The sequence below is a fragment of the Salmo salar genome, chromosome ssa08, assembly GCF_905237065.1.
Source record: "Salmo salar chromosome ssa08, Ssal_v3.1, whole genome shotgun sequence".
In the NCBI taxonomy this organism is placed as follows: domain Eukaryota; kingdom Metazoa; phylum Chordata; class Actinopteri; order Salmoniformes; family Salmonidae; genus Salmo; species Salmo salar.
Genome location: NC_059449.1, coordinates 5023479 through 5167657, shown reverse-complemented (window position 1 = coordinate 5167657; position 144179 = coordinate 5023479). Strand labels below are relative to the sequence as shown.

Here is a 144179-nt window from a genome sequence, read left to right as displayed (position 1 = left end):
TCTTGTTTTGTTTCGTGTTTAATAAAAATGAGCATTCACATACCCGTTGCGCCTTGGTCCATCCATTACGACGACCGTGACATTGTGTGACTGTCCTTGTGTATCAGTTTTTTGTTACTTGTCATGTTTGGTGTTTTTGTGGACTCCAGGAAGGACCCCTTCTGCTTCTGCAAAAGCTAATGGGGATCCAAATAAACACAATGGACCAGCTCAAGGTTATGAGTGATGGTGCAAGTGAAAAGAATAGAGTTTATGTCCATTATGAAACCATTTGAGGAGGTGACCTATAGAGCGAAGGTCACATGAAATACACACTTCAGATAGCTAACTGTGTGTGCGTGTGCACGTGTGCGTGTGTGCGTGTGTGCGTGCGTGTGTGCGTGTGTGTGTGTGCGTGTGCATGTCAATTGTGTCCCCCCACAAGGTTAGTAAAACAAGACTGTGTGTGTGTGTGTCTCCCTCTTCCTAGCTTCTATGTCTGTCTATCTGTCCGTCCTGCCAGCTCCAGTGTGTTGCTGACAGGTCTTTGGCAGGAGGAGGAACAGCAGTGCTGTTCTGGAAAGCTGCTCAGATGTTATTAGCTGTAAATATGTCTCCCTGGGCGTAGAACCGCAAGGAAATAGATTATCCCCCTGATTCTGCAGACTGTGCCGTACAAATGGACACAGATCCGATAGCAATACATCTATATCTGAAGAGTGGAGTGGCAGTTTCTATAGAAATATATATACAGTATATCTGGAGAAAGAAGTGACATATTCTATAGAATTGCATCTGCACCTGGAGAGTGGAGAGAGAGACAGATCCTACAGAAATACATCCATATCTTGAGAGTGGAGGGAGACATTCATTACAAGCCCTATTATTCCCAGCCATCACAGCAGTCTTCTCTGCAACCCCAGAGTGAGTGTTGCCTGTTTTGTATAGATGAACCTACTAGTGCATCTCCAGGTGTACAATTGGTTAGCTAGGCAGTTTGTTATGATTTTGTTGTTGTGTAAATCCTGTATCTGATTTCTTCTTGCCACAGTAGCTTTACACTGCAGCCAAGGTACGCTCATTACCAGTCATGATAATGAGAATGCCTTAGTCAAAATGATTTAGCTTCTCAGAGGTATTGTGAGCTCAGTTTGAGCATAAACACACTCACGTAAATAGCCAGTTGCCTCATTAGCTATACGATGATGCTGCAGTTATTTGCTTTATCACAAATACTTATAACACCTTCAAATGAGGGGACTAGATACATAAAGTGCTTTCATTTCTAAATGGTAAAACAGATATGCATCAAAATACCTTCAAATAAAAGGTGACATTCTGTACTGTCGCCTAATACATTCTTTCTCAAATGCAAAATGCAGGACAATAGAGCCAAATGTAAAATACATATGGTGATGACTGCATCTCTTCAACACATTATTGAATCCCCTAATGTATGCTACTATACTACATATTGTGAATCCACAGCTGATATCTCCTCAGGTTCTGGTCCAATCTCCTTCCGCGACTTTCAGTAGCGGTGCATGGGTAAAATCACCAGGGAAGTGAAGCCATAAATAAACGGCTATATTACAACCTATGTGTTGTGATAATTGCGTTGTTTGCTCTATAACCTGTTAGTTCATATGCCTTGACACCTTCATATATAGGCCTAAGGCCGAGATAATGAGAAGACACCGTGGCGGAATAAATTCAACCACACATTTGTTTAATTACAAAACCAGAGAGCAACATATGTCCGGTGAAGTCCACAAAACAAGTTGTATGTAACTGTTTGACCTACAGCATGGTCATGCAAGGTAATGTTTCTGACATTTTTGGACTACTAAACAACTATTGATTTACAACCACGGAGTGGCCGCAAGTCACAAAGGAAACAGGAGCTGCCTCCACTATTCCAGAACCATTTTAACTTCAACATTTAAACATCCTCAAATCACCTATGCTTAGTCTAAAAAGGCGACAACTAAAAGACACCAAAAATGATTTAGTCCAATCAACATAAGCTAAATGTGGCTGTCAATGGTATTGATTTCTGTGTGTGTGTGTGTGTGTGTGTGTGTGTGTGTGTGTGTGTGTGTGTGTGTGTGTGTGTGTGTGTGTGTGTGTGTGTGTGTGTGTGTGTGTGTGTGTGTGTGTGTGTGTGTGTGTGTGTGTGTGAGTGTGTGTGTGAGTGTGTGCAAGTAGAAAAAAACATATTGACTCACCCTACTTGTAGAGAAATGCCAATGCCATCCTCGTCTTTCATGTTGCCTAAACGGTCTATGACTCTGTCATACAGTACAAGCTTTAAGTTTTTGTTGTCCTAGGCTACCTGGCTAAAATTCTTGCTAGCTAGCCTAACTTTCTTTCATGGGCAACGTTGTGCCAGGCCAGCTAGTTACCATTAGCATACTACATCTAGCTGCATGGACAACGACACAATGAGATGCAACAATTCAAGTTTTTTTCTGTCAATGACATTTGGCTTCTGATGTGATTGTTCTTGAGCCAAATCCCAAATGGCTTCGCTTGACTTTTTTTTCTTTGACAGTTGAGCTCACTTAGTAGCTCAATGTTGATTGGCTGTTATTTTATTATTATTTTTATCAAGGGAGGCCAAATGCTCGCTTGCATTCAGTGCTATGGGCGGCAATAATGTCATACTCATTTTGACCAGACAGCATCAGATAGATACGCTACACATACTGAGACAGAGGGCCGCTGTTTCGTTCGCTCAGGTGCTTTCTCCGATGAGATACATTCAGCCTCTTGCGAATGAAGGAAATTTATTTAACACAAATTATTTATTTGGGGGATGCCTGGCTTCCCTTGGCATCCGTGAGTAGACGCCACTGGCGTCTTTTCATTTGCAGCAGACAAACACCAACGGTCCAGAGATGATTTGACCCTGATTCTCCTGGGATATTTACAGCTCCTCCAGGAACGTTCCTCTTCTCTAACGCCAATGACACATCACTAAACAAGTTCTGTCTTGGTCTTCCCTACTATCCAATATTATGTTACGTTATTGAAATTTTCTTTGGAAATATTGTCGCTGTTTGCGGCAGCCTGGGAGGGAGAAAACTAAGCGTTGTTTTGTTAAATTGACTGAAATACAAAGTGGCTTCCACAGCAGGGAGTTGACTGTCACAACACCTTGATGCTGGCAGCACAAGCACAGAGCACCATGCAGAGCAGTCAGCTCACGCACATGTAGTCACCCACACACACACACACATTAGCACAGAGCATCACACACACGCACACATGCACACGTACATTAATACAAACCTCCATGCAGAGCTGAGCAGGCAGCTCACACACAGGCACACACACACACATTAATACAGAGCCCCATACAGAGCAGGCAGCCCTGAAAGTGCAGCACCTCAACAATTATGAAGCTTTGCTACACAGAGACAAAACACGGAGATCGTATTTACTCTCATGGGGCAGGTTCGGAGTGAAGAGATTGTTTAGTTCAGAGTGTTGTTGTCCTCTAATAGCCTTTACCTGAACACAAGCAGTCCTGTGGGAGAGTGTGTTTATTTATGAATACATTTGAGGCACGCTATGCCATGACTAGGGTTTTTTCTGTTCACATAGTTGAAATCATATTGGAAGGGTTGTTTTACGGCGATGTGGGTGCCATCCATTGCTCCGTTCATATTTGGGAACCCATTGATGGCATCATGGCAAAGAAACCCCTCTTGACTTCAACCTGGTGTGCCATGGTGTATGGAAATTGTATGTTTTACTGTACATTATGCTGATGATTGCATCCAAAACATTGGCTCATCGAGGGCTGTGAGATGTCGATCCGGCATGCTCCTGTTGAAAAGTGCCAGTTGCCAAAAAAAATAGGGTGGATAGCACTTGTATCACGTTTTAGGGACAACCCAGATGCAGACAGTGTCGAAGTAACAAAAGTTTATTAAATAGAACAGGGTACAGAATGGCAGGCAGTCTCAGGGTCAGGGCAGGCAGAGGTCAATAATCCAGTGTGGTGGGGCAAGGTAAAGGACAGCAGGCAGGCTCAGGGTCAGGGCAGGCAGAATGGTCAAACCCGGGAAAACTAGAACTATAGAAAAGACAGGAGCAAGGGGGAAAATGCTGGTAGGCTTGACGAACAAAATGAACTGGCAACAGACAAACAGAGAACACAGGTATAAATACACAGGGGATAATGAGGGGAGATGGGAGACACATGGTGGGGGGTGGAGACAAGCACGAAGACAGGTGAAACAGATCAGGGTGTGACAACTTGGATGTGCACCAGAATGGAATGTGTTTGCCTTTTTAAAGTAGGTCTTAAATCCTCGCAAAGATCCTATTCAATTGGTTTTGGGAATCGATATCAGATGAGCCAATCTGTACTTTCTGCAAAAGAGTCATACCTGTCTCTAAAAACGCGCTCTCTGCAAAATGCAGCGTGTGCCAATCTTCCAACAGCTGAGGATCCAGCCAGCAGCCAGGCGAGATAAGACCAGTTTGAACTGCTCCACTCTGGGGAGATGAGAACAGTTAGAGATGAGCCCAGTTAGAACTGCTCCACTCTGGGGAGATGAGAACAGTTAGAACTGCTCCACTCTGGGGAGATGAGAACAGTTAGAATTGCTCCACTCTGGGGAGATGAGAACAGTTAGAATTGCTCCACTCTGGGGAGATGAGAACAGTTAGAGATGCTCCACTCTGGGGAGATGAGACCAGTTACAACTGCTCCACTCTGGGGAGATGAGAACAGTTAGAACTGCTCCACTCTGGGGAGATGAGACCAGTTAGAGCTGCTCCACTCTGGGGAGATGAGAACAGTTAGAGATGAGCCCAGTTAGAACTGCTCCACTCTGGGGAGATGAGACCAGTTACAACTGCTCCACTCTGGGGAGATGAGAACAGTTAGAACTGCTCCACTCTGGGGAGATGAGAACAGTTATGAGAACAGTTAGAGATGCTCCACTCTGGGGAGATGAGAACAGTTAGAACTGCTCCACTCTGGGGAGATGAGAACAGTTAGAACTGCTCCACTCTGGGGAGATGAGAACAGTTAGAACTGCTCCACTCTGGGGAGATGAGAACAGTTAGAACTGCTCCACTCTGGGGAGATGAGAGCTTCCTCCCTGATACACAACAGAGTACATACATATTTATAGTCTGAGCTGAGATTACAAGAGAGCACAGAGGAACGGAGATTCTGTACAGATTATTAGAAACCTCTGATTCAGATTTCAGATAGCAAAACATGTTAATGTGAAGGGGGACCAGGATATGGTTTCTGAGACTACAGGACTAAGGAATAGTTATAGTAAAACATGGAGTTGTCTTTTTCAATATGATGGAATGGCTACAATATATTCAATTTTATTTTATTTATTTGCAGTGCATTTCAAAACACTTTACAGTAAAACAGTCAGATAACAGAGCTAAAAAACAAACAAGGCAATAATATGAATTAATAACATAAAATAAAATTATGTCTAATATAACAGTAATATAATTGATTAGGTTATATTAGTACAGCTTGTTCCCAGTCATACACAGAGCAGTCATGTTTAAAGAGCCTAATCCTCAGCCTTCATTCTCCTCATAGTTCAATGTCTACCGCTCTTGCCACTTTCCCCACAGTGACTCGGCTGTGGTGTTTTGCACACAAACCCCTGAGAGGGCTGAACTGGGGGCAGTTTGCTTTGCGCCGGCACGTTCTCTAGGCCTTCAAAGGGGAGCCGCCCCATTCGCTGATAAAGCTGTGTTTGGTCTCTATGAGGAGGGATACTACAGTAGGCAGGAATGATGACAAGGTGACTTGATTGTTGAAGGGTTGCAGGTTTAAAACCTGGGGCATGTTCATCAGGGCACTATGTAGCAAAATGTTTTTAAACATTTCTCAACTGAAAACAAAAGCAAGCTGTTCTTATTGGACAACTTCAGGTAGTACCTCCCCGTTTCACTACGTTTTCTTCCATTTCATACCTAATGAACATGACCCCGTGGCCTCACAGCACCAGGGCAGCTCAATAGAATAATAACTACTAGAACCAAAATTCTCATTCAATTCAATGTTCTGAGATGGGACTTTGCCTATTCTAGGGATTTATTCTTATGGCTTGCCCACCTCACTGTCTACCCGTGTGTCTCTCAGCAACATAGTAACAATGTCTCCTGACCTTTCTCACTGAGTGAGAAACAGACCATCATAAAGTAAACAGCAGTCTATTTCAACACCATGCCAAGTATCGCATCGATCCTCGCAGTCGGAGAAGGTCACAGACTTGACCTTTTAGGCCAGGAGTGGCCAACCCTCCTCCTGGAGAGCGACTGGATGTGCAGGCTTTTGATCCAGCCCCACAGTATCACATCTGATTCTACTAATTATGAGCTGTATCAGGTGTAATAGGAAGGGCTGGAGCAAAAGCCTGCACACCCACTCCTGGCCATACCGTACAACTGGTGACACGAGTCACCCAGTAGATCTCCAGGTAGAGGGTTGGACACCCCTGCTTCAAGACTCACTCACAAGACTCAAGTAAGCACATGAATGTGTTCAATAGTGTTTGAATAATTGTATGTGATTGTCATGTGATTGTATGATGATATGGTCTCTACCCTGTTTAGTGTTAAGAGCTGAGTAAAGCACGGGTCATTAACGCTAATGAGAGTCATTCTTTTAATGGCTGCTGAATTGCAGATTCAGCAGCCATCATAACCTTTCCATGTGCTCTCACTTTTTTGCTGTAGTCTCCTCCCCCTCTCTTTGCGCTCTCTCATCCATGCTCTCTCTCTTTCTCTCCCACTCATTTCTCCTCCCTTTTTCTTTCCATCTTTTTCCTCTCTCTCTCTCTCTCTCTCTCTCTCTCTCTCTCTCTCTCTCTCTCTCTCTCTCTCTCTCTCTCTCTCTCTCTCTCTCTCTCTCTCTCTCTCTCTCTCTCTCTCTCTCTCTCACCATTAGCATCCTGAAAGGTTACAAACGCGAGAGACACGGGGGACGCAGGGAAAGACAGATTTTTGGAGGCAAAGTCGGGCAGGTGGAAATGATGGAAGGAAGGAAAGAATGCAGGTAGAAAGTGGACAGACATCTGTAGGCTTAATTGCCAATTAATTTGAAGATGTGAGCCAGTCAGTGTTTGTTGACTCTTGTGTTTGAGAGGTGGAGACTTGAGGAGGTACACAACATCTGAGAAGGTTGTGGCAATCAAAAAATAAGGTAGCATACGCTCTGTGGATTAAAATTGCATGATGTTGGTGTCAAAAGTATGTGTGTCACAGTGTGCGTGTCACAGTGTGCGTGTCACAGTGTGCGTGTCACAGTGTGTGTTTGCATGTGCGAGTGTCTGTATGGGTGTGTGTCTGTCCGTCCTCCTCTTCCCTCCGTTATGGTGTCTTCTCACTGAGCACAGACGTCAATTCAACGTCTATTCCACGTTGGTTCAATGTCATTTCATTGAATTGATGTGGTAACAACGTTGATTCAACCATTGTGTGCCCAGTTGGTTGGGTCCCTGCGCGTTTAGTTTTTTTGCTTTGGGGTACCTTCCACTACTCAAGAGAGGGGCCTACTCAGTGTAGAGAAGCATCACATGTGATTGTGTGCAAACACCAGTCAGAGTGTTGGAATTAGCACCTCCCACCGGGTATGAAGAGAATGAGTGTGGGCTGCTCTGATGGAAGAGCTCATTCAATGTTGGACCCAGCGACAAGGCACTTGCCTAAGTTCCCACCAATAATGTACTAGAGTTGCGTGCAGTCAGTGAATTGATATTGTGGACTACAAGATCCTGACATAAACCGATATCATGGACAAATGTACCCACTTCAGATCCTAACATGAATAGACTACCACAGTATGAGTCATAATACCCATAAAACGTAGCGGTCAAACAGGTAAATGTTTCCAATTGTTTTCCCACCATTCATTTTTCCCTTAGGGGATTTTAAAAACACTAAAAATAGGGGCTGGGTTCCGTGTAGGCTTACCCTGGCGTGACGTTTTGATAATTGTGTAAAATCTCTCTAGGACAAGCAATATATTCGGCTCTATTTACTCTCAGATTCAAAAATGATAATTAGCATAAAAGTACACATTTTAGGTGTTTATAAAATCCCCTATAGGAAAAATGGATTGGAACCATTTTCCTGTTTGACCGCTAGGTTTTATGGGTATTATGACACCTCCACTGTGGGGCTCTATTGTTATCATGGACAACATCCTGACATCGAGATTCTGAGCTTGCATGAAAACAAAACTCCTCGCACAATTTAAACCCCCCTTTTACTCTGTAAGTCTCCTCACTTCCATATGAACACATATCATAGGTTGAACATCATATCATATCATAGATTTAACATTAATCTTTAAGATATAACACACTCAGGGGAATTCCATGGCTGCGTCCCAAATGGCACCCTATTTCCTATTACATTTAAACATTTTAGTCATTTAGCAGACGCTCTTATCCAGAGCGACTCACAGGAGCAATTAGGGTTAAGTGCCTTGCTCAAGGGCACATCGGCGGATTTTTCACCTAGTCGGCTCAGGGATTCAAACCAGCAACCTTTCGGTGCACTATTTAGTGAATCCGGTACCATTTGGGACACAGCCCATAGGGCTCTGGTCAAAAGCAGTGCACTATGTAGGAAAAGGGTGCGATTTGGGACGCAGCATTTCCAGAGGCATTGACATGCACCCAGAGCGGAATCTGACATACTTACTGAAACTGATTTGTGTAGCCTACATGTTCCCGTATTGAAACGTGCCAACATGTGCATGCTACTATGTATCCCCGTATTAACCTGATGACACACTGCAAGTACCTGTCAATCCGCACTAAACATTTACTGACCACCAGAGATTCATTTCCCGGCAGCAGTGTGTATTCCACATGATTCTAAGTATAGATAAATGATGACAATCTACAACACCTGAAACTTTGTAGACATTGTTTCACAATAATAAAGTTAGATGAAGGAAGTTACTTGAAGTTCGATAAATACTTTAGTTGAACTTTATTTTTCCCCGAGGGAACTTCATTTGTGGTGTCAGATCTTGTCGTTCATCCATTTTTAAGCTCCAGCAAATACATTTGCAGCATGACAGATTGTGTTAGAACAAGTAGAACAAGGCTAATTTGCTTAAGTTAAGTTTGCAACAGTAGAGAAAGTTTTATCAGAGCCTTAGGTAATCAGTAGAAAGTATGTTCAGCAGCATAGAATATTTGACTGGAGTGGAAAAACAATTTCAAGATAATTTCTGTCACGATCGTCGTAAGAACTGGACCAAGGCGCAGCATACGTAGCGTTCCACATCTTTATTATAAGGTGAAACTTCAGCACAAACAAAACAATAAAGAACAAACGAAACGTGACGTTCTGGAGTGCTCACAGGCAACTACACAAAACAAGATCCCACAAAACACCGTGTGGAAATGGCTGCCTAAATATGATCCCCAATCAGAGACAACGATAAACGGCTGCCTCTGATTGGGAACCATACCAGGCCAACATAGAAATAAAACAACCTAGATTACCCACCCTAGTCACACCCCGACCTAACCAACATAGAGAATAAAAGGCTCTCTATGGTCAGGGCGTGACAATTTCAGAATATTCACAGAGTTTGCCTTTTGTGCCTTGCAGTGTTGACCTCTCCTTGGCTTGCACACATTATTTTCTTTATTTTCTTCCGCAGGAGTGCTGTTACTGTGTGGTATGCTATCACAAATTAATTCCACCTCAAAATTCATTCAAGACTTTAGAATTGCAGTTGCCTCAGAGAGGAAGACCATCTTCTACCAGTATGGTGTCCATATTAGAACAGCCTTCGTCTCAGCAGTCAAAGCTGTCCTAATATGGACACCATGGTGCCCAGAGGCTGAAGAGGACTCAGAAAGTGGTTAATAGCCGGTAATTAAATATATAACTCATCCAACCTGTAGCCAATGTCCTGCTGTCTGGTCACACTAGATGTTAATAAGAATTGTGCTCTTGCATCATAATTCTTCACATTGGGCTTTGATTGGCTCCCTTTGGGTGTCCTCTGGGTGAGGTCTTGACCAACTGAAGCTCAGAACCTGTCTGGAATATTTCGGTCAAATTCACTCGGGAGAAAACGCTCTGCACAACTTTCCTTAAAGGAAATCTGTCTTTTGGTATTTGTTTCATTAGTCCATTTTGATATAGTCCCAAAATGTTTTGCATGTCAGCAATCAAGATATCATACCAGCTGCATTTCTGTATTTTGAAAGATATATATCTTGAAAATTTGATTGCTGACATGCAAAACATTTTGGGACTATATCAACAATGGACTAATGAAACAAATACCAAAATACAGTATTTGGGTGTAATTTCCCTTTAAGGGAAAATAGTGCTTAGAGTTTTCTCCCGAGTCCCAAGGTCTTGCCTTTTGACAGGAGTTGATAAGCCAATTCGTCACATCGGGATGTTGTTGTAACCATGATGACATGGTTACCTTGTTAAAGTCAATGACAACGAAACACTGGAGAACTTAAGGCTTAAGCGGTCTCAGTTCAAACCTTTTATAATAATGAATGGACATAATGGTTTGTCATGGCACAAATACACAGTGTCTATATTATGACAGCCATCTGCTGAGACTGAGACTGTCCTAATATGGACACCGTACATCAGATATTTTCTGATATGTCCCCAAAGTAGGATCTCCTTTAAACAAGAAGAATAGGTAATTATGTTTTTGTGTGTGAATGCATCTGTGTGCGTGCTTCTCAGCGTACTGTACTGTGGTTTCCACAGTGGGCTGGCTGGGAGTGAGGCCCGTCGTTGATGAATGCCACCGTCTCCATGCTGCTCCACTAATTTGTCTCTCTGTCCTCGGCTGTGATTTCCAGCGCTGAGTCATATGTGGGATTTTCGCCTCCGCAGCACGCAATTCAACAGTAATCCACTCCTGCTACTTGTTTGTGCTGAAAAGCCTATAGTCCTGACAACTGCACCCGTCCTTCCACCTGGATGTATAAACTTCATATAAAATGAGTACACATTCTCAATCTTATACAGGATCCATAGGGTTGCACTTTTTCTTTTACTCCATTTCATCTCGAACACACCTGGTTGAACAAAGGGCTTGATGATGCATTGATTTGTTGAATCAGGTGATTAGTTGACTTGTTAAATCAGGTGTTTAAATCTTACCTTTGCCAGGTAACTCAACGAAAACAAATGATCTTTCACAATGACCTGTTAAGCTGTTAGTGGTGAGCTAGAACAAAACAGTGCATTGTTCGGTCTACGAAAGAGTTGGAGAAATACTGCCCAGGAGAACAGATAACCCTTTGTTTTGCCCAGAGGTGTGCTCCTTGTTAAGACTGGTTACCGGGAGACGCTGAAGGCAATGTCATGTTGACCTGGGAGGATGTCCAAGGAAGTGATTCACACACCAGCAACTCAGCTAAAGGGATGGTCTGTGAGTTTTCAATGTTAGCTTAATTACTAACTCACTGAACAATTATTCATTTTGTCCTATTCAGATATCCTACTATGGACACTGTAACCATTCAAACGAAATTTGGTTGACTTCAATAGACAGACGTCATTGAGCCAATGTCAAATCAAATCCATTTGTTGTTGACTTGACTGTTCTTGATCTTTGGAATGGTCATGTAAAGCTTATTCAAGTGCATGCAAAGATATAAGCCAACACAGTATGTCTTTCGGAAGACACAGTACCGTTCAAAAGTTTGGGGTCACTTAGGAATGTCTTCGTTTTTGAAAGAAAAGCAAAAGAATTGTGTCCATTAAAATAACATCAAATTGATCAGAAATACAGTGTAGACATTGTTAATGTTGTAAATGACTAATGTAGTTGTAAATGGCTGATTTTGTTATGGAATATCTACATAGGCCCGTTATCAGCAACCATCACTTGTGTGTTCCAATGGCACGCTGTGTTAGCTAATCCAAGTTTATAATTTTAAAAGGCTAATTGATCATTAGAAAACCCTTTGCAATTATGCTAGCACAGCTGAAAACTGTTGTGCTGATTAAAGAAGCAATAAAACTGGCCTTCTTTAGACTAGTTGAGTATCTGGAGCATCAGCATTTGTTGGTTCGATTACAGGCTCAAAATGGCCAGAAACAAAGACCTTTCTTCTGAAACTTGTCAGTCTATTCTTGTTCTGAGAAATGAAGGCTATTCCATGCAAGAAGTTGCCAAGAAACTGAAGATCTCATACAACGCTGTGTACTACTCCCTTCACAGAACAGTACAAACTGGCTCTAACCAGAATAGAAAGAGGAGTGGGAGGCCCCGGTGCACAACTGAGCAAGAGGACAAGTACATTAGTGTCTAGTTTGAGGAACAGACACCTCACAAGTCCTCAACTGGCAGCTTCATTAAATAGTACCAGCAAAATACCAGTCTCAACGTCAACAGTGAAGAGGCGACTCCGGGATGCTGGCCTTTTAAGCAGAGTTCCTCTGTCCAATGTCTGTGTTATTTTGCCCATCTTAATCTTTTCTTTTTATTGGCCAGTCTGAGATATGGCTTTTCTTTGCAACTGCCTAGAAGGCCAGCATCCCGAAGTCCCCTCTTCACTGTTGACGTTGAGACTGGTGTTTTGTGGATACTATTTAATGAAGCTATTTAAGACGCTTGGACCTTCTTTTTTTATATTTTCAGTGATATTGTTAACAAACACGCCCCCATAAAGAAAATGAGAATTAAAAACAGGTTCAGCCCCTGGTTTGACCATGATCTTACAGAGTTACTTCACCTCAAGAATTGCATTAGGCGAAAGGCTCAGCACACGCATACTCAGGCTGACTGGCTCTTGTTCAGGCAAATGAGAAATAAGTGCACTCAGGCTATCCGGAAGGCCAAAGTTAGTTACTTTAAGGAGCAGTTCTCTCTCTGTGGGTCTAAGCCCAAGAAGTTCTGAAAAACAGTTAAAGACCTGGAGAATAAACCCTCCTCCTCACAGCTGCCCATGTACCTCAAATCAAAGTGTATTTGTTACTTAACCAATAGTGCAAAAAAGGTATTAGGTGAACAGTAAAGAAATAAAACAACAAAAAGACAGGCTATATACAGTAGCAAGGCTATAAAAGTAGCGAGGCTACATACAGACACCGGTTAGTCAGGCTGATTGAGGTAGTATGTACATGTAGATATGGTTAAAGTGACTATGCATATACGATGAACTGAGTAGCAATAGCGTAAAAGAGGGGTTGGCGGGTGGTGGGACACAATGCAGATAGCCCGGTTAGCCAATGTGCGGGAGCACTGGTTGATCGGCCCAATTGAGGTAGTATGTACATGAATGTATAGTTAAAGTGACTATGCATATATGATAAAGAGAGTAGCAGCAGCGTAAAAAGAGGGGGGGGCACATAAATCAAATAGTCCGGGTAGCCAATTGATTACCTGTTCAGGAGTCTTATGGCTTGGGGGTAAAGACCGTTGAGAAGCCTTTTTGTCCTAGACTTGCGACTCCGGTACCGCTTGCCATGCGGTAGTAGAGAGAACAGTCTATGACTGGGGTGGCTGGGGTCTTTGACAATTTTTAAGGCCTTCCTCTAACACTGCCTGGTGTAGAGGTCCTGGATGGCAGGCCGCTTAGCCCCAGTGATGTACTGGGCCGTACGCATTACTCTCTGTAGTGCCTTGCGGTCAGAGGCCGAGCAATTGCCATACCAGGCAGTCCCGTCGATGAGAATGGGGGCGTGCTCGGTCCTCCTTTTCCTGTAGTCCACAATCATCTCCTTAGTCTTGATTACGTTGAGGGATAGGTTGTTATTCTGGCACCACCCGACCAGGTCTCTGACCTCCTCCCTATAGGCTGTCTCGTCGTTGTCGGTGATCAGGCCTACCACTGTTGTGTTGTCTGCAAACTTAATGATGGTGTTGGAGTCGTGCCTGGCCATGCAGTCGTGGGTGAACAGGGAGTACAGGAGGGGACTGAGCACACACCCCTGGGGACCTCCAGTGTTGAGGATCAGCGTGGCAGATGTGTTGCTACCTACCCTCACCACCTGGGGGCGGTCCGTCAGGAAGTCCAGGATCCCTTAAAGTTGATGTGGTTGTTACTGACAAGAAGCACATGGCTGAGCTTTGTAATCACCACTTCATTATGTCAGGATTCCTATTTGACTCAGTCATGCCTCCTTGCCCGTCCAACATTTCCTCATCTCCCACCCCTTCTAATGCGACTATCCCCGATGCTTCTCCCACTTTTTCCCCTGCCCTGCAACAAAGTTTCTTCCTGCAGGAAGTCACTGAATCCAAGGTGCTAAAAGAGCTCCTGAAACTTGACCCCAAAAAAACATCTGGGTCAGATTGGTTTAGACCCTTTCTTCTTTGAGGTTGCTGCACCTATCATTGCCAAGCCTATCTAAGACCTTTTTCGTTCTTTTTTTTTAAAGGGGGAGATCAAGCTGATCCTAACTGTTATAGGCCTATTTCTATTTTGCCCTGTTTATCAAAGTGTTGGAAAAACTTGTCAATAATCAACTGACTGGTTTTCTTGAGGTCTATAGTATTCTCTCTGGTATGCAATCTGGTTTCCACTCAGGTTATGGATGTGTCACTGCAACCTTAAAGGTCCTCAATGTCACCATTGCCCTTGATTCTAAGCAATGTTGTGCTGCTATTTTTATTGTCTTGGCCAAAGCTTTGAAACAGTAGACCATTCTATGCTTGTGGGCCGGCTAAGGAGTATTGGTGTCTCTGAGGGGTCTTTGTCCTGGTTTGCTAACTACCTCTCTCAAAGAGTGCAGTGTATAAAGTCAGAAAATCTGCTGTCTCAGCCACTGCCTGTCACCAAGGGAGTACCCCAAGGCTCAATCCTAGGCCCCATGCTCTTCTCAATTTACATCAACAAAATGCACAGGCAGTAGGAAGCTCTCTCATCCATTTATATGCAGATGTTACAGTCTTATACTCGGCTGGCCCCTCCCTGGATTTTATGTTAAATGCTCTACAAAGCTTTCTTAGTGTCCAACAAGCTTTCTCTACCCTTAACCTTGTTCTGAACACCTCCAAAACAAAGGTCATGTGATTTGGTAAGAAGAATGCCCCTCTCCCCACAGGTGTGATTACTACCTCTGAGGGTTTAGAGCTTGAGGTAGTCACCTCATACAAGTACTTGGGAGTATGGCTAGATGGTACACTGTCCTTCTCTCAGCACATATCAAAGCTGCAGGCTAAAGTTAAATCTAGACTTGGTTTCTTCTATCACAATCTCTCCTCTTTCACCCCAGCTGCCAAACTAACCCTGATTCAGATGACCATCCTACCCATGCTAGATTATGGAGACATAATTTATAGATCGGCAGGTAAGGGTGCTCTCAAGCGGCTAGATGTTCTTTACCATTCGGCCATCAGATTTGCCACCAACTTTTAGGACACATCACTGCACTCTATATTCCTCTGTAAACTGGTCATCTCTGTATACCTGTCAGAAGACCCACTGGTTGATGATTATTTATAAAACAATCTTAGGCCTCACTCCCCTCTGAGATACCTACTGCAGCCCTCATCCTCTACATACAACACCCGTTCTGCCAGTCACATTCTGTTAAAGGTCCCGAAAGCACACACATCCCTGGATCGCTCGTCTTTTCAGTTTGCTGCAGCTAGCAACTTGAACGAGCTGCAACAAACACTCAAACTGGACAGTTTTATCTCAATCTCTTCATTCAAAGACTCAATCATGGACACTCTTACTGACAGTTGTGACTGCTTTGCGTGATGTATTGTTGTCTCTACCTTCTTGTCCATTGTGCTGTTGTCTGTGCCCAATAATGTTTGTACCATGTTTTGTGCTGATACCATGTTGTGTTGCTACCATGTTGTTGTCATGTTGTGTTGCTAAAATGTTGTATTGTTATGTGTTGCTACCTTGCTGTGTTGTTGTCTTAGGTCTCTCTTTATGTAGTGTTGTTTTGTCTCTCGTCTGATATTTTTTTATTTTTTTATCCTAGCCCCAGTCCACGCAGGAGGCCTTTTGTCTTTCTGTAGGCCGTCATTGTAAATAAGAATTTGTTGTTAACTGACTTGCCTAGTTAAATAAAAGTGAAATAAATAAATAAATACAAAATAATAGCTGCCAGTTGATGACTTGTGAGGCATCCGTTTCTCAAACTAGACACTAATGTACTTGTCCTCCTGGTCAGTTGTGCACCGGGGCCTCCCACTCTTTCTATTCTAGTTAGAGGCAGTTTGCGCTATTCTGTGAAGGGAGTAGTGCACAGCGGTGATGTTATTTCAATGGACAAAATTGTTTTCTTTTCTTTCAAAACAATGACATTTCTAAGTGACCCCAAACTTTTGAACGGTAGTGTACCAGTTGAACAATTCAATGGAAGGCTAATCAAATTAACAGCTTTTTAATATTTGAAAGACATCATATACATCAATATTCTCATAAACCCTTGTTAATTAACCTACAGGCGAATTAATTAAATTAACGAAGCGGTGTAAATTACTGTCCTTTTAAAGTTTTCACATGGGAGCTAATTATGAATTATGTTTTAACGTTTCACAGACGTCAGCCCTTGATCTATACCAAATGGTGATTTGGAAGAAAAATCCTTTGTAATGCCAATATAGTGTGTTTCTTTAGTCTAGAGATAGATGTGATGATACAGTGAGTATTATCTAGCCCTACAGGCACTATGAGGACTAAAACACCCATAAATGTGGACTCTCTGCTAAGGCCTTTCAGAGTCTTTTCTCTCTCTCTGAATTTCAAACGGCAGTATGGGATTGGGCGAAGCAAGTTTAATGGTCATTTCAATTCTTGATTTACTTATTGATTCTTGAAGAATATAACTTAGAAATGCCTCATGAGTTTAATCATTGAAAAGGTTATATGATCTATTTCTTTTACAAAAAACAGGAACGTAAACAATCAATGTGTTGGGTGTCATGGACTGTCAGTCCTTGCATCTAGAGCACCCCGTTTTGTTGTTTTCAATTTGCAGTGTAACTTTTAAAGCCTCTTTACTTTATGCTACGAAACAAGAGTCGTCACTTTGAGCCCCTTCCCGTTCCTTGCCAGGAGCGATGTGACATCAAGAGCCAGATCTGAGGATTCAAATCATGCGAGGCCCCGGGGCGTTCTCTTCCCTAAGCTTCCTAAATAGCAGAGACTATACGCTCCTATTAGATAAGCAAATGTGTGCGGAGATACATAATACATGATTACCCAGAGGACTACTGTACATTTGGCTTGTTTTTGTCAAAGAAAGGAAGGGTGAAGAAGGAGAAGAGAATATCATGGTCTAGCTTGAATAAACATAGGGCTGCTAAAGGGCACCTGCTATTCACAATTTGTTGTTTTGTTCACCGTGATTTGTGGACGGATATGCTGTAGGCGGAGTGAGAATCGACTGGAAATGTGTACAGAATGTGTGTAAGGAAAACAAGGAGGATAGCACTCAAGAGCTCAAACAATCCACAATATCTCGCCCAGTCTCGCTCATTTCTGAGGAGTCGGAGATGCAAATTGGACCATTTGATCTGGTTGTCTGTTGTTTACAGTAGATAGTCAAGGTGAGGGAGTTTTATTCGCACGGTTGATAATTGAGTCTCGAGACTCCTGCATCTGCCTCGTAGGTAGAAGCAAGAAAACATTTCTTATATTTTCCAGAACAGAAATTATCCTGGCGCTCGCACTCGGCTCAGATGAGTAACGTCTGTTTATAAAAAATATTTTAAAAAAGGGGAAAGAAGTATCACGTTAATGTGTGTCGGAACAAGATGGTGGCTTTCTGCAAGCTATTACAAGGCTTTACTAATCCAAACATGCAAATCCATGTCAAAGATGCACCTTTTGTGTATAATCCAAACACAGTTCCCATGGGATTAGGATTGAGAGGAGAATTTATAGAACAATCCCACTGGGCACAGACATCTATTCCACGTTGGTTCAACATAATTTCATTGAAATTACATGGAAACAACATTGATTCAACCAGTGTGTGCCCAGTGGAATGTGGCCAATATGACCCAGTCTGCAATGTACGGTGTTCATATTAAGACAGCCTGCGGACACTCAGGCTGTCCTAATATGGACACCGTATGCAATGTTCAATTTCATATAGACCTATATCTATCTCTTCAAAGAGTGGGCTATAGCCACTTATGTAGGATTGAATGAGACACAGTATAGAAAGTATTTTGTACTGTATATAATTCTATATGTTTGTGTCTTGGTGTGTCAGATTATGAGTAAACCAGGTACTAAATCCACAGGCCTATTTATTTCCCAAGGGTAATAAATCAGATAGAATGAGATTAGTTAACATTGTCTGCTTGCCTCAGGACACATCTCCACCTCTACAAAGACATAGTATGTCCTGTGTAGTCAACTTGTTAAGCCACATTAAATTCAGGAGAAAGACCTCAACTCAACTGCTCCCTCCCTCTAATCGATGGCTATTGCACCTTATCTGCCTGTAGCCTGTGTGTTTGCTGCAGTGAGGTAGTGTATGTTGAACTACACTATACATGCAAAAGTATGTGGACACCCCTTCAAATTAGTAGATTCGGCTATTTCAGCCACACCCGTTGCTGACAGGTGTATAAAATTGAGCACACCGACATGCAATCTCCATAGACAAACATTAACAAAAAAGAGCGGAGTCACTTTCACCATCATAGGATGCCACCTTTCCAACAAGTCAGTTTGTCAAATTTCTGCCCTGCTAGAGCTGCCCCAGTCAACTGTAAGTGCTGTTATTGTGAAGTGGAAATGTCTAGGAGCAACAACGGCTCAGCTGTGAAGTGGTTGGCCACAGAAGGTCACAGAATGGGACCGGCGAGGGCTTCAGCGCGTAGCCCTTAAATCTTCTCTCCTCGATTGCAACACTCACTATCGAGTTCCAAACTGACTCTGGAAGCAACATCAGCACCAGAACTGTTTGTCGGGAGCTTCATGAAATGGGTTTCCATGGACGGGCAGCTGCACACAAGCCTAAGATCACCATGTACAATGCCAGGCGTTGGCTGGAGTGGTGTAAAGCTTGCTGCCATTGGACTCTGGATCAGTGGAAACGCGTTCTCTGGAGTGATGAATCGCGTTTCACCATCTGGCAGTCTGACGGACAAATCTGGGTTTGGCGGATGCCAGGAGAACACTACCTGATCCAATGCATATTGCCAACTGTAAAGTTTGGTGGAGGAGTAATAATGGTCTGGGGCAGTTTTTTTTATGGTTTTGGGCTAGGCCCCTTAGTTCCAGTGAAGGGAAATCTTAGTGCTACAATGATGTAGACGATTCTGTGCTTCCAACTTTGTGACAACAGTTTTGGGAAGGCCCTTTCCTGTTTCAGAATGACAATGCCCCTGTGCCCAAAGCGAGGTCCATACAGAAATGGTTTGTTGAGATCGGTCTGGAAGAACTTGACTGGCCTGTACAGAGCCTTGACCTCAAGCCCATCGAACACCTTTGGGATGAATTGGAACGCCGACTACGATGTTCCAACATCTAGTGGAAAGCCTTCCTAGAAGAGTGGAGGCTGTAATAGCAGCAAAGGGGGGACCAACTCCATATTACTGTAATGCCCATGATGATGGAATGAGACGTTAGACGAGCAGGTGTCCACATACTTTTGGTCATGTAGTATATGTTCACTTTGTAAACGCTACAGACATGGAATTTGATGTAACTGAAGTTCAGTTATGAAGACCACACTGCGTCTCCTCCCCTCTGTCTCTAAGCAATGGCTGTATACACACACCTGAGCTACCTCACTGTAACCTGTTTGTTTTCTACAGTGAGGTATTGAATGCTCTGGGTGTAGACCAATGACTGTACAAGGTGGAGACACCTTTCATCGAGTCTGTGGGTAATCTGTGATGTGTATAATAGAGGAAAAAACATATATCAAAATAGGTTGAACACTTGTTCATGATTGACTTCAGGTCATATAGTTATATTGAAGCCCTTCTGTACATCCCAAATTTTCACACCGGTTCAGAGCCGAAAACAGACTAAGAAGAAAGAAAGCCTGCATATTCTGCTCCCAAGGGGGGTGCAGGATTACTGTAAAAACTTCAATGCAGCATTTACAGCATTTGCAGTGTGCACGCTTTCTTTCTTTCCAGGTGTCACCTTTTGGCCGACATGATATCCTAATAATAACAATGATAATATATTTATTTTCTATAGCGCTTTTCATACACAATCTCAAAGTCAAAAAAATCTAAAGGTCATTCAGGAAGCTTGCAGTTGATGGGAGGTGGTCTTTCTTTCTTCCATCTGCAATGTGGACAACGCTCAACTACTTGTCTCCCCCCCCCTCCTCTTCTGACACCCAGGTGGCGACACGCATCTCTGCGTGCCTGGCAGACATCTCAGATTGGATGCTGGCCCATACTTCAAAATCGACCTCGACAAGATGGAACTGCTTTTCCTCCCGTGGAAGGCCTGCCTGCTCCAAGACCTCTCCATTACGGTTGACAACTCCACGGTGTCACCCTCCCAGAGTGCAAAGACCCTTGGCGTGACTGGACAACACCCTGTCACACTCTGCAAACATGAAAGCAGTGACTTGCTTCTGCAGGTTCATGCTCTACAACATCCGTAGAGTATGACCTTTCCCCACACAGGAAGCAGCGCAGGTCCTAATCCAGGCACTTGTCCTCTCCCGTCTGGACTACTGCAACTCACTGTTGGCTGGGCTCCCCGCTTGTGCCATCAAACTCATCCAGATCGCTGCAGCACCCCTGGTTTTCAACCTTCCCAATTTCTTTCATGTCCCCCCGCTCCTCCACACACACTCCACTGGCGTCCAGTTGAAGCTCGCATCCACTACAAGACCATGGTGGTTACCTACGGAACAGCAAGAGGAACTGGCCCTCCCTACCTTCAGGCTATGCTCAAATCCTACACCCCAACCCGAGCACTCCGCTCTGCCACCTCAGATCTCTTGACCCTCCCACCCATACGGGGTGACAGCTCCCACTCTTTATTTGTACTATTTTCTACATCGTAGAATAGTAATGAAGACATCAAAACTATGAAATAACACATGCAGTAACCAATAAATAAGTAACCACACATGTAGTAACCAAAACAAAGTGTTAAAGCAAAATATATTTTACATTTGAGATTCTTCAAAGTAGCCACCCTTTGCCTTGATGCAAGCTATGACTCTGCTGATAGCTATGTTATTGAGGAAGAATGTACTTTCTATGCCTGTGGTATGTGGTTGTCCCACCTAGCTATCTTAAGAGGAAGTGCACTAACTGTAAGTCGATCTGGATAAGAGCATCTGCCAAATGACTAAAACGTAATAAATGGTACTAATCCAGGCACTTTTCATCTCCCATCGAGACTACTGCAACTCTGTTGGCTAGGCTCCCTGCTGGTGCCATCAAACTCCTGCAACTTATCCAGAACGCAGCAGCTCGCCTGGTATTCAACCTTCCCAAATTGATTACTTGGGTCAAATTTGATTCTGTCACTTTCTTGGAAATGAGCGGACCAAGGCGCAGCGTGAGTATAGTTCTACATATTTAAGTGAAACTTACAAAGACCGTGCGGACGTAGTGCCCAAACACACTAACAATCAATCAATATCCCACAAAACACAGGTGGGGAAGTAACTACCTAAATATGATCCCCAATCAGAGGCAACAATAAACAGCTGCCTCTAATTGGAAACCATATTAGCACCAACATAGAAATAGACATACTAGATCACCCCCTAGTCACACCCTGACCAACTACACCATAGAGAGCCAAGGGCTCTCTATGGTCAGGGCGTGACAGATTCACAGAAGTGTATTGTGCCATATCACAAGGTGTTGCTGAACTCAAGAGGGTGGCAGGTAGCCTAGTGGTTCGAGCATTGGGCCAGTAACTGAAAGGTTGCTAGACCGAATCCCCGAGCTGACAAGGTAAAAATCTGTCGTTCTGCTCCTGAACAAAGCAGTTAACCCACTGTTCCTAGGCTGTCATTGTAAATAAGAATTTGTTCTTAACTGACTTGCCTAGTTTAAACAAAAAAATGAGCAGTGTGATTTTCCGTGTTTGAAGGCCTATTTATTTGGCAAGACAGCATCTCACTGTAGTAGGCTGTAGGCCATGTTTTGGATCTCCCGTCGGCTTTTGTTTACTGCGTTTTTTTACTGTTAATGTAACTAGCCTAAATATAGATTGTGTCAAGCCTTTACCGATCTGATATTTTGTTTACTAGGCCTACTACTTCGTACCACTGTTCTGGGTTCAATTCAGTCGCTATTCTAAGTCAAACTGCTATTCAGTATTTTTGTTTGCATGCATGAATAACTAGGCTACTACTTTCAGCATTTAGTTTGCGTTATTTTGGGAAGACAGCCGTGTGTACAGCTGCGTTCACAGGCTGTTTGTAGTAGGTGAATTGCCCTACCAAACAGCCTAGCTGCAGGGTGCTATCCATTGTGCTAATAAGGCGCAGCAGAGATAGGCTACACATTTGAATAGGACTTGACCTGGGCGTCTCTGCATTTAAACTTTGTTTACTGTGTTATAGCGTGATTACAGTGTATAAGCAGAATTCAATTTAATTCCAATGCAAGTACTCCAAACATTTATTCCCCTCAACGATTTCAACTGCCCCCTTAGTCACTTTATCCTGGCGCTGGGAGGGCATCTCCCACTCAAAGCTCTCCTCTGTCCTGACACCCCAATGGTGGAACAAGCTTCCCACCAATGACAGGACAGCAGAGTCCCCATCTTGTGAAAACATCCGAAACCCTACTTCTTTAATGAGTAGCTTATTAAATCCCATGGCACCAGAGTTTGTCAACCCTCAAAAGGTTATCAAAAAACAAAACAGTCAATATTTAGAGCTCTCTGCCTAGGCTTCCTCACAGCACCTTGATATACTCCAAATCGCTAATCACCTCATAAACAAGGCCTAAAAAACTGCCACCCTGGAGGAGAACAACTGCCCTTCGCCATTTACACCCATTCAACATAGCTACTTAAATCTAGGCTGTTACTTCTAAACAAAACAACTTGTGTTCTCACAGGCTAACAATGTTGTTTAGATTATTGCTTGAACAGTCGATAAGATTATATTTGGTTACGATAGCAAAATACCCATTTTGGACGCAACAGTTGTAAGCTAGAATGCTAAAACTCATTGCCTACATTGCTGCAGCCTACGTAGGATAGGATTTTACTGGTTGAAGTCTAAGTATAAATGTTGATTTACGACAATGACACAAACATATTAAGCAGGACATTCATATGAGCCTTACAATCCAAAAGTAGTGTGAAATGCACTCATAAGCAACATGTAAATTGAGACTTTGTTGGCAGTCTATGAGAACTCAACCATGTTTTCCCCCGAGGTAGGGAAATAGTGAAAAGCAATTTGGAGTAAACTGTAGCCTTTCATATACACTGAGAATACCAAACATTAGGAACATCTTCCTAATATTGAGTGGAGATGCTGGAATACATTCAACATTTATCAAGAGAAAATCAGATATCCTATTTTACTGGAATTCTCTTGCTCCATGTTACGAATCCCTTTGGCCCTGCAGTTTAGGTGGGGATGGAAATGAGACCTGTAACATAACTCATGCAAATTATAACAGTGAAAAGGAACAGTGAGAACAAAAAAACACAGACAACTTAAGTCTACCGTCAAACACTCATGGTTTATTTTTAAAACACACAGTAAAGGAGGGCGGGAAAAGGGGCTGAGCTGGACCCAAGGAAAGAAAGAGTATTCAAAAACACCCCTAAGCTAGTCTACCTGCTTCAACAAGAGTTAACTCACTAACCAATAAAATACAGTGGGTGGTCCGCCCAGTTCTAACTAGTGTTCTTTAGACAATATTTACCTACAGGTAGTGTATGCCCATGGGCAACTTGTCTTGGTACCCCCTTTTCCCACCAGCAAACAAACAGTCAAACACCATAACAAAACAATACTCACAGGATAACGGACAAAGTGACATGTAGTTGCAAAAACAAAAGAGAGATCTCCAAAGAGCGATTGATAGAGATTGAGCTCTTGAGAAAACAACTGACGGGGTTTTCAAACCAAGGGAAAGGGGATGTGATTGGTTAATGGAAACAGGAGGTGTGTCTTCAGATTGATGACTGATTGGGGAATGATGATTGCCACCTGTGAGGGGAGAAGGAGAGAAAAGAAATACACACACAAGATACACACTACAGATACCTGTAACACCCTAAATCTTGGTTTTCATCATGTACTGTCCATATAACACCACTATTGAGATTTGTGCAAAGCAAATGGTTCACACAGGCAAACATTAGACTCGCTGAATTCCATTGACACCCTATTATGGCCGATTGGATCTCCTTCACCCCGTTACCTTTCACAGCACATCCTCTCTGTTGGCTTTGTTTGGAGTAGGCTATTTATTTTGCAGAAGGCTCATACTCTCTTCCTCCCCACTTTCTCCTCTCGTTTCCCTATCTCACTCCCTCTCTCAATACCCCCCTAGTCTCTCTCCCACCATTTCCTCTCTTTGCTTTCTCTCTGACTCTCCTTCCCTCTTTCTCGCTTTCCTTCACTCTCCTCGTCTCCCTCTATCTTCCTTTCCACCCCATTCTCGGAATCTCTCTTCTCTCAGATTGCATCTTCTGAATCAAAATTGATCAGAGCTTAACCCGAGTATTAAAACGCTTCAGTTGTCTCAGGTACGCTTTTTGTTTTTAGAACGTTGACATTTAGAGTGAGAGTGCATGTTTGCATCATCTCAAATGCAGCAGAGAGACATAGAAATGAGCCTACCTACTGCCTAGCTGTGTGTCTGATTCAGAATGTGATGAATAATGCATTTGCAATGCAGTAGCTCTCTGTAATTTGTTTGGAATAGTAGATGTGATGCTCAACACTAATATTTCCTTGACTAATTGCAGAATTTTTTTCTGACAAGAGGATTTGATAAGACAATCCTCCATTTTGAGAACAGTGGAGCTTAACAATTGTCAAATCGATCTTTATAGTTGTAGTGTACTGGCACTCTAACCAGGATTTCAGATATTTTCTGGACTGCTAAAGGGGTGCTCAGTCTTAGGAATGTAAAAACTAAAATAATTGAAGCTGTCGCCCAGAACCTTATTTCGATATTTCAATTGTCAAACAAAATCAACCTTGGGAGAATACAAAGGATATTCATCATAATGCCATAACATACCAACTGTTATTTTCAATATTGACTCCATAGCATCACAATACTCAAAGCCCATTGATTGGACGATGTTCAACTGAATGGAGGTCGTTGGTTGGACAGTGCAGTGTTGTCAGGAACAGGTGATGCTTATGAGATGATGCCTGCCTTATTCACGTCTGAAAAGCAGGAGGACATTCTAATACTTGAATGAGCATCAAAAGGTATCCGTGGCCTCGTCACCATCTGCACTGACATAAAGAAATGGATAGGTGAGATATCATTCCTGGACTGCATCCTACATGTTGCTTTCACCCATCCTGTGTTTTGAGATCAGTGCAGAATCAGGTGCAGGAGAGGTGGCAAGGAGAGGGAGCCACTTTAGACTACTGAGATTAAACCTGAAGGAAAACATGTAGGACTATGTGTTTAAATATGTTTTTCTCTCCATTTCACCCCATTTTCCAGTTACCTGTAATTCCACAGTTTGCCCAAAAATGTATGCCAAACATAAACCATTGATTTCAAAGTTTAACAAACCATACAACTACGCACAAGGACTAGTTTTAATAATTTACACTGAACAAAAACCCATTTACTGGAAGAACTGTGCTGGTGCAAAGTTTGGAAACAGAATTTCGGTAAAATCTCCCGTGTCCGCGTTTTCCAAAAACTCTGGTAAATATCTGCTCCAAATTAAGACTCAACAATGTCTGCAGAAAGAATGGAGTGTCAGTTATGACATGACGCCTTGAGTTTTGAAAAAATCTCTTTTGATTATTGAACTACAGTAAGTGAAGTGGATTTACACCCGGTAACAGAATTGCGGTAACAGAATTTTATCATGGCTCCATGATCTGTACTACACATAAAATGCATGACTATGGATATTAATGTTATTCTCTTCATGGTGATGTATCCTAAGTAGGTACATAAATGTAGAAATATGCAATATCCTTCTTTGCATACGTGGGTATTATTCTACACAATGGCTATTATGTTAATGAGCTCCGCCACCAAACAAGACCAAATTTGGTTGGTCCGGACCAGACCAAATCAGAAGAAATCATAGGCGTCTGTGTTTCACATGTTTGGACATCAATGTACAGTACAGTAGAGTACAGCAGAGTACAGTAAAGTAGAGTACAGTTCATTACAGTACAGTACAATACAATTCATTATAGTGTACTCAACTCTATGGTGCTCTACTGTACTATGCTGAACTATACTTTACTTTACTGTACTGTCTGTGCTGTGCTACTAATATACTCTACTTTTCTTACTGCACTCTACTGTGTAGTACTGTACTGTACTGTAGTGTGGTGTACTGTACTGTGCTGTTCCAACTTGTTAAATATTATGCCCTATTGAGGTGTTTCTAATACCTTTTAGGTCTTTTCTGGTTGACGTTTTCTGGTTGACCCTTTTTCCATCTGTTTGACAAGAAATCAAACTTTGCTTATTTCAATTTTTTGGGGTGGAAATTGGTTGAAAAATTGATATATGCCTTAATGTCTTACAAATATAAACTCTTAGCTTTCATTTGACACCCAATTTGACATGCTCCTATGAACTTCATGTTGGTGCTCATGGGTCCTTTTACATGGAAATGACCTTAATGAACACATCCCAGCCATACGCCTCCATGTACTATAAGGGATATGACTACTAGACAGTTAGGTGGATGGGAAAATGTCACTCTTAGTATATTGTCAAACATGGAGCCCATGCTGTTTATCACATTTCCCACCAGCTGTAAAGGATTTTGTCTTAAATGGCACCCTAAGCCCTACATTGTGCTCTACTTTTGACCAGAGCCTTATGCTTTACTCAGGGAATTTGGGACGCAAACAAACATTTCAGGCTAAAATCACTCGGAGTGAGAGGGAGGGGCTGAATTATGCACCAACCTGTGTATTTTCAAACCTCCCCATACATGTATAATTCAGAGAGCTGTGAATCACGTTCCAGCTGCCATGGACTGACATACTGTTAATCATTCAGTGTATCTTCACGTCACGCCAGGTTTGCACACACACACAGTGCCATACATATGCATGTAACACACACACTAGGGTTGAATGGCAGGAACCCGGTTACCGAAGATTTACAGGCCAAACCACTCCCCTTTCCAGGGATAAATAACTGCGAGGAACCGGTAAATTATAATAAATGATTTATATGAACAGCATAGCGTGAAATGGAACTGTTAAATGATATGCAATGTGTAAATCTGGCTTCTCTATAGCCTCTGTGACCTCTGCATGATGAATCAACATCAGGGTGGGGACATCTCAGTATGAAGTACAGTTCACAATGCATGTAGACCTATCATCTCATGGTAACTTTTTTCTTGGTAGGCCCATAGTCTATGCTACAGTAGTATAAAGACTGAATGTGAGTCTTATTTACCAATATCCATCTGGCTTTTGGGGTTCAGCTTGTTTTTTAATTGTACTTCATTTTTTTTATTGCTGCTGCAGAATTTTTAAACTGCCTATCACTCGAAAATTGTTGCTTTAAATCAGTGCACACACAAGCACTCTCTCACGGTCTTTCTCTCTCTCCATCAACTCCATTCAAAATAGATCATCCTGTTCTAAATTGACATATAGCCCTATATATAGATGTCCTAGCTTACCTTTTTCAGGTAATTAGTTAAATGTAGTATTAGCCACATATTTAGCTAATTCATGATGGGTTATGCATAATAAGCATCTAACTTATAGCCTCTGTCTCTTCCAAAATACACAAGCATCTGTACTCCACGGGCCTCTCCTTTAAAAACCCTCCTTGGCTATTGGAGTCCCATGCAGGAAAAGCTAGACTAGGATAGATTAAAAAGAAATCTTGTACCAATAGACTATTCGAAGAGGAACGCAAGGTCTTTTTTTGCTGAATGTTAAATACAGCAGCCAATAGTTATTTATTCAGACCCATAACCATTCAATCTTTGTGAAGAGAAGTGAAAGCCTTCTTTTGCATCTAATTCTTGTTGCATACTATTCAATGATGTTATTCAAATGATTAAGATAAGGACAACGGGAAATATTATGAAAGGTATATATGCGTCGGCCTACTAATTATACAAATAGGCCCTATTATATTTCAAATTCAAATCCAATTTGGAGCCTTTGTAGGCCGCATGTGCTGCACCAGAATCCTAAGTTTTCTTCTGTTTTATCATGGTTTGAACGATCTGTGTAATTCCAATCCATATAATACAGTATAATACAATACAGTACAGTAATACAGTTCACACTCAAAAAGATTAGCCTACTGGAGCTAGTTTCATTTATTTACCCAAGAGAGCATATAGCTAGCTACGTCTATGAGCTTTTACGTCTTTATTTTGTGCGTAATGTGAGGTAGTCTATATTAAATATCTATTGGATAATGGCACAATCATTTGGCCTTTTTTGGGCTTGGGCTCATTAAATGTTGTTAATTTGGGGCTCATCACATTTATTTAATGTAGGGCTCATCAAGCTCAGGTAGCATCAGGTTTGAATTTTCCTGCTGATCAAAGCTCTAATCAAATCCAGACATGTACAGTACCAGACACAAGTTCGGACACACCTACTCATTCAAGGGTTTTTCTTTATTAGTACTATTTTCTACATTGTAAAATAATAGTGAAGACATCAAAACAATTAAATAACACATAATAACCAAAAAAGTGTTAAACAAATTATATTTGAGATTCTTCAAAGTAGCCACCCTTTGCCTTGATGACAGCCTTGCACACTCTTGGCATTCTCTCAACCAGCTTCAACTGGAATGTTTTTACAACAGTCTTGAAAGAGTTCCCACGTATGCTGAGCACTTGTTGGCTGCTTTTCCTTCACTCTGCGGTCCAACTCATCCCAAAGTATCTCAATTGGGTTGAGGTCGGGTGCTTGTGGAGGCCAGGTCATCTGATGCAGCACTCCATCACTCTCCTTCTTGGTCAAATAGCCCTTACACAGCTTGGAGGTGTGTTGGGTCATTGTCCTGTTGAAAAACAAATGATAGTCCCACTAAGCGCAAACCAGATAGGATGGCGTATCGCTGGAGAATGCTGTGGTCGCCATGCTGGTTAAATGTGCCTTGAATTCCAAATAAATCACAGACAGTGTCACCAGCAAAGCACCCCCAAACATCACATCTCCTCCTCCATGCTTCACGGTGAGAACCACACTTGGAGATCATCCGCTCATCTACTCTGCGTCTCACAAAGACACGGCGGTTGGAATCAAAAATCTCAAATTTGGACTCATCAGACCACAGACCAAAGGACAGATTTCCACCGGTCTAATGTACAATGCTCATGTTTCTTGCCCCAAGCAAGTCTCTTGTTATTATTGGTGTCCTTTAGTAGTGGTTTCTTTGCAGCAATTCGACCATGAAGGCCTGATTCACAGTCTCCTCTGAACATTTGACGCTGAGATGTGTCTGCTACCTGAACTCTGAAACATTTATTTTGGTTGCAATTTCTGAGGCTGGTAACTCTAATGAACTTATCCTCTGCAGCAGAGGTAACTCTGGGTCTTCCTTCTACAAATTAACTTTTAACAAGGGACACCTGTTAATTGAAATGCCTTCCACGTGACTACCTCATAAAGCTGGTTGAGAGAATGCCAATATTGTGAAAAGCTGTCATCAAGGCAAAGGGTGGTTACTTTGAAGAATCTCAAATATAAAATATGTTTTGATTTGTTTAACAATTTTTTGCTTACTACATGATTCCATATGTGTTATTTCATAGTTTTGATGTCTTCACTATCATTCTACAACATAGAAAATAGTACAATATTTTTTTTTTAAATCTGAAATGAGTAGGTATGTCCAAACTTTTGACTGGTACTGTATATGCTTGATAATGCTTTTAAATGACACTTCCGGTTTTGGCGGGAAATACAGGGTTTCCCGGGTGAAATGAGAAAATACTGAGAAAATATTCAACCCTAACACACACACACACCCACATGCACACACACACGCAATTAAAGTTTGTGATTGCAGTACCTCCTACAGTGGAGGACTGTTTGATTGGAGGATCATAAATTCCATTGCAAAACCCTTTGCTGCAGTAGGCTCTACTGATCACAACCTTATGCAATATTTATCTCAAAACCTTAAGGATGTCCATAAGATGTCAACAATCATTTATGCAGACCAGTTAGTTGTTTTTTATAATGTCTAAGTAAATTACCACACTGCAATATATAATCACAGCTGGACCCTCAACTGAACAATCAGATTGTGTGGCTGGAACTAACCATTTAATTAGAATCAACAGTAGACAAACTCAAACTGTATCACAAAATGGATGTGTTCACCTCCTACAACCTGTACCTATGTCATTAAAAATGACCTCAATGAATATCATGTGTGCTTTATAAACCAGTTCCTCTCATCCCAGGTGGCTCGTCCTGCACCCTCTACACACTCCACAACACTCCAATCACAAGCCATATTAGATTTCCTTGAAATATAATGATGTTCCTCAGAATTACACATTCAGATATGCACAGGCCAAATACATTTCAGTATGATTTACTTTAGAATCCTTCCTAAATCTCAGTGGCACACTCAGTGGCACAGTGGCAGGCTGGCAGCACGAAGCACTGTGCATGAGCAATTTCACTTGACTTGTGCTGGTAGTGGTTAGGTCTCTGTAGTCCTGGATCCTTGAGACATCCCTACCCCATTGAAGTTGAAATGTAAAATGGTTAAGGTAAGGGTTAAGGTGAGGGTTAGGTAAGGCCAGGTTAAGGTTAGGGTTAGGGTAAGGGTTGGGACATCGCAAGGATCTCGGATAGCACTGACCCTAGTGATTAGTAGTACATACAGTATCTATGAGGTGACACTGCCCCCTAGTGTTGGCATGTGACAGACAGTGGTGAGGGTAGACTATGATAAAATATTGAAACTGAATTTTAGCACACACAGACACACGCGCACATGCACTCTCTCAAACACACACACACACACACACACACACACATTGACTGGACTCTACAGCCTAATCTCATTGGCCCAGCAGCAAGAAGACCCATTTGGCTGCTAAATTAATCTCTTTAACATTCACAACTGATGAAGCACGACCTCTAGGTCTGGAAGGATGAAAGGGTCGAGGGACCTGCAGAAGACGAGTGGAAGAAGAGAGGGGAGGAGGGAGGGAAGGAGAGAGTGACAGAAGGAGAGGGTGAGGGAGTTGTGTAGCGGGAACGGGAATGTGTGCCAACGGTACACAGAGTCCCCACACAGCGAGCACCTGCCAGGGAGAAGGCATGCTGAGGTGTACCTGGGGAGTGTGTGTGTGTGTGTGTGTGTGTGTGTGTGTGTGTGTGTGTGTGTGTGTGTGTGTGTGTGTGTGTGTGTGTGTGTGTGTGTGTGTGTGTGTGTGTGTGTGTGTCTGTCTGTCTGTCTGTCTGTCTGTCTGTCTGTCTGTCTGTCTGTCTGTCTGTCTGTCTGTCTGTCTGTCTGTCTGTCTGTCTGTCTGTCTGTCTGTCTGTCTCGTCTGTCTGTCTGTCTGTCTGTCTGTCTGTCTGTCTGTCTGTCTGTCTGTCTGTCTGTCTGTCTGTCTGTCTGTCTGTCTGTCTGTCTGTCTGTCTGTCTGTCTGTCTGTCTGTCTGTCTGTCTGTCTGTCTGTCTGTCTGTCTGTCTGTCTGTCTGTCTGTCTGTCTGTGTGTGTGTGTGTGTGTGTGTGTGTGTGTCTGTGTGTGTGTGTGTGTGTGTGTTGTCTGTCTGTGTGTCTGTCTGTGTGCATGCGTAGGACATCTACCGCAGGGTAACCTGCGACAAACCTGAGTGTCACTAGTGTGTCCAATGGTGTATTACTGTGCTCTGACAAAGAGAAGGGAAGACATTTTTAGTCTTTTTTTAAATGTTTTTTACTGGACACCAAAATGACTGGTTTCTTCAATCTCCACCGCACCGTTTGTAATTACAGAGCCAGCTACGGGCCTATATTTAACCGTGTTCCATGGCACTATATGGAATCGGAGATGGCGGATGATTGTAAAGGGATTTTCTCAAATCACTGTTTTTCTCCAAACCCCTAATATGAGAAACTAATATTTTTGTTACATCAATGTCACTACTACTGCAATTATCTATGTGCATTTGTTGACATAAGCGTTCATGAAATGAGCCACCCTCATTTGGTCGCCTGGAACGAGATAGTTATGAAATGCTCAAGTAGGCTACTGTCATGAATGCATAATGTATGGATTATGAATGTGTTACGTAGGAACCCTTCAAATAAAGAGCGACCCTGTTTTATATGACCGTGGATGGAGCCATTTTGATAATTACAATTTCCACCATGGACCTTTGTTTGGCAGCCATTCATATGTCAGTTCTCCATCAAGTTCGTTGTTTGAAATAGCTTTGTCAGGTGCGCCACCGTGAAATGGCATGTCTAGCAAAGTCAGACCACCGTTGACTCGTCTCTCACTTGGCCTTATGAGAATTACTACTCGTTTCTTTTCCTATCACCAACATCCGACCTCTTCACGTGGAACCCATAAAGGGGCTACCTCTGTTTTCCTCCCTGTGGCGTCGCTAGCGACACTCGTCCCCCAGAGAGTGCAACGTTTCTCATCCTCTCTAGGCTCTGAGTGAGCGTTGAGAAAAAGACAGGCGGGAAAATGAGCGGTGGAGAGAGAAACAATGCAGAAAAGGGTTGTCTGCTACCTCCAACAAGGTGCTGAAAGGAAATTTCATGGCTGTTTATCCATTTGCTGAACTCCCATCTTCCATAGCCTGCGGCGGAATTGCCATAAGCCCAACAAATGACTAGAGACTGTAGTCAATTTCCCGAAGTAGAGCCCCATGAAGCCAGGTAATACCGCAGTCCAGCACACCATGAGAGAAGTATTCTACTCACTCCAAAACATTAGCCCCTAGACGGCTTCTTACTACTTTTATTGTCTGAACCACTTTTTCTTCCAAAGTTAAATATTTTTTTCAACTTGAGAGTATACAGCGCAGCACATCTTCAGTTTAACCTTAATTAGCTTTTTATTTGTGCCCTCTCTTCTTTCTTGAAACAGAATTGGAAATGCAGGGCCCACAGACATAAGGAGCCCACAGACACAAAGTGATAACTTTGTTTGAGCTGACTGAAGGTTGAATTAAATGTATTTCTGGAGTTTTTTTTCATTGGACTCTCATTTGCAGAAGTGCATTTACAGTAACACAACTTAAGTCAAAAACGTATGAAAAAGCATGGTTTACAGCTTGCTATGCTTATATAGCCCGTTTCCCAGACACAGATTAAGCCTAGTCTTTTCAGTGGTGAATCTCCATTGAACATTATTTTTAGTCTAGGACTAGGCTTAATCTGTGTCTGGGAAACCAGCCCATAGAGTCTGTGGTTGAGGGTCCACCCTTGTGTTGCTGACCTCTCTCTTTTGGGAAGGCTTGGTACTAACAGAGAGAGGGAGGCGAAGCTTTGTTTCCACGTCATTTCAACCTAAACGTTATATGTGATGACGTTGAATCAACGTGGGGAAATGATTGGATTTGAAAATAGCTAACATAAGGGAATTCACATTTTTTTCACCTAACTTATAACCTAAATTCAATGACATGGCAAATTGTTTTATTTTGTTCATGTTGAATTCACGTTAGTTGACAACTCAACTAAATGTAAATCAAAAATAGACATTGAACTGATGTCTGTCCAAAATCTGTCCCAAGTTATATAACTCAAGGCGAGACCCAGATGCAGACACAGGAGGCAGATGGTTGGAGTCTTAGATGCTTAATAATCCAAAAAGGAGTAGGCAAGAGAATGGTCGTGGACAGGCAAAACATCAAAACCAGATCAGAGTCCAAGAGGTACAGAGTGGCAGGCAGGCAGAATGGTCAGGCAGGTTGGTACAGAGTCCAGAAACAGGCAAAGGTCAAAACCGGGAGGACTAGAAAAAGGAGAAATAGCAAAAGCAGGAGAACGGGGGGGAAAAAACACTGGTTGACTTGGATATACAAGACGAACTGGCACATAGAGACAGGAAACACATGGATAAATACACCGGGGAAAACAAGCGACACCTGGAGGGGGTGGAGACAATAACAAGGACAAGTGAAACAGATCAGGGTGTGACAGTACCCCCCCCCCCCCCAGGGGCGCCACCTGGCTGACCGGGGTGTCGACGGTGAAAAAGAGGCCATAACCCTCCCAGTCAACCAGGTACTGGAAACCCCTGCCCCGTGGTCGAACCCTCAGGAGGCGTCTCACCGTATACGCTGTCTGGTCATCGATGACCCGGGGGAGGGATGGGCCTGAAAACAGAAGACAAAGGACTGTGAGACAAGGGCTTAATCCTAGACACATGGAGGTAGGGTGAATACGGAGGGTACGGGGTAACACAAGACGGACAGCGGTGGAACTCAGGACTCTGGAGATGGGAAAAGGACCAATGAAACGGGGAGACAGCTTGCGGGACTCCATTCGAAGGGGCAGATCCCGAGTGGAAAGCCATACCCTCTGCCCAATGTGATAGCGGGGAGCTGGGGTCCGGCGACGGTCCGCTTGTCGAAGATACCCTGGCTCTTCTCCAGGTACGTCGACAGCGGCGTCTGGGCCGAGGGAACGCTGACCTCCTGCTAAATACACTTGGGAAAACAAGCAACACCTGGAGTGGATGGAGACAATAACAAGGACAGGTGAAACAGATCAGGGTGTGACAAGTTAGTTAAGCAGTGGCGATTTTAGCATGTAAATCTTGGTGGGCCAAATTCCTTAAGAGTGCAAGGTGAAGCTACTACCATATTGTGCGAATATTCCAACAGTTTTTTTCAGATCTACAGAAAGTGCCTTTGATTTAGAGGCTAGGGGTTGTTTTTGGACTGGGCCATGTATCCATAGGGTTGGAAGCCCCGACCACTCCTATATGGTTACTTAATAATCAGGTCAGAGGTTACGCCCCTCTCAAATGACAAAAAATACCCCCCCTCCCCCATCTAGTCAGGAGACGACATCACCGTGTCATTTTTAACTCAGTGGGCCCCTTGGGACCATGTTTTAAGAATCCTTTACTCTCTGCCGTCTCTCCAATGTCACCCACATTAAAGAGCACTCCAGGAGTTGGTACATCTGCACCGCCGTCGTAATCCCTGAGGAGCAGCCGTCAGCGGGGCCCGGTGACATTGACAAAGTCAGCGGGGCCCATAGAGGAGCATAACTGCACGCCGTCACTTAACAGAGAGTCAGGGACACCTGCTTGGGCGCTGTCAGTCACTTCACCCCGAACCACCCCAGTCCTCGCAGGAAGGATTTGAGTGACATGGGAGAGAGAGGAAAGAGGTGGTTGCGGGAGAGAGAGTAGACAGCACTTATGTTCGCAAGGCGGGCTGAACAGGAGTTGAGGGACCGTAGTGCTAATGGTTTGGGAGAAAGGAACGGAGGGAGAGGAGGGGGACAAGGAGGGAGAGATGGAGGGAGAGAGGGAGAGAGAGAACGAGAGAGAGGGAAGGGAGGGTTGCATGTCAGTTCCTATCAATTGTGACGTCTCGTACTGCCTGCAGTTATCTGACGTGGGAGCACTCAGTCCTCAAGATGCTTTTTACTGAATAGCTGTTATTTAGGAACACCTCTGGTCAATCTCATCATTTTACAAAAGGGATTGCTTTCCTGGGTATTTAACTACTTACTGTGTGCATAGCCATCATCATAGGGTTCATAGTTTACTGTGGTGTGTGCTTGGTTATATGTGTGTGTGCTCATGCGCGTGCTTGCACTTTGATATTAACTTTCAAAGGGTTTGTCATAGTTTACTGTCATAATCCCTTCACGTTTAGAAGTCAAACTAAAATGCCACTCAACCAAATTCCACTAACATCTCTCTTCTCTCTGAAACACTATTTCCTAAACCAATTTTTTTGTTATCCTTGTTTTGTGTCTTGGTCACATAAAGGACGAAGAATTTTCCTTCACAGCTGAAAGGCAGCTAATGGGGCAGGAAGACTTATTAGATAAAATGCATTTTAAGGACATGAAAAAGAGGCAAAGAACAGAAAGAGAAAATCACAGAGCTCAATTACAAAGAGATAAGAGTCTGAGTCCAAAATGCACCCTATTTACTTTGTAGTGCACTACTTTTGACCAGGACCTATAGTGTTTATTATCGAATTTTGTTATCGCTGCAATATCTGAATAATTTTTTTAAGTCTGGCATCTAGAGAACTTTCACTACAATCTTACCATTCGAGAAATGTTAATGGGCTGTGATCCAATCGAATTGCCTAATTTCCTTCCAAATTATAGTGGAAGGGTGTGAGGGAATTTCACCATATTGCTTGCACCTGACATGTCCTTGCAGATTTGATTTGTCTTACTTAAATCTATACCCAGTATAGCCAGAAGAAGACTGGCCAACCCTTGGAGCCTGGTTTCTCTCTAGGTTTCTTATAGCTCCGTGCCTTCTAGGGAGTTTTCCAAGCCACTGTGCTTCTGCCTCTGCATTGCTTGCCCTTTGGGGTTTTAGGCTGGGTATCTGTAAAGAACTTTGACAACTGCTGATGTGAAAAGGGCTTTATATAAAATACATTTGATTGATTGATCGTAAATTGTAATATCAACTAACGAGGAGCCAATACAACTCCCTAAAATCACCATTTATCATCACTGAAAGCATTTCATTGACTTCAGAGTCTCTCCTCTTTGTCTGTGTGACTTTTAAGCTCTGAGAAACACAGCTGCCACAAAGGGCAGGTCGCACAAGCTTCTGTCTCATTAATTTTACTTCCTGACACTGTCATCCAATGATTTATTACCTCCCGTCACAGGCTTCCTGATTGGGCTATTCTTCCTTAATGGGGTGTCATTAGTAAAAACATTAGTTTGAGCGCACCCCTTTCTCGGAGGTCGATATCTGCTATGGCTCACAGGTTGATTGTTTCAACGAAGACTCTGGGAGGAATTGGTGCAGGAATTTGACACAATGCCATGTACCTGCTAGCCATCGGTGGAGTCAGTGTATAACTCTTCTAGCGCATTGTGTGATGTTGAGCAGCACATATATGCGTGTTCGTTGAGGTGGAATACGTGTGTGTGTGTGTGTGTGTGTGTGTGTGTGTGTGTGTGTGTGTGTGTGTGTGTGTGTGTGTGTGTGTGTGTGTGTGTGTGTGTGTGTGTGTTGTGGTGCGCGTGCATTGGTCTGTGTTCATGCTCTCTTTCAACCCCTCCAGGAGTCTTGGTGAATGAAAAAACAGAACCAACGTCTGGGAAGTAATTTACAGTAATTTGCTGTTCAGGGACAGCAGACACACAGTCTATTAAGAGAAAAGCCAAACTCCAGTACCCCTCTGAGCCAGAAGACAGACAGTTAATCTCCCTCACACTGCCAGCCTTGGCCTGGACTCAGGTAGTTTACAGAGACACACTCTATGTGAGACTGTGCACATGGGCACTTAAGCTGCCCCTTGACTACGGCATGCATGTGTGTGTGTGTGTGTGTGTGTGTGTGTGTGTGTGTGTGTGTGTGTGTGTGTGTGTGTGTGTGTGTGTGTGTGTGTGTGCGTGTGTGAGTTGGGGTGATATTTTGAGTGTGTGCATGTGCAAGTTTAAGAGCATGTGTGTGTGTGTGTCTGTGTGTTTGATTTTCTCTGGCACACTTAGTCTAAAAAGTTAGTAGAGGTGCTGACTGCTGACTAACAGCGAGTAAACTGTAGGCTATACAAATAAAGAGAGTCACACACCCTCTATATAAGCTTCCAGTAATTTATTGGGTAAACCACAAACGTTTTGGCATCACTGTACCTTCTTCAGGGTAATGTCATGAATGTTTGAACCAGGTTATGTAGACAAACAGTGAAATTATATATATAGTGTGCGACTCTCTGTCACACCTAGTAACACATAATTAGTTACACACCAACTTTTAAATAGCATAAAAGAAAGTGCTGAAAAACAAACAAGGCATTATCCCGAATCTGAACACATTCAATGTATTTTCCCGAACACATACAATGTAATATATTCTCCAAACAATAGATGTCGCTCGTTTGTTAAGTGATATTCGTTATTACCTCGACGGGCACCGTACTCCCATGTTGTTTTCGTTTGTGTATGTTAGCTAGTTTATCATAATCTGAAGCTATGGCTGACTATTCAAAAGTGAAAACAACAAAACTTGTTTTGAAAGGACTAAACAAGGGGTGCGTTTATTCCTCAACATCGAATTCAATATTTGTTTGTGTAGAATATGGTGAATCAAGCTGGCTAATAATGCTATCTAGCTAGCTATCATTCATTGACTGACCAGGCATCAACAGTTAGCTACTGGCTAATGTTAGCTAGCTAACTCTTTGCTATTTAATTTTTTCCCCCCCATTTCTAATTTGACCTTGCTAATGTTGATCCACAATTGTCTTGTAGAAAGAAGAAGAAGCACAAGGATAAGAAGAGAAAAAGAGATGATGCACAAGATAAACCTGATATTGTTGGTATGTTGTTTGTTGGTCAATCTATGCAGCTAGCTAGCTAGATATGTAACTAAATTGAAAATGGTTATTACGATATTCCACAAAGTAGCAAACAACTATGTTTTATTTCTGCTTTCTAGGTGGATGGTGGTGTATCAGTGGCTTTGGGGAGATTTCAGGAACGGTTGCAATAGAGATGCAAACTAATTCCTACATCCATGCCCTGGATACTGGTCTGTTCACAGTTGGTGCACCACATCAAGGTAAGAAAAGAGAGAGTGTCTTGAGCTAAATCTACCCAGTATTTCCTTTATAGTGCACCACATCTCATTAGAGCCACAGTAGAGCTCTGGCCAAACGTAGAGCACAATAATATAGGGAGTAGGGTGTCATGTGTTTTGCATTAATGCATGATGATGATGATGCACACAATTTGCTGTATGCCATACTAGGTTGTTATGCTACTTGATTGGACAGGGGGACGTGTTTTGAGAGGCATTTGGCCTTTTGTTACATCACTGAGTCGATAGGGTTAATTTTGAAGTGTTGGTGATGATGTGTGTGGGGGGTGATCATAAAATGTTATGCTTGACTAAGTGGTGTATGGGAGCGTTGTACTGCCTTTACCCAGAGGCTTTTGTGGTACAGTCCGTTAGGCTTTCACCTCTGCACCGCTTGAGTTAGGGGTCGAGTCCCTGTTACAGCTCTCACCCTCCTGCTCCACCTGTTACCAGGGAGCAGTGAGGGAGGTTTAACGTAGTGGAACTTTTGATATGTTGACATACAGATTACTGTTTGAGACTTATGAAACACAAACAGTGGAAGAGATTGCAAACCACGGGTATCAAATAGTAGATGTCTGCACAATTCAAGACCTAAGGGTAAAATCCTTTTGAATTCACTCACTTTTTGACAGCACCCCGTTTGATTTGAACTAAACTTTCCATACCTATTTGTCCATTGTAGAAGGGCTCAGAAAGTTAACACAAATCTTTGGGGTAGGGTTACCCATCACAAGACATGAACACTGAGTAGCCTTTAGTTTGACATTATTCATCACAGAAAAACTGAAGAAATGCAGAATTTACAACATAAAAAAATTGCATAGAAAATAGCATAAGAAAACATTCACTTGGATACATACTACATGGCATAAACATACTGCAGAACACTTGGATACATACACTACATGGGCAAAAGTATGTGGACACCTGCTTGTCGAACATCTCATTCCAAAGTCATGGGCATTAATATGGAGTTGGTGCCCCTCTTTGCTGCTGTTGTTGGGCGATTAGGCCTGGCTCGCAGTCGGCTTTTCAATTAATCCCAAAGGTGTTCGATGGGGTTGAGGTCAGGGCTCTCTGTGCAGGCCAGTCAAGTTCTTCCACACCGATCTCGACAAACCATTTCTGTATGGACCTCGGTTTGTGCATGGGGGCATTGTCATGCTGAAACAGGAAAGTGCCTTCCCCAAACTGTTGCCACAAAGTTGGAAGCACAGAATCATCTAGCATGTCAATGCTGTAGCGTTAAGATTTCCCTTCACTGGTACTAAGGGGCCTAGCCCGAACCATGAATAACAGCCCCAGATCATTATTCTTCCTCCACCAAACTTTACAGTTGGCACTATGCAGTGGGGCAGGTAGCGTTCTCCTGGCATCCGCCAAAACCGAGAGAACGCGTTTCCACTGCTCCAGAGTCCAATGGCACCACTCCAGCCGACGCTTGGCATTGCGCATGGCTGCTCTGCCATGGAAACCCATTTTATTAGGACTGACGGTTTTTACGCCCTACGCACTAGAGATCGACCGATTAATTAGGGTCGAGTTCAAGTTTTCATAACAATCGGTAATCGGCATTTTTTTTGGGACACCGATTACATTGCACTCCACGAGGAGACTGCGTGGCAGGCTGACTACCTGTTATGCGAGTGCAGCAAGGAGTCAAGGTAAGGTGCTAGCTAGCATTATACGTATCTTATAAAAAACAATCAATCTTAACTTAATCACTAGTTAACTACACTTGGTTGATGATATTACCAGTTTAACTAGCTTGTCCTGCGTTGTTAATAATCAATGCGGTGCCTGTTAATTTATCATCGAATCACAGCCTACTTGGCCAAATGGGTGATGATTTAACAAGCGCATTTGCGAAAAACAGCACTGTCGTTACACCAATGTACCTAACCATAAATATCAATGGCTTTTTTTCAAATCAATACACAATTATATTTTTTTAAACCTGCATATTTAGTTAAAAGAAATTCATGTTAGCAGGCAATATTAACTAGGGAAATTGTCACTTCTCTTGCGTTCTGTGCAAGCAGAGTCAGGGTATATGCAGCAGTTTGGTCCGCTTGGCTCGTTGCGAACTGTGTGAAGACCATTTATTCCTAACAAAGACTGTAATTAATTTGCCGGAATTTTACATAATTATGACATAACATTGAAGGTTGTGCAATGTAACAGCAATATTTAGACTTATTGATGCCACCCGTTCGATACGGAACGGTTCTGTATTTCACTGAAAGAATAAACATTTTGTTTTCGAAATGATAGTTTCCGGATTTGACCATATTAATGATCTAAGGCTCGTACTTCTGTGTGTTTATTATATTATAATTAAGTCTATGATTTGATATTTGATAGAGCAGTTTGACTGAGCGGTGGTAGGCAGCAGCAGGCTCGTAAGCATTCATTCAAACAGCACTTTCCTGCATTTGCCAGCAGCTAAAATAGAAGTCAGTTCTATTTGTGACACAGATCGCGCTGCAAGTCATGCCTCTCCCATCTCATTGGTTTATAGAAGCAGGTGCCCACGTGCCATCTCCTCATTGGTTATATCCACGTGGGTGACTGAAAGACGAACGAGGTCAGTGGTGGTAATGCACCTAATTTATGAAAGTTGCCAATCGCAATATGTCCAGAGAAGAAAAAGCCTAGTAGGAGGAGAGATGACTAGAAACGATTCGGTTGACCGTTTTATGTGTGGATTAATTGTCGGAGATAAGGACCTTGTGCATTTCAGGTAAAATAACAACTCAATGTTTATATCCCCGGACAAATTAGCTAGCAACAGCAAGCTAGCTAAATAGGACAAGTTAGCTAGCAAGTGCAAGCTAGCTAGCCGGTTTGGGTTCCGTGTTATTTTACAGTCTGACAGCAGTGGGTAGTGTGTTTTTTTTATGTATAATACGGGCAGTAATACAGGACAGTCTGTTTCTCGGAGCCTGGTGGTGCACTCACATCCCTTTATTAGATGGAGCAGATGTGTGTTTGAATGTGCATATACCTTGCCGGGTGCACTGCAGCCTGCTCTGCAGTAACTGGAGCTGTGGTTGGACTGCTCCACCTATGGAGATGATCCTCAGGGCCCTCCTCTGCACCCTGTCCAGTTGGGCCTGCTGCTTTTTGCTGCATCCAACTAACAGCACTCCACCGTATTCCAGACCAGTCCTCACCAGGGTAGTATAGACTGACCAGATCTTCAGTGGGTAGGCCATTTCTGTCAAGAACAGTCAAAAAGTGCAGGCATATTGAGGCTTTACTCACTGACTGCTCCACATGTGTGTCACCACTGAGGTTAGAGTCTAGATGAAAACCAAGATACTTGATTGTTGTTACCACTGGTGCTTCCTGTCCTCCTAGGATGAGTGGTGCAGGTTGTGGAGGGTCTCTCTCAAAGCATATCCAGATTTCCATACTTTTTCCCGTTCAGGAGCATGTTGTTGGATGTAGCCAACTCATCCAGCTGCTTTGCCTCCAAGCCCATGGAAGTGTCCTCCTGGATGCTGGTTAGTGGTATATGACTTGGGACAGCTCCACATCATCAGCATACCCAGTGTCACTGAAGACAACTTTTCAGGTGGACATGTGAAGGAGAAACGGATGTGGTGAGACAGTGTGGCAGTGTGGCCCTCTTGTGGCGCACTGCCTCTGACCAGGGGCTAAATTCGCCATCATCCTTTGCCTTCTTCCGCTGGTGTAGCTGTGGAACCAGGCTAGTAACCATGGACACAGTTAAATGTCAGCCAGATGTTGCAGGAGCTTTGAGAGGGTAGTTTGGCAAGCTAACGCCTAAACACTTCTTAATCCCCTCATCTCTGTAGCATCCCGAGCAACTCAGCTGCTGAAATCAACTGTGATTCAAGTGGCTTGCACCAATGTTGCCAACCAGGGTATCTCCAACTTGGGTGGTCTGCACAACTCAAAACAGGTTGGCTCACTAAACTAAAGGCAGAAAAACTAATTGGAGCGTAGTTTCAATTGGAACTTGATTTGCCTATAATCATCATACATTTTGATTATCATGAATTATGGTTATAGTAAGGTTTGGTCTCGCAACTGGTAGCTTGAGCACACATTGTTTGAACTTAAACGGCTTAAGTCAAGGCAGTGTGGTGTCTTGTTCAACCATTTTAGATGGCAACGTCATTCAAGTTGTCAGAAGTCACTCTAAAATGACTGTAAATTCTTAAATGATTTCACTTTGTGAAAGCCTTGCAATTCAAACTAACAAGATTTGAAATGAAGGAGAGAGAGAAAAATCTGAAGTGGTCCTGTTGATTGTTCCCTCTTATAAAGTCATTTTTGAAATGCAAGCCAGCCCAGCATGTCGCTTGCATTTACTTAAATTGTCTGCATCAGGGCCTCTCGAGTGGCGCAGCGGTCGAAGGCACTGCGTCGCAGTGCTAGAGGCGACACTACAGATCCAGGTTCGGTCCCAGGCTGTGTCGCAGCCGGCCATGACTGGGAGACCCATAAGGCAGTGCACAATTGGCCCAGTGTTGTCTGGGTTATCCAAGGGTTTGGCGGGCAGGGATGTCCTCTAGCGACTCCTTGTGGCGGCTGGGCATATGCACGCTAACTTTGGTCGCCAGCTGTACGGCGTTTCCTCCTACACATTGGTGCGGCCGGCTTCCGGGTTAAGCGAGCAATGTGTCAAGAAGCAGTGCGGCTTGGCGGAGTCGTGTTTCGGAGGACGCATGGCTCTCGACCTTCTCCTCTCCTGAGTCCGTACGGGAGTTGCAGCGATGGGACAAGACTGTAACTACCAATTGGATATCACGAAATTGGGAAGAAAAAAGGGGTACTTTATTTAAATACACTTTTTTTTGTCTGCAACGGACTCTGTAATCGGGCATTATAGGCAGAGCAAATGGAGCTGGAAATTGTCAGGAATGAATGAATCCCATAATAGAATGGAAGAAGATCCTAGTTTTCTCATGTTTCATTCTATTCTAATACGAAGAGAGCAAACCTTAAGAGCTGTAATGGACATTGCGTTCCATTAGCGTGGCTAGCCCGGCAAAGCGGCAGGCAATTTTTTTGTGTCATTCATTTGTGGAGAATAAGGGGGGGAACTCCCTAATTGTTTCCTCCAACTTCATTTTCTTGCTTTTTCGATGACCGCCACATTTGATGGCTGCCTACGTGAAGTACCAAGCGTTTTGAACTCAAAACCAATTTTGTCCTAAACGGTATAAGATTTAGTGGCGTTTTCATTCTAAATCAATTTGAAATCACACTCTGAGAGAGTGGACATGTAAAATGAAAGGGAGAACTGAACTACTATGTTGTTCCAGAAGCTATTAGGACATTCATTTCTGCACAGCTTGCCGGGTAATGGTTTAGAGAGGAAGCTGGAATTGCTCCTCCACACACACAACAGGCATTAATCCATTTCTTTGTCCTCTCAAGCATGTTATTGGATATCATCAATATGAATCCGGTGCTAGCTTCGATTTATGGTGCCCATCCACTTGCAGACAATGAAATCATTTACACGGAGGAAATGTATTGCACAGCTCTGTGCTGGGTTAGAATGCAACAAGGTAACAGGCAAAGATCCACATGAGTATCATTGAACTAATGTCATTGTGATTCCTTGCCTCTTAAATGGATAGTTTTGCAGCACAACTTTTAAATTGGTCACGTGTTTCCATACCACCAGATGGTATTGTGTCTGGGGTCCACGATAGATAGCATCTGTTGCGAGTATCCGGACCCACACGGTAGGCTAAGGTGAAAACTGTAGTCCACAATCTAAAATGAACGGGAAAGATAGGCACCAACCATTTCATTTCGATAGTATGTTTACCGTTACAAGTTAGAGGGACATTGCCAACGTGCCAGAATCACATCTTTCAATCAAAAGCTCACAGGCGACATGCTTCGTCTCCCCACCGTTAGCCCCACTGACTAGCAGGCCAGAGCCCCATTACACCAGACCCTGAGCCTCAGGCAAAAGGACTCAACTTGGGGGTGGAGCACCTAACCTAACTAGCCAAGCTAGACTAAATGGGAGTTTCCAGGCAAAGATTCTCTGCCCTAAGGCGAGACATGTTTAAGAAATGTTCAATAAAACCCATCCACCCTCCAAAGACAGAAACGCAGACCTGGGATTCAGCGCACGTTTTTTTTTATTAAAGAGGGGAAAATGCGCCAGGAGATAAAAACATGAACCATTCCTATTCCCTTGGTGAGGCTCTAACTCGGGAGGCAGGCACATTTTAAGTGAGATGAACGAGAAATTGAGTTACAGGGAGAGAGAGAGAGAGAGAGAGAGAGAGAGAGAGATGATGTTTCTGCACTTTTATGGGATTTTCAGTAAGCAGGAAACCCATCTAGAATAGTTTCGCCCTCTCAAGCTGAGAAAAGCCCTCGAGGTGCTTAGTCACTGGATGCAGGAGACATTGTGAATACCCTCTGTGTAAACTCAAGGGTCACAGGGCGATATAGGCCTGCTTTAGGGGATGAAATATGATTAGACTATAACCTGTCTGACTATTGTGGTCTGAGAAACATGGAGGTATGTGAGCCTAGGGATTTTATTCGCTATCCCAATGCCCAAATGATTGCACACAGAGGTGTGGTTTCCCAATTTGCATCAATCTGTCCTTGAAATTGACAGACTTTCCCCCCTTTAACTTTCCCTAACGTTGTGAGAATCTGTGATGGTCACATCCTTACGGAGTGTTTCTCTGTATGATTAACTAGCTTCCTTTCATCAGTGGCCACTGATCTGGCAGGACATGATCTGGCAGGGCTCCCAAGTGACTCAGCGGTCTAAGGCACTGCATCTCAGTGCAAGAGGTGTCACTATAGTGCCTGGTTCGAATCCAGGCTGTGTCACATCCGGCTGTGATTGAGAGTCCCATCGGGCGGCGCACAATTGGCCCAGCGTTGTTCAGGTTAGGCCGGAGTAGGCCGTCATTGTAAATAAGAATTTGTTCTTAACTGACTTGCCTAGTTAAATAAATAAAGGTTACATTTAGAGAAAAACATGATAGGTCAAAGCAATAGGGTAGAAATCCATCCACAACCTTTATCCATCACTGATGAAAGAGGAAAGGACACTAGGGCATGAAGCTATATTGGGCAGTAACAGTTGACATGTGAATATTCAGTATATTATACAGTATATTATACAGTATATACATCACATGCGACTAAGCAATTAGCCTATTAAAATGTTTCTGACTCCATAAAGATAATGAATATATACAAGCAAGCATTAGGCAATATTCCAAGCATATAGATCCTAAAGTTAACTTACAGGACAACGCATGTACAAAGAGAGGCCTAGAAGTCTAGGAAATGAGAATTGATCACACAACTTTCCTCCATGGACTGGATACAGGATAAGAGAGAGAACAAAGGCATTTCATTCCATTTATAACATCTGAAGGTGTAACCTTTCAACCCAAAACCAATCACCGTTAACCAGTCAAATGATGCCAAGTTGACAGTAACCTAAACACAAAAGCCCAATCTCCACAGGGGATCATATCATTTTAAAGGCTTGTGTGGGGGATGAGACCAATGTAAATAAGACGGAGGACCATAAAACCTTTTTGGATATAGTAATTCAGAGTTCACTTTATACAAGATACATCCATATAGTTAGAATCAGAGTTATCCTGAGTGAACAGGTTTCAGATATCAAACATGGATATTACAGCATTATTCTATCATTCATTTTATAGTCAGTCCTCTGGATACTGTAAAAGAGATATACATTTTGGCCCCTTAGAGGGGGAAGGGCTGACTAGTCCTTGAGAATTGTCCTTTGTTCCTGGACAATTTGCCATGCAGCTCCACGTGACAGAACACAAATTAGGGCCGAGCCTACAAAGCCAGAGAAGAGTTTTGGAACTCAGGATAAGGATTGCCTGTAATTTTACATCGGTCAGGGTGGGTTTAATCTCTTGGACTACGATGACTAACAAGCAACAGTAGTCCCGGTGCTTTGGTTTCCCGTCGCTGATTATTTGGCCAGATCAGGATTGTGTGACGATGGTGCTTAAATGGGGGCGGGAATTTCAAGAAATGATTACAAGTGGAACATTTTCTGAAGGGGTGGAGCCTTTAGCTGAGAGTTTCCGTTTAAGGGGTTGGAGACTTCTCTAGTCTTTATAGCATCTGTTGTCATACATCTCACCCCAGAACCTACTCGAGCATCTGATGCAATTACACAAGATTTGAGGTCTGGGTTTCCGAGATTAGGGTGGGTGTACGCGATCAATAGCACCCAGCAGCAACGTTGTGTAGCCCGAAGTTGTGTGTTTATAAATGACCATGAAGCGTTAGTAAAACGTGAAGGCTCTACGTCAGTGCGTCTCAAGGGTAGACCCGCTGCTAGAGGAAGTTATGCAAATAGTCTCTTTTCAGAATGACACATCGTAATTGTACGCTAATACATCCGAGATCAAATGCATTGTATTGGCACCACTGCGACAGATTTTATTTTTCAAGATCACGAACCTGGCGAGAGAATGTGAGAAATGCTAATCGTACACAACGTCTCGACACTCTGAATGTTAAGTCGGCAGAGCCAAGCTCCCAAATGTTTGAAGTGATAGTAAAGAGTCATCTTGTTTTTAATCCTCATTAAACCAAAACGAAGGCTCCTCTGGGATGATAAAGAGAGAATGCTCTGATTTTTAGAATATCAATCAGTGATTTTGACTCTAAAAGGGAAATGTTGTCTTTGATATTTTGCAGACGACGAAGGGCCAGACCCCCCGGAGCAATTCACTGCCATCAAGTTGTCAGACTCTAGGTGCGTATGAAAGGAGTAAATATCACCTACGCACATTTTATGTTGACTTCCTCTCCCCCCAAATCTGAATGGAAAGTGTATCCTGGTGAGTTATAATAGACTTCGGAAGAACACTTACAGTTTCTGCAGGTATGCAATTTTGTAAATACAAAATTGGATTTTAATTACAACGTTATAAAAGAGCTTCGCTTCTGTTGTTCAAATGATCATTGAATAGACTTTGCAAAAGTTGTTAGACACTCAAATCAACTTGCCATTATCCAGGAATGAATTTTGTTCTCCTGTGTTTCTCCCTCCCCCCAGGGTAGCCCTGAAGTCTGGCTATGGGAAGTATCTAGGGATCACCTCGGAGGGGGTCGTGGTGGGACGTTCCGACGCCATCGGCTCCCGGGAACAGTGGGAACCTGTTTTCCAGGACGTGAGTGAAGCAACTGCCAATCAAAAAAACGTCAAAGTCAATGCATACAAAGACTGTGATATAATGCCATATCATATAGAATTTGTTGCAAAGTAACCCTAGATATAGATAAGGCTCGTTTTCCTTACAACTTGTTGCTTTGTTGATGCATATCGGAGAGAAAGCTTGACGCTCTCTGCATATAATTGAGCTTTTACCTCGCAAATGGTGTATCAGCATGAGGTGAAACTCATCTGTCAACTAATCTCTTCATTTCATTTCTGTTTTGTCTTCCATTTTTTTCCCAGGGCAAAATGGCTCTCATGGCAGCAAATAGCTGTTTCATCTCCTACAGTGAAAGTGGGGACATTGAGGCCAAGAGCAAGTTGGCGGGGGACGACGAGATGGTTAAGGTGATGTATATATTTCACAAGGTCACTCCATAAACCCCCCCCCCATCTATAATATAGCAATTACATCACCATGGGGGAGTCTGAAGTTAGTGATGGAATGAAAGAACTAAATGTCTCTGAACATTAGGGGGGCCAGGATATTGCTATTCAACATGCAACTGTTTTGTGTTTTCCCCCTCTCTCCTTCTGCCTCTTTAAATGATGATGAACAGATCCGGTCATGCGCGGAGAGGGAGGTCAAGCGGAACGACGACATTGCCGACGAGGACAGGGGCAACGTGAAGAACTGCGAGCTCAACTACGTGTATGTACCGTCTGTCTACCTATGTCACAGTGGCAGCAACATTTGCAGCGGTAATCATACAAGGTGGTGATTCCATGCCCTCTAGTCTAGAGAGGTTGTAACCCCTGTTGTACGGCTGATCTTGTCCAAATTAACTTTATTTATGGTAAAGGTATAGGAAATGCAATGGCCTGCCCTATATCATGACAAACAATGTTTTATGCATTTATGAAAAACTTGAAGACAGCCCAACAAGGATCAACACTGAACTGTTAACCTAAATTACAGTACTGAAATTATACCATATACCAGTTCAGTAATGCATGCATCACAGTTAAAGGAAAACTCCACCGAAAAACTATCTTTTGGTATTTGTTTCATTCGTCTATTGTTAATATAATCCCAAAATATTATCAGATTTAAGATTATGTAACTTTCAGAATCAGAAATACAGCCGTTGTGATTCATTTTGCATAATATGATGCAAACTGCATCATTCTGGCTGCATATAAACTTTATTTTGAGCGAACTTAACATGTGTAAATATTAGTATGAACATAAGATTCAACAACTGAGACAAACTGAACAAGTTCCACAGACATGTGACTAACAGAAATGGAATGTGTTCCTGAACAAGGGGGGGTCAAAAGTAACAATCAGTATCTGGTGTGGCCACCAGCTGCATTAAGTACTGCAGTACATCTCTTCCTCATGGACTGCACCAGATTTGCCAGTTCTTGCTGTGAGATGTTACCTCACTCTTCCACCAAGGAACCTGCAAGTTCCCGGACATTTCTGGGGGGAATGGCCCTAGCCTTCACCCTCCGATCCAACAGGTCCCAGATGTGCTCAATGGGATTGAGATCCGGGCTCTTCGCTGGCTATGGCAGAATGCTGACATTCCTGTCTTGCAGGAAATCACGCACAGAACAAGCAGTATGTCTGGTGGCATTGTCATGCTGGAGGGTCATGTCATGATGAGCCTGCAGGAAGGGTACCACATGAGGGAGGAGGAAGTCTTCCCTGTAATGCACAGCGTTGAGATTTCCTGCAATGACAACAAGACCATGACAGGCCCTCCACCTCCATTCGATCCCGCTGCAGAGTACAGGCCTCGGTGTAACGCTCATTCCTTCGATGATAAACGCGAATCCGACCATCACCCCTGGTGAGACAAAACCACGACTCGTCAGTGAAGAACACTTTTTGCCAGTCCTGTCTGGTCCAGCTACAGTGGGTTTGTGCCCATAGGTGACGTTGTTGCCGGTGATGCCTGAGGACGTGCCTTACGACAGGCCTACAAGCCCTCAGTCCAGTCTCTCGCCTATTGCGGACAGTCTGAGCACTGATGGAGGGATTGTGCGTTCCTGGTGTAACTCGGGCAGTTGTTGTTGCCATCCTGTACCTGTCCCGCAGGTGTGATGTTTGGATGTACCGATCCTGTGCAGGTGTTGTTATACGTGGTCTGCCACTGCGAGGATGATCAGCTGTCTGTCCTGTCTCCCAGTATCGCTTTCTTAGGCATCTCACAGTATGGACATTGCGATTTATTGCCCTGGCCACATCTGTAGTCTTCATGCCTCCTTGCAGCATGCCTAAGGCACGTTCACGCAGATGAGCAGGGACCCTGGGCATCTTTATTTTGGTGTTTTTCAGTCAGTAGAAAGGCCTCTTTTAGTGTCCTAAGTTTTCATAACTGTGACCTTAATTGCATACCGACGTTCCACAGGTGCATGTTCATTAATTGTTTATGGTTCATTGAACAAACATGGGAATCAGTGTTTAACCTCTCTGGGCTAGGTGGCACCAAATCGTCCCACCTACGTAACAGCCAGTTGAATCCTGTGGCGCGATTTTCAAATAAATTAGAAATGCTATTACTTCAATTTCTCAAACATATGACTATTTTACAGCTATTTAAAGACAAGACTCTCGTTAATCTAACCACACTGTCCGATTTCAAAAAGGCTTTACAACGAAAGCAAAACATTAGATTATGTCAGCAGAGTACCCAGCCAGAAATAATCAGACACACATTTTTCAAGCTAGCATATAATGTCACAAAAACCCAGAAGACAGCTAAATGCAGCACTAACCTTTGATGATCTTCATCAGATGACACACCTAGGACATTATGTTATACAACACATGCATGTTTTGTTCAATCAAGTTCATATTTATATCAAAAACCAGCTTTTTACATTAGCATGTGACGTTCAGAACTAGCAAACTTCCGGCGAATTCACTAATAATTTACTAAATTACTCACGATAAACGTTCACAAAAAGCATAACAATTATTTTAAGAATTATAGATACAGAACTCCTCTATGCACTCGATATGTCCGATTTTAAAATAGCTTTTCGGTGAAAGCACATTTTGCAATATTCTAAGTAGATAGCCCGGCATCACAGGGCTAGCTATTTAGACACCCAGCAAGTTTAGCCTTCACCAAAATCAGATTTACTATTAGAAAAGTTTGATTACCTTTCCTGTTCTTCGTCAGAATGCACTCCCAGGACTTCTACTTCAATTACAAATGTTGGTTTGGTCCAAAATAATCCATAGTTATGTTCCAACAGCGGCGTTTTGTTTGTGCGTTCAGGACACTATCCGAATGGTAAATAAGGGTCACGCGCATGGCGCATTTCGTGACAAAAGACTTCTAAATATTTCATTACCGTACTTCGAAGCATGTCAACCGCTGTTTAAAATCAATTTTTATGCCATTTTTCTTGTAAAAAAGCGATAATATTCCGACCGGGAATCTGCAATTAGGTAAACAGCCGAAAGAAAATACAGCATGGGGTCGACTCGGGCACGCGCCTAATTCCTTTGTCCTCTGATCGGCCACTTGGCAAAGGCGATTATGTGTTTCAGCCTGGGGCTGCCTCGACATCATTCAGCTTTTTCCCGGGCTCTGGGAGCCTATTGGAGCCGTAGGAAGTGTCACGTTACAGCTAAGATCCTGACTCTTCAATAAACAGAGGCAAGAACAACAACACCTTGTCAGACAGGCCACTTACTGCATGAAATCTTCTCAGGTTTTTGCCTGCCATATGAGTTCTGTTATACTCACAGACACCATTCAAACAGTTTTAGAAACTTTAGGGTGTTTTCTATCCAAAGCCAATAATTATATGCATATTCTAGTTACTGGGCAGGAGTAGTAACCAGATTAAATCGGGTACGTTTTTTATCCGGCCGTGTAAATACTGCCCCCTAGCCCTAACAGGTTAAACCCTTTACAATGAAGATCTGTGAAGTTATTTGGATTACAAATTATCTTTGAAAGACAGGGTACTGAAAAAGGGACTTTTTGTTTATGTATTTTGAAAGTTATATCTTAAACTTGATTGTTGACATGCAAAACATTTTGCGGTGGAATTTTCCTTTAAACTTCACCTACCAGTTCTCACAGTGGTGGGTTAAGCATTTTATGTAGAAAAGACAGCCAAGGAAGGTGGAGGGGTTGAACACTATGACCTTCCGTAGACAGACAGTGATTTCCCTCCAGTTTTCACCTGACAACCTTCCGCTCCGGCAAGATTTTGACAACTAAATCACAGGCCCGGATGCGCGAGGAGAAGGTGGGGAGAGCATAGGAGTGCCACTTCATCAATCCCACTCCCTTAAAATGCTGATTGATGGGCCAAAGCTGCCTGGATGGAAACGAGAACGGAACGCCGCAGCCGCTTTCACGGCCTGCGGCGGCCCATTAAGTTCTGAGGGCTAAGCGTGAACAAGGCTGTCATTGTGTTCCCTTTTTCCTCTTCCCCTTTCAACTTCGTTTTCCGTTTTTTATCTTCCCCCTCTCTCCATCGTTTTTTATTTTTATTTTAGAGGAAAACACGGGGGAAATGGACTCATCATGTTGACGTGACGATAATGGCTGCTCTTGAGCCCGTCATCGTGATGTAGTGCTTAGCATCCCCGAGCGTGTTTCGTGAACCGAGCACTGTCCGTGAATCATAAACCACTGACAGACTGTAACCACGGCTAGAGGGTCTAAATGTCGTCAGCGCGCCTTATAAAAATCTATGCGTTTGTTTGCGGCCCCGTTGTACTCTGTATGTATCTACTTTCAGCACTGTTTACTTCAATGGAAATGGCACGGTACTTACGAGTGTAAGTCGCTCTATACACATTTGTCATTGATAATAGTAGCCCCAGAAAGTGCAATGTTATTTATATTCTCTGACATTGCTCGTTCTAATATTTTATTTGGAGGATTTGCGTTTTTGTTATGTATTACTGCACTGTTGGAGCTAGGAACACAAGCATTTCACTACACTTGGGATAACATCTGTAAAATATCTGTACGACCAATAAGATTTGATTCAGTGATGCTATTCTTTGTGTTTGATAGTGGTGTGACTGGTCCTTCCGTGTCTTATCATGAGGCTTTGTATGATATTTGTGTGTAATAAGTCTCACTGAACACGGATTTCTGATATTACAGAAAGAAATTCCAGAGTTTCCAGGACAGGCGGCTGAGGGTGAACGAGGAGGACAGCACCACACTGAAGATGGCCCGAAAAGATGGGAAGTTCCACGAGGAGCTGTTAGACAGGTGGGAGAACATCTTCATAAAGAGGCAAATCCTAAACAAATTTTCATTCAGTCTCCCATTGACATCAATTCATGAATAAGTGAAAATTTTATTTCAGTGGCGGTAGGAGCCCCAAACGAAACAAGAACACACAAACTGGTTTTATTGATCAACACATCCGAACTTCCTTTCCAAGAAATCACTCTGGAACTGGTGACATGACTCCTACTGATGGCTATTTTAATAGCAGGAGTCAGTCACATAACTGGTCAAACTGCCAACACACTTTAAACCTATTTGCGCAAACCTGTTTCAATTCAACATGTTGCGACAAGCTGACTTGTCACATGATACCTATTTACATTGTCTGGTGGATAGTGGTGATGTAAGGACTAAAAATAACCACTTGTGACTTTTTATTTGTCCACAGGAGAGCCAAGATGAAAGCAGACCGATACTGCAAGTGAAGATACAAAAGTTTATGGATTGTCCACTCGTCTTTGAATTCCTTATATTGAAATCAAAAAGGCTTTTATTTTTTATTTGTTTGGCTGGCATTGATTAATCTGTTTTGATGTAACTTTTTATCATGAATAAATGTTATTTGGGTAAGAGAAAGTCAATTGTGGGATTGTGTAATTTCAATCCCTAAACCCCTTCCCTAGCTGGCAGCTCAGAAGACTGATTAGCTTGTTTCACTTGGTTTCCCTATGCGTCATCTCTCAGATAATAAACTGCAGTAGTGGTTATGGTGAACTGGATTGTATTTCCTGTAAATCATTGCCAACATGCCTACCACCACTATTTTTGTTTTGACCAGATCAGCAGACCTGTCAGATGTTTGGGACAGTCCATTGATGTTTGTTTATTAGGGAATACGGTAGGGAAGAGGGGGGTAAGTTAAGGCAATCTTTGCTTACCGCATCACTCCATCAAGGGAAATATACACTGCTCAAAAAAATAAAGGGAACACTAAAATAACACATCCTAGATCTGAATGAAATAAATAATCTTATTAAATACTTTTTTCTTTACATAGTTGAATGTGCTGACAACAAAATCACACAAAAATAATCAATGGAAATCCAATTTATCAACCCATGGAGGTCTGGATTTGGAGTCACACTCAAAATTAAAGTGGAAAACCACACTACAGGCTGATGCAACTTTGATGTAATGTCCTTAAAACAAGTCAAAATGAAGTTCAGTAGTGTGTATGGCCTCCACGTGCCTGTATGACCTCCCTACAACGCTTGGGCATGCTCCTGATGTGGCGGATGGTCTCCTGAGGGATCTCCTCCCAGACCTGGACTAAAGCATCTGCCAACTCTTGGACAGTCTGTGGTGCAACGTGGTGTTGGTGGATGGAGCGAGACATGATGTCCCAGATGTGCTCAATTGGATTCAGGTCTGGGGAACGGGTGGGCCAGTCTATAGCATCAATGCCTTCCTCTTTCAGGAATTGCTGACACACTCCAGCCACATGAGGTCTAGCATTGTCTTGCATTAGGAGGAACCCAGGGCCAACCGCACCAGCATATGGTCTCACGATCTCATCTCGGTACCTAATGGCAGTCAGGCTACCTCTGGCGAGCACATGGAGGGCTGTGCGGCCCCCCAAAGAAATGTCACCCCACACCATGACTGACCCACCTCCAAACCGGTCATGCTGGAGGATGTTGCAGGAAGCAGAACGTTCTCCACGGCGTCTCCAGACTGTGTCACATGTGCTCAGTGTGAACCTGCTTTCATCTGTGAAGAGCACAGGGCGCCAGTGGCGAATTTGCCAATCTTGGTGTTCTCTGGCAAATGCCAAACGTCCTGCACGGTGTTGGGCTGTAAGCACAACCCCCACCTGTGGACGTCGGGTCCTCATACCATCCTCATGGAGTCTGTTTCTGACCGTTTGAGCAGACACATGCACATTTGTGGCCTGCTGGAGGTCATTTTGCAGGGCTCTGGCAGTGCTCCTCCTGCTCCTCCTTGCACAAAGGCGGAGGTAGCGGTCCTGCTGCTGGGTTGTTGCCCTCCTACGGCCTCCTCCACGTCTCCTGATGTACTGGCCTGTCTCCTGGTAGCGCCTCCATGCTCTGGACACTACGCTGACAGACACAGCAAACCTTCTTGCCACAGCTCGCATTGATGTGCCATCCTGGATGATCTGCACTACCTGAGCCACTTGTGTGGGTTGTAGACTCCGTCTCATGCTACCACTAGAGTGAAAGCACCGCCAGCATTCAAAAGTGACCAAAACATCAGCCAGGAAGCATAGGAACTGAGAAGTGGTCTGTGGTCCCCACCTGCAGAACCACTCCTTTATTGGGGGTGTCTTGCTAATTGCCTATAATTTCTACCTGTTGTCTATTCCATTTGCACAACAGCATGTGAAATTTATTGTCAATCAGTGTTGCTTCCTAAGTGGACAGTTTGATTTCACAGAGGTGTGATTGACTTGGAGTTACATTGTGTTGTTTAAGTGTTCCCTTTATTTTTTTGAGCAGTGTAGTATTCATTCTAGCAAAGATATCTACATATTTCAGGATGTTGTGTATCCCTGGAAATAATCCAAATTCATGTGACCATTTACGGTTTTGAAAACAGCTTGTCCAAAAAAAGTTATTTTGGCAAAACATACCCCCGGTATGTGGTAAACTGAGCCGCAGGACAAGGTACGTTAACCTCTATGGAATCGGTATCCCCCCGCGTCCAATTGACACTAGCTATTACAGTTAAATAATACCATGCTATTGTTTGAGGAGAGTGCACAATTATGAATTTAAATGTATTAATAAACCAATTAGGCACATTTTGGGCAGTCTTGATACAACATTTTGAACAGATATGCAATGGTTATATTGGATCAGTCTAAAACTTTGCACATACACTGCTGCCATCTAGTTGCCAAAATCTAAATTGTGCCTGGGCTGGAATAATAGATTTTGGCCTCTCTTTCAAAGATGATAATACAAAGAAAAAAAGCATGCATTTTTTTGTACCATCTTTTAGCAGATCAAATGTGTTATTCTCCTACATTAATTTCACATTTCCACAAACTTCAAAGTATTTCCTTTCAAATGGCATCAAGAATATGCATATCTTTGCTTCAGGTCCTGAGCTACAGGCCGTTAGATTTGGGTATGTCATTTTAGGTGAAAATGTAAAAAAGGGTTGGATCCTTTAAGCTGCTTGCAAATGTCTACTGAATGAAATATCACCACTACCTTTTTAAAACCATTTCTATCTGTATTTCCCAAATACAATTCAACACATTGCTTTGTCTTTTAATAATTGAAAGTATCTTTTATCACAGGCTTAACACCTTACAAACACTTTGTACTTTTAACATAGGCCAGGCCCTGTTGCCTCATATCCCAGCAATAATGCCATGCATTTCACCTGGGAAGAAAACAAACTTTAATTTTCTCAACTTGCCATTGGCTCAACTTATCCCAAGGCAAACATTGACTATATTAGCCCACACAGCTACAAGGACGCACTTTAATGCTAATTTTATATCCTCATATTAAATCTTATAGAGACGCCAACTGTTGTATAGAACAATGATTTACTTTGGTTTCGATAAAAGCATCAAGAAACCTCTAACACATTAATTTGACTTGTTACATTTTTTGGGACCTAACTTGCTTACTACTTTTTCCCATGTGGTTTCTTCCTTCACAGACTCCATGAAATTATGACCTCTTTCTACATATTTGGTCAAATTATGAATTTTGTGTTCGGCTCAATTTACCCCACGCTCCCCTACAGCTTCAAGGTGTGAATATGACAAGGCTCCTCAGCTTTTCCTCATCTTCTTCAAACTATTTTGAACATAATTTGCTGACAAGCGAATTAGCTTTAAAAAGTCATTTGTCGCAACCCCTTAAATTTGCTTTCAGTTTTATGAGTAACCTGTGCCCAATTTTAACTACAATAATCCCATACTATTGATATTTAATTGCCAGTCATGTCATGTGTGCACTTGTTTTCATTTCAGTATAACAATCAGGAATGTACCAGTATCAGAGGTGGGAGGACATATCATTCCACATAAGTAGAATCCTATTTATACACTTACATATACAAATGTAATACGTGACATAAACAAAACAACTAATGTATCTGAATCAGAGAAAAATGCCACTATAAAATATGTTGTAACCGCCCGACCATACTGTAATGGTACGCTCCCTCAAATCACGAGGAAAGCATACACTTCCGTATTTTGAAGCTGACCAAAAGTCAGGAGAAGCTTCACACACAAACAATGGGACACAAGATGGATAGGTTGTGTTGTCTTCTTTTGGTGTCCTTATCTGTAGTATCGGCACAGTTTGTGCCACCGGTAAGTGATCCAAATAATGAATATTCTGTAATTGTAAACTGTCTGCCAAATATTAGCCTGAGTGCTAGCTAGAAAGTGCGTTTTCACCTGAACAAAGCTTTGGTTTCTTTCGCCCTCTTAACAGTATACCGAAGAATGCCAGACGGGCATGTACCCTCCCAAAGGTCCAACGTAAGTATTTTCCATTAGTTAGTCACAGTATGCTAGTTATGTTAGCTAGTTGTCCGAGGTGCTGCCAAATGTCCATAACATCTAAACAACTTGCATAAGTTTCGTAATACCCGGCCGGTCCCAGATCATGGCTCATGCATGAGGCGGCACACTTATGCCAGGTTAACAAGAAGTGTTTGTATTGTGTATAACCAGGTGCATTTAGTCATTAGCTACCTGCCTCTTGTCCATTGTAATTGGTCTGGGGCAACTTTGACTACTGTAGTGACTACTGTAGCCTTAAAATGAATCTCACATGACAATATTGTGTAATACCACTTGCAGGGTGACCTCAATGTCATTATGCATCAATCTAACATTTCTCATGTCACGATTTGGATCAGATTCAAAGGGTCTGTCACCTGGTACACAATAGACCTGGATTTGCCCCCCAGCGAAAGATGGAAGCTAATCATCACTGACAAAAAGGCTGAGGTGAGAGTATTACATGTCTTGTTCGTATCAATTTCAATTACGTAAATGTATTTACTGTAAGATCAGTACTGTTTTCTTATTCACTATTTGTCTGGTTTTCTTCAGTTGGTCAACATGATCCAGGCTATCAGGGATTTGGCCAACGCATTTGTTCCTAGTGGGAAACTGATAGATTTGGTCGACAAGGACTTGGTGAGAGCATTTGAGCATTTCACTGGAAAACTATTACATCTCATAAAATAATTAAAATAATTTAATTTGATAATGGATCCGAAACAGTTACATTACCAATGGTCTTGTGTGTTCTGCAGCCTTTGATAGTGGATACCCTACCCTACCCATTCAATGAAGAAATAAAAGGAATCGCGACTGCCTCGGGTGTTCCCCTTGGTAATATACAGTAACCCACAATTGCTTATTTCAACCAACGTCACTATCATTCAGTCTCTAGTTTCTCACCTCCCTCTATTCTGATTCTATTATACTTGTTTCACTACAGGAGAGGTTGTCCTCTACAACATCTTCTATGAGATCTTTACGGTGTGCACTTCTCTAGTGGCAGAGGACTCAAATGGTAAGTAGCTCATGTTATGACATTTGAATCAATACTTTAGTTATGTACATGTCATCACAGTAGGACGTGATGCTTGAAATGTTCATGTACACACAGCATTTTGGTTTCTTCTTGCATTGTCATAGGTAACCTTATCCATGGGCGGAATATGGACTTTGGACTATTCATGGGGTAAGAATGTCACTGCTACGGTTTAGTGACAAAGGAAGGCATATCAAGGGTCCTACCATGCATTGTGTTAATAGGACACTGTAGCTATTACAAACCCAAATCACTAGTCAGTCACTGATTTATATCAGGTGTGCATTTATTTGGGTGAACAATACCTTTTAACCAATTTCACCCCTGCCCGGTTTTCGGTAAACTTTTTTCCAGTTGCTACACCTTTCACTCTTTACTGAAAATAATCCCCTTATTGTTTCTTTCTCTACCAGTTGGGACATGAAGAACAGGTCCTGGTTGATAACAGAGAAACTCAAGCCTCTGGTGGTCAACATTGACTTCCAGAGAGGCAACAAGACTGTCTTCAAGTCCACTAACTTCGCCGGCTACGTGGGCATGTTGACTGGCATCAAGCCGGTGAGCTCCGGGCTGCATTCAGCAGGCACAAATGGAAAAAAGCAACATTTTCAAATGGGAACATTGACAAAAAGGAAAAATAAACCCCTTTTGAATGTGACCCTGAAGTGGCGTCTTTTTCAGTCAATGATGACAAACATCTGTTTTAACATCATGGTAGTTGTGAAAGTGTAATATGACTCAAATGTTAACTTTTCTTTGAAGCATGCTTTCACTCTGACCATGAATGAGCGCTTCAGCCTTGATGGAGGATACATCGGTGAGCTACCCAACTCTCCCAGTCTCTCAATCAGTACATTTATAGACCTGTTATGAATGTGGAGCTGGGAATATTAAGTGTGTCTGTCCTCTCAGGGATCGTGGAGTGGATCCTGGGGAATAGAGATGGGATGTGGATGAGCTTCCTCACTCGCTCGGTCTTAGAGAACGCTACCAGGTATCTTTCTACTTTCATGGAAGTATCAAATGACAATGTCATTTAACTACAGTTGACATGATAATTTGTTAATGTTTTGTTATTGACGGCAATAACACATTCTTGCTTTAATGAGGGCTGTATTATGGAGGAAAACCTGAGCACATTCAAGACCAGCATTACGAAACGGACATTTCTTTGGTCTCACGTGAAAACACACCCTTTCTTTAACCCTGTGTGTGTCCAGCTACGAGGAGGCAAAGAACCTTCTGGCCCAGACCAAGCTGCTGGCCCCAGCCTACTTCATCCTGGGAGGGAACCAGACGGGCCAGGGCTGTGTCATCACCCGCTCCAGAGTCCTCAGCCTCGACATCTGGGAGTGAGTGGCTAAAACATATTACTATACACTTTCAACTACTGAAATTAAATACTAACACACTAGTAGTGTAGCAGGGGTCTCTAACTTGTGTCACGGAGAAATACTAGCTGTGAAGGCTTCTGTTCCAGCCCAGCACTGATTTGAAAAGGTGCTGGGGTGGAACAATATCACCTTGCGTCACACTAGTCATATTGTTTAACATTCAGGGATGTGATCCAGACTACAAAAACAGGGAAATCTGAAATGTCTAGCCAATAGGTACATTTCTATTACATAAGGATACATGTAAACTAGATTTTTTTTTTTTACCCATTTCGTGATGTCCAATTGGTAGTTAGTCTTGTCCCATCAATGCAACTCCCGTACGGACTTGGGAGAGGCGACGGTCAAGAGCCATGCGTCCTCCGAAACGCGACCCTGCCAAGCCGCACTGCTTCTTGACACACTGCTCACTTAACCCGGAAGCCAGCCGCACCAACGTGTCGGAGGAAACACCGTACAGCTGGCGACCAAAGTCAGCGTGCATATGCCTGGTCTGCCACAAAGAGTCGCTAGAGCGCAATGGGACAAGGACATCCCAGCCGGCCAAACCTGGACAACGCTGGGCTAATTGTGCGCCGCCTCATAGGTTTCCTGGTCGCGGCCGGCGTCGAACCCGGATCTGTAGTGACACTAATAATAGCACTGCGCAACGCAGGAGGCCTAGATATTCCTGATTTAATCATACTGCTCATTCCTAAACATTGTACTCCTGTTGTGAAGGATTGAGCTGAAGCTGGGCCGCTGGTACGTTCTGGAAACCAACTACGATCACTGGAAGGAGCCTCTGTTCTTGGACAACCGCAGAACTCCAGCCATGAAGTGTATGAACCAGACCATGCAGGCAGTGAGTACTACAACCATAGATAAGCCATATAGATGTAGTTGGGCAGATACCAACCATTCCATGGCTGAACAAAAAGTCAACTATAATTTGGCTCTGCTCCTTACGTTATATTTCTGGATATTGGTTTCAATTTCAGACAAGGTATCTTTGTGCTAAACAAAGTGCTAAGATTATTTTCCCCTATCCTTTCTTCTCAGAACATCTCACTGAAGACCGTGTACGACGTGCTGTCGACAAAACCAGTCTTGAACAAGGTGAGCCGTTATTTACTATTATCATTATCAACCATTTTCACAAGGAACCATTCAAGGTATTTCTATCGATTCAATAAATCTGTCTAATGCGTAAGTCCTGTTAGCATTTTTCAAAAGACCACCCGAGTGACATTGACTTGTCATTGCAGTTGACCACATACACCACGTTGATGGACGTGAACAAGGGCAAACTGGAATCCTACATCCGTGACTGCCCCAACCCCTGTATGCCCTGGTGAAGCCTCCAGATGGGTTTCTAAATAATCTATTGCACAGAACGGTGGTGGGGAGATGGGCTTAACTGATTCAGAAACAACTGGAGAATGCACTGTAACTAAAGGCTCCAATCGAAATAACCCTTAACACTCGTACATGGGTTGAAAATGGCAGATTTGGGCACTGTTAAGCACCACAATTGGAACAGTGGGCTGCACAGTAACATGCTATACATGTCAGAGATCACGTTCTCTGAACTGGAGCATTGTGCAACAAGTTGCCTTCCCAGTAATTGGGCAACTTTGAGTGAGAAATGCTGTAAATTAAGAGAACTCAATGTATTTTGAAAGATGACAGGGGATTATAATAAATACCACTTTGATGTCATACAAGCAACCCAAACACCTGGGAGTCCAAATGTGCACTTTCCAAATCATAAAACTCATGTCTATACAGTGCCAAATGTTTATGATCACTGTTTGATGTACAGTTACAAGATGTAATGTCATCATACCCTTGATTTTCCAGATTTTTTTTTTTGCCCATTTGATTTTTTTTTGCTGCTGCACTTTCTCCTTTCTATGTGCAGCAAAATTACAATGTCTGAATTGCCTTGTGAAAGCGTAACATGTCTTGTTGCACCTACCTCACACTTCCCAATAATAGTCTTGTTACTGGATGTATCTGGAGTTAAAAAAAATAAAAATGAATTATCAAAATGTACACAAAGCTCAAATGCAAATCATGTGTAAAATTTGGATTCAGTTGAACTTGTGTACTCCCCTTTGGTCTTAATAATTTCCACACGGTTACCTTTCAATTACTTCCATGTTCATGCATATGCCTTTGTGAGAAACATTTCAATAGGCCAATTCCCACAAGTGTAAAGGGTTAAATGGCACCTCAATATTTAGAAAACATTTGCCATTCACGCTTTGTTCCAAATTAACATGTATTAGCCTGTAATTTATATCAACGATAGAGCCTTTCTACCGCGGTAGGGAATGATTGGTGAGGAAACGCCTCCATTTACGAAATCTATTTACAGGTCACATTGTTACACAATTGAGAAAGTGCCCAGAACACATGTCAGCACCAGGTATAAACTGGGCTCATGAAAGCATTGATCAATCAGTTCATAGTTTACATTTTTTGCATTCAAGTAATCTGATTTTAGGTCATATGTCTACAGCCTTCCAGTAAACTACACTTGTTAAACCCAAAGACAAGCCACCGCTTTGAAAAGTTCCATCATTTTATTCTTTAAAACTACATACAGTAGTAATCTTTAATTACATGGGAAACTGCCCCAAGAAAACAAAAATAAATGTCAACATGCCTACAAAAAAGGTCAAACTAAGATTTGGAAGGGAAAAGGTAACATTAAGAGTGCAGTAAAAGGTGACGACAGCCCCATGACATAAGGGAAAAGATGTCAATGTAGTCTTTGCAGCCTGAATCTAGTTTGAAGTCGTACTTGTAGTTCATTAGTGTTGTAGTTAAAGAGTTCAAAAGGTCAGATGCTTGAAAAGCATGGGAGCTAGCGAGAGAGAATAAGACAAGGCCAAGAAGATGAACAAATAAAATTATTCAAAATGACAAACCGATTCCAAACTGATCCCATATCCGCAAAAAAACAGAACTAAGGCGATTTTCAACAAGTTTGCTAGACTAGAGGATTCAAACAAAGCTTGTAAAACTTTATACGTAACACAGCAGCAGACGAGAGAGAGACCCCACCCTAAAACCCCAAATCAAAGAACACATTCAGTAATCAGGGGCTGTATGTATCAAGTGTCTCAGAGCATGGGTACTGATCTAGGATCAGGTCCAACTTGCCCATACAATCAGTATGTATGATGATCAAAAATACCAAACTGATCTTAGATCTTCAGCACTCCTACTCTGACGTGCTTAATAGATACAGCCTCAGGAGTAGAAATAAACAAAACAGTGTTGATTACATTACAGTTGTAGTTGTTTTTAGCCGTTGTAATTGGTCAAACGGTTTCGAGCGAAGCTTAGTCACTGGCACGTCATGACATTGTCTCGCCAACCCTTGCTACCATCCAATCATTAAGTACCAATAGGATTCTGAACATCTTTAGGATTATTCTGTAGTGGTCATTCGACAACGTTTGTACAAGACGGTCTTTTTATGCACTTTGTGCACCTATCGTTTCTGTAAGAAAGATGAGAAGAAAAAAAGTAGACGAATCATTGTCTTCCTAGAGATATCGCAAACACAGATGGATACAATAGTATAAATAGTACATAGCCAACATTTATATATGTCTACACGGCAGACTAATATCGGTGCTGCAACATACATTTATTTCCCTGGACATTCTGTGAAGTTGCGCTCTACCAGTTTCATGAAACAATTTTGAAATGAAAACTGTGCCAGACAGTGAATCATTTCACTAGATACTGTATGTACCTACCTGGTTCTTTGAGTGTGTGTCCATTGCCCACTAGTCCACTAGTGTCAGTGTTCCCATTGAGGATCTCAGCAGACAGATTATTATTCTGCTGTTCCTCAACTACCCTCTTCTGGAGTGCCTCCTGTTCATCACACACACACACACACACACACACACACACACACACACACACACACACACACACACACACACACACACAGAGAGAACATTATTAGATTTCACAAGACCAATGATCAGACAGTTTGTAAGAAGAGGAAAAAAAGGAAGTGGACATATTGATAACAGGGGAAATGGAGTCATTCTGGCTAGTCCCACCTCACATATGACACTCAGCTGCATGGGTAAGTCCTCCACTTTCACAAAGTCTTCCTCGTCGGACTTTTGGCTCATGTTTCCCGATCCCACCTCCTGCATGAATTAAATGAAAGCATATACATTATAAAGGGTTTGGAGAAGTAATAAAGATATTGGAATACACACACATAAAAAATATATATATATATTTATTTATATAATTAGACTTTTTAAATTAACTATTAAAGATTTTTTTAGTTTAAAAAGGATCATAGGTCTATGTAGTGTGTTACATCTATATTGAGCATGACAGGTGACTCGGTGTCAGGGCTGCTGCTGCTGTTTGAGCCCTGTGAGTGGGAGCCCTCCTGGTTGTTGGTGGTGGTTGAGGCTGCACCTCCCTGGCTTTCCCCCTCCTGCCTCCCGTGCTCCACACCCTCACGCTCTTCCTCTGGGGAGTCCACCATCTCGATGGACTCGGACTTACTGCTCTTGACTGGGGGTGGGGGCGATAAGCAAGCAGAAAAGTTTAGGATAGAGAGGAGAAGGTAAGGAAAAAGGAGGGAGGGACAGGCAGGATTGGGGGGGGGTTAATTGAGAATCAGAGGGGCTGAAAACACAGGCATCCATCAGACCAAACATTGCTATAATGAAAACATCTGACAACCATTTATCAAAATGTAGACTATGTACACAGCAAAAAGTAGATGAAAAACAGGTACTATTTTGACTGACTAAAAGCCAAGAGACAGAAAAACAACAGTGAGCGTTCTTACCATCGTTACTCTCAGAGTTTTCTTGGTCAGACTTCGTCTCTCGGTTTCCATTTGATGGGGCTTCATTTGCTGCTACCTAAAATACAGGAGAAGATGGTAACTAGACAGTCTAACGGAAGTGTGTGTACTGAGTGTGTGTGTGTCCTAACCAGTTGCTCTCCGCCATCATTGCTAGCCTGCAGGGAGGTCTGGATGTCCTGGGGCTCAGCTTCAAACTCCATCTGCACCTCGTTCTCATCCTCCCCACTGCCGTAGTTAGTCAGGGCCTGGGTCTCCGCCTTGGACAGACCTGGCAAAGAACACAAACAATGAAGGGTTAGCACTAGGAGAACTAATCAAGGGTGTGGCACTCGTCAATCCTACTAGGAGTTTACTTTGTTGGAAATAGGTTGGCGACAGTTGTAATGATGTGACCATAAAGATTCACAACAAATCCTCCATTGTGAACCTGCAGAACACTCGATCACAAGCTTCCTCTAGTAGCTACGGTCACTAGCAAGGTTTTCCGTGGTTGAACTAACTCACTTTACAGAGTAGCTTTTAGGCTAATTGAGGCTTCTCGCATTGTAGTGTTCACTCACTAATAGAGCGAAGCAGTCCCTCTCTAACCCCCTCTTCCTCCTCCATCTCAGAGGCCTCACTGCTCCTGCTGTCCTTCCCCTCTCCTCCGTGCTGCTCCCTCTCGGTCTCTTTCTGCTCCGTCTCATCTTCATCCTGGCACACAGAGTGAGATGTAAAAAGTTAAGACATTTACACGCCTTAATCCCAACCTTTAGACTACACCAGGGGTGTCAAATATATATATATTTTTTTAATATATATATATATATTTTTAAATATATATATTTTTTAAAATATATATATATATAAATAACTCAGCAAAAAAGAAACGTCCCCTTTTCTGGACCATGTCTTCCAAAGATAATTCGTAAAAATCCAAATAACTTCATTGTAAAGGGTTTAAACACTGTTTCCCATGCTTGTTCAATGGGCCATAAACAATTAATGAACATGCGTCTGTGGAACGGTTGTTAAGAAACTAACAGCTTACAGACAGTAGGAATTAAGGTCACAGTTATGAAAACTTAGGACACTAAAGAGGCCTTTCTACTGACTCTGAAAAACACCAAAAGAAAGTTGCCCAGGGTCCCTGCTCATCTACGTGAATGTGCCTTAGGCATGCTGCAAGGAGGCATGAGGACTGCAGATGTGGCCAGGGCAATAAATTGCAATATCTGTACTGTGAGATGCCTAAGACAACGCTACAGGGAGACAGGACGGACAGCTGATTGTCCTCGCAGTGGCAGAACACGTGCAACAACACCTGCACAGGATCGGTACATCTGAACATCACACCTGTGGAACAGGTACAGGATGGCAACAACTGCCCGAGTTACACCAGGAAAGCACAATCCCTCCATCAGTGCTCAGACTGTCCGCAATAGGCCGAGAGGCTGGATTGAGGGTTTGTAGGCCTGTTGTAAGGCAGGTCCTCAGACATCACCGGCAACAACGTCGCCTATGGGCAAAAACCCACCGTCGCTGGACCAGACAGGACTGGCAAAAAGTGCTCTTCACTGACGAGTCGCTGTTTTGTCTCACCAGGGGTGATAGTCGGATTTGCGTTTATCGTCGAAGGAATGAGCGTTACACTGAGGCCTGTACTCTGGAGCGGGATCGATTGAGGTGGAGGGTTCGTCATGGTCTGGGGCGGTGTGTCACAGCATCATCGGACTGAGCTTGTCATTGCAGGCAATCTCAACACTGTGCATTACAGGGAAGACTTCCTCCTTCCTGCAGGCTCATCCTGGCATGACAATGCCACCAGCCATACTGCTCATTCTGTGTGTGATTTCCTGCAAGACAGGAATGTCAGTGTTCTGCCATGGCCAGCGAAGAGCCCGGATCTCAATCCCATTGAGCACGTCTGGGACCTGTTGGATCGGAGGGTGAGGGCTAGGGCCATTCACCCCAGAAATGTCCGGGAACTTGCAGGTGCCTTGGTGGAAGAGTGGGGTAACATCTCCCAGCAAGAACTGGCAACTCTGGTGCAGTCCATGAGGAGGAGATGCATTGCATTACTTAATGCACCATATACTGACTGTTACTTTTGATTTTGACCCCCCCCCCGTTCAGGGACACAGTATTCCATTTCTGTGGAACTTGTTCAGTTTATGTCTCAGTTGTTGAATCTTATGTTCATACAAAAATGTACACGTTAAGTTTGCTGAAAATAAACGCAGTTGACAGTGAGAAGTCGTTTCTTTTTTGCTGAGTGAGTACATACATACATTTTAAAATGACTAAACCAAATTGAAACTGTAGAAATTATAATGGACCTACATTCATACATTGTCCAGCTTGCTAATAATCACTGAAATGAAAGCTAGACCGTTCGGGAGCGTCGACGGCAAAGAAATAGCAGATTTTCTGAGTTTGACACCCCTGGATTACACTATGTGTAGTCTAAAGAGACTGATTTTCTTGTGGTTTCAAGCCAGATCTGATGTTGAATGTTGATTTCCTCACTTTGTCTTCATCGAGATATGCTGTGGAAAAGGACTTCTCGACCTCCGGAGACTTCTTCTCCTGAAAGTAGTCAAATGTTCAATTGTCTTGAAATGTATTCGCTCATTTCGTATTAAATTGAATGACACACACAAATCCAATATGAAAACACTCACCCACACCCCTATCCCCTCCACCTACCTCATTATTCCTGTGTTCCTGCTTGACTTGGTTATTATTAGGTCTCTTGTGGTTCTTGTGCCTGGCCTGGGAGTTAGCTATAGTAGCAGTACTACTGCTGTTGCTGTCCAGGTCTTGCATGAGTCTGAAGAAGGCCAGCTCGTTAAACAGGATCTCAGAGATCTCCACAAGCAGGTCCTCGCCACAGTCCTTTAGAGTACGTCCTGCAAACTTACTCAGAGAGTCCTGAGGGGGAGGGAGAGAAACCTAGGATTCCATTTTGACAATAACGATAAGCTAAAAACAGCACTAGATAGAATAGGTGTTGAGAAAATTTGTCTAAGAAAGCTGCACATTGATACTTATTTTTTTTTAAATGGCTGAACCAATAGGATCTCACTAGCTCGTGCTTGGCTCTTGCCCCCTCCTTGCTTGTTCTGCCCACTATAGCTCATTTGTTCCCATGGAAACAACAGGCTGTGGTCAAAAATCTTTGCATATACTAATTTTAAAAATGTCTGAACCAATATTTCTGGATATAAATTCTTATGTTAGTCTGCACTTTGTTAACTTGTTCGAGTGGATGTTTTCAGCTCTTATACCAAAATAAACAGTTACCCGACTAATCTGAGGTTTGAGTCGCAGTGGGGAAAACCTCTAAATTTGCTATATCATCATACCTGCAGTATGCCTCCCAGCTGTCGGTGGAAGAAGCGGACAAACTCCTTGCTCTCGTCGTTCTGCTGGGTGAGGGTGAGCACCATGCGCCGCACCGATGTCAGCAGCTGGTAGGAACACACCTCGTCCATGTGCTCCTGACAGACCACAAGAACAAAAACAACCTCTCAGTTCTTTGCCTTTAACATAGTATATTGCTAGCCTGGGTCCCTTTCTGGATTGAAATCATACTAGTTTGCCAAATTGTTTGTCAAAGCAAAAACGAGGGCTTTTCCATTGCCAATAGTGAAAAATTGCTCAAGTCACACAGTCACAATATTCTTATATTATCGCACTCCAAATGTAGCATGAGTCTGCACATTGGTATTTATTAGGGGTCCCCATTAGCTGCTGTTAACTCTTCCTGGGGTCCAAACACATTAAGGCACTTACATTACACATAAAACCAAAGATAAAACAGTACATCATATAACATTATTACACCACTACATATCTACAATACAAAATGTATAATACCACCATACAACAATATTATAATGTACGTGTGTTTAGAGTGGGTGTGCTAGCGTGTGTGTGCGTATGAGTGTCTGTTCCCGAGTGTCTCTTCAGTCCCCGCTGTTCCATAACGTGTATTTTTATCTTTTTATCCGATTCCACTGCTTGCATCAGTTACCTGATGTGGATTATAGTTCCATGTAGTCATGGCTCTATAGTACTGTGTGCCTCCCATTGTCTGTTCTTGACTTGGGGATTGTGAAGAAACCTCTGGTGGCTTGTCTTGTGGGGTATGCATGGGTGTCCAAGCTGTGTGCTAGTAGTTTAAAAAACAGACACCTCTGTGCATTCAGCATGTCCACACTTCTTTCGAAGTCAACCTCTCCTCCAGTTTCAGCCATGAGAGATTTACATGCACATTATGTTATCACTCTGTGTACATTTAAGGGCCAGCTGTGCTGCCCTGTTCTGAGCCAATTGTACATTTGAGGTCCCTCTTTGTGGCACCTAACCACACAACTGAACAGTAGTCCAGATGCAACAAAACTAGGGCCTGTAGGACCTGCCTTGTTGATCGTGTTGTTAAGACAGAGCAACGCTTTATTATGGACTTCTCCCTATCTTTTTTTATTTCTTATTTTACCTTTATTTAACCAGGTAGGCTAGTTGAGAACAAGTTCTCATTTGCAACTGCGACCTGGCCAAGATAAAGCAAAGCAGTTCAACACATACAACAGAGTTACACATGGAATAAACAAACATACAGTCAATAATACAGTAGAAAAAGTCTATACAGTATGTGCAAATGAGGTAGGATAAGGGAGGTAAGGCAATAAATAGGCCATGATGGCAAAGTAATTACAATATAGAAATTAAACAGAATTGTAGATGTGCAGAAGATTAATGTGCAAGTAGAGATATTGGGGTGCAAAGGAGCAAGATTAATAAATAAATACAGTATGGGGATGAGGTAGTTGGATGGGCTATGTACAGGTGCAGTGATCTGTGAGCTGCTCTGACAACTGGTGCTTAAAGCTAGTGAGGGAGATGTGTCTCCAGCTTCAGTGATTTTTGCAGTTCATTCCAGTCATTGGCAGCAGAGAACTGGAAGAAAGGCAACCAAAGGAGGAATTGGCTTTGGGGGTGACCAGTGAGATATGCCTGCTAGAGTGCGTGCTACGGGTGGGTGCTGCTGTGGTGACCAGTGAGCTAAGGCGGGGCTTTACCTAGCAGAGACTTGTAGATGACCTGGAGCCAGTGCGTTTGGCGATGAGTATGAAGCGAGGGCCAGCCAACGAGAGTGGACAGGTCGCAGTGGTGGGTAGTATATGGGGCTTTGGTGACAAAACGGATGGCACTGTGATAGACTGCATCCAATTTATTGAGTAGGGTATTGGAGGCTATTTTGTAAATGACATCGCCGAAGTCGAGGATCGGTAGGATGGTCAGGTTTACGAGGGTATGTTTGGCAGCATGAGTGAAGGATGCTTTGTTGCGAAATAGGAAGCTGATTCTAGATTTAATTTTGGATTGGAGATGCTTAATGTGAGTCTGGAGAGTTTAGAGTCTAAACAGACACCTCGGTATTTGTAGTTGTCCACATATTCTAAGTCAGAACTGTCCAGAGTAGTGATGCTGGACGGGTGGGTAGGTGTGGGTAGCGATCGGTTGAAGAGCATGCATTTAGTTTTACTTGCATTTAAGAGCAGTTAGAGGCCACGGAAGGAGAGTTGTATGGCATTGAAGCTCGACTGGAGGTTAGTTAACAGTGTCCAAAGAAGGGCCAGAAGTATACAAAATTGTGTCGTCTGTGTAGAGGTGGATCAGAGAATCACCAGCAGCAAGAGCGACATCATTGATGTATACAGTCGTGGCCAAAAGTTTTGAGAATTACACAAATATTAATTTTCACAAAGTCTGCTGCCTCAGATTGTATGATGGCAATTTGCATATACTGCAGAATGTTATGAATAGTGATCAGATGAATTGCAATTAATTGAATGAACTGAATCCCCCAAAAACATTTACACTGCATTTCAGCCCTGCCACAAAAGGACCAGCTGGCATGTCAGTGATTCTCTCATTAACACAGGTGTGAGTGTTATCGAGGACAAGGCTGGAGATTACTCTGAAGCTTCCAGTCTGTTTTTCAAACTCAATCAGCATGACAAAAGGAGGTTGGTGCTTGTAATCATTGTTCTTCCTTTGTCAACCTTGGTTACCTGCAATGAAACACGTGCCATCATCATTGCTTTGCACAAAAAGGGCTTCACAGGCAAGGATATTGCTGCCAGTAAGATTGCACCTAAATCAACCATTTATCGGATCATCAAGAACTTCAAGGAGAGCGGTTCAATTGTTGTGAAGAGGCTTCAGGGCGCCCAAGAAAGTCCAGCAAGCGCCAGGACCGTCTCCTAAAGTTGATTCAGCTGCAGGATCGGGGCACCACCAGTACAGAGCTTACTCAGGAATGGGAGCAGGCAGGTGTGAGTGCATCTGCACGCACAGTGAGGCGAAGACTTTTGGAGGATGGCCTGGTGTCAAGAAAGGCAGCAAAGAAGCCACTTCTCTCCAGGAAAAACATCAGGGACAGACTGATATTCTGCAAAAGGTACAGGGATTGGACTGCTGAGGACTGAGATAAAGTCATTCTCTGATGAATCCCCCTTTCCGATTGTCAAGGTGAGACAAGGTGAGCGCTACCATCAGTTCTGTGTCATGCCAACAATTTTGCCTAAGAACACAGTCATGAATAAAGAATGGTACCAACACATCCTCCAAGAGCAACTTCTCCCAACCATCCAGGAAGAGTTTGGTGACGAACAATGCCTTGTCCAGCATGATGGAGCACCTTGCCATAAGGCAAAAGTGATAACTAAGTTGCTCGGGGAACAAAACATCGACATTTTGGGTCCATGGCCAGGAAACTCCCCAGACCTTAATCCCATTGAGAACTTGTGGTCAATCCTCAAGAGGTAGGTGGACAAACAAAACCCCACAAATTCTGACAAACTCCAAGCATTGATTATGCAAGAATGGGCTGCCATCAGTCAGTATGTGGCCCAGAAGTTAATTGACAGCATGCCAGGGTGGATTGCAGAGGTCTTGAAAAAGAAGGGTCAACACTGACTCTTTGCATCAACTTCATGTAATTGTCAATAAAAGCCTTTGACACTTATGAAATGCTTGTAATTATACTTCAGTATTCTATAGTAACATCTGACAAAAATATCTAAAGACACAGAAGCAGCAAACTTCGTGGAAATTAATATTTGTGCCATTCAAAACTTTTGGCCATGACTGTACTGTAACAAATTCACAACAACTACCTTATACACACAAATGTAAAGGGATGAATAGAATATGTACATATATAAACAGAATACAGTATATACATATGACATGAGTAACGTAGGATATGTAAACATTAAAGTGGCATTATTTCAAGTGACTAGTGATACCTTTATTAAGTCCATTTATTTAAGTGGCCAGAGATTTGAGTCTGTATGTTGGCAGCAGCCTCTATGTTAGTGACGGCTGTTTAACAGTCTGATGGCCTTGAGATAGAAGCTGTTTTTCAGTCTCTCGGTCCCAGCTTTGATGCATCTGTACTGACCTCACCTTCTAGATATTAGCGGGGTGAACAGGCAGTGGCTCGGGTGGTTGTTGTCCTTGATGTTTTTGACCTTCCTGTGACATCGGGTGCTGTAGGTGTCCTGGAGGGCAGGTAGTTTGCCCCCGGTGATGTGTTGGGTAGACCACACTACCCTCTGTAGAGCCTTACGGCAATTGCACTGCCCTCAACCGCACCAGTGATACAGCCCGACAGGATACTTGTGCATCTGTAAAGGTTTGTGAGTGTTTTAGATGACATGCCAAATTTCTTCAGCCCCCTGAGGTTGAAGAGGTGCTGTTGCGCCTTCTTCATCACGCTGTCTGTGTGGGTGGACCATTTCAGTTTGTCCGTGATGTGTACGCCGATGAACTTAAAACTTTCCATGTGGATGGGGGGGGCGCGCTCCCTCTGCTGTTTCCTGAAGTCCACTATGATCTCCTTTGTTTTGTTGGCGTTGAGTGAGAGGTTATTTTCCTGACACCACACTCCAAGGGCCCTCACCTCCTTCCTGTAGGCCGTCTCGTTGTTGTTGGTAATCAGGCCTACCACTGTAATGTCGATAATGTCAAAAGCTGCACTGAAGTCTAACAACACAGCTCCCACATTCTTTTTATCATACATTTCTCTCAGCCAATCAGTCATTTGTGTAAGTGCCATGCTTGTTGAATGTCGTTCCCTATAAGCGTGCTGAAAGTCCTGTCAATTTGTTTCCTAAGGGTTGGTAACAGGCTGATTGGTCGGCTATTTGAGCCAGTAAAGGGGGCTTTACTATTCTTGGGTAGCGGAAAGACTTTTGCTTCCCTCCAGGCCTGAGGGCATACACTTTCTAGTAGGCTTAAAATTGAAGATGCAATCTGGTTTCCGAACTGGTCAAGGTCCTAAACGATATCATAGTCGCCATCAATAAAAGACAGTATTGTGCAGCCGTCTTCATCGAACTGATAAGGCTTTCGACTCTGTCAATCACTGCATTCTTATCGGCAGACTCAATAACCTTTGTTTCTCAAATGACTGCCTCGCCTGGTTCACCAACTACTTCTCAGAGTTCAGTGTGTCAAATCAGAGGGCCTGTTGTCTGGACCTCTGGCAGTCTATGGGGGTGCCATAGGGTTCAATTCTCAGGCCGACTCTTTTCTCTGTATATATCAATGATGTCGCTCTTGCTGCTGGTGATTCTCTGATCCACCTCTATGCAGACGACACCATTCAGTATACTTCTGGCCCTTCTTTGGACATTGTGTTAACAAACCTCCAAATGAGCTTCAATGCCATAAAACACTCTTTCCGTGGCCTCCAACTGCTCTTAAATGCTAGTAAAACTAAATGCATGCTCTTCAACCGATCGCTGCCCGCACCCGCTCACTCGACTAGCATCACTACTCTGGACGGTTCTGACTTAGAATATGTGGACAACTAGAAATACCTAGGTGTCTGGTTAGACTGTAAACTCTCCTTCCAGACTCACATTAAGCATTTCCAATCCAAAATCAGCTTCCTATTTCACAACAAAGCCTCCTTCACTCACGCTGCCAAACATACCCTCGTAAAACTGACTATCCTACCATTCCTTAACTTTGGCGATGTCATTTACAAAATAGCCCCCCAACACTCTACTCAGCAAACTGGATGCAGTCTATCACAGTGCCATCCGTTTTGCCACCAAAGCCCCACATACTACCCACCACTGCGACCTGTATGCTCTAGTCGGCTGGCCCTCGCTACATATTCGTCGCCAGACCCACTGGCTCAAGGTCATCCATAAGTCTATGCTAGGTAAAGCTCCGCCTTCGCTCACTGGTCACAATAACAACACCCACCCGTAGCACACGTTCCAGCAGGTATATCTCACTGATCATCTCCAAAGCCAACACCCCATTTGGCCGCCTTTCCTTCCAGTTATCTGCTGCCAGTGACAGGAACGAATAGCAAATAAATAAAAATATATATATATTTTTTAATTAAATAAAAATCTGAAGCTGGAGACTTATATTTCCCTCACCAACTTTAAACATCAGCTATCTGAGCAGCTAACCGATCGCTGCAGCGGTACATAGTCCATCTGTAAATAGCCCACCCAATCTCATCCCCATACTGTTTTTATTTACTTTTCTGCTCTTTTGCACACCAGTATCTCTACTTGCACATCATCATCTGCCCATTTATCACTCCAGTGTTAATCTGCCATTGTAATTCTTCGCTACTATGGCCTATTTATTGCCTACCTCCTCACGCCTTTTGCAAACACTGTATATAGACTTTCTTTTTTTCTACTGTGTCATTGACTTGTTTATTGTGTTATTGGCTTGTTTATTGTTTATTCCATGTGTAACTCCGTGTTGTCTGTCACACTGCTTTGCTTTATCTTGGCCAGGTCGCAGTTGTAAATGAGAATTTACGCTCAACTGCCCTACCGGGTTAAATAAAAAAGGTGAGAAAAAAAAATGAAAACAAAAAGATATATGGCAAATAGGAGTGGCAATATCATCTGCTATTATCCTCAGTCATTTTCCAAGTTGTCAGACCCTGGTGGCTTGTCATTGTTGATAGACAATCATTTTTTCACTTCTTCCACACTCACTTTATGGAATTCAAAATTACAGTGCTTGTCTTTCCTAATTTAAATCAGTTATACTTGAATGTGTAGTGTCAGCGTTTGTTGCTGGCACGTCATTCCTAAATTGGCTATTCTTGCCAATGAAAACGTCATTGTCATTGGCAATATCAGTGGGTTTTGTGAAGAATGAGCCAGCCATCTGATTCAATGAATGGAGCAGAGTTTGCCTTTTTGCCCAACATTTCATTTAAGGTGCTCCAAAGCTTATTACTATCATTCATCTTTGTTTCATATTAGTTTCTTCTTTTTACTCAGTTTAGTCACATGATTTCTCAATTTTCACTAAGTTGGTCAATCGGCTGTGCAGCCAGACTTGCCATTCCTTTTGCCTCATCCCTCTCAACCATACCGTTTTTCAATTCCTCAATCCAAGGGGATTTAATAGTTTTTAGTTAATTTCTTAAAAATGGGTGCATGCTTCTTCGTAACTGGAATAAGCAATTTCATAAATGTGTCAAGCGCAGCGTCTGGTTGCTCCTCATTACAAACCACAAATATTCTTTACATCAACATAGGAATCACTACAATACGTCTTGTTTGACCTCATACACTATTAGGCCCAGTCTTTGGAACTTTGGTTTTCCTAGATATGGCTATTATATTGTGATCACTACATCCTATGGATTTGGATACTGCTTTAAAGTAAATTCCTGCAGCATTAGTGAAGATGTGATCAATACATGTTGATGATTTCATTCCGGTGCTGTTTGTAACTACCCTGGTAGGTTGACTGATAACCTAAACCAGGTTGCAGGCACGGGTTAGTTTGAAACTTTTTCTTGAGTAGGCAGCTTGATGAAAGTCAATATTTAAAAATCACCCACAAAGTATACCTCTCTGTTGAGATCACATATATTATCATACATATCACACATATTATCCAGATACTGACTGTCAGCACTTGGTGGTCTATAGCAGCTTCCCACAAGAATGGGCTTTAAGTGAGGCAGATGAACCTGTAGCCATATTACGTCAACAGTATTTAACATGAGATCCTCAAAGCTTTACAGGTATGTGGTTCTGAATATAAAACAGCAACACCTCCACCATTGGCATTTCTGTAGATGTTATAGCCATGTATTGCTACCACTGTATCAAAGTGTGTTTCAGAGATAGAATATTGTTTCTTAGGCTACATATGTTAATGTGGGCTATTTTTAGCACTTTTCTGGGATGCTTGATGTTTTCATTGCTTTAATGGGAAGCTTAGCATAAGTAGACATGCTCATGTTATTTATGTTTGAGCTGATAGTGCAGGGTGAGCTGCACACAGTGGACTTCCTACTAGGGCACACCGTCTCAGTGCTAACAGTATAACTGCTTCATAGGTACATGATTTCTGCCTACAATAGCTGTAGGATCAACAGAGGCATTCAAGGCAATTAGAGGGACACATTAAGTTACTTGCATTGTGTCTGCCAACGCCCCTTGGATAATGTACATTCGCTGAAGCATTATGACAACTCTGCTACACAATGGTAGGGATTATCTGAGCTAGGCTTGGGCACATCCAGACCAGTAGCTTTCCAGGATGAGGATTGACCACCCCTAGTATAAATGAAGGACAGGAGACAAAAGGGAGACCACTATAGAGTATTGAGGTGGGTCCTGGGTTCCTACCTTGAGGAAGGGGATGACTTCAGTCATTATGGCCTTAATCTGTCTGTCCAGCTGCTGGGTGTCGATCTGGGGACAGTGGACATCACCTGACCAGACTCCCGCACCTTTACACACACACACACACACACACACACACACACACACACACACACACACAATCTCCCATCTGAGGTCTGTGTTTTGTAAGCTGGCACCAAGAGAAATCAAAACAGCTCAGCACACCATTGCCACATCCCATTTGTCTTTACTAAGTGTGTGAGGGCGTGACTGCACACATCAAGGACTCTACATGAGACCGCAGACAGCCAAAGTGCTTTGCATTTGGAAACACGTGTGTGGGAATGTTCACACCCGCCGACCGCAACACCGGAGAGTGGGTCGAAGCACATGGCCTTGGGGAACAAGCGTTACGAATTTCTACCAGAGATAGAGAGCTGTAGAACAGAGAGTAGTCGAGAGCGAGAGATGTGTACCTTCCAGCAGCTGAGCAGCGCTAGCAGAAGAGTTAGCAGAGGCCTCAGAGGCAGTAGCAGTGGTGGTGTTGGGGCTAAACTCAGCCTTGAGCTTCATGCGCTCATACTCCCTCATCCTGGCTAGAGCCTTGTCTAAGTGGATCACTGTGTTACCTGGCAGTACAGCATAGCAAGTGGCAGGAGAGGGAGAGAGAGCGAGAGAACACAAGAGAAGGATATTAGAAGAGCAATGCGGGTTAATAAACTCAACTGGCCACAAGCTGAAGTTATTTAACCTAATATGCTGTATTTTAGAGCATGCATTTCTTTTTACCTAAGTCGTCGTTAGCGAACGGCTCCAGGTTGGAGGTGGTGGACAGGGTGCTCTCGTTGTCTACCGATTCTGCGTCGTTCCGCCTCTTAATCGGGACGTGATGCTTGATGATCCGGATGTTCTTCTCCGACACATCCTGAGAGAGGTAAAAAGGGAATTCAGTCACACACCACTCACCCATGGGGGCTAACAAACACAATTTAGAGAGAAAAAAATACAAAATAAATCCTAAACGAGAACCCATTCATCCTTCATTGTCCGAATGAGGAAGAAGGGGGAGAACAACAAAAAAACGTTGATTCATTGCAGAGACCGCTCTGCTAAACTCCCTTGACCGATTTTGCATCTATTCTATCTCGTGAAATTAGTGAGGGATGCAATAGACTAAAAACAATGGGCAGCGCATCTGCCCTTGTATCCTTTTCTCCAAACATGGGGGAATCGGGCATCTCATCCATCACTGGGGAACAAAAGAGTGATTTACAAAGACAAAAGGGATTGTTATAATTTAGCGAAACATCCGGGGATCTGGGCTAGAACAAAGACCTGCACAGCCACACATCTAATCTGTCCGGCAGGCAGCAACCGCAACGCTTCACTCAGACTGACGGATAGGCCTCAAGGCACAGCCTTACTGACAACTTGGGCACTCGATTTCAAAGACAAGGGGGGTGGGGGGGCGGAGAACAAAGGAGGTAGGCAGAGAGAGAAAAAGAGATGGACGGAGTGTTTAAGATGGATGAGAGTGAAATAAAAATAGATGGACAGTGTTTAAGATGGATGGCTGGAAAGAGCGAGAGATGTTGAGAGAAAGTGAGAGGTGTCAGGAATGAGACATTGGCAAGAGCTAGAGAAAAGAGCGAGAGATAGGGAAAGCTTGAGAAGAGAAAAGAGGGAGTGTGGGTTATGACAGGCAAGTGATTTAATGAGGAGGCAGGGGAAGCTTGAGAAGAGAAAAGAGGGAGTGGGAGATATGACAGGCAAGTGATTTAATGAGGCAGCAGGTGTGTGTGTGTGTGTGTGTAAATCCGTCTGTCTCACCCCGTCGCTGGTGGCCAGGCTCTCGCTGGGGGTGAGCTCTGACTGGGAGCCGGCTGCCCAGGCAACAGGGCCCAGGGTGGAGGCCTGGTCCTCGGCCGCACTCTTCTCCGTCAGGTGCCTGGTCACTATGTCCTGGAGGTCAACAGCAAAAAGACATGGTTAAACATGAGAATCCAACAGCAAGGAAGAACGTTAAAGCATGAGCTGTACATTTAGAAGAAACACTGCATTCTATGCTCCTACGTGATTTATCAACATTTCGACACCTCAGGTCTTTATCAGTAGCTCCTTGTGGCTCCATGGGTAAACCATTCCTATGAGGTTTACCCATGGATTGTATGAAATACTATTTACAGTCTTAGAGTAGGAGTGCTGGTCTATGATCAGCACTAAATCGTCATTCGGAAGTGTTTACCTGTAGGGTGTAGAGTGCCCTCTGGCGCAGGTAGTCAGTGTTGAGCAGCTGCAGCTCGTGGAAGAGCTCGATGAGGAAGTGGGGCCGCGACTCGTTCTGGGAGATGAGCGTGGCCACCTCCGAGTAGATGGTCTCCCTCAGGGCCTCGAACAGGGAGAAGTCACTGCTGGCATCTGGAGGTGTTAAAACGCAAGACAGACACTCGAGAAGATGTTGCAAGTATAAGTGGCAGTCTATTGGGGATATATTATATATATATCCATCCATCCAGTATTGCACAGGTGGCGGTGTAGTCTTTGGCTCCAGCTCTGCTGAAACATACCTTCATCAGCACCATGATTGGCTGAATCAGATGTGTTAGAGTAGAGTTGGAGGAAAAGCCTGCACACCTAGTAGTTCTCTAAGAGTAATGTATCGAAGGCAATGATACTGTACAATCCAACACATTCCTAAATGTAAAAGAAAAAGCAATTGCATTTAAAAAACTTTTTTTTTAAAGCCAATTAGAATGCCAAGCATATTACTCTGATTCAGAGGGGTTGGGGTAAATGCGGAAGACACATTTCAGTTGAATACATTCAGTTGGACAACGGACTAGGTATCCCCCTTTCAATTGTTAGCTAAGTCCATTAGATCAACCGAGAGACTCCAAGGTTACACTAAGGTTGGGATCTAGTTTGAGTCCGTTAAAAGTTTAACTGTATTACATGCATGAGGTGCTTGGATGACCGATATTACACAAAAGTTCAAATCAATGACAATCAGTGATAGCTGGTGCTTACAGTGGGGGAAAAAAGTATTTGATCCCCTGCTGATTTTGTACGTTTGCCCACTTAAAAAGAAATGATCAGTCTTTAATTTTAATAGTAGGTTTATTTGAACAGTGAGAGACAGAATAACAACAAAAAAATCCAGAAAAACACATGTCATAAATGTTATAAAATGATTTGCATTTTAATGAGGGAAATAAGTATTTGACCCCTCTGCAAAACATGACTTAGTACTTAGTGGCAAAACACTTGTTGGCAATCACAGAGGTCAGACGTTTCTTGTAGTTGGCCACCAGGTTTGCACACATCTCAGGAGGGATTTTGTCCCACTCCTCTTTGCAGATCTTCTCCAAGTCATTAAGGTTTCGAGGCTGACGTTTGGCAACTCGAACCTTCAGCTCCCTCCACAGATTTTCTATGGGATTAAGGTCTGGAGACTGGCTAGGCCACTCCAGGACCTTAATGTGCTTCTTCTTGAGCCACTCCTTTGTTGCCTTGGCCATGTGTTTTGGGTCATTGTCATACTGGAATACCCATCCATGACCCATTTTCAATGCCCTGGCTGAGGGAAGGAGGTTCTCACCCAAGATTTGACGGTACATGGCCCCGTCCATCGTCCCTTTGATGCGGTGAAGTTGTCCTGTCCCTTTAGCAGAAAAACACCCCCAAAGCATAATGTTTCCACCTCCATGTTTGACGGTGGAGATGGTGTTCTTGGGGTCATAGGCAGCATTCCTCCTCCTCCAAACACAGTGAGTTGAGTTGATGTCAAATAGCTCCATTTTGGTCTCATCTGACCACAACACTTTCACCAGTTGTCCTCTGAATCATTCAGATGTTCATTGGCAAACTTCAGACGGGCATGTATATGTATTCTTGAGCAGGGGGACCTTGCGGGCGCTGCAGGATTTCAGTCCTTCACGGCGTAGTGTGGTACCAATTGTTTTCTTGGTGACTATGGTCCCAGCTGCCTTGAGATCATTGACAAGATCCTCCCGTGTAGATCTGGGCTGATTCCTCACCGTTCTCATGATCATTGCAACTCCACGAGGTGAGATCTTGCATGGAACCCCAGGCCGAGGGATATTGACAGTTCTTTTGTGTTTCTTCCATTTGCGAATAATCGCACCAAATGTTGTCACCTTCTCACCAAGCTGCTTGCCAATGGTCTTGTAGCCCATTCCAGCCTTGTGCAGGTCTACAATCTTGTCCCTGACATCCTTGGAGAGCTCTTTGGTCTTGGCCATGGTGGAGAGTTTGGAATCTGGTTGATTGATTGCTTCTGTGGACAGGTGTCTTTTATACAGGTAACAAGCTGCGGTTAGGAGCACTCCCTTTAAGAGTGTGCTCCTAATCTCAGCTCATTACCTGTATAAAAGACAACTGGGAGCCAGAAATCTTTCTGATTGAGAGGGGGTCAAATACTTATTTCCCTCATTAAAATGCAAATCAATTCATAACATTTTTGACATGCGTTTTTCTGGATATTTTTGTTGTTATTCTGTCTCTCAGTGTTCAAATAAACCTACCATTAAAATTATAGACTGATCCTTTCTTTGTCAGTGGGCAAACGTACAAAATCAGCTGGGGATCAAATACTTTTTTCCCCCACTGTAGCTGTGTGCTAGGGGTGAGTTTACCTGGCGCTTCAGTGCATGCAATTCTGTTAGAGAGGAAAGGTGTTCTCCAAGCATAGGCTGTGAGGAAAATCAAAAAGTAACGACATAAATAAACCAAAAATAAATAAACAAAAAGTAAAATGTGGTCACGTTACAAAAATGTGAGGACATAAAACCAATTAAACCAAGATTAAACTCAAATAACAATAATAATGAAACTGAAGATGTGAGTGGACAAGGTGTGGTGTGATCTGGTCAAGGTTTTGTACCGGAGGAGAGGTCGTTGGGCTTGTTGCCTGTCTTGGTCTTGGTGTCCAGTTTCTCCTGGGTCAGTTTATCTAGCAGGCTCTGGTTCTGGTCCCTCTGGCGATGGGGCTGCGGCACCCTCTCCTGGACAAAGTTGGCCGTGCTGGACACGCTGTCACTCTCCACTCCTGGAGATACACAAGCAAGGAAAGTGAAACACACAAAACAAAGAGGGGAGAAAGTGTGAGATATGCAAAAAGAAACATTTACACACATATGTTTAAAAAAATACCCTATTTGTGCATTCGTCTTTTGCATAGATAGTGTTGACCAAGTCGCCTTGAGCAATACTATTTCAGTTCTGTCTCTGAAATATTGAGGTCTTCAAATCTCTAGTATTATGTTGTAAATATATCAACAGGCAGGTGCTACACAGTCGTGGTGGTCAGAGTGAGTTACTTCCTGGCCATCCTAACTGAGCTGCCGGAGAGGAACGAAACGTCAAGTTCTAGAGAAAAAGCAGTCAATATAAATCATTACAGGTCCCTACACAGTATCCCATGTCCCCGTACCAGTGTTCTTGTGGTGTCCCTTGGCCAGCCGGGTCCTCCTCTTGGAGTTGGGCGTCTTGTCGCGGGAGGCCAGGCTTGCCTGGGCAGAGGCCTTACGTCCTGCCCTGAAGGCCTTGGTGACGATGGTGGGGTCAGCCGGGTCCGGCATGCTGCTGAAGCTCTCCTGGGAGGCCTGGTCGAAGGCCTGGGGCCGGGTGTTGTTAGCCCCTCTATGGGGTAGAGGGGAGGGGGATTCGGTGATAGGAGCTGGAGGCTGGGAGACGTTGAGCCAGCCAGATTCATGGCCACGACTGCCGGTTCCTTCATTCTGCCTCTGGGGCCTGGTGGGATGGATACAGACAGAGAAAGACAGTTGGACAAATGAAGGAAAAAAATGTGAGTAAGATAGAACTAAGTAGCAATGAAGTATGCCTTTCATTCTTTGCACACAGGCCTGGGAAATGCAAGGGACATCACGATACAATATTATCACGATACTTAGGTGCCAATACGATATGTATTGCGATTCTATATGTATTACGATTTGATACAGATTGTATTGCGATTTGATGTTCCAAACATATTGCTCACTATATGTCTGCTGTAGAGGGACAAGAGAAAACTAGTTTTGATCAGTCAGGAAAATGGAAGTACTGAAAGCATGTTGGCTCACTATTTAAAAAAGATGGAGAACATGCTATAGGATCAATAAATACTGGAGTTTTGGCACAGGTACAACCGACTAGCGCTAGCTAACGCTGCCTATACTTGGGAGTCAAACATCAGTAATAATATCATCCAAAAATATCACGATATGCAACTATTTGATTTTTTTTCACCAATCAATCACTAACACACACACACACACACACACACACACACACACACACACACACACACACACCCTTTTGTCTACAGTGTTGAATGGGGAGCATTGTAGGGGCGGGGGGAAGCTCAAGTACTCTGTCTTGACTGAGGTGTTGGGATCCAGCTGCTGCTGTTGGTTGTCTGGGCTGACTTGGCCACCAGCACTCTGAGGGAACTCCCCCATAGCAGAAGGGAACAGGGGGTTGAAGTTAAACCCTGTGGAGGAGAGAAAGAAATGAAGTGAGCAGACAGAGGTATATTGTGTAGGTTAGCGGTTTTTCCATCATGAATCTGGTTCTGGAGGCAAATCTGCAGCGTGGTCACTAGCTGGCACAGCCACAAAGTAATAAAATCAGATTTTAAACCTAACCCTACTTGCTAACCCTAATCTTAAAACTAAGACTAAAAAGCTTTTAATTTTATTAATTATTCCAAGAGACAATTTTGACTGGCTTATTTAAGGGGAAAATCGTTCAGTTCTGCCTCCAGGACAAGACTGATGACAATAAACGTCAACCTGCGTATATTGTGATCTGGAAAACACTTGGTTACAAACATATCAAATCAGGAATTTCTCCTACTATTCCGGTATGCCCTCTATTCCTCAATAACACTCATATGTGCAAGAGCTTCTCAATTTCTAAAAGCTAACCTCTGAATTGAACTGGGTCAAGGTGACGAGTATTTAAAGAAGAATGCCTTCTATGACATTATTACAAAAGCAATTAATACATTTTTGCACACCCAGTCCCTGAAAGAGACTGTATTTGAACACTAACTATACAAAGCATTATGAACACCTGCTCTTTCCATGACAGACTGATCAGGTGAAAGCTTTAAGGAGACAGGTTAAAGGATTTTTAAGCCTTGAGACATGGATTTTGTATGTGTGCCATTCAGAGGGTGAATGGGCAAGAATTTCAGTGCCTTTGAACGGCGAAGGGTAGTAGGTGCCAAGCACACCAGTTTGTGTCAAGAAGTGCAACGCTAATGGGTTTTTCACGCTCAACAGTTTCCCGTGTGTATCAAAAATGGTCCACCACCCAAAAGGACACTCAGCCAACTTGACACAACTGTGGGACGCATTGGAGTTGACATGGGCGCCAGCATCCCTGTGGAACGCTTGACACCTTATAGAGTCCATGCCCTGACAAATTGAGGCTGTTCCTAATGTTTGGTATACACTCTCATTCCTTTGAGAATTTTCACTCATACAAAACAGATATGTCATAACATCAACGAGGAAGGATCGAAAAACAATGGATGGAAGATGTATGTATAAAAGGGTGTTGGAAGGCGTACCGGAGGAGAGGGGTGAGAAGCCGGCCAGGCCGGGAGGCAGGTGGAGGGCCTGGTTGACAGAGGGGGGCATGGAGGAGATGAAGGGGAGAAAGAGACTGGTGGGGGAGAAGGGGGGACAGGCACTGCCGGAGTCCCGGGACGTGGAGCCCTGGTTCTGGGCCTGCTGACCTGACGATGAGGAGGGCGGCTGCTGCTGCTGTTGACGACGAAGCAGGTCACTCAGCACCAGTTTCAGTCTGGGGACAAACACAGGCAAGTCAAGTGTTAAAACCTAACCACATTCTTGTATTCACAAGTCATGTTTAAACCTGATGTCATGTTCACATATACTGCAGATAGTCATTAAACCATGATTGGCTATGCACTTAGAGCTATAAACTAATGTAGACATGACATGCGTGTGCACCTAACAAACGAAAGCTGCAATGAATAAATGTTCAACTGAATTGTAAGGTCTGGAAAACAGACACTGATCATTTCCCTCATGCAGTACATTGAGCCAGTTACATTAACATATTAGTAAAGTATCTGGGGACTTCAGATTAGAATTAGCTACAGTATATAGCTAAAATATGGTGCAATGTTTGTTGTACAATATCTGTGTCAAATGGGACCCGTGTGGCTTAGGTGGTAGAGCATGGTGCTTGCAACGCCAGAATTGTGGGTTCGATTCCCATGGTTGGACCAGTACGAAAAAGTATGCACACACTTACATACTGTAAGTTACTCTTGATAAGAGCATCTGCTAAATGACAAAAATGTAAATAAACCAATAGAATCCATATTTCTAGTTTATTTTTTTGTGTGTTCGGTCTACCTTTCGGCGTTGTTCTGCTGCCAGGCCAGCTGTGTGTAACACTGGCTGAGCTGGTGCATGACCAGGTGGACCTGGGGGGAGGACAGGTTGTTGGGCAGCGCGTTGTACGGTCCTGTCAGCAGGGTCTGGAGCATGTAGGACAACGTCTGGAGGGGAGAACGGGTAGGGACAAGGAAAACGGGTAGAAGAGATGTAGAAAGTGTGTGTGTGTGTGTGGAGAGAGAAAGAAAGTTTGAAAGAGATAGAAAGAAGGAGGGGAACAAAATGGTATTCATGAACCCGTCTGTCAACTGGTTTCCCCATACAGGTTCTGACACCCAGTCAAATAGGATCTCAAGCCAACGGCTGATTTGTATAAAAGGAATAGCAGCGTTTGCATTTCCATCAGGACGACGCACGCTGGATAAATTCAAATTCAACACCATGCCCTATAGGTTAAGTGTCACCGCCACCATGCTATATCAATGACAACGTGGAGAAAATCCATTTAGGCACCTCTAACACAAGACTGGCGTGAGTAATACATTTTCTTTATTAACTTACTTTATCGACCTTAGTGAAATGTAATAGACATTTAACAGAAAGGAAAGCGAGCAGAAATGCCAAACATTATTTGGCGGTGTGCCTATAGCCTTAGGTTGCTGCAACCTTTACTGTAGGTTGGGTGAAACAGATGTCCTGACTCCAAATAGGTCAGATAAGCTTTGCAATAAATAACTTCAGCCGGACCCCCTCTCACATACAGAGGGGAGAGAAGGGAGCTGGTGGGGATAGTAAATCAAGGAGAGAACATCCCTCTCCAATGTTCACACAGTAATGTGCCTTTGTCTACACAGACATTTCCCACCGAAACGCTAACACATTCTAAAGCAAATACTGGAACAATATTTCTAACATACAACGTAGGGAATGGGCAGATGTGACCTAAAAGAACACTAATGTCATTTGGTTGTTATTTTGTGATGTCATAATTTTTTTTTTATAAAGGAGCTCTGGATAAGAGCGTCTGCTAAATGACGTAAATGTAAATACTGTAACTTGAAATGCATCAGTGGTGGAAAGAGTACCCAATCGTCATACTTGAGTAAAAGTAAGGATACCTTCAAAGAAAATTACTCAAGTAAAAGTCACCCAGTAAATACTACTTGAGTAAAAGTATTTGGTTTAAAATATACTTAAGTATAAAAAGTAAATAGAATTGCTAAAATATACTTAAATTCCCAATATTAAGCAAAACAGACGGCACCATTTTCTTGTTTTGTTTACTTACGGAGAGCCAGAGGTACACTCCAACAATTTACAAACAAAGCATGTGTTCATGATGAACCAAGACAATTACACGTAAATACTTTCATGATGACTTCTTACACCAAACGGGTGGCGGTTAGTGTGCAAAGTATATGATTACTGTGAGAGTAGTTTCTAAACATACCAAAGTATTATGTCCCCCTTCCCGTTGTAACAAGCCGCCATATTATGTCAGTCCACTAGGGACCTTTTGCTAATGTATTAAGTGTGTATGTTTATCCTGTGTTACCATTTAGTTAGCTAGTAAATAAATAATTAAACCAATGTGTAGCACTGAATCATAAGTAAGGCTGGGGTTTTTGCTGACGCAAGAGGTTACAACTGTTCAAAATGATGATATGATACAAGGTTATCATTAATACGTTGACCGTTTATGGATGTGATAGGTAAAGACCCTTAGAGTTTAATTCGGGAGATGGTAACTCTTTCAAGAACCGCTCTCGTGGTGCCCCAATTCCTAATGAGTTCATAAAAAATTTGGTAACAATTAAACATAGTCATTTGATTAGATAAATAACAGTCAACAGATTAATGAAAGTAAAGTCACGACACAGACCAGGCGTGAACACACAATATTACGAATATTTGAAATACTTGGTGTACTTTATTTGGCTTAGCTGGTCATGTACAATGGAAACAAACTCCTCATGTCAGGCAAGCTAAATTAACCTCAAGTACCTCCTTCGGTTTGGTGAATTCAGACATGGTTTGATACGTATTCCAAACATTTGAAATACTTGAGGCACTTAATTTAGCTTGGAAGGTACAAAGAAAACAATGGAATAGTCTGAAATGCGGGCAAATCCCTCATGCCAGACAAGCTAAAATCAATACATTCCAAAACGTTGACATGCAAGGTTCCCTTGATATAGCTTAGCTTGTCAGGTACATAGAAATCAAACTCCTCATGCCAGCTTGCCTCGTACCTGACAAGCTAAATCAGGCACGCCTCAACCATGTCAAATGTTTTAGATAAGCATATGTATTGGTGTGAGGTGACTGAAGTGTGTGCCAACTGCTATACCAACCTGCTGGTCCTGCAGTAGGGTCTGACACATGCTGGTGCTGAAGTCCAGCTGCCTCTGTAGTGTGCCCACCTGCTCCTGCCAGTGGTTTGATGCCAACGCAGACCCAGTGCCAGAACCCTCCTGGAAGGACAGCTCAGCCGCCCAACGCAGGTTCTCCTGGCGCCTCGCAGCCCCGATGCCGCCATGGGCTTGGGACTGTTGTTGTTGTTGTTGTTGGCTCGAGAACGGGGAGAGGGTCGGCCACTAGCTACAGATGCAAATTGTTGGGGCGGCTTCAGAACGTTGCTGGGGAAAGAAGGGGGTGAGTGATATATTTGTATTATTGGGTGTCCAACGAGTTGTGGGTGCTGCTGTGAATGCATGACCCAATTTTCCCCCAGAACTTTCATGATGCCAAGATTCAAGTTTTATTAGTCTTATAAAAACGGCCTACGTATGGTCATCATCCAACAAAGTGCTTACTTGCAGGTTCCTTCTCGACAATGCAACAATAAGAAAATACCAACCAAGTAAATGGCAGAACAATACCGTATGTAACCATATATCAATAGAAACCTATGGGGTGGAACAAAAGCCTGCACACCCAGCATCTCTCTAGGACTGGAGTTATTTTAGGGTTAACCCTTACCCCTCATAACTACTACAACTGATTAAGCAAATAAAATGTTATTTGTCACATGCACCGAATACAACAGGTACAGTGAAATTAGTTACAAGCCCTTAACCAACAATGCAGTTAAGAAAAAAAATATTTTCAAAAATAAATAAAAATCAGCAGTAAATAAGACTAGCGGGGCAATATACAGGGGGTACCGGTACAGAGTCAATGTGCGGGGGCACTGGTGTCGAGGTAATATGTACAAGTAGGTAGAGTTAAAGTGACTATGCATAGATAATAAGAGAGTCGCAGCAGCGTAGAAGTGGGGAGCAGCTGTTCAGGACTCTTATGGCTTGGTGGTAGAAGCTGTTTAGAAGCCTCTTGGACCTAGACTTGACGCTCCGATACCGCTTGCCTTGCGGTAGCAGAGAGAACAGTTTATGACTAGGTGGCTGGAGTCTGACCAATTTTTAGGGCCTTCCTATGACACAGCCTGGTATAGAGGTCCTGGATGGCAGAAAGCTTGGCCCCGGTGATATACTGGGCCATTTGCACTACCCTCTGTAGTGCCTTGCAGTTGGAGGCCGAGCAGTTGCCATACCAGGCAGTGATGCAACTCGTCAGGATGCTCTCAATGGTGCAGCTGTAGAACCTTTTTAAGGATCTGAGGACCCATGCCAAATCTCCTGAGGGGGAATAGGTTTTGACATGCCCTCTTCACGACTGTCTTGGTGTGCTTGGAGCATGTTAGTTTGTTGGTGATGGGGACGCAAAGGAACTTGAAGCTCTCAACCTGCAGCCCCGTTGATGGGAATGGGGGCGTACTCGGTCCTCCTTTTCCTGTAGTCCACAATCATCTCCTTTGTCTTGATCACGTTGAGGGAGAGGTTGTCGTCCTTGCACCACACAGTCAGGTCTCGGACCTCCTCCCTATAGGCTGTCTCATCGTTGTCGGTGATCAGGCCAACCACTGTTGTGTCATCAGCAAACTTAATGGTGTTGTAGTCTTGCCTGGCCATGCAGTCACAAGTGAACAGGAGGGGACTGAGCACACACCCGAGGGGCCCCCGTGTTGAGGATCAGCGTGGCGGATGTGTTGTTACCTACCCTTACCACCTGGGGGCGGCCCATCAGGAAGTGCAGCTATGAGGGCACTGTGGTGTTGAAAGCTGAGCTGTAGTCAATGAATAGCATTCTCACATAGGTGTTCCTTCTGTTCAGGTGGGAAAGGGCAGTGTGGATTGCAATAGAGATCTGCTGATCTGTTGGTGCAGTATGCAAATTGGAGTGAGTCTAGGGTTTCTGGGATAATAGTGTTGATATGAGTCATGACTTTGTACGCGTCTGTGTGGAGTAAAGGTGGTCTAGAATTTTTTTTCCCTCTGGTTGCACATTTAACATGCTGATAGAAATTAGGTAAAACTCATTTAAGTTTCCCTGCATTAAAGTCCCCGGCCACTAGGAGCACCGCCTCTGAATGAGCTTTTTCCTGTTTGCTTATGGCGGTGTACAGCTCATTGAGTGCGGTTTTAGTGCCAGCATCGGTCTGTGGTGGTATGTAGACAGCTATGAAAAATACAGATGAAAACTCTAGGTAGATAGTGTGGTCTACAGCTTATCATGAGATACTTTACCTCAGGCGAGCAAAACCTTCCTTAGATATCATGCACCAGCTGTTGTTTACATATTTGCATAGGCCCCCGCCCCATGTCTTACCAGAGGCCGCTGTTCTATCTTGCCGATAGAGCGTATAACCCGCCAACTGTATGATCTTAATATCGTCGTTCAGCCACGACTTCGTGAAACATAAGATATTACAGATTTTAATTTTGAAAACGGTTTGGCCTAGAAAACTACTACGACTATGGATTGATGAGACGCACGAATACGATGGTTTTCTCCCTTTTGCTATACAAGTGTCACGGGACTCGTCTGAAGGTAACCCATGCAAACAAATAGAAGTATGGAGATATTTTAGTGGCCACAAAACTAAGGGGTTAAATGTGTGTCCAAAAAAAAAATATATATATATCCTGATCTTTCTTAAAATCTCCTAACGGTATATATTTTTTTAATACCCAAAGGGGTCCTAAAATTCTAAATCAAATAGCTAAATGTACCATGGTATGACCATCTTAAAACAATTCCATATGTAGCTTAGTCTCCCCCCCGCTTAGACTTTTGTGCCCTGTCTCTTTATCCTGAATAGAAAAAAAATAGGTATCCTTTTATGAATTTTTCACAGACCTGTCCAGTGCCTTCCTATTGCTGTAGGATCTCTGCTTCCTAGTGGAGTAGAGATGCAGGTCATCACTGGAGCTGGACTCTGCTCCGTCCTCTTCCTCCTCCTCCTCCTCAGCACCCATCTCAGAGGGGTAGCCGTCCTCGTCTAGCTGACAGGGGGTGGAGCCGCCCCACGTGGCCATGGTCCTGAGGAGGGGGGAAACAAGTCAAGTAAGACCCCACTCAGAGACTAAACCGATCTCCCAAGGCACTTCATGTAGATATGAAAGCACATGATGGCTAAAAGCGTCATTCTACTTGTATCTGCAACATTCAGAATGTTTCACATCATGGAATTCTCCCAGATTATTTAGGGGTCTTAATCTAGGGGTAATGCTTCGCTCACCTCTCGTCCCTGCTAAGAGGCTGTGAGGCAGCGAGTCCCTCTGGGTCCTCCATCTTGTAGGGGGAGTCGCTGAGGCCGCTCCTCCTCTGGTGCTCGGCCATCAGGGACTCCAGGTGCTTCCTCCGCTGGCGCAGCTCCTCCCGCAGGATCTGGTGGCGCCGCATCTCACACCACAGCTGCTGGAGAACCATGAAGGTAAATAAGCAGTGTCATTTTCATGGTTACATCTGCAAGATACTGGCATCCAGCCATGGCTAACACGGTTACGCTAACCCTTACCAGTTAACCCTCAAGAAAAGCCTTGCACTGAGCGTGTGATACAAGTGTTCCTTTTGATTTTGGCGAGCCAGCACTATAAGTCTGTGGGATGAGCCTACTATCCTTGATGTTACAGTGAACTGACCCTGTCAAATCAAATCAAAATAAAGAACCCACCTCGTTGTCAGTGACAGAGGCATTAGCAGCAGCCTGGGCTGTTGGTTTGAGCACAGCGGTGGCAGCAGGAGAAGCGTTGGCTTTGAGGGCTGCAGCCGGAGCAGGGGGAGGGGCCGGGGTGGAAGTTGCAGCTGGGGGATTCCTCATCAGGGCCTGTTGGCTCACTGTGCTGCTGGACACTGACGACTGGAGAGAAGATGGGAGGGAGAGTGTGTGAGAGGCTGTCTCAAATAATACCCTATTACCAATATAGAGCACTACGGTTAAAAAGAGGTCAGAAAGAAGTTCTGACACCAAAGCCTTTCAACACAATCAATCAGGAAATAGGGTGGTGTGTGCTCAGTTCTCAGTGTGTGTGCATGCACGTGTTACCTGCAGATCGGGGCAGGCCCACTGCAGGTCCTGGATCTTGTCCTGGATCTCCATCAGCCGCTGCCGTTCCTCGTGAAGCTGCTGCAACTCCTGCTGCTGCTGACGAAGCTTCTCCTCATATAGCTTCTCCCTGAGACACACACACACAACATATTTTAGATGTACAAACAGAATCACCAGCTGTGTAATTCACATGCTTAAATGCACTCACTTAGATATAAATAGACACAGGTACTTTCATACATTTATTATGGTTCAACGGCCTCTACCGCGTGTGTTGGTGCTCCCTATGGGTGCGAGCAGTCTCCTACCTGGCCTTGTCTGTGAGGGTAAGGTCTCTGGGGCTCTTGCCTGCGGAGGAGGAGCCAGCAGCAGTACCTCTGGTGTTGTTGGGCTGCTGGTGGAGACCCTCGTCGGCTGTGGTGGCATCTGTATCATCACTCTTGGAGACAGGAAGTCACACGGTTACTATTCCATAAGGCCATCCCCCATCAATGACTCAAATTCCAGCTCTTTATTTTTCTTGGACTGCAAAAGGGTCCTCTTCCACTCCGAACTGTTTAGACCACTCAGCTGCACCATGGTCATTTTAGATTCTATACCATGTGTTCTATTTTGTATTATTGGCTTATATGTGTGTTATGTTTCTACTCACACGTGCTGTGAAAAAGTATTTGCCCCCTTTCTAATTCGCTCTATATTTGCATATTTTTTTTTATACTGAATGTTATCAAATCTTCAACCAAAACCTAATATGAGATAAAGAGAACCAATAACACAATGACATACTAATTGAATTTATTTCATAAACAAAGTTATCCAACACCCAATGCCCGTGTGAAAAAGTTATTGTCCCCTTGCGCACAATAGCTGGTTGTGCCACCTTCAGCTGCAAAGACTGCAACCAAACGCTTCCTGTAGTCGAGCAGTCTCTCACATCACTGTGGACGAATTTCGGCCAACTCTTCCATGCAGAACTGCTTTAACTCAGCAACATTTGTGGGTTTTCAAGAATGAACTGCTCGTTTAAAGTCCTGCGCTTCAGCTTCAGCTCACAGAGAGATGGCCTGACAGTTCCCTGTAGGATTCTCTGATACAGAGCAGAATTCATGGTTCCTTCCATTAAGGCAAGTCATCCAGTTCTTGAGCAAAGTACTCCTAAACCATCACACTACCACCACCATGCTTGACTGTTGGTATAAGGTTCTTTGGAATGCAATGTTTGGTTTTCGCCAGGAATAAATGGGACCCATGTCATCCAAAAAGTTATACTTCTGAATTATCGGTCCAAAGAACATTCTTCCAAGAGATTTGATGATCATCCAGGTGCTTTTTGGCAAACTTGAGTCAACTTTTTGGACGAGATTTGTCCCATTACTGACTTGCACTATGGGGCCTACAATTTATTTCAGATTCTCTCTCTCTCTCATATGATGACAATAAGTATGCTCTCTCTAATTCTCTTTCTCGGAGGACCTGAGCCCTAGGACCATGCCTCAAGACTACCTGGCATGATGACTCCTTGTTGTCCCCAGTCCACCTGGCCGTGCTGCTGCTCCAGTTTCAACTGTTCTGCCTGCGGCTATGGAACCCTGACCTGTTCACTGTGATTACTATTATTTGACCATGACATTTGAACATCTTGGCCATGTTCTATTATAATCTCCACCTGGCACAGCCAGAAGAGGACTGGCCACCCCTCATAGCCTGGTTCCTCTCTAGGTTTCGGCCTTTCTAGGGAGTTTATCCTAGACACCATGCTTCTACACCTGCATTGCTTGCCGTTTGGGGTTTTAGGCTGGGTTTCTGTACAGCACTTTGATATCAGCTGATGTAAGAGGGGCTATATAAATAGATTTGATATGCTATGTTTCTCTGTTTCTAGTCAGTCCTCTCACCTGCACCATGGCCACCAGCTCCTGGAGCTGCCGTAGTTTCTGCTTGGCGGTCTGCAGCCGGTGGACTTTGTGGGCGAAGTCTGCGTCCTCATTCTCCAGGCTGCTCCTTCTGCTCGACCCCGAGCCCTCGCTGTCCCGGCCCCCGGCTCCCCGCACCTCCTCTTCATCCTCCAGGGCATCGTCATCATCGACCTGGTTGTAGGGGCGGTTGTACTGGCACTCTGGTGGAGACAGAAACAATGAGGGTTAGTGAGATGAGTGGGTTGTGTGTGTATACAGGTTGCACGCATGTAATGTGCGCATGTGTGTCACGCTACCTATGGCTGAGGGGATGTTGAGGCTGCGGAGGTTGGCTGCTGCAGAGCGGTTGTTGATCTCACACTCGGTGTTGAGCCTCCCGTCAACGTGGTTGTTGGTGCTGCTGCCTCCTCGGCCGTTGGTCAGACTGTTCATTTCTGTCCAGTTCCCAGAATGCTGTGGGTTTCTGACCAGGGGAAAGAAAGATGGAGAAGAGGGTCAAGTCTCAATTTCACTCTCCGGCATGATTTGCACTTGGGAATTGTATTATCTAAACCTTTATAATATTTCTTAGCCAGGAAAGTAATTGAAAACAACCTAGCTTTTACAATAAACTGGTAATTTGGGGACATTAAGGGAACAGATTATATGCTTGGTTTGAAACGAACCAGTTACTGTCCATGGTTGCCGGTTCGAATCCAAGGGCTGTGATGCTTAGTATCAGAATTGGACATGGCCCACTAATAAACAGCTCAAATGAGGAATAATAAAGACTTCACCCTATTCCGTCCGTGTCCTTCAAGTACCTTATGTTGGTGATGGGGGGCCGGCGGTTCTCCTGCTCCGAGTCGAACATGGTCTCCAGCATGGAGCCGTCCTCCTCAGTCTCCTCCTCAGTCTCCTCATCCTCCTTCACGTTCTCGTTGACTGTGTCCACCATCATGTCTGATGTCTGCTCGTAGTACTGCACTAGCTCACGCAGCTCGTTCAGACGCTTGTGCACCTCCTTCAGCTTCCTGTGGACACACACACACTTAGGCCTGATTCTGTTTTAAATGACTCTGTAAATGACTTAAAAGCACCATAAGTGAGACAGAGCAGTCTATTCCTTTTGAGTCACATTTCAGAGAGAGAGTGTGGAGGATTGAATGGGGAGACATGGAATGGGGGAAAGAGACTAAGGTTGATACATGGACAACTGATTCAATGAAGGAGTGACACTTGACTAATTGGATCTATTGTTCATTCATCAGACTAATGAATGAATTAGAGAGATAAGGGTGATGGATGGTAGAGTTTGTCTGAAGGAACAGTACAGTATGGATCTTCAGCTGCCGGTACCAGAGCGATACAAAGGGCGCATGCTAATAGTCTGAGTTGGTTCCCTCTACTCATCTCCTTTGCTTCATCGGCACTGGGTTGTATTCATTAAGTCCAGGTAGTCCCAATAGACATGGAACACTGGTCACTTCAATAATGTTTACATACTGTTGTAATCATTCCATATATTGTATTCTAGTCAATTCCATCCTATTCAACTATTGCTGAATATATACCATCCTACAGACATAATATTCTATCCACAAACACAGCAAAAAAAGTAACGTCCCTTTTTCAGGACCGTCTTTCAAAGACAATTCGTAAAAATCCAAATAACTTCACAGATCTGCATTGTAAAGGGTTTAAACACTGTTTCCAATGCTTGTTCAATGAACCATAAACAATTAATGAACACGCACCTGTGGAACGGTCATTAAGACACTAACAGCTTACAGACGGAAGGCAATTAAGGTCACAGTTATGAAAAGAGGCCTTTCTACTGACTCTGAAAAACACCAAAAAGAAAGATGTCCAGGGTCCTTGCTCATCTGCGTGAACATGCCTTAGGCATGTTGCAAGGAAGCATGGGGACTGTAGATGTGGCCAGGGCAATAAATTGCAATGTCCGTACTGTGAGACGCCTAAGACAGCGCTACAGGGAGACAGGACGGACAGCTGATCATCCTCGCAGTGGCAGTCTACGTGTAACACCTGCACAGGATCAGTACATCCGAACATCACACCTGCGGGACAGGTACAGGATGGCAAGAACAACTGCCCGAGTTACACCAGGAACGCACAATCCCTCCATCAGTGCTCAGACTGTCTGCAATAGGCTGAGAGAAGCTGGACTGAGGGCTTGTAGGCCTGTTGTTAGGCAGGTCCTCACCAGACATCACCGGCAACAACGTCACCTACGGGCACAAACCCACCGTTGCTGGACCAGACAGGACTGGCAAAAAGTGCTCTTCACTGACGAGTCGCAGTTGTGGCTCACCAGGAATGTTAGTGTTCTGCCATGGCCAGCGAAGAGCCCGGATCTCAAACCCATTGAGCACGTCTGGGAGCTATTGGATCGGAAGGTGAGGGCTAAGGCCATTCCACCCAGAAAACGTCCGGAAACTTGCAGGTGCCTTGGTGGAAGAGTGGGGTAACATCTCACAGCAAGAACTGGCAAATCTGGTGCAGTCCATGAGGAGGAGATGCACTGCAGTACTTAATGCAGCTCATGGCCACACCAGATACGGACTGCTTTTTTAAAATTGTATCCCCCCTTTGTTCAGGGACACATTATTCCATTTATGTTAGTCACATGTCTGTGGAACATGTTCAGTTTGTCTCAGTTGTTGAATCTTGTTATGTCCATACAAATATTTACACATGTTAAGTTGGCTGAAAATAAACGCAGTTGACAGTGAGAGGACTTTTTTATTTTGCTGAGTTTACTATCCATGTCTATACATCCCATCCAGTGCATTCGGAAAGTATTCAGACCACTTGACTTTATCCACATTTTGATAAATTACAGCCTTAATGTAAAATGTACTAAATACAAAATTGTACTCAAACACACAATACCCCATAATGACAGAGAACAAAATAAATTCCTTATTTACATAGGTATTCAGACATTTTGCTATGACTCGAATTTGAGTTCAGGCGCATCCTGTTTCCATTGATCATCCTTGAGATGTTTCTACAACTTGGGAGTCCACCGGTTGTAAATTCAATTGATTGGACATGATTTGGAAAGGCAGACACACCGGTCTATGTTAGGTCCCACAGTCGACAGCGCATGTCAGAGCAAAAACCAAGCCATGAGGTCGAAATAATTGTCTGTAGAGCTCCGAGACAGGATTGGGGAAAGGGTACCAAAAAAATGTCTGCAGCATTGAACGTCCCCGTGAACACAGTGGCTATCATTCCTAAATGGAAAAAGTTTGGAACCACCAAGACTCTTCCTAGAGCTGGCTGCTCAGCCAAACTGAGCAATCGGGGGAGAAGGCCCTTGGTCAAGGAGGTGACCAAGAACCCAATGGTCACTCTGACAGAGCTCCAGAGTTCCTCTGTGGAGATGGGAGAACCTTTCAGAAGGACAACCATCTTGGTAGCAATCCACCAATCAGGCCTTTATGGTTGAGTGGCCAGACAGAAGCCACTCCTCAGTAAAAGGAACACGACAGCCCACTTGGTCTGGAAAGACCTGGAAATAGCTGTGCAGCAACGCTCCCCATCCAACCTGACAGAGCTTGAAAGGATCTGCCGAGAAGAACGCGAGAAAATCCCCAAATACAGGTGTGCCAAGCTTGTAGCGTCATACTCAAAGACTTGAGGCTGTAATCGCTGCCAAAGGTGCTTCAACAAAGTACTGAGTAAAAGGGTCTGAATACTTACGTAAATATGATATTTCAGTTTATTTTTAATACATTTGCAAAAATGTCTAAAAACCCGTTTTTCCTTTGTAATGATGGGGTACTGTGTGTAGATTGATGAGGGGGAAAACTATTTAACCCCTCTTAGAATAAGACAAAATGTGGAAAAAGTCAAGGGTCTGAACGATTTCCGAATGCACTGTATACATGCACACATACATATTCATACACCGGACTAAGACATTGCTCGTCCTAATATTTCTTAATTCCATTCTTTTAGAGATTTGTGTGTATTGTTTTGAATTTTTTCGGATATTACTGCACTGTTGGAGCTAGGAACACAAGCATGTTGCTACATTTCGCTACACCCGCAATAACATCTGCTAAATATGTGTATGCAACCAATAAAATGTGATTTGGGCAAGTGCAGGAAGTCCCTCTGCATTTCAGTGAGTTTTCTACCATTTGGTTCCTTATGAATACAACTGTGGTGTGACGTGCACTGATCGTAAATAATAGTTGGAGTTTAGTACCGGAGTTTGTCTGCCGGGGCGTCCTCATGCTGGGGTTGCGTGGAGGGGTCCCGTCTCACGGCTGAGGCCCCGTTGGGCTCCCGGTACAGGGCAGAGGGGCGGTCCGAGGAGGGGCCCGCGCCCAAAGCCAGGCTACGCTGAGAGGACAGGGACACACTGCCACCGCGACCTGACAGAACACACATTACTCACACATGCACGGCAGCAAACTTACAAGCTTCTATCATATGCACCAGGGTTCCCCGCAAAGAACGTAAGACGGGAGCTGCGCAAAAAAGAAAAATAAATAAATACAAGTTTGTCATCATTAAAGGCAATGTTTTGCAGGAAATGGCATTTGTAGGTGTTTAAATAAGCAAGAATCTCGCAAAAAATATATCACTGCCCCCCCTCCGGGCCTCCATCCCTGACGGTGTTAACCTACTACTAGTCAGTTACAGAGACAAGCCATAACTTACAGGAGTTGTTGTTGAGGGTCTGGTCACGGAGTGAGTGCAGCTCCTGCAGGATCTTGTCCATGGTCTGCTTCTTGTCCTGCAGCTCCTGCAACTTGGTCAGCTTGGCGCTCGCCGCCGAGGCCGACGTGGGGATGATAGACGTCAGGGAGGTGAGAGAGCTGGGATGGAGGAAGGAGGAGGCAGAGCGGGAAGGAAGGGAAGGCTGGGAGGAGCGAGAGCGGCAGACTTCCCGGGAGAGGGAGAGGCTCGCGGCTTGTCTGCGGTTGTCTGGGACTGCTGCCTTGGTCTGAGGAAGGAAAGGCACACAGGATGTTAGTAGGTGTTAGTAGTTGAACAAACATTCAACATAATTTATTACTTTGATGGGTAGCACTTTACATTACCACACAGGATAAAGTGGTAATAACATGGTAACAAGTCCTAATTACTCAACATGAAGAATTCATTTTGCCTAGTTACCCCATTTAAATGTAATCATTCTAGTTACAGGGTTATACACCACGTCAGGTAATAGAGTGGTAACAATACCATGTTATTACAACTTTCGATATTTGCCAGGATTGTATTCATTAGGCATCAGACAGAAGCGCTAATACTTTTGACTATGGTGTGCCCTAATTAATACGACCCAGTATTGTATGTTGCTGGTACCTGGGAGTCGTGCAGCTGGTTGTGGAAGCGTTGAATGAGGTCGTTCAGCTCATCGTTCAGCTCCGAGGTGATGCTCAGCCCTGACACACTGCCTGTGGTCTCTGTCGGCACTGGAACACACACACCAAATGAAAAAAGGTTACGTGTGTGTGTAGCTACCAGCTCTGCAAGTGCGCTGTGTGTCCAGTGTGTGTTTACACTATGTGGTTGTGTGTGCTCCTCTGCGTGCACTCTCTATGTGGCCTGTGTCTCACCGGTGTCAGCCATGGTTTGTGTGGCTTGCTGGGAGCTGTGCTGCATGGTCAGTAGTGCTGCCTGACGGCCCTGTAGAGCCCTGAGCTGCTCCTGCTGCTCCAGCATCTTCTTCAGGAGCTCGTGCTGCTTCCTCAAGTTCTCCAGCTCCTCCTTCTGGTCACTGCGGCCTGCAATACGGCCCTGTTGGAGACACGCACATAAGAAATCACCAGCACAAGCAGAACTGGTTGTGCGTCAGATGCTGACAGCGCAGACTTCCTGGTGTTACACCGGCAATGGAAGGGATGGAGAGAATGGGAGAAGGAGGGAGGGAGGGAGAGAGAGAAGGAGGGATGGAATGGGATGATAAGAGGGAGGGATGGCAGCAATTAAATAGCCTTGGTCTGCTTGGGTGACACTACTTCTAGACGAAGTGTCTTACTGTCTGGTAGAGATTGTAATGCATATCCCTATTAGAGGTCGACCGATTAATCGGAATGGCCAATTAATTAGGGCCGATTTCAAGTTTTCATAATCGGTAATTGGTATTTTTGGCCACCGATTTGCCGATTTTTTTACACCTTTATTTAACTAGGCAAGTCAGATTAAGAACACATTCTTATTTTCAATGACGGCCTAGGAACGGGGATTAACTGCCTTGTTCAGGGGGGATTCGGGGATACGTTCTTGCAACCTTCCGGTTACTAATCCAATCCAACGCACGAGGAGCCTGCATGGCAGGCTGACTACCTGTTATGTGAGGGCAGCAAGAAGCCAAGGTAAGTTGCTAGCTAGCATTAAACATATCTTATAAAAAACTATCAATCTTAACATAATCACTACCGTAAATTCCGGACTATAAGCCGCAACTTTTTTCCCACGCTTTGAACTTCGCGGCTTAAACAATGACGCGGCTAATATATGGATTTTCCCCGCTTTCAAATTTGTGGGTCCTGACAGCGTGGAGCATTGTCAAAAAAATCCACTTTCATCAACGGGTTTCGAAAGGCTGGACTGCTGCGTATTGAAGAGGGCTCAGCGGGGATTTGCCTCCGGATGAAAGTGACGAGAGCGACAATGAAAACGATCCAATATCGGATGAAGCAATTCTGAGGCTATTCAACTCCGACACCGAAGGAGATGGTTTCAGTGCCCAGGAGGAGGAAGATAGTGACCAATGACTTTCTTGGTAGGCTACTGTTTACTGCAAATGTTTTGTTACAAGCCGTGTTTCGTTAAAGCCCATTTATTTTTGTTACAAGCCGTGCTTCGTTAAAGCCTGTGTAAAGTTCATTTGTTTCAATGTACAGGTAGGCACCTGCGGCTTTTAGACATGTGCGGCTTATTTATGTTCAAAATTATATATATTTTTTAATTCAGTGGGTGCGGCTTATATTCAGGTGCACTCAATAGTCCGGAAATTACGGTAGTTAAACTAGTAATATCATCAACCATGTGTAGTTATCTGACGTGTCCTGCGTTGCATATAATCGATGCGGTGCCTGTTAATTTACCATTGAATCACAGCCTATTTCGCCAAACGGGTGTTGATTTAACAAGCGCATTTGCGAAAAAAAGCACTGTCGTTGCACCAATGTACCTAACCATAAACATCAATGCCTTTCTTTAAAATCAATAAACAAGTATATATTTTTAAACCTGCATTATTTAGTTAATATTGCCTGCTAACATGAAATTGTGTCACATCTCTAGCGTTCATTGCACGCAGAGTCAGGGTATATGCAACAGTTTGGGCGCCTGGCTCGTTGCGAACTAATTTGCCAGAATTTTACGTAATTATGACATAACTCGTAAGCATTCATTCAGACAGCACTTTCGTGAGTTTTGCCAGCAGCTCGTCGCTGTGTTTCAAGCCGTTTATGACTTCAAACCGGGTGCGTATAATTTGTGGAACGTTCCAACAGGAATCTATTCCAAAAACTTCGTAAATAACAAGGTTGCCAAAAAACAACGCATATAAAGCTGTATAGCGGCAGAATAAGATACCGGGTAGTGAGTGGTCTATTTCATTGCGTTTTTCACTCATCACGTTTATTCCGAAAAATGTCTGTCCTCACTCTGGTTGCCTATGGACAAACATTAAGAATAAGCTACGTGGTGAGTTGATGCCTAGTCGGCGGCTAGTTAGCTAGGTTTGTATGCGTTGCTACTTTGTATGCGTTGTTGGTTGGCAACCTTTTACTTTACGTTTTTTGGAACAGATTCCTGTTGGAACGTTCCACAAATTATACCCACCCCTTTAAGCCTATCAACTCCCAAGATTAGGCTGGTGTAACCGATGTGAAATGGCTAGCTAGTTAGCGGGGTGCGCGCTAATAGCGTTTCAAACGACACTCGCTCTGAGACTTGGAGTAGTTGTTTCCCCTTCCTCTACATGGGTAACGCTGCTTCGAGGGTGGCTGTTGTCGATGTGTTCCTGGTTCGAGCCCAGGTAGGAGCGAGGAGAGGGACGGAAGCTATACTGTTACACTGGCAATACTAAAGTGCCTATAAGAACATCCAATAGTCAAAGGTATATGAAATACAAATCGTATAGAGAGAAATAGTCCTATAATTCCTATAATAACTACAACCTAAAACTTACCTGGGAATATTGAAGACTCATTAAAAGGAACCACCAGCTTTCATATGTTCCCATGTTCTGAGCAAGGAACTTAAACGTTAGCTTTTTTACATGGCACTTTTACTTTCTTCTCCAACACTTTATTTTGCATTATATAAACCAAATTGAACAAGTTTGATTATTTATTTGAGGCTAAATTGATTTTATTGATGTATTATATTAAGTTAAAGTAAGTGTTCATTCAGTATTGTTGTAATTATCATTATTATAAATGAATAAAAAAAAAAAATACAATTTAAAAAAAAAGTTATTATATGGGGTTTTTTCTTCTTAAAATTTTTTTTATTATATATATATATATATATATATATATATTAAAAAAAAAATTCAAACAAAAATACATTCAAAAAAGAAATAAATGAATAAAATAAAAAATACAATTATAATAATAAAAAAAATTATCGGCCGATTAATCGGTATCGGCTTTTTTGGTCCTCCAAGAATCGGTATCGGCGTTGAAAAATCATAATCGGTCGACCTCTAATCCCTATGCAGCATAGCAGATGATCTCGTTTGTGACCATTCCAAAAAAGTAGCAGGAGGGGTTGGTTGTCAGAACTAGAGGAAGGGCTACTTACGGTGGCATTGGAGGCGTCGGAGGAGCGCACCTCGATGTTGAGGGTGGTGCTCTCTGGCAATGAGCCTGAACCCACGGCCGAGTCCAGTGTTCCCGCCTCGTCCTCCTCGTTCTCTCTCGCCTACAGAAGAGGCGGCGGTCAGTAAAATACTAGGCACGGACTGCAAGCACGGTCTCCCTCTTTGGCCCGAACTATGGTACTATGGACACTGAGGGTGTAGTGGCTATGGGAACACAGGTCTTCAACCGTTTCCTTCCCTTTCAATGTAATACTTGAACAGTGGATGGAGTGAAAAAGTTAGTATACAACAATGAAGAGAGTCATAACTACTCGCACATAAATGCCGGAGGGGGGTAACCCATGTAATATTGATAGCAAGATGCGCTGACAGCAAGATCAAATGACACGTGCCATCCAGAAGTTCAGAAGCAATGTGTGTCATGTCCTAGATTTGTCTGCCAAATAGAACAAGATACACGACTGTCTTGCCAGCGTGTTTCAGACGCCTTGGCATTAAAAATACATGACCAGGGTGCAGTGAAAAGTTCCCCAAGCAAAACAGCTTGAACTATCAACAGCAATGTGAGAAAGAAGCAGTGGACTGCAGGCTTCTTTAACAGGCAAAAGCCCAAGGCTGCCGTAGCTTGTTTTTACTATCAATACCGTAGAGTGAATTCAAACTAAAAGTCTCTCGAAATCAGCCACTTTCATCCTTAAATGACAGAAAGATGGAAAGAGAAAAATAAAGACAGACAGATCAAGCCAAAAAGAGAAAGGAGAAAAACAGAGACACAGAAAGAGAGACCGTGAGAAAGCCGTGATAAGCCAGCGTACTGTACTGACCAGCATCTTCTGCAGGAAGCGGAGGTAGGACCTCTCCTGCTCCTTGAGGTGGGCGATGAGGTGGGTGAGGCGCTCCACATTGGCCGGGATGTCGTTCTTCTCCACCAGGTCATCCCTCATGGAGCTGGCTTTGCCGATATACTCCCGGATCTGAACCAACTTGCTCACCACCTGATAGGGACACCAGAGAGTGTAAGGGTGTGTGAGAGACAGGGTGTTTATGAGATAGTGGCACAGCAGAGAGAGAGCATGTGTGCGTGCATGTCTGAGTGTAAATGATCGAGAGAGCGAGACAGAGAAATGGTGTGTGAGAGAGCGGATACCAGTCCGCTCACTGCAGACTGAGCTAAACGAGGGCAGAACTCACTTGGGAACCTGCGGTGGTGGCATATTTTTAAATTGCCCTAAATAAGCACTGGTTTCATCATCATCTTGCTTGCCTAGTCTCCCATCCTCGTTCTACCATTTATTTTCTTACAAGATCGAGAGCACAGCATGCCATGTGACCGTTTGCAGACAGTACAGGACGATCAGTTCAGCGCAAGCACAGACTTGAGTGGTGAAAATGCTGTTCCAAGGTATGCTATTTATATAGACGTCCAAAATGGGTTACTGAGTAAGACAAATGTACAGGTTTTTCCTCTATGTACCCACAACTAAACTACCTTTACTGTATGCATTGTCCAATGTTTGTTCTATTTTAATTAAGTATTGAAACTACAAACTTCAATAATTTGCATTGTGCAATAAGTGGCTGATCAAACAAAACAGACTACATACAGAGAGTATAAAATGGAAGTGCTGAAAAGCCCTAATCCAGTAAACCCAAGTGCCTAGACATTACCTACCTGACTACTGTCGATGCTGAGCTCTCCTCTCCCATCCTCCCTAGAGGGAAGGAGCCCTCTCTCGGCCCCTCTACCTAGCCTGGGGGTGTCATTGCTGGGCAGGGAGGGGGTGAATGCGTCCCTGAGACCCAGGCCAGGGCTCTGCTTCTTGGCTGAGGCGGCGACGGAGGGGGTTGCGGGGGCCGAGGTGGAGGGCGCGTCCCGACTCTTGTTGGTGTTGACATGCAGCGGCAGGAATTTGAAGGGTTTTTTGTTTTCCGCCGCCAGTTCTCGCTGGTTGTTGGCTGCTGTGACCCGACCCTGGGAGTCGCTGCCCACACTCCTCTGGGAAAAGAGAGCGACGAGGGATGTGTCACAACCTGGCTTCCAGTCTAAGTTACAGTACAATGCAGCAGAACCTCTGCGATATAAAAAGCTAGAAAGAAGGTCCTTTGGAACATTGAATAGTTTAAAACTTTCACATTCGTAAAGACAACACACCAAGAAAAGTGAGCGTTTTTACATGAACAGTACCCTTCCACAACATCTTCGGTGAACTTTACACATTTCTGGATTAACTATGACCCCCCCCCAGACACCAACCCCCAACAATCACAGATAAATACTCCAAGAAGAAATACTTGGTTAAGAAAGCTCTATGGAGAATCCTCTCACCTCATCTAGATCAGTGAAGTTGATCCTCTGCCGGAGACGGTCCAGCTCGGCCTGGTCGGGCACCGACATCTGGGTGGTGTACTTGACGTGGGGGAAGGAGTGAGGGGTGTTTGTCCTTCTCCGCCCCGTGCCAGGTGTGGACTCCGGGGAGATGTCATTGGTCAGCCGGCTCTCCGCCACGCCGCCAGCTGAGAATTTCTTCCTGTTCTTCTCCGTCAAGCGGTTGGCCGCCTTCTGCTGGATGCCCCAGTCCTGAGAGGGGACAGGAAGCTTTCAAAAAGGGGTGTAGGGTGAAGTTATCCCTAAACACTGATCTTGGGTCAGTTTTGCATTTCCCTACCACATATGGTTCAGGTTGGGATTGGGAGAGGGGAAGCTGATCCTTGACATTTACTTAGGGGAAACTTCACCCTGGAGCTTTAAAAAAAGGACAGACGGTCATATCCACATATGCATGTGTTTTATGTAATACCATGTACTGTATAATGCTGTACTTGCTTGATGATAAGCACATCGTGGTTCCCCAAAAGGGACACATCACAATAAACTTGTAATACACTATTTCAATTCCATGTCTCACTTTGGTCAGCATTGTAGGTAGACATACAGACTCTAGAGCTAGACAGTGAGGGGGCTGAATCCTAACTAAAGCTATAGAGTACCACAGTAAGAGTCATAATACCCATAAAACCTAGCGGTCACACAGTGAAATAGTTCCAATAGTTTTTCCAACATTCATTTTTCCCCATAAGGGATTTTAGAAAAACTTCACATAAGGACGGCGTATTGCGTAGATGGTGGGAAAATTATTGGAACCATTTCCCTGACCTCTAGGTTTTATGACATCTCCACTGTGGGGCTATATGCACAAACAACTCATGCAATCAAAGACTTCAGTTACTTTCGCAAATCTCCAGTTAGGATTCAACCTTTTAGTGTCCATTCTCAATGGCCCCAAATGTCACCCTATTCCAGTAGTGCCCTACTTTCGACCAAGACCCATAGGGCTCTGATCAAAAGTAGTGCATTGCACTACATAGGGAATAGGGTTCCATTTGGGACGCAACTATTGTCTCTCTCGTCTTCTCTGTACCATGTTGTTGAGCCTGTCCTCTAGGCTGCTGCCGTTGGTAACGGTCCAGTTGTGCAGCTCCTGGTCGTCTGCGCAGTCGTCAAAGGGAGTGCCCCCTGTCGCCATGTCCTCCTCCGCGCCGCACCTGTTGGGTTGATGGCATGCATTGTCAGTCAACACTCTAGAACGGCTTTGGACTGGAGACAAAAGCACACACACACACACAGTAGGTCTCTTTCATACTGGCATACTGTACTCATTCACTCACCAGGGTTTCCGTTTGCGGGTAATTGCCGGCCTTTGGACGATAACAAAATGAAAAGCCAATAAAATTGTTGCCAGACAAATTGACCAGGAGAAGAAAAAAATATATATAATTCTCCCAGTGCAAAATAATGCTTTTTATTAATTGATGGAAATACAGTTGTCACCAACCGGTCGATCACGATCAACCTCCAATGCATTCCTAGTCAATCGCTGAAACATTTCTGTAAAAAACACAATGATAAAGCACTGTGTTCCTATTTTTTTTTTGGTCTCGGGCTGTCGGTGGTAGGTGCACCCAATTCACCTGCCCTGCGTGGCAGGTAGGCGAACTGTTGCCATTTTATGTGTCTGAAGGTAGAAACTCTGCCTTCCCTAGGGCCCAGAAAGCAAATCAAGTGCACTACAGGCCTACCGATGGCCAATCAGATTGCTCAGATTAGCATGTCTGCAGTATCGTCGCATGCGTAAAAGAAAAAGATACAGCAAAGTAGATACTGTGAGAGTAAAACTTTTAAAACCCTGACTAGAGAGAAACTGTCAACGAATACAGCAAAGAGCTGCTGTTTATATGAATGAGTTCATTTTAGTTCAAGTTCTTACTCAGCACTGTCAACACTTTTATAGGCCATGAAATGCAGGTTCCTATTTCCTCTCAGCGCTACAACAAGCAGTGCAGCAGTAATGCAGGAGCAGGAAAGTGTATCTATAGGCATGCGTCATTATTAGCAGCTTGGGTCTTTTTTAATACAGAGGAATATTTCACTTTCTGTCCATAGGAGTAACATGAATTTGTGCACGAGGCAGAATTAATGTGGTGCAACTCGAGTTTCACCATCAGCTGGAAGACGGTGTCCATTTTTTGGTCAGTGTCAGTGGAGGAAAGGGAGAGCGGGGGGATGTTGAGAGGCGGACGCTCAGTCTGCTGCCCTCTCCCCTCTGCTGAGACTGACCAGATGCAGGCACCATCAGCCCAGTAAAATTAAATTTAAAAGCAAATTATTTAAAATATATGCTCACTCAGATGTGCCTCACACGTAATACATCAACGGATCTATTACCGGTGTGATCATATAGCCTACCTCAAATTTTGAAATATTTATATTTTTTTAAATGGCCTGAACAACAATGCGTTGACAGCAATTCAAGCAAAGCTAATATGCAGTGACAATGTTTTGAGCCTATAGTTTACTGCATAAACCTAATTGTTCTAGAGTTTTTCGCTGTTAACACTATCAACGTTTCCCTTTACTGTGGAAATTGTGATTGAAAATGGATAATATTGCATTGATTCAATGTAACATAAAACAAAAAACTATGCAAGAGATTGTTGTAGGCAGAACGCGTCGGATTTGAATTCTATTGCATTGACACACTACTCAGCCCGTACCTGGGGCGGCAGGTAGCTTAGTGGTTAGAGTGTTAGGCCAGTAACCAAAAGATTACTAGATCGAATCCCCGAGCTGACAAGGTAAAAATCTGTCGTTCTGCCACTGAACAAGACAGTAAACCCACTCTTCCTAGCCCTTCATTCTAAAAAATTTTTTTTTTCTTAACCAACTTGCCTAGTTAAATAAAAGTAACTCTATACAGACCGGTGCGGCATAACCAATCTGAGCTACAGTAGACCTACATGCAAATAAACCATTGCCATATATGGATCTGTGCCATTTAAACACAACTGGATTGTGTTTACAGTGGTTGTGAGTAGATGTGATTGTTTTGAGATCAAAGCAAGAGCTGCATGTAGCCACGTGTGCACATTTTATTCATATCCTTTGCTAGTTAGTGAGTTATTAGTCCAGTTATAGATAATTAGTAGATAGTAATAGCTAATTTCTAGTCAACAATGGGTGACTGATTGCACAGACATCTTTGAATTGCACAGACATCTTTGAATAGCGAGTCAGTTAAAGAGCTTTGTCTTAAAAGGGGCAGTGTTATATTTTGATACAGGCTTGAATAAGCTAAGTAGCCAAAAGGCAGAGGGTAGCGTAATTTCTGATTCTCTGTAATAATAGTATGACAATAATAATGCATTTTATTTTGTAAAGTGGTTTCTTGGATCAAACAGCATTTTCAGTCACCTTGTCTGAAGGACAAGTTGATGAACAGGTTATTGTCAAGCCCTGTATGTTTTTTTCAAAAGTCTCATGGAATGTAAACCTACATTGAACACCACACATTGGCTGCTACTGTAAGTTGAAAGATAGAACAGCTATTTCCATGTTAAAATGTTATGGGCTGCATTTTCTTCATTGTTTTTGATAGTAGGCCACTCTGGTAGGGCTACATTGTGATCAAATAGCCACAGTAGCCTACATACGTGGCCACTGTTCAAATTAACTTGAAGCAGGTACAGCCTCAGTGTTCAGAGTAAATGCACACCGGAAGTTGCACAGATTTTTTACCACTTTCAAGTTCGAGCTCAGCAGACCTGACATTTTCTCAGTGCCTAATTTTTTTTAGAAGGAACCTGGGTCGTAATGTATCATTTCTTACCTGCGCACAGAGCCTATTTTGAGCGGAATATCGCTTGTCAGACAGTGCTGCGCAGCAGCACCTGAGCTCGTTGCTGCTGAAGTAAAACATGTACTTTTATAAGACCAGTCATTGGGCAACAATTCTGAAAGCAGTCACCTGAAAACAGTTTTGACGGCCACGATTAAAAAGAGCTACTATTTTTATTTCTCAACTGGCAATTGCAACATGCCTCCCAATCAAGTGCAAAGGTAGGCATGCTATCAGCACGTCACCCACCACTTTGGAATGTGAGCTGGCAGCAGTATGCATTTTGAAAACATATACTTACAAACAATTTTAACCTGAAAGTTTTACTTCATATTATGAGGCATGTCTTACCTTCCTTCAAAGCAGCCTAGGAAAAATCTGACCATAGAAACACAGAGGCAATTATTTTATAAAGAATTCCTCATATGCCATTTAAACCAGCATCTCTCCTGTTGGTTTTCATATAACCTTTCTTTCATTGTCCAGAAGCCAAAGGCACAATCCCAGTTATATTAGCAACCTAAGTTTCTAACAGATTTCTCCGTCACATATGGAACCACTGGCATCAGGTGCGATGTTTGGAATGGTGTTGTTTTACCACAAATTACATTTTGCCAAATGTTTGAAAATAATGCTTTAGTGTCTGCTTCATTACAGGAGTTGGATGTTCTGTTAAAATGAATACCATAATCTACATTTCTGTCATTCTTAGCACCGTGGGTGGAAGTTGTAATGGGTCATACACACAATGCATAACCTTATGGGTCAGGTACATTTTTCAAATTTACAGCAAATTAAAATCTTTCAGGTCACGTTGTCTGGCACCACATTTTCCTCATGGAAAACCTGACACACTTCAAAACAAACAAGGAAACCAATATACAGAGGTGTGTTTCCGAAGTAGCTACACCGTTATGACATTAACAGAGTGCATGATTCTAGAGGTGTTTGTTGCTTTCAGAAACAGCCTCCAGTCAGAAACTGTGCCTTGTTTGGAGGAATGTTCATGCAACTAAGCAACATTCACAGACCTTTCCCTTAGTATGACAAGTATTACAGTAAACTAAACCATAACATGAGGCATAACGTTAATAATCCAAAACACCATAGCTAGCTACAAACCATTCTATGATTTATTTATGACATAGCTAATAATACAACTGTGCCGATATCAATAACGTTACCTTACCTATCGATTACGTACCTGTGCGATGTATTCGGTTACCCACTATTAATTTGTTGGTTTGCTTTTGGAGAGATCGCGGACCGAGTAAGGATTTCTTGCTGACTAACAGTAGTTAGCTAACTTCTCAACAAAATGCACTGTTTAGTCAAGAGGGATTAGTGTAAAACCAGCGTTGTAGACCGCTAGAATTCCCGGTAAAGTTTCCGAATTTCCCTCCACTTCAGCAAGTTCGAGGGAGCCAACTGTCACTACCAACAACTACCCCCCCCCCTGAGAATTTCTAGCTAACGTAAAGAAGAATGGGGACAAAAACCGTCATCAATATACACTCCAATAGCCTATCGATGCGGTGTAGTCATCATTTGGGATACCAATGTGGCTATGCAAATCTAAACTAGTTTGGCTTTGTCACTGTTTGGCAACATGAAGTTGCACGCCATGGTAACGCATGAGCCCCCCCCTTCCCCGCGAAAACTGGGGTGAAATTCCGACAATGGAAAATACATTGAAGGCTAACTAACGTTACAAATTGTTGCATTCACTGCCCTTTGAAAGTTTGAAAAATGTATGTTCAAAACAAAGGCTAATGTTAAATTCGAAGAGGAAAGTACCGTCACTATCTAGTAGGAATTACAGTTAGCTAGGAATTACAATACCTTGCAGACACTTGCGTAGGTAACGTCAACTTGCTAGTAACGTTAGCTAGCGTGACCTATCTAGCAAGCTAGCTGGCTAACTAAAAACAAACAAGATTTCACGGCCTGACAAGATTGCATGCCTAGATAGATAACTACCTAGTTAGTTATTGTTGGCTATAACAGTTTCAAAATAAGTTCACGTAGCTGGTTAAATACATTAGCTAATGTCTACTCGAAAATACAGCACCAACCTAGTTTTGTTTTGGGTAGGAAGGTAGCTAGCGAACTGCGTGATGATGCTACGTTAGCTAGCTGGTGGTGAACTAGCCACTTGCCTTGGCTAATACAAGTAGTGGAAAGAAATGAATTACCTCAGTGAGTTTTTGAGAAATTATCGTAACACTTTACGATCAACGGCTCATTCTATGAGCCAGGAGAAGACTGTGTCTCAATAAATACAAATAAGTCGTTTCGGTGGTGTTGTTGATGAATCCCCTCAGTCAATGTACACTTATCGGCCCAGTGTCAGCCATTATATTCCCTGTTCAAGGAGGCGGAAATGATATAAAATAGTAGTGCGACTTGCACAAGAGCCCTCATCATCAATACTGTCATGTTTTTCCTCAAATGCACACACACATGTAAATAGTATATCAAAGTGACTGTAACTATGTGTACAATATGTTTGACAAATGTACAGGCAATGGCACCCATATTGAATAAGGTACTATTTGGGCTCTCGGATGGTTAACTAACGTTACGTTGCAATAATGTCAGTGTTTTGCCTAAAAGTTGCATTTTGAACAGTTCAAGTTTATTTCAATTTAATCAAATTGGCCAATGACTTACAGTATTCACTCACACTAGTGTCATGGAAATCAATAGAACAATAGAACCTACCCTTGTTATCTGAGCTGAAATGTGCCCGACCACTAATTTACAACTGCACTTTGCTACAACTCCATCCAGCTAGAGGCTCGCCATCCGATGAAAAACACAAAAGAAGACAACGCAGAAATATAATTGGAGGCGAGCATACATCAGTGGAGGCGAGTTTGTTTTGATGTTGAATATTCGTTGTTGGGACTAAAGCAAACCAGACGGCATTATTTACTTGTTTTTATTTTATTTTCGGATATGCAGGGGTATGCTCCAACACTCACGCATCACTTACAAACAAAGCATGTGTTTAGTTAGTCCGCCAGATCAGAGGCAGTAGGGATGACAAGGGATGTTCTCTTGATAAATGTGTGAATTAGACAATTTTCCTGTCCTGCTAAGTATTCAAAATGTAACGCGTACCTTTGGGTCTCGGGGAAAATGTATGGAGAAATAATTTTCTTTGGGAAGGTAATGAAGTTAAAGGTAAAGTTGTCAAAAATATAAATAGTAAATTAAGGTACATCGACCCCCAAAAACTACTTAAGTAGAGGTTTCAAGTATTTTAATTTAAGTGCAAAGGTTAGCTGAAGTTTGTAGTGACTGTTTAAAGAAAACTGAACCATGGATTACAGTTTCTCTTGGCCCATAGATTACTTTCAGGGTGAGGAACCATCTAACATCAAGTTGTAAAATAGTGAGCACAGAATGACACAGAATGACACACACCTTCTCTCTGTTATTTTATGCCCAATATAATTGTTTGTATTTCAGCCTCGTCATTCATCTGAACTATTACTATATACTGGAAATATATTGTTATATTGATTCCGTTTACATCACACAATAAAACCCTTCCAATTTGCTTTTGTATCTATCCCGGCTCAAAACACCATCCAGCGGGTGGCGCTGTTGTCTATTTCTGGGCTCGCCACCCGCTGAAAACACAAAAGATGAAGGCAATGCAAGCAATTCTGCAAGTCGAGGCGATTTTGTTTTGAACTGAATGCCGAGAGTTCCAATTTAGAGAGGAGAATGACCGGCTAGGGAGACTGCTGCGGATCACACCCGAAATAAAACGATGTAGAATAGACCCCCTCCAGGTCCCTCTCACTGTCTCTGAGGAAGAGGACACCCCCCCCCCAGGACCAGTCAGGATGTAGGGCAGCTTCAGGGACTCAAGGCTGACGTATAGAGTTCATATTGACTCCTCCCTGTGTGAAAAAATTTATGTGATCAGGAGGATCAACTTCAGTCCTTGACTCTTCCCCAAATGGTGGAGTACAGAGACAGTGACTCTAAACCAGTGAATCTCAAACCTTTTGTCACTGTGACCCTCCAGATAATCAAGACAATGCCTCCAGCCGCAGATCAACCGCAAGCAGCGATCCAGTAGGACTTGACATCAGCTGACAATTGGATCCCAACACACCATTGAAGAAACCCAGCACCACTTCTAAAAAACCTCACACTGGGAAAAGATTGAATTGCAAGGGGACCTTGAACAGGCACATACAGACTCATACAGGAGAGAAACCCTTTAGCTGTGGTTACTGCGAGAAGAGCTTCAATCGCAAAGGGACCTTAAATTAGCATATAAAGACTCATACAGGAGATAAACCATTTAGCTGTGATGTCTGCGGGAAGAGCTTCAGACACAAGAAGAACCTAACTGAGTATATGCGGAGTCACACCGGAGTGAAACAATTTAGCTGTGGTGACTGGGGGACAAGCTTCAATCAAAATGTTTCTCTAAACAGGCATGTACTGACTCACACAGGGGAGAAATCATTTGTGGTGACTGCGGGAAAAGCTTCAGACAGAAGGTTAGCCTTAACAGGCACATATGGGCTCATACAGGAGAGAAACCATGTAGCTGTGGTAACTGTGGGAAAAGCTTCAAACAAGAAGGGGAACCTAGCTGTATATTTACTGACACACACAGGAGAAAAAACCTTTAACTGTGGTGACTGCGGGAAAAGCTTCATACTCAAGGAAAAAAGTAAGTCGCTCTGGATAAGAGCGTCTGCTAAATGACTTCAATGTAAAATGTAATGAAAACCTACCTGCGCAAATACATACTCATAAAGGTACTGGAGAGAAACCATTTCGCTGTGGTGACTGTGGGATAAGCTTCAGACACTAATTGAACATGGAGAGTAATACACTCAGCAAAAAAAGAAACGTCCTCTCACTGTCAGCTGCGTTTGTTTTCAGCAAACTTAACATGTAAATATTTGTATGAACATAAGATTCAACAACTGAGATAAACTGAACAAGTTCCACAGACATGTGACTAGCAGAAATGGAATAATGTGTCCCTGAACAAAGGGGGGTCAAAATCAAAAGTAACAGTCAGTATCTGGTGTGGCCACCAGTTGCATTAAGTACTGCAGTGCATCTCCTCCTCATGGACTGCACCAGATTTGCCAGTTCTTGCTGGGAGATGTTACCCTACTCTTCCACCAAGGCACCTGCAAGTTCCCGGATATTTCTGGGGTGGAATTGCCCTAGCCCTCACCTTCCGATCCAACAGGTCCCAGACTTGCTCAATGGGATGGAGATCTGAGCTCTTCACTGGCCATGGCAGAATACTGACATTCCTGTCTTGCAGGAAATCACGCACAGAACGAGCAGTATGGCTGGTGTCATTGTCATGCTGGAGGGTCATGTCAGGATGAGCCTGCAGGAAGGGTACCACATGAGGGAGGAGGATGTCTTCCCTTTAACGCACAGCGTTGAGATTGCCTGCAATGACAACAAGCTCAGTCCGATGATGCAGTGACACACCGCCCCAGACCATGACGGACCCTCCACCTCCAAATCGATCCCGCTCCAGAGTACAGGCCTCAGTGTAACGCTCATTCCTTCGACAATAAATGCGAATCCGACCATCACCCCTGGTGAGACAAAACCGCAACTCGTCAGTGAAAAGCACTTTTTGCCAGTCCTGTCTGGTCCAGCGACAGTGGATTTGTGCCCATAGGCGACGTTGTTGCCGGTGATGTCTGGTGAGGACCTGCCTTACAACAAGCCTACAAGCCCTCAGTCCAGCCTCTCTCAGCCTTTTGCGGACAGTCTGAGCACTGATGGAAGGATTGTGTGTTCCTGGTGTAACTCGGACAGTTGTTGTTGCTATCCTGTACCTGTCCCGCAGGTGTGATGTTCGGATGTACCGACCCTGTGCAGGTGTTATTACACGAGGTCTGCCACTGCGAGGACGATCAGCTGTCCGTCCTGTCTCCCTGTAGCGCTGTCTTAGGCGTCTCACAGTACGGACATTGCAATTTATTTCCCTGGCCACATCTGCAGTTGGCATGCTTAAGGCACGTTCATGCAGATGAGCAGGGACTCTGGGCATCTTTCTTTTGGTGTTTTTCAGAGTCAGTAGAAAGGCCTCTTTAGTGTCCTAAGTTTTCATAACTGTGACCTTAATTGCCTGCTGTCTGTAAGCTGTTAGTGTCTTTATGACTGTTCCACAGGTGCATGTTCATTAATTGTTTATGGTTCATTGAACAAGCATGGGAAACAGTGTTTAAACACTTTACAATGAAGATATGTTTAGTTATTTGTAGTTTTATGAATTATCTTTGAAAGACAGGGTCACGAAAAGGGACGTTTCTTTTTTGCTGAGTTTATATAGAACATCCACAAAGAAAGAAAACAGAACAAAATTAGAAAAAATAAAGACAATTAAGACAGAGATCAGGAGAGTATCAGGAGATGGACAACTCTGTTAGGAAAGCAAAGCAATTCTGGATCATTCATGTTGTCGGTTTAAGATAAATATACTGTATGTGTGTGATTCATTTACTTTTGTAAAATGAGTTTGATTTAATTTCATGATGAAAGAGTACAGAGTATTGTAGGAAAAACCAGTCCTGGTCTGTGAGGAAACTCACACTTGTCACGTCCTGACCAGTAGAGGGAGTATTAGTTATTGTAGTTTGGTCAGGACGTGGCAGAGGGTATTTGTTTTATGTGGTTCGGGGGTATGTGTATTGTAGAGGGAACACATTATTTATGTGTTCCGGGGTTTTGGTATATGTTCTGGTTTTTGTATTCTAGGGTTTTTCTAGTGGTTATATTTCTTTGTGGTCTGTGTGGCTCTCGATCAGGAACAGCTGTTCATCGTTGTTCCTGATTGAGAGTCATATTTAAAGAGCTTGTTTTCACTTGTTTGTTTCTGGGTAGTTGTTTTTGCACTGCTTGTAGTTATAGCCTGCAAAACTGTTTCCTGTCGTTCTTTGTTTATTGTTTTTTCGTGTTCTTTATAATAAAATATGATGATGAGCACGCAACCCGCTGCGCCTTGGTCTAATCTATACGACACCCGTGACAACACTGCTGTTGTTCAAAGTATGTTGATGTTTTCACCTTATTAGAAACAGGAATTCCTGATTGTTTTTGTGTCTCTCAGGGTTATGAGAGAATGGCAAAACTGATATTATCAATACATTAAAGATTTTATAATTTTCAGGGTGGAAAAAGGGGATATGAACTAATTAACCAATCATTGATTAAATTACCTGATTACAAACAGCTGTGGTAGTGCTGGGCTTAAACAAAAATGTGCATTCCCTGGGGGTCAACCGGGAATGGAGTGAGGAACACTGTTCTATTATGTTCTCTAGAGTCCTGATGGATTTGATAATGATGGAAACTCCCTCCAGCCAATGCTAACACCAACCCAATGCTTTGAAATCTATTACGGGCATTGTTCAAGTTCACACTTTGGGAGAACTGTGGAGAATTGGGACGCAAGCAACGGGAGAATCTCAATTGGTAGTGCTTGACTCCTCAAGTCCTCACCTCCATCCTCTCTTCGCCTCCTTTTTAAAAAAGTAATCGAGGAGAGGCGAATTACGTTTACATAGGATGAATCCCCAAAATATCTGTAAAGTGATCCAAACAAATGTAGCTCGTTGTGCAATACATTTTATAGATAAAATGACAAGTAGCGGTTTTTAAATGTGTGCATGCTTTTTTTCCTTGGAAAAACAACAGCTGATTCTAAGGGGTTGTGGCAGATTTTAAAACACTTCCACTCTAGCCGCTGGGAGGATACTCGTGAGTATTTTAGCCGGGAGGAGGCTATCGAATGGAGGACACTCTTCCGTTTGCCTACTAACGAATTGACACTGGCCTTTTCCTGTTTGGACAAAACTCGATAACCTACTTAGCTGGGCTGATGAGACAGTGACAGCACAGTCAGATGGAACAGAGTAAATAGGCATTTTAACGTCATTTTAACGTCATAGATTTAGCCGGTGGTAACTTATGGAATATACACCGGCTGGAACGCGGTTTTAACCAGCACTCAGAATTAGAACAACCCGTTGTATTAATTCCATAATATTTATTATTTTAAACATTTTACACTCGCCATATCAACCTTAATCATATTTTTTTTCTTATCTCTCCAGCTCATAACACTATCCAGCTAGGGGCGCTGTTTTCTTTTTTGGGACTAGCCAACCACTGACAAACAGAAAAGAAGAAAACACAGAAGTAGAATTAGTGGGAGGATTGTTTTGATTTTACACATGGCACATTCTTTGCGTGGGTTTAGATGCAGTGAACTGAATACCGAACGCTCAGTCCTCTGAAAATGGCTAAACTACAGTCTGAGTGTATTTATTAGTGAGCGTTTAATGGTGACTGCAGTGGAGATTTTTGACGTAGTAGAGGAAGTGGTAGAGGAGTATCGGGAAGAGATTTCCCGATCTAAACAGGAGAATGATCGGCTTCAGAGACTGCTGCGGATCACACCGGCGATAAAACCATGTAGAATAGACTCCCTCCAGTTATCTCTCGCTGTCTCTGAGGAGGAGGAGGTTATACCTGAGCAGGAGTGGAGCCCCAGTCTGGGGCAGGAGGACACATCTCCCACACAGATTAAAGAGGAGCAGGAGGAAATCAGGACCAGTCAGGAGGTAGGGCAGCTTCAGGGACAGGAGGCTGACGTCATAGAGTTCATGTTCACTCCTCCCTGTGTGAATAGTGAACGTGATCTTCCCCAAACCCAGACTGGAGGACAGAGGGAATGACTCTAAGCTGTTTGATCGCAAACCTGAGGAAACCTAAAAAACAAAACAGCACCACGTCTAAAAAAAAAAAACTAATTGATGCCATGACTGTGGCAAATGCTTTACTCGGGTTGGCCGACTGAAGATGCACTCGAGGATTCATTCAGGGGCGAAACCATTTAGCTGTGGAGACTGGGAACAGCTTCAATCGCCAGGTTAGCCTTAACAAGCATGTACAGCCCGGACGGACATAAAATGATTCACACCGGAGAAAAATGTGGGAGGCTTCAATCGCAAGGAGACCCTCATTGATCATATCCAGAATCATACAGGAGAAAAATTCGTTCAGCTGTGGTGACTGCGGGAAAAGCTTCAATAGGAAGAGGAACCTAACTTCTCATTTACTGACTCACACAGAAGATAAAATATTTAGCTGTGTTGACTGTGGGAAAAGCTTCACGCAAAAGAGTGACTTAACCAAACATATAATGATTCACATGGAAGAGAAACCATTTAAATGTGGAAAAAGCTTCAATTATAAGGTTAACGTCAACAGACATATGCTGTTCATCCACAAAGAAAGAAAACAGAAAGATAGTGGAAAGAAAATTAAGATAAGAAGCAGGATATGGACAAAACTGTTAAAGCAAAGCAACTCTAAATCATTCTTGTAGGTGGGTCGTTCCACAAAATAAGTGCTGTTGATATTTTAAGTATAAATTGTGCACAAATATTGAATTTTAAAGCCTCTTACATTAAATTAAGTATTGTTTAATATAACCTAGACAATTTGGAAAAATCTATAAATCAACATTTTTATATGAAGAAAGACTAAAGTGCCAAAATTCTGTATATTGACATATGTCCCTCTTTGCATCCTCTGTGACTTGTAGGAATTTTCTTCACCAACATTGTAAAACCCAAGTTTTTTGGTTGCATTGACAGTCATTTCTGAAGATATGTTTTTTATTAGTGATTCATTTTAAGGTAAAAAAACAACAACCTGTCCCTCATTTTAAGGTCAACCCTGTTATGTTTTAATATGGTGTGACTATTCCATTTTAAATATTTACTTTTCAAAAGAGACATTGAATATCTAATAGTCAAATCATAGTGTAAATGCATCACAAGGGGATTTATGGCTGTTACTTTATTTGGCACCTAATAGGCTATAGTATTTTTTTATTAACCTCTTGGGATGGGAACGTTTTTTTTTAATGGATTGACGTACCCATGTGTCAATCTTATAATTAAAAAATTCCCCATCAAAATCTGTGTTTAAACTAGAGATATCTGTATTTTGTGCATGGGCTGCATCTCCTACCACATCCGCCGTTGTCAGCCTTCCGCATCTGTGGTGGAAGGTGGTGTTTGTCAGACCAGGAAACATCCCAAAAATCTTTCTTCTCACAAGAACGCCTGTAGCATCCAAACCAATATGACCTCTGTATGGAAAGATGAGACTCTCATGAACATGATGGTGTTTTGCTCTACGACCCCCATCTGAAGGTAACCTGGTACTGGGACGAAAAATTAATGGAACTTCCATGTCAAAGGTATACGGGTAATTAAACCCCAACTTTTTTTATGAGCTTTCTTGTATCTCTCAGATATAGGACTAACACTTCAAAAACATACCTCCTTTTGATGTGTTTTTGGACTGTTTTTCCATGTAAGAATCTGTTATTCAATGTGTTTCTATGGGCTAATATCAGTAAGGCCAAATTAAGTGTTTCATCAACAACAACAAAAAAATATATATACTGAACAAAATTCGAAACACAACATTTTACTGAGTTACAGTTCATATAAGGAACTCAGACTATTTAAATAAATACATTTGGCCCTAATCTATGGATTTCACATGACTGGGCAGGGGCACAGCCATGGGTGGGCCTGGGAGGGCATAGGCCCACCCACATAGGAGCCAGGGCCACCCACTTGGGAGTAAGAATTAGTTTTTCCCCACAACGTTTTGTGGGGAAAACTCCTTAGGGGCCAACTCCTTAGTTTCATCAGCTGTCTGGGTGGCTGGTCTCAGACGATCCCGCAGGTGAAGAAGCTCGATGTGGACTTCATGGGCTGGTGTGGTTACACGTGGTCTGCAGTTGGACGTACTGCCAAATTCTCTAAATTGACGTTGGAGGCAACTTATAATATAGAAATGAACATTCAATTATCTGGCAACAGCTCTGGTGAACATTCCTCAATATGCCAATTGCATGCTCCCTCAAAACTGTGGCACTGTGTTGCGTGACAAAACTGTACATTTTAAAGTGGCAATTTATTGTCCCCAGCACAAGGTGCACCTGTGTGATGATCATGCTGTTTAATCACCTTCTTGATATGCCACACCTGTCAGGTGGATGGATTATATTGGCAAAGGAGAAATGCTCACTAACAGGGATGAAAACTAATGTGTGCACAAAATGAGAGAAATAAGCTTTCTGTGCGTATGGAACATTTTGGGGATCTTTAATTTCACATCGTTAAACATGGGACCAACACTTTACATGTTGCGTATATATTTTTGTTCAGTATATACTGTATATTTTGTTAGATAAAATAGTCCTAAAAGTCTAAATGAAATAGCTAAATTATCCTTGGTATGACCATCTTAAAATAATTCCATATGTTAGCTTAGTAGAAAACCCAGCCCGGGCCCTTAGACTTTAGTTAAAGTTACTGAAATAAAACGGATCTTGGTCAGCTAGCAACTTGCATGAGTCTGCAAACACAAAATTGCAGGGATAGAAAAGTTTGTCAGGTTCTCCATGTTGGCTCCATGTCCAGCGCTGGTTGTGTGACTCTTACACCCGGGCCCTTAGACTTTAGGGGGTTAAAATTAGGTTATACCACTCAAAAGGCACCTAATTGGTTGAACGACCCAGGTTTCAGAGAAATGGATATGTGATTAATATAATTTTGTAAAACACTTATTTTATGTAAATAAAGTTTCATTTTATTTGATTAATGATATAATGGTCAAACAGTACAGTACAGGCTGTTGTTCAAAGTATGGTGTTGATGTGGTGGGACCGATGTTATTGATATATTCAACATTTTGTACTAAATATTTAAAATGAAAAACTAATTAACTAATCATGTCCTTTATTAGAAACATGAATCCCCCCCGACTTGCTAATTGGTTGAACACTGCACATGTATAACTACAGTTTCCTAGTTTCGACTAGTGTGGCAATAACTATTGCAGGTGAAATTGTCGGGGAAAAATAACCGCAGAATGTGAAACATCTAAAACCAATGCCTTTTATAAAAAAACATTCACAATTGCCTACAACGCATAATGGATGGGGAATATCGAAGACATGATTTCATTCCCATGCCTATTATACATTTTTAAGAAAAAAAAATAATACAGTGAAAGATTTTGAATTTGACCATCAGATTGTGTACGATGCCTCTGTCTACATGCCCTTTGGCCAGGGGGAAAAGTCTTAAGAGGATCCGGTCTCCTCCAAGGGTTCATCCGTCTCCAGATTACGGATGATACTGACTCAAATCAAATTTTATTTGTCACATGCGCCGAATACAACAGGTGTAGACCTGATAGTGAAATGCTTAATTACGAGCCCTTAACCAAAAATGCAGTTTTACAAAAATACCTAGAAAAGTAAGAAATTAAAGTAACAAATAATTACAGAGCAGCAGTAAGATAACAATAGCAAGGCTATATACAGGGGTTACTGGTACAGAGTCAATGTGCGGGGGCACCAGTTAGTCGAGGTAATTGAGGTAATATGTACATATAGGTAGAGTTAAAGTGACTATTCATAGGTAATAACAGAGTAGCAGCAGCGTGGGGGGGCAATGAAAATAGTCTGGGTAGCCATTTGACTAGATGTTCAAGAGTCTTATGGCTTGGGGTAGAAGCTGTTTAGAAGCCTCTTGGACCTAGACTTGGCACTCCCGTACCGCTTACCGTGCGGTAGCAGAGAGAACAGTCTATGACTAGGGTGGCTGGAGTCTGACAATTTTTAGGCCCTTTGTCTGACACACCTTGTGTAGAGGTCCTGGATGATAGGAAGCTTGGCCCCGGTGATGTACTGGGCCTTACGCACTACCCTCTGTAGTGCCTTGCGGTCGGAGGCCGAGCAGTTGCCATACCAGGCAGTGATGCAACTCGTCAGGATGCTCTCGATGGTGCAGCTGTAGAACCTTTTAAGGATCTGAGGACCCATGCCAAACCATTTCAGTCTCCTGAGGGGGAATAGGTTTTGTCATGTCCTCTTCACGACTGTCTTGGTGTGCTTGGAGCATGTTAGTTTGTTGGTGATGTGGACGCCAAGGAACTTGAAGCTCTCAACCTGCTCCACTACAGCCCCGTCGATGAGAATGGGGACGTGTTCGGTCCTCCTTTTCCCGTAGTCCACAATCATCTCCTTTGTCTTGATCACGTTGAGGGAGAGGTTGTTGTCCTTGCACCACGCTGTCAGGTCTCTGACCTTATCCCTATAGGCTGACCAAACCCTTACTGATGCGATAGGTGCGCAGGGAGTCAAAAGCACCTCTGATGATCACGTAGATCCTGTCCAACACCAGGTCTGACTGCAGGCTGATGATGATCCGGTCTATGTTGCTTTCGTCATTGTGTCCTGTGTGGTTTTCGCTAACATAATCCAGCAGGTTCTCAGACCCTGGGGCATTCAGATTGTCCACTTCATAGTACGGTAAGCCCTGGTCTGGTAGCAGTTGGTTATCGATGAAGCGGCGGAAGCCAAACGCCTTCTTAGGATTGTGCTCTGTCACCATCGCACTGTCGTTGTTCAATGTGACAGTCGTGGGAGAACCAGTAAAGGAGTTGAAGCCTGTGTCTGGGTCGGGGTATACCAAAGCCAGATGATTGGAGGTGATCAATTTCGTTCAGTGTCTCCATGGTTATGATTTACTCTAGAAAGGAGGGAGTGCAAGGTGGAAAAGGTAGAAAGATGGAGAGGGAGAAAGACAGAATAAAAGTGGGTTTGCTTATCAAAAAGTATGAGTTAAACATTTATTTAACTGGTCCAAGAGAAAGAGGACACACACTTTTCTGTTATTGCCTCTTTACAGAAGGGTCCTTGATAAAAATGATTTGCATCCTCTTCTCGACACGACAGAAACGCACACTAACTAGAGGTGAACTTCACCCTCATGGTCCCTTTGCTGTTCTGCCTATGTTGCCTTCAATGGAAATCTGAACAATAAAATTGCTTTAATCAAAGGTGTGGGCAACAGTAGGACAGTCAAGTTGCATCTGGCCGTAAAACTAGAGGAGCAGTGTCGTTTCTGGGGACCATGCATGGAGGCCAGGAGTGTATCGACTCAGGTTTACACACCTGAAGGCAGCAGGCCCACAGGGTCAGGGAAGGGTGGGCACCCTAAGTCAGATGGCTGAGACCCTAGCAGGGCGGGAGGCCTAGGGCCTGATAAGGCAGGGGACTCATAGCCAGATACTACTAAGGCCACAAACTGCTGGAGACTTGGAGTCTAACTGGGCTTGAGACATACAGTAGGGCCTAGGACTAGAACAGGACGCTACTGACCAACTGAAGCTGTGTTTCAAGTTTTAATGTCACATGCACAAGTACAGTGAATGGGGTTATGGTAATCTGAGGCTAGATCTGTGGGTAATGTGAATGTATCCTATTTGGGTTACTATTTATTAATACATATAATTAAAGTAAAAGTCCCAATACAAAATCCCCTCGGCCTTTCATATTTTAGCTGTCATCTAACAAAGTAGATGATCACGTGATCAACCTTCTGAAGAATGTCAGAGAATTAGAGCCTGAATCGTGATGTCCTCAAGAGGACCGCCAAGGAATTTCAAAACAGACTTCTCAGCTAGCACACAAAGTTCTTAGAACCATAAAGCATGGTGAGAGTGTTGTTGTCCAATGGTTATTTTTGCAAACATCCTTCCATGGGAATGTTGAAGGACAGTTACTTGGCTTTGGTACATTCTCAGCACATTTAAGGAACTTCACAAAAAAAGCTGGGTAGGCGTACTTGTAAAACAATTTGAATAAAATTAGGTTCACACCAGACATCCCAAGAATATTGCCGAAATGAAACAGTTTTGTAAAGAGGAATGGTCCAAAATTCATTCTGACCGTTGTGCAGGTCTGATCCGCAACTTGAGAAAACGTTTGGTTGAGGTTATTGCTGCCAAAGGAGGGTCAGCCAGTTATTGAATCCAAGAATTCAAATACTTTTCCCACTCTGCACTGTGAATGTTTACACGGTGTGTTCAATAAAGACATGAAAATGTATAATTGCTTGTGTGTTATTAGTTTGAGCAGACTGTGTTTGTCTATTGTTGTGACCTAGATGAAGTTCAGATCAAATTTTAGGACCAATTTATGCAGAAATCCAGCTATTTCCAAAGGGTTCACATACTTTTTCTTGCCACTGTATGTCATTGGCAAGTATAGCCTGTTGTACACTGCTCAAAAAAATAAAGGGAACACTTAAACAACACATCCTAGATCTGAATGAAAGAAATAATCTTATTAAATACTTTTTTCTTTACATAGTTGAATGTGCTGACAACAAAATCACACAAAAATAATCAGTGGAAATCCAATTTATCAACCCATGGAGGTCTGGATTTGGAGTCACACTCAAAATTAAAGTGGAAAACCACACTACAGGCTGATCCAACTTTGATGTAATGTCCTTTAACGAGTCAAAATGAGGCTCAGTAGTGTGTGTGGCCTCCACGTGCCTGTATGACCTCCCTACAATGCCTGGGCATGCTCCTGATGAGGTGGCGGATGGTCTCCTGAGGGATCTCCTCCCAGACCTGGACTAAAGCATCCGCCAACTCCTGGACAGTCTGTGGTGCAACGTGGCGTTGGTGGATGGAGCGAGACATGATGTCCCAGATGTGCTCAATTGGATTCAGGTCAGGGGAACGGGCGGGCCAGTCCATAGCATCAATGCCTTCCTCTTGCAGGAACTGCTGACACACTCCAGCCACATGAGGTCTAGTATTGTCTTGCATTAGGAGGAACCCAGGGCCAACCGCACCAGGATATGGTCTCACAAGGGGTCTGAGGATCTCATCTCGGTACCTAATGGCAGTCAGGCTACCTCTGGCGAGCACATGGAGGGCTGTGCGGCCCCTCAAAGAAATGCCACCCCACACCATGACTGACCCACCGCCAAACCGGTCATGCTGGAGGATGTTGCAGGCAGCAGAACGTTCTCCACGGCGTCTCCAGACTCTGTCACATCTGTCACGTGCTCAGTGTGAACCTGCTTTCATCTGTGAAGAGCACAGGGCGCCAGTGGAGAATTTGCCAATCTTGGTGTTCTCTGGCAAATGCCAAACGTCCTGCACGGTGTTGGGCTGTAAGCACAACCCCCACCTGTGGACGTCGGGCCCTCATACCACTCTCATGGAGTCTGTTTCTGACCGTTTGAGCAGACACATGCACATTTGTGGCCTGCTGGAGGTCATTTTGCAGGGCTCTGGCAGTGCTCCTCCTGCTCCTCCTTGCACAAAGGCGGAGGTAGCGGTCCTGCTGCTGGGTTGTTGCCCTCCTACGGCCTCCTCCACGTCTCCTGATGTACTGGCCTGTCTCCTGGTAGCACCTCCATGCTCTGGAAACTACGCTGACAGACACGGCAAACCTTCTTGCCACAGCTCGCATTGATGTGCCATCCTGGATGAGCTGCACTACCTGAGCCACTTGTGTGGGTTGTAGACTCCGTCTCATGCTACCACTAGAGTGAAAGCACCGCCAGCATTCAAAAGTGACCAAAACATCAGCCAGGAAGCATAGGAACTGAGAAGTGGTCTGTGGTCTCCACAGGCAGAACCACTCCTTTATTGGGGGTTTCTTGCTTATTGCCTATAATTTCCACCTGTTGTCTATTCCATTTGCACAACAGCATGTGAAATGTATTGTCAATCAGTGTTGCTTCCTAAGTGGACAGTTTGATTTCACAGAAGTGTGATTGACTTGGAGTTACATTGTGTTGTTTAAGTGTTCCCTTTATTTTTTTGAGCAGTATATTTAGATTTAGCATGATTCTTAAAAAAGCATGTTTGAATAATAACTTGGTGAGCTGTTTAGATCCTGAATTTCATAGTTTCATAGTCTCTGAGCTAGCTAAGTTAGCTATAATAGTTAGCTGGCTAGCTAAATTAGCTAGCTATCCTCGTCAAGTTGTAGCTACATGTAATGTCTCTGTTCCCACTCTAGCCTGTTCCAACTCAATGAGTATTTCTCCCATCACTCATGGTATGTTCTACAATTACCTTCAACGTTTGTCTCAAAATAATAAATGTAATACCCTGTTAAAACATATTTTGAACTATGGTTAAATAATAATAATATGTGGATTAGCTCTACGTTTTACCACAGCCTTCGCAGTTGGGCCTATGTTGGTGAAATTATTATTTACCGTTACTTTAAATATGTTGGGACAGTTTCTGTTCATGTGAAGGGTGTGTGATTGTTGGGGCCAATCAAGATGAACCATGAGTGGTGTGCAGAGGGCTTTACAGATTTTTCCTATTGTTGCTGGGAAGAGAGAGTGAGAGACCGATGGGTCAGAACGACCACCATTGTAAATACAACCCATATTTATTTATTTTCTCTTTTGTACTTTAACTATCTGCACATCACTACAACACTGTATATAGGCATAATGACATGTAAAATGTCTATTATTTTGGAACTTGTGTGAGTGTAATATTTACTGTTCACTTTGTTTATTTCACTAGCTTTGGCAATGTAAAGATATGTTTCCCATGCCCAAAAAAATGTGGGGTGTTTTCCGTTGTTGCTGTGGAGAGAAAATAAAGGAAAGATGCTCTTTTGAAGTGGGAAGTATCACGTTTCAGGAGCAGACCCAGATGCAGACAGTGTTGAAGTAACACAAGTTTATTACTAGAACAGGGGGCAGGCAAAACGACAGGTCAAGGGCAGGCAGAGGTCAGTAATCCAGATCAGAGTCCATAAGGTACAGAATGGCAGGCAGTCTCGAGTTCAGGGCAGACAGAGGTCAATAATCCAGGGTGGTGTGACAAGGTACAGAACAGCAGGCACGCTCAAAGGTCGGGGCAGGCAGAATGGTCAAAACCGGGAAAATTAGAAAACAGGAACTAGAACAAGACAGGAGCAAGGGGAAAACCACTGGTAGGCTTGACGAACAAAACGAACTGGCAACAGACAAACAGAGAACACAGGTATAAATACACTGGGGATAATGGGGAAGATGGTTGACACCTGGGGGGGAATCACAAAGACAGGTGAAACAGATCAGGGTGTGACAGAAAGGTAGGTATTCTCAGATTAATGTGTATTCCAACATAAAACATGTAGTCCTACATTCTGATGTGAAATGTTGAGAATTACTCTATTACTTTCACCTCTCCATTTCATAATGCGTCTTTCCACAGTAATCCTTTTTTAGTCCGAAAAATATAAGATATTCCTCATTTCAAATAAGACCGTTTCCTGCTGGATACTTTTAAAGGGGATTTTAAAGTAAGAGTTTTACTTAAACAATGATATTAACTGGCCAACGACATTCTTTTTTTGTGTTTTTTTCTTCTTCGATAAATCAAGTGCATCAATCAATAGTGCAATATAAAATCTAAACAATCTAAAAATGACCAGACAAAACAAGACAGATATAAAGAGGAGGGAGTGGTTGGGAAGAGGTTACAAACCAGATTTAGGGTAAGGGTTTGGTTTAAGGTGTTAGTGACGGGAATAAGAGCTAAAGGCCTGGGCACCAATGGTGGAGAGTTGGAATGGGGGGAGACAAGGAGACCGGAAGAGGAGGAGAGGGAGGGGGCATAGACTAGGAGAATTTTAGAGAGGTAGGTGGGTGCCAGGTTGTGGAGGGCTTTGTAGGTGAGGAGGAGTGTTTGAAAGTTAATACAGGATTGCACAGGGAGCCAGTGTAGATTGATGAGGTTTGGTTTGATGTATTCAGTTGACCTGGTGTGGGTGTGGATTATGGAATGTTCCGAACCAGTTGGAGTCTATTGATGAGTTTAGTGGGGATCTGATGAGGCGAGTGTTACAGTCATCTAGTAGGGAAGTAACGACGGCATGGATGAGGGTGCTGGGGTGTGACAGTGAGGGGCGGAGCCTGGAGATATTGCGTAGGTGGGAGAATGCTGTCCGGGTGCTGTTTTTTTATGTGGGGTTCGAAAGAGAGGGAACTTTTCAAGAGGCGTTTGATTGTGTTTGATTGTGTTTACAGAGGGACCGGGAAAGCATCTGTGGTGACGCTTGGAGAGAATGGATTTGGAGCAGATGAGCATGACCTCTGTCTTGTTGCTGTTGATTTTGAGGTGCTTCATGCTCATCCAGCTCTGGATGTCTTAAACGCAGCTGATGAGGGAGGTGGGAGGGAGGGGAGTGGTGGAGAGGTAGAGCTGGGAGTCATCAGCATAGCAGTGGACTTTGTGATGTCGCATGATCTCGCCCAGGGGTAGGAGGTATATAGATTCTTCTAACAATAAGCATTCATTGTTGAAGGTTTTTGCAAATTAATGAGTGATTTACAGGAATGAGGTCCATGGTTTGAATCGTAAATGGAATGTATTCAGAAATCTATTACTTAAAACTATGCGGTTCACTACAAATCACTTATCAATTCATAATCATTCAGCAGCTGTGAGATGTATTCATATGTAAGTAGTAATGATAGTGTATCTAGTCACCAGTGGTGAAAAGTACTTAAGTAAAAATACTTTAAAGTACTACTTAAGTAATTTTGGGGGGTATCTGTAATTTACTTTACTATTTATATTTTTTACAACTTTTACTTTTACTCCACTACATTCTTAAAGAAAATAATGTACTTTTTCCTCCATACATTTTCCCTGACACCCAAAAGTACTCGTTACATTTCGAATGCTTAGCAGGACAGGAAAATGGTCCGATTCACACACATCTAGAGAACATCCCTGGTCATCCCTACTGCCTCTTATCTGGCGGACTCACTAAACACAAATGCTTCATTTGGAAATTATGTCTGAGTGTTGGAGTGTGCCCCTGGCTTTCCGTAAATTAAAAAAACAAGGAAATTCTGCCGTCTGGTTTGCTTAATATAAGGAACGTGAAATGATTTATACTTTTACTTTTGATACTGAAGTATATTTTAGCAATTACCTTTATTTTTGATACTTAAGTATATTTAAAACCAAATACTTTTAGACTTTAACTCAAGTAGTATTTTACTGGGTGATTTTTCACTTTTACTTGAGTAATTTTCTATTAAGGTATCTTTACTTTTACTCAAGTATGACAATTGGGTACTTTTTCCACCACCGCTAGTCACACTACATCAAGCTGCCCTCAAACCTATATAACTAGTAAACAATAATAAATGCAGTTGTTCTGAAACATGTTGGCTGGAGTTGTGCTGTTATCTAACAACCAATATGCTAGACTGTAATTGCATAGCAGTTCTTATGTAAGTACAAAGTGATACCATGTTTCCTAATTCGTTTCCAAGTGAACAGTAAGAAAGCATTTTTATCCAGCCCGCCACTATCACACCTGAATTGACTGGCCAGCGAATCACAAAGCCCTTGATGCAGCCTAATGCAATCAGTTGTATCTGATGTGCATGAGATTGATTTCAAATAGACTACAGATTTATTATCTGAAGCACCAATATCTTTCAGTACCAATATTAGAGAGTCACATCTCTATAATCACCATTGGAGCGCTCCGCAATAATATCACACAATATTCAGCGCTAATTCTCATACAATGATCCTATCACCAATATATACTTATTAGCTTTCACTTTAAATTAAAAACAGCAATACATACAAAGGTCATAGGTTTAGGGAGACGTGCCCAGGGAAAAAGATTGCTGATCCTGTCTATAGGTTATACTTTTGCGATTCAACTATCTTGGCCTGTTAGTCAGGTGAACATCTGGTTAAATCGTGAAACGACATCGTGTGCTCGCCTTAGCTCTGTGTCACGGTAGAACTGTATGCCGTGGCGCTGGAACAAGATTTACTGTTTTAGAACCTCACATAGGGTAGATAACAAGTATGAAAGAAGATAATTAATATAGGTTCAGAGATTACTTAGATATAATTATTATGTGTTACAGAAAATGTAATTAGTCATTTGTTTTCATTATAAAAAGTGTAGAATTGACTATTTCTTATCAAATGAATGTAATGTTTGGTTCTTCCTTATGTAGTTTAATACATTTTCTTCTTGTTAAGTTGTCTGATTTTGAGGAGCTGTTGTCCTCATCTTGAAGAAAAATGGAGAACAAAAGGAGGTGCAGCACCTGGCCACTAGTGGAGCGCAACAGTTTGTCATGCCAACTGGAGTTGTCAGAGAATTCTGCCTTTTCTTTGCAGGTAAAGTATTATTTTAAAACAGATTGAAAGCCAGACAAAGTGGTTGCTGTGTTTCTTGTTTTCCTAAGCATATTTTCCATAAATACCTATAATAATCATTATAATAATAATTATAATAACTAGGTGGGTGGCTATACTTGTCCTATACTATGTCAAGTGTCATTCTGCACCATGTTTAATTGTTCATAGGTGTAAACACAACTGGACCACAGGAGGGTCGGAGGAGCCGAGCAGATCTAGTTCAGGCGGTTAAAGACGTCTTCAATTCTACATTTAGTATCTTTATGTTTAAAGTGATTTCCTTTCTCACAATAGCAAACAGCAGATGCATTTAGTCACATCAATAGATTACAGATGCATTTAGTCACATCAATAGATTACAGATGTATTTATTCACATCAATAGATTACAGATGTATTTATTCACATCAATAGATTACAGATGCATTTAGTCACATCAATAGATTACAGATGCATTTAGTCACATCAATAGATTACAGATGTATTTATTCACATCAATAGATTACAGATACATTTAGTCACATCAATAGATTACAGACAACATGTAATGTTGTTTAGTGTTCCCTGTAACACTAAACAGTTTGTATGTATGTTATTCATGGAAAGCTCTCTGTGTCTTCCCTGTTAGATGAATGTGGTGGAAAAGGTTGGTTCCCCATCGTCATTAGATGGCTGGGGCATCAGTTAACCATTAAGCAACTGTCATCTTTTGGAAACAAACAACTGGAAAACATATTAGTAGGTATAAATGAATTATATATTTGTTTCATTCTATCTTGTTATTGTTAAATTTTCCCATGAAATTATTACTTGAGATGGCCCAGCCCCTGAAATGACTCTTAACAAATGCATGCAAGAGGTTTTATTGTGTGAAAATAAGTTTTTTTTATACATTTTTATTTCACCTTTATTTAACCAGGTAGGCCAGTTGAGAACAAGTTCTCATTTACAACTAAGGGAAGCGCTGTACAATAATAGATATTTGTAGATTGAAGTTGCTCTTTTGGTAAAGGGGTTAATGTCACTCTCCCTCTCTGATCATGTGTAAAATAAGTAAGCGATAATGCCCTAGAAGCCGGTGTTTGGAGGATATATTGGCACGGGTGTTGTTAGGCCCGAGACAAACACTGGCTTCTTGGGCATTATCACTTTTATACAACGGGTTACCAACATATTCAAATAATGATTGACATATTTTCATTAAAAAATGTTATATTGATTAGTTTATTCATACCATTTCATCCTTCCACAAGATATAGTCCCAACACAAATCTAGGGTTGCTACCCAAGGTGGCTGGTCGTTCATTCTATCGGTTCGGTTGCCAGAGACATGATCCAGTCATTCAGTCTATTTGTTCTGTATCTATGGATGCGACCCAGTCGTTCGTTCTAAATGTTCCATTGCCATACTGGCTGGCAACGTTCTTATCCCTTGTTGCTAACTAGCCAACAACAGCTAACTTACAGTCAGGTCAAACAGTGCAGCCAGAATAACAGCAGTAGCTCCCTTTGCATTTTTTTACGCTGTTTTCTAGTGACATTTATTTGGATACATCCATAACAATGAGCTAATGAGGCACGATTTCGCTTGTCATAGACAATGTGCTCTCTCGTCAGGACACTGTTGTTCAGAGGAGCCAGCCTACAACACAGCTAACCAAACCACTTCAAACTGAAGATGGAAAGACTGCAAACTAGCTGCACTTTGTTTTGTTTGACCTTTTTTTCAATTGACATTTCTTTGAAAAAATCCATAAAAATTGTGCTAGCTGATTCATGATCTCGACTGGCTGAGAAACGCTGCCTGCCTCTTTCTCTTGTCCCGACTCCCGACCCCTACACGTTCATTACTATGGGACAGCTGGAGATCGAATTTGAATATTGAAACAATGTTGCAAATGTCGGAGAGACAGACAGCAAAGTTTATACAAATCTCTTTATACAAATCTCAAAGTGTTAGTCTAAAATAAATGTGAGATAATGTCTAGATGATTTTTATAGTGGAGATCAAGTTTATAAATTGCCTTGCTGGGCTGATGAGACAGTGTATTGCACAGTTAGATGGAACAGAGTAAATAGGCATTTTAACGTCATAGATTTAGCCGGTTGTAACTTGGGGGATAGACACCACCTGGAATGCGGTTTTAACCAATCAGCATTCTGGATTAGAACCACACGTTGTACAAAGCCCTTTAAACCTGTTTCATCAGCAGCAGATGGGGGAGTCAGAGTTCAGGACTGTGGTCATACAGGACTCCCTTCTATCTCGGGTGACTCAGGCACGCAGCAGTTAGCTTCAAGTGAGGAAACACCTCAAGGCACCATGCCTCTGACCTAAAACCTAAAACTATTTTGACCTACAACGTGTAGGCCTATGTATGCTGTATATGAATATGTGTAGCCTGGCATATATGATGACTATATTCAACCCTAGCCCATGTAGTTATTCAGGTGTTCAGATAGTGAAAACTGATGCGTTTAAAGTTCTCGCCCAGAGCCTGTTGGCTTGGCATGTGGACATAATCCCTCTGATCAATCAAATATGTGCTTATTATTATCATTAAAAGTGTCTAGTAGTACAATCAAGCTGTTTCCCAAGTTTACTGACGAGTATATTCAACTCTAGCTGAAAGCCAATTGGTCTATTTATAAAAAATAAAGTGCACCACTGTAAGTCCTAAATTGTAGTGAGAACATTATGTAATATGTTTAAGGGGTGTTTCATGATTGTGATTCCAAAACCAAAATGGCAAAATGGTTTGAATACACCTACACTTTCTCTGAAGAACTAAAACTCCCTGTTTCACATTTTTTTTTATTTAACCTTTATTTAACTAGACAAGTCAGTTAAGAACAAATTCTTATTTACGATGACGGCCTACACCGGCCAAACCCGGACGACGCTGGACCAATTGTGCGCCGCCCTATGGGACTTCCAATCACGGTCGGTTGTGATACAGCCTGGAATCGAACCAGGGTGTCTGTAGTGACGCCTCAAACACTGAGATCCAGTGCCTTAGACCTCTGCGCCACTCAGGAGCTCACGTTGCATCGCGTCCAGCGGCGGCGACCAAAAATGCAGCTGAAATTGTAGTTCTAACCACTTCTGTGGTTTGTTTAGAATAATTATATTACATTTACTTTTGATACTTAAGTATATTTAATACCAAATACTTTTAGACTTTTACTCAAGTAGTTTTTTACTGGGTGACTTTTTACACTTTTACTTGAGTCATTTTCTATGAACGTATCTTTACCTTTTACTCAAGTATGACAATTGGATACTTTTTCCACCACTGGTTATTTTATGCCCAATATTTTGTATTTGAATAGTATCTCTATCTTAGCCTTATGTTTAAATTTATATTACCGTATAACAGATATATCATATTTTACATGAGCATACTCACATTTCAATTGAATGCATTCAGCATAGTAACCTTCCAACCAAATGTTTGTTCTTATCTATCCCAGCTCACAACTGCTGGGGGCGCTGTTATCTGTTTTGGGACTCAACCGCTGACAAACACAAACGAAGAAGACAACACGGAAGTAGGCTTGATAATTGTTTTGTTTTTGTAGAAGGCACCTGGCGTAGACGCATTGAACTGAATACCGAACACTCAGTCCTCTGAAAATGGCTAAACTACAGTCTTTGAGTGTGTTTATTAGTGAGCGTTTAATGGTGGCTGCAGTAGAGATTGTTGACGTAGTAGAGAAAGTGATAAAGGAGTATCGGGAAGAGATTTCCCGATCTCAACAGGAGATTGACCGGTTTCGGAGACTGCTGCGGATCACACCCGAGATAAAACGGTGTGGAATAGACTCCCACCAGTTCTTGCTCGCTGTCTCTGGAGAGGAGGTTACCCATGAGCAGCAGCACTGTGAGAAGGAGAGCCCCAGTCTGGGACAGGAGAACCCAGAGCCCACACAGATTAAAGAGGAACAGGAGGAAATCAGGACCAGTCATGAGGTAGGGCAGCTTCAAGGGCTGGAGGCTGACATCATAGAGTTTATATTCACTCCTCCCGGTGTGAAAAGTGAAAGCGATCAGGTGGATCAACTTCAGTCCTTGACTCTTTCCCAGACGTTGGAGTACAGAGAGAGTGACTCTAAACCAATGAATCTAAAACCTTTTGTCAGTGTAACCCACCTTGACAATCCCTGTGACCCTCCAGATAGTCAAGGCAATGCATCCAGCCACAGCTCAGCCGCAAGCAGCGATCCAGTAGGACTTTACATCAGCCCACCATTGGATACCAACCCACTGTTGAAGAAACCCAGCACTAAACCCAGCACCACATCGAAAAAACACAAAGGGACCCTAAATGAGCATATAAAGACTCATACGGGAGAGAAACCATTTAGCTGTGGACATTGCGGTATAATCTTCAATCACAAGGGGCCTTTTCACAGGCATATTCTGACTCATACACGAGAGACATTATTTAACTGTGGTGACTGTGGGAAAAGTTTCAAGGAGAAGGGAGACCTAACCAAACATATAATGATTCACACAGAAGAGAAACCTTTAAGCTGTGGCGATTGCGGAAAATGCTTCAGACACAGGGGACATCTGAACAGGCACATACAGACTCACACACGAGAAACATTATTTAACTGTGGTGACTGCGGGAAAAACTTCAATCGCATAGAGCACTTGAACGTGCATACATTGACTCACACAGGCGAGAAACCATTTAGCTGTGGTGACTGTGGAGAAAGCTTCCGACACAAATATAGGCTTAAAAAGCATATACTGACTCACACAGGAGAGACTTTATTTAATTGTTCTGACTGCGGGAAAAGCTTCAGACATAAAGTGAACCTGGATAGTCATATACTGGTAGTCCATAAAGAAAGAAATCAGGATGAAAATGGAAAGAAGCAAGAAAATTAAGAGATATTCTGTCAGGAGATGGGAATAAAAGTAGTGGGGGGGGTTGGGGTGGTGATGGGTTGGGTAGGAGGGTTGGGGGTCATAATCTCTGCTTTCCCAGGGGGTGGGGTGGCACTTTTTTTATATATATATATCCCTTTGTTGAAATATCCATGTTTTTATCTAATAATATCTGGGAATTAATTTGTCATCAAAACAAACAAAAAATAATAATTCCCAAAATAAAGTTAGATTTTTTTTAAGAAACCAGAATTATTCTTTGTTTTGGAATGTCTTTCAGGGTGATGAGATAATAGTGAGACTGATGTTATTGATATAAAATATTGTATACTTTAGGCAAAAATAAAGACATTTAAAAAAAAACTAAATAACCAATCATCAAGTTATTGATGTTAAACAGGTCTAGTGCTTGGCTAAAACAAAAATGTGCACTCATGTATCTCTGTTGATTTACAAAGAAATAACCACGAAACGGCCGATATCAATTACTTTTCCTCCTGATGATGTTGTTGTGGCAAATATGTGTAGTCTTTGTGTTCCTAATCTAATAAAATCAGCATTCACTTGTGTGTTATCACAAGGTTAATCTCTCGTGGACAGATTGACGTAAACAGAACTGGTTACCATAGAATCTGTCGGAAAGGAACGGGATGCGTTGGATAACTAGCAGCAGTAGTTCCGGTGTTTGGGTTTGTCCTCGTTGGTTATTATGACAAATCACAATTTCGCAGGTGTTAGCATCTTTCGAATTTCGGACCGTAACTTGCAAAAAGAGAGGTTGGAGCTCCTCATTCCGTTTCCGCTCCTCGTTCTAGCATCTCTTCTCTTAACACGTATGGACCCAGAATTTAATCGAGCAGCTGACCAATTACGTGAGACTTTAGTTCTGGGTTAAAAGAGATTATCATAACAAAATCAACTCTGGTTATTATTACCCCAGTAAATTCTCTGAAAGGATGTTAATTATCCTCTGATCTCTGAATAATAGCCCATCTGGTTTGTTTGGTCAACATAATGATACAATAGCATCATCTGTTATTATAAATCTGTTAATATTATGCCCAGTAATTTTGCATTTGAACTGCAACTGCACTGCCTAATAATTATTAATCTGAACTGTTACTGTATACTGGATTTATTATATTGATTTCCCGTTAAACATTTTACACGATCACACCCAATACCAGTGGTCACAAACCTTTTCTGAGTCAAGATAACTTTCGGAGTCAAAATGCAAGCCGAGATCTACCTCTCAGATTATTATTTTTTTTTTTACATGACTTAAAAAATGTAAGCCTATGCAACATTAACCTATTAAAAACAATACCCTAGCTATGAGGTTTGTGCAGTAGGCTATAGGCCCAATACAATTTCACTGCATATTGGCTTTGCTTGAATTGCCCTGCCAATGCATTGTTGTTCGGACCATTTAAAAAGATATATAAACATTTATACAATGGTTGAATAAAACGCGTTGTCAGTGCTGAGTAAAAACTTAAACATGAACTCACTCAAAGAAACAGCAGCTCTTTGCTGTGTTTGTTGACAGTCTCCATCTAGTCATGGTTTTAAATGTTTTGAAATCTCACAGTATCAACTTTGCTTTAAGCTTTCTTTTACGCCTGTTACGCTACTGCAGACATGGTAATCTGAGCCATCCGATTGGGCAGGGATAGGCCTATAGTGCATTTGATTTGCTCTCCGGGCCCACCGGGAAGGCTGAGTTTGTACCTTCAGACACATGAAATGGGCACACTTTGCCTACCCAGCGCACAGGGCAGCTGAATCGGGTGCACCTACAGCGTGAGACAAATAAATAAAAATAGGAACGCAAGGATTTATCATTGTTTTGTTTTTTACAGAAATGTTTGAAGATCGACCGGTTGATTGCGATCGACCGGTTGGGGACCACTGCCCTATAAGGTACCACAGTATGAGTCATAATACCCATAAAACCAAGCGGTTAAAGAATTAAATCGTTTTTTCCGTGTTTCGTGTTGGCTTATCCTCGTGTGACGTTTTGATAACTGTAAATCTCTCTAGGACAAGGTGACATACCAATATCTTGTATTTACCACAAAAAAAATGAAATGCTAATTAGCTGCAAATGCGCTATCATAAAGAACTACAAATGCCATTCTGATCTGGACGAGACTGCCAAATTGAGGCAAAGATAAGACTCTCTTGATTATTAACTATCTAATGTTAGCTACATTTTGTGATGAATAAATTGGCAACATTTCTTTAAATTGAATATTCTGTGAACTGTCTTGTGCACGTTTTAAATTGACACAATAGTTGTTAACGTGCAGGAGCTTGCAGAGATTTGTAGTCTTGCTGTCTACTTTGATGCTAATTTGTGTTTTTTTTTTTTTTTTAATCAGAGTAAATAGATCCAGATATATTGATAAAAGTCCCCTTGTCCGAGAGAGATTTACAGGGTTATCAAAACGTCACACTAGGGTAAGCCTACACAAAACACAGCCCTTCTTTTAAGTGTCTCTAAAATTCCCTATGGGAAAAATGAATGGTCGAAAACGATTGGAACCATTTCACTGTTAGTATATGTGCTGCCAAAGCGAGCACACCATTTCACTGTTTGATCGCTAGGTTTATGGGTATTAGGACACCTCCACTGTGTGGCTCTAAACAGTCATTTAATCACACTCACCATATCACATATTGCAGTTCAGAATTCCATCCAGCTGGCGGCGCTATATTCCTTTTCTGCTCTCGGCACCCGCTGAAAAAAATAAAAGAAGAAAACACGGAAATCGGTTTGGAAGCGAGTTTGTTTTGATTTCGAACGGTCATTGTGTGGACTAAGGAAGACACGAAACTTAAAACGGAATTCTCAGTCATCTGAGAATGGCTAAACTACAGTCTTTTAGTGTATTTGTTAATGAGCGTTTAACAGTGGCTGCTGTGGAGATTTTTGACGTTGTAGAGAAAGTGGTAGCCGAGTACCAGGAGGAAATTTCCCGATCTAAAGAGGAGAATGAACGGCTACGGAGACTTCTGCGGATCACAACAGAGATAAAAGAGGAGGAAACCCCTGAGCAGCAGCACTGTGAGCAGGAGTGGAGCCCCAGTCTGAGGCAGGAGAAACCAGAGCCCACACAGATTAAAGAGGAACAGGAGGAAATCTGGACCAGTCAGGATGTAGGGCAGTTTCAAGGCCTGGAGTCTGACACCATTGAGTTCATATTCACTCCTCCTTGTGTGAAAAGTGAATGTGACCTTCCCCAAACCCAGACTGTGGATGGCAGAGGGAGTGACTTTAAACTGTTGGATCACAAACCGTTTGGCACCGTGACTCACATAAAGGGTCTCGACATTTCGTGTGACCCTCCAGATAATGAAGGTAATACCTCCAGCCACAGCTCCGCCGTAAGCAGCGTCCCATTTGGACTTGACAGCAGCCCACCATTGAGAGAACCTACAAAACACCAGCACCACGTCTAAAAAACCTCATTGCTGCATTGACTGTGGCAAATGCTTCACTCAGATTGGCCGACTGAAGATGCACTCAATGATTCATTCAGAGGCCAAACCATTTTGCTGTGGAGACTGTGGGAACAGATTTCAGCTGAAAGGAGAACTAACCAAACATATAGTGATTCACACTGGAGAGAAACCATTTAACTGTGGTGACTGTGGAAAAAGCTTCAATCGCAAGCTTACTCTTAACAGGCATATACTGCTTGTCCACAAAGAAGGAACACAGTACAAAAATGGAAAGATGAAAGGAGAGAAACCATTTTGCTGTGGTGACTGCGGGAAAAGTTTCACTCGTAGACAGACCCTGAACAGACATAAAATGATTCACACAGGAGAAAAACCATTTCATTGTGAGTACTGTGGGAAAGGCTTCAATCGCAAGGAGACCCTCATTGATCATATCCAGAATCATACAGGAGAAAAACCATTTAGCTGTGGTGACTGCGGGAAAAGCTTCAATAGGAAGAGGAACCTAACTTCTCATTTACTGACTCACACAGAAGAGAAACCATTTAGCTGTGTTGACTGTGGGAAAAGCTTCAAGCAAAAGAGTGACTTAACCAAACATATAATGATTCACATGGAAGAGAAACCATTTAAATGTGGAGAATGTGGAAAAAGCTTCAATTACAAGGTTAACCTCAACAGACATATACTGTTCATCCACAAAGAAAGAAAACAGGAAGATAGTGAAAAGAAGAAAGAAAAGTAAGACAGCGATCTTCTGTCAGGAGATGAGAATAAGAAGCAGGATATGGACAAAACTGTTAAGCAAAGCAACTCTAAATCATTCATCTTGTAGGTTTCAAATACATGGATATGTGATTGATTTATTTTTGTAAAATGTTCTATGTAAATAAAGTTAGATTTTATTTGAATAATGATCAAATAGTACAGTACATGCTATTGTTCAAAGTATGGTGTGGATGTTTTCACGTTGTTAGAAACAGGAGTTTCCCGGTCTCTCGGGATGATGAGAGAATGGTGAGACTGATGTTATTGATACATTCACATTTAGATTTTTTTTTTAAACTACTAATGAACTAATAAAGTATTGTATTAGAAACATGTATTATAGTGCTGCACTAAAACAAAAATGTGCACTCCCTGTGGGTCCCCCAGGAATGGATTTAGGACCACTGTTCTATTATGTTCTCAAGTCTAGATTTAAAGGCCCAATGTAGCTGTTTTTTAACTCAATATCAAATAATTTTAGGGTAACAATTAAGTACCTTACTGTGATTGTTTTCAATTAAAATGGTCAAAGAGAAACAAAAATAGCTTCTTAGCAAAGAGCAATTTCTCCAACAAGAATTTAGCTGGGACTGTTTGGGAGTGATCTGAGTGGGGAGGGGAAAATTGAAAACGAGCTGTTGGCAGAGAGGTTTGGAACTGATTTTCTTATTGGGCTATTAACTAGTGATGTCACCAGGCAGGCCAAAACTCCATCCCACCAAAACAGGCTGAAATTTCAGGCGGCCTTTTAAAACAGCTTTTACATCAAAAGGGCAATATCACTATTTTTATTTATTATTCCAACCTCAATGTGGAAATATATAAAACACAGAAAATCACAGTTTTGTCTGCACTAGGCCTTTAACAATATACGTCAGAGTCTAGGATGGTAGTTTTACCATAGGAATCTGCCAGCAATCCACAGTATCTCTATTGACTTGAAATAACCATGAAACATATCACCGTTAATTTGTCTCCTCATGGTGCTGTGGTGTAGCATTGTCCCTCCAGTTGAGTGTTGTATGGAGTAGGATGAAATTATCCCCAAATGCTGATTTAAGATGTCTTTTTTTTTTTTTTTAAGAGCATAAACCGTTACAAATGACATCTGGTTCTCTCTTACGCCTATCAGAACACACACAAAAACCAACTGTGGCAGGATGTCAAAGATCTGAAAACAAGACCCTTTATCAAAATTTCCCACAGCATTTTTTTCATAACCATGCCTATTATCAATTTTTAACAAGAAAAAAAACATTCATTTAAAGATCTTGAATTTGACCATCAGATATTAGGCTCCAAATAAATTAAGTGTACTGATGCCTCTGTCTTTATGACCTTGGCCTGGGGAGAAAGTCTTAAGAGGATCCAGTCTGCTCCAGGAGTAAATCCAGCTCCAGGTTACGGATGATACTGACATACCCCTTACTGAGGCGATAGGTGCGCTTGGGGTCAAAAGCACCTCTGTGATGATTATGTTGGGTCACGTAGATCCTGTCCAACACCAGGTCTGACTGCAGGCTGATGATCAAACCCAAACAGAATGTGCAGGGATTTTTTCTATTTTATGCTGCGGTTTCTGCTGAAAACCTGCGTAAAGCTTTTTTTTGCCTTTAGAGTACTAACATTATTTAATAACATTGAGAACATGGTTTTATGTAAATAAATGCTTAATTCTGTGTATTAGATGACAATGAACCTATGGTTATCCTTCTACTAAAGCTCAGTTAAAAATAACCTCGCCACAGACAATCTTTATATGATCCTTTTATTGTAAATGTTTCCTTATGGAACAATATTATAATAGACAAAGTGCAAAGGCGTCAACAAAATGCAAAGACATAAATACAAATAATACATTGAGTCCAGCTATAAATGCATAAACACCAAATAGATTAGATTAACAATTTTGTCTCGTCGTTCCATTCACCATATAACTTAGCAAATTGCTTCAAACCAAAACACAGAAAGAGGGGGAGAGTTGGGTGTGTGACTGACATGCTTTTTAGCGCTCAATGCTTTGTACTTTGCAATCAACATATTTAAAAGATTATCTGTGAGGCTCCTATGCTGACTAAGTAGCATCTGATAATGTAAGAAAAGTCTCTACAGCCACTGAGCTAGTGGGGAGGCACAGATGTATCAAAGTGAGCTAAGGCTGGCATCGAATGTACTCTGTACGCAGATGGGATGGCGCTGGGATAGACCCTCCCTGCTTGCAGTGTTTCTTCAGAAATGTGGAGAACTTGGGCCTCTTCTCTCAATTAATGTTCTTGTGAAGTCCAATATGAACTCCTTTCTGTCAGCTGTGGAGGGGATCTTTGCCAGACAGGGGCCGGGGTCTGTGTTCTTGTTTGGACTGAAAAAAAGTGAAAATACAGTATGTTAAATTTAGCAAATTAAGTATTCTCAGGTTGATTGCATCAGCAGCCCTACAGTGGATCTCAAGCTTTGAAGCTAAGCACTCTCCGTCCTGAAGCGTCACACACACACACACACACAGAGACATTGAGAGTAGTTAAAAAATATATACTGCTCAAAAAAATAAAGGGAACACTTAAACAACACATCCTAGATCTGAAAGAAATAATCTTATTAAATACTTGTTTCTTTACATAGTTGAATGTGCTGACAACAAAATCACACAAAAATAATCAATGGAAATCCAATTTATCAACCCATGGAGGTCTGGATTTGGAGTCACACTCAAAATTAAAGTGGAAAACCACACTACAGGCTGATCCAACTTTGATGTAATGTCCTTAAAACAAGTCAAAATGAGGCTCAGTAGTGTGTGTGGCCTCCACGTGCCTGTATGACCTCCCTACAACGCCTGGGCATGCTCCTGATGAGGTGGCGGATGGTCTCCTGAGGGATCTCCTCCCAGACCTGGACTAAAGCATCCGCCAACTCCTGGACAGTCTGTGGTGCAACGTGGCGTTGGTGGATGGAGCGAGACATGATGTCCCAGATGTGCTCAATTGGATTCAGGTCTGGGGAACGGGCGGGCCAGTCCATAGCATCAATGCCTTCCTCTTGCAGGAACTGCTGACACACTCCAGCCACATGAGGTCTAGCATTGTCTTGCATTAGGAGGAACCCAGGGCCAACCGCACCAGCAAATGGTCTCACAAGGGGTCTGAGGATCATCTCGGTACCTAATGGCAGTCAGGCTACCTCTGGCGAGCACATGGAGGGCTGTGCGTCCCCCCAAAGAAATGCCACCCCACACCATGACTGACCCACCGCCAAACTGGTCATGCTGGAGGATGTTGCAGGCAGCAGAACGTTCTCCACGGCGTCTCCAGACTCTGTCACGTCTGTCACGTGCTCAGTGTGAACCTGCTTTCATCTGTGAAGAGCACAGGGCGCCAGAGGCGAATTTGCCAATCTTGGTGTTCTCTGGCAAATGCCAAACGTCCTGCACGGTGTTGGGCTGTAAGCACAACTCCCCACCTGTGGACGTCGGGCCCTCATACCACCCTCATGGAGTCTGTTTCTGACCGTTTGAGCAGACACATGCACATTTGTGGCCTGCTGGAGGTCATTTTGCAGGGCTCTGGCAGTGCTTCTCTTGCTCCTCCTTGCACAAAGGCGGAGGTAGCGGTCCTGCTGCTGGGTTGTTGCCCTCCTACGGCCTCCTCCACGTCTCCTGATGTACTGGCCTGTCTCCTGGTAGCGCCTCCATGCTCTGGACACTACGCTGACAGACACGGCAAACCTTCTTGCCACAGCTCGCATTGATGTGCCATCCTGGATGAGCTGCACTACCTGAGCCACTTGTGTGGGTTGTAGACTCCGTCTCATGCTACCACTAGAGTGAAAGCACCGGCAGCATTCAAAAGTGACCAAAACATCAGCCAGGAAGCATAGGAACTGAGAAGTGGTCTGTGGTCCCCACCTGCAGAACCACTCCTTTATTGGGGGTGTCTTGCTAATTGCCTATAATTTCCACCTGTTGTCTATTCCATTTGCACAACAGCATGTGACATTTATTGTCAATCAGTGTTGCTTCCTAAGTGGACAGTTTGATGTCACAGAAGTGTGATTGACTTGGAGTTACATTGTGTTGTTTAAGTGTTCCCTTTATTTTTTTGAGCAGTGTATATCTGTGACTTGCTGCTTTTGTAATTCCCAACATGTCACTTGTTTTTATACCCAAAGTGACATGGTGGGGCTAACTTGTTACCTACTACCGGTAGCTAACATTACCTCAACTAAGTTAGCTAGCTAGCCTAAATGGCATGATGGAGAGACAAGTTGGAAAGCTTGCCAGGCTAACAGTCAACTTCCCACTCCTATCTAGATACAGACAAAACCTTTAATTATGAAGAACATATATTAGCTAGCTTGAGCAAAGCTACGAGCTAAAGCATCAGAATTCTTACCTGGTTCACAATAGCCCTCGTATTTTTGTGTCTGAGTGACCAGTCGCGCTCCACGGCAGTTTTCGCCGTATGTAAATTAGTTGATTGAATTATGACAGTCTTCGCAGAAAGGTTCTCCTTCATCCTCGTACAGTTCAACTGTCGCCAACTGTCCTCATCTCCTCTGCTGCTGTAAATCTTAGCATTTTTAGCTAGATAACGTTACTACACTCATCAGACAGCTACAGTGCCACTCACACAGGGAAGGGGTTACGGTTGTCAGTGAGACACTTTCGGGTAATTGAAATGCATTTTTTTTTAAATGCAAATTCAGCAACAAGTCAATTTTAGTTTACTTTTCCGTCAGCTGGCAGTGCATTTTTAGCTTTAGAATCCTAAATCCTAACCCTATTTAACATTCTGCGAATTTTCATCGGAATTCTTTGTGCGCAAGACTCCATGCGGTCCTGCTTATGATGATCCGTTCTGTTTCACTATATTGGATCTCTACAATATATTGGTATCACTCAGCGGCGGAGGGATACACCCGAGGTGTGAGGCCCGCGCCAATGGACGGTGTCATCACTGGCTGGAATGAGGCCCGCACCAATGGACGGTGTCATCATTGGCGAAAATCTGATATCAACTTTGGAGGGGACAATTACATGACATTTTCTCAAGAGCAATTCCTGAGGGGGACACCAAAAGTAGTGCTGTAACACATAGCCTACATTGTAATATGGGAAATGTATATTGAGGAACCAAAGAAATAAGGTGTTTGCCGTACTCCTAACTACCGGTACCCAAAACTACACAACTAATCACAACAGCAATACCATTGCCTTTAACAAATCTTAGTTCAGTCACCAGTTTAAGTTGAGAGTGGGGGTATCCATGGCATTTTCCAATTATGTTCCTATTTTACAAGTCAAAAAAATGGAGAACCTTTCATAATGTTGCCAAACAAAGACTCAACAAACTTACCTGAGACTCCCTGTCTCTGCCAGTCTGTCCCTGCATATCTGTCCCCAACTCTGCTGTCTGTGTGCCATCTGTTGCCTGCTCTGCCTCATGACATCATTGTGAAACATTTCCATTAGAATTTCATTTCTTTCTTATGAACATTTTATCAAC

The 144179-nt window shown here is 43.0% G+C and overlaps 3 protein-coding genes across 3 annotated transcripts; 2 read left to right on the top strand and 1 right to left on the bottom strand.

Moving 5' to 3' along the window:
• The first annotated feature begins 38121 nt into the window (after positions 1-38121).
• Positions 38122-53844, top strand: LOC106609940 (protein FRG1). Its single transcript, XM_014208981.2, has 9 exons — positions 38122-38251; positions 38472-38539; positions 38659-38781; positions 47524-47581; positions 47885-47999; positions 48287-48391; positions 48604-48695; positions 53137-53247; positions 53657-53844. Exons 1-9 carry the CDS (start codon positions 38193-38195, stop codon positions 53691-53693), a joined length of 768 nt encoding a protein of 255 aa, XP_014064456.1. The 5' UTR covers positions 38122-38192; the 3' UTR covers positions 53694-53844.
• Positions 53845-57372: 3528 nt separating this feature from the next.
• LOC106609942 (acid ceramidase) lies at positions 57373-62293 on the top strand. The gene is made up of 14 exons (XM_014208991.2): positions 57373-57571; positions 57696-57742; positions 58126-58216; positions 58322-58408; positions 58528-58606; positions 58716-58790; positions 58916-58961; positions 59225-59369; positions 59574-59628; positions 59724-59805; positions 60032-60163; positions 60926-61049; positions 61247-61303; positions 61453-62293. The coding sequence occupies exons 1-14, from the start codon at positions 57494-57496 to the stop codon at positions 61540-61542; spliced, it is 1188 nt and encodes a 395-aa protein (XP_014064466.1). The 5' UTR covers positions 57373-57493; the 3' UTR covers positions 61543-62293.
• A 463-nt stretch (positions 62294-62756) lies between these two features.
• On the bottom strand, positions 62757-110863 carry LOC106609941 (pericentriolar material 1 protein). The gene is given in 40 exon segments (XM_045722667.1): positions 62757-63701; positions 63964-64084; positions 64279-64371; positions 64551-64753; positions 65034-65109; positions 65183-65322; positions 65615-65747; positions 67563-67622; positions 67743-67967; positions 68402-68536; positions 76745-76848; positions 77218-77370; positions 77531-77666; positions 78572-78703; positions 78987-79159; positions 81397-81453; positions 81645-81809; positions 82194-82512; positions 83077-83255; positions 84342-84577; positions 85159-85304; positions 87495-87779; positions 90336-90522; positions 90722-90900; positions 91157-91342; positions 91529-91658; positions 91840-91970; positions 93427-93647; positions 93744-93910; positions 94251-94460; positions 97670-97838; positions 98128-98413; positions 98779-98888; positions 99033-99213; positions 102235-102354; positions 103078-103248; positions 103926-104249; positions 104580-104831; positions 105673-105796; positions 110622-110863. Coding segments are annotated over 39 exon segments (6426 nt in total). The 5' UTR covers positions 105778-105796; positions 110622-110863; the 3' UTR covers positions 62757-63675.
• Positions 110864-144179: the final 33316 nt, after the last annotated feature.

What these genes read in the sequence shown, in the direction of transcription:
- LOC106609940 (XM_014208981.2), top strand. Translation starts at nt 38,193, where the DNA reads ATGGCTGACTATTCAAAAGTGAAAACAACAAAACTTGTTTTGAAAGGA. An exon ending in AGTTGGTGCACCACATCAAG is followed by an intron (nt 38,782 to 47,523) that starts GTAAGAAAAGAG and finishes GATATTTTGCAG; the next exon opens with ACGACGAAGGGCCAGACCCC. An exon ending in CACGAGGAGCTGTTAGACAG is followed by an intron (nt 53,248 to 53,656) that starts GTGGGAGAACAT and finishes ATTTGTCCACAG; the next exon opens with GAGAGCCAAGATGAAAGCAG.
- LOC106609942 (XM_014208991.2), top strand. Translation starts at nt 57,494, where the DNA reads ATGGGACACAAGATGGATAGGTTGTGTTGTCTTCTTTTGGTGTCCTTA. An exon ending in TGTTGACTGGCATCAAGCCG is followed by an intron (nt 59,370 to 59,573) that starts GTGAGCTCCGGG and finishes TTTTCTTTGAAG; the next exon opens with CATGCTTTCACTCTGACCAT. An exon ending in CCTTGATGGAGGATACATCG is followed by an intron (nt 59,629 to 59,723) that starts GTGAGCTACCCA and finishes CTGTCCTCTCAG; the next exon opens with GGATCGTGGAGTGGATCCTG.